Source organism: Bos indicus, chromosome 7 (assembly GCF_029378745.1).
Source record: "Bos indicus isolate NIAB-ARS_2022 breed Sahiwal x Tharparkar chromosome 7, NIAB-ARS_B.indTharparkar_mat_pri_1.0, whole genome shotgun sequence".
NCBI lineage: Eukaryota > Metazoa > Chordata > Mammalia > Artiodactyla > Bovidae > Bos > Bos indicus.
In genome coordinates, this window is record NC_091766.1 from 97823037 (window position 1) to 97967215 (window position 144179).

The 144179-nt window shown below is 37.9% G+C and overlaps 1 protein-coding gene across 4 annotated transcripts; it reads right to left on the reverse strand.

The window, feature by feature from the left end:
* Nucleotides 1–22382: 22382 nt before the first annotated feature.
* On the reverse strand, nt 22383–98027 carry CHD1 (chromodomain helicase DNA binding protein 1). 4 transcript variants are annotated; one of them, XM_070794063.1, is made up of 38 exons: nt 97867–98006; nt 96244–96314; nt 95452–95651; nt 71741–71942; nt 70627–70737; nt 69593–69657; nt 67272–67421; nt 66860–67134; nt 65732–65957; nt 65469–65569; nt 65079–65257; nt 64096–64223; nt 63004–63220; nt 62264–62353; nt 61197–61387; nt 60319–60507; nt 58887–59049; nt 57877–58029; nt 55894–55965; nt 54941–55090; nt 50669–50817; nt 50183–50279; nt 49973–50068; nt 48381–48557; nt 45244–45404; nt 43937–43978; nt 43125–43255; nt 41877–42015; nt 41509–41659; nt 40095–40217; nt 39171–39299; nt 38464–38727; nt 37977–38117; nt 35946–36124; nt 28556–28652; nt 27555–27606; nt 26620–26830; nt 22383–25183 (listed from the first exon to the last, which is right to left on the reverse strand). In XM_070794063.1, the coding sequence occupies exons 3-38, from the start codon at nt 95502–95504 to the stop codon at nt 24838–24840; spliced, it is 5400 nt and encodes a 1799-aa protein (XP_070650164.1). In that variant the 5' UTR covers nt 95505–95651; nt 96244–96314; nt 97867–98006; the 3' UTR covers nt 22383–24837. The 4 variants fall into 4 exon arrangements, with proteins under 4 accessions (XP_070650164.1, XP_070650165.1, XP_070650162.1 ...); XM_070794064.1 differs by lacking the exon at nt 96244–96314 and having other exon boundaries at nt 27555–27603; nt 97867–98027; XM_070794061.1 differs by lacking the exon at nt 96244–96314 and having other exon boundaries at nt 97867–98027.
* Nucleotides 98028–144179: the final 46152 nt, after the last annotated feature.

The following is a 144179-nucleotide window of genomic DNA, read 5'->3' on the forward strand; positions in this document are numbered from 1 at the left end:
GATTCTGGGAAAGTATTCAGGAGTTTTCAGTTATAGCTATAATAGTTTATCTTTCAATATATATAACTTAAGCATGTATGGCAAAATGCTGTGGTCTGACAAAATTGACTTACTGGTGTAAGTTATATTGTTTTCTATCATTTCTCTATTTTATGCTTAAAATAGTTTATAGTAAAAAAAAAAAAACAGATTAAAGAATGCTTAAGAGAGAGGCATGGCTGATAGACTATGAGGGCCATCATATGTAAAACCCAGTTCTAGAGGAAATGTTTGATATATTCAAAGAGATAATGGCTGAAGATTTTCTAAAACTGACGAAAGAAGTGAATCAAGACTTAAATCAAGGCACACCTTCTCTTGAATTCTCATGAATACACACTTTTCTTAAAGAGCAGTTATGTTTGGCTACAATTTGTTCCAAAAGAATACAAGTGTGTAATAAATGTATTATGAAACCTGAACACGAACAACTGAATGTTGTTATGTGCCCACCAGTGAACAAATGGCTACTGGTAAAATTCCTTATTCAGACGACGCTGTTAGATGTTATGTAATATAAATGGCGTATAATGCGGGAGAGCAGTCATTTTCATCTGTGCGCTAGCTGATCATTTGCTTCATTGTTAATCGCCAGTGGTCAAAATATGACCATAGATTTAGGCTTCGATGCAGAACTTATAAGGTAGAAGTATTTGATGATTTACTGTTTATTTACTTTTTACTGAAAACCCAGGCTATGGAAGAACTGACTTTTTGTTTTGTTAATTGGTTTCTCTTTGAGCTGTGATATGGGCCAGGTGTTAGCATACTATCAGGCCAAGTCTGACTCGTCTTCACCTGTTAGCCTCCAGCCAACAGTAGCTTTTATATTTTTACATGGGAAAATAAAAACTTAACAGTAAATTTCCTGATATGTGAAATGAAAACAAAAACTTAAGAGTAAATTTCTTGATATGAAAGTTATGTGAAATTAAAATTTCAGTGTTCATAAATAGAACTTTTTTTTTAACATGGGCACTTTCATCTTTATATTGTGAATGTTACTTTGATGCTACATTTAGGCCTGCAAAACCTAAAATATTTTCTCTCTGGACATTTATAGGAAAAGGTTGCCATACATTGACTATAAATGTATCTCAAAACAGTCTAATTGATATGCAGGAGGGAAGACACATAAATCGCAAATAATTTATACATTAATGCCAATTTACACACCGCTTTATTTATAGAGAGCAGTTATGTAGAAAATACGACATGCAGTCATGATTCACACTAAATGAAGTTCTGAAAACTGTTAATGTAATTAAATGTGGTGATGACTATAACTGCTTTCTTCACGTTATGTGATGAAATAATAAGCAGATGATTCAGCTTTTACATATCACAGTAAACTGGCTTTTGAAAGAAAAGTTGCTCTCATGAGTTTTTTAAAGAAGAGGTGAAGACACTTCATCGTGACCATGAAAATACCAATAATGGTGGTATTTTACTTTCATGTTGTATTTTTACTCTAGTGAATAGCCAGAATCTAATAAGTCAAGACCAAAATTGCACAAGTTTTAAGGTTGAAATAGGCATTTGAATGAAAATAATGTTGAAGATAAATTTTCCTAAGACAAAATTTTTGTTCAAATCACTGCTTTGCTGAATTTGACTCTTTGCAAGCACTTGACTTTTTTTTCATCCTTCAGAGAATGAAATTAATGAGCTATTATAGTGTAAACCTGTCTCCACCTAAATGCCAAGACAGAGCTTGAAGAAATGTCCCAGAGCTAAGTGAAACCTACAGACTCACCTCTTTATGTTGAAGCCGTCAGCTTTATAGGTTTTCATTGTTGCTGTTGTTGTTTTCCGCGTGATAACTCATTTGCAGGCCAGCAAAGTGATGAAAGTCATTTTCAGTGAGCAGTCTCTCTAACTTCAGTTTATATGCAAACACAAACATGGAAAACTGATTATTATCAAATAGTTTCTCCCATTCTTAATGATACATGAATGTGGTTTTCTAATTCAATTAAAATAGAGATCAAGAGGAGAAACACCCCGGATATGGAGCCTCACTGTGCTGCTTTGTGAAGACTGCACATGCCGTCATTGTCCCCCATGGTCTGAAGCAACGATAATTAATGTCTTCAGTATTGTTCCCCTTTTATAAAGGGTGATAAATTCTTGCCTTTTGATCTGCCTGAAAATTAGTGGCTAAACTTTGCATATAAAGTGGCCCACAGCCACTGTTAGGTTGCATAAAATGTTCGAAATGGAATAAGTATTTTTTTTTAAGAAGTAAATGGTGAAAATGTCTCAAAGAAAATCGGAAATAAAGTGAGAATTGAAGGACAAGTAAGACTGCTAATAGATATATTTCAGGGCCCAGAAAATATACATGCAAACGTATGGAAAATAAGGTAAGTTTGGGGTGGTGAGTAGACCAGTTTCTGAGAGTGAGAAATTAGGTAGGATATGGGAAATGGAAAATGACTGCAAAGGTGATTCACAGGGAAATTCTTTGTTTCCTCAGTGATGACTTAGAAAATTCCATTTATTTTTGAAGTTTTTGAGCTTTTTCTCATTCCAAAGGTAGAAGCATATATGACCTTAAAGAATTTCCAGGTCAGATTGTAAGTGTCTGGCACAAGAAGATGTTCCACATATGGATAAGGATTGGAAAGCAACACGTTCTACTAAACCACTGGTTTGAAAAAAGAAAAATTAAGTTCAAACCTAAATTTTTAAAGCCTTCTCCAGTATCAATTACATTGCAGATTTGGAAAAAGAAAAAAAAATTTTTTTAGAAATACATTCTCAAAAACTTAACTCTTATTTATTTTTTTTCTCAGAATGCTACAGGAGAATATGTTCCACCCGAATAAGGGGATTGACCCAGGAGGAACTCGGGGTTTCAGGAGCCAGGGGATCTATCGCAGGAAAGAAGCCAACAGGATTCATAAATGAGGCCGCGGCCATGCAGCAGGCTAGAGGGAGCCCCACCCCAAATGGGAAAGGTGAGAAGGCTTCGGAAGAGATTTCTTCAAGACGATGAAATTGTTTCAAACCTAACATGTCCGAACATATTAACTGAGGATTTATATAACTCAGGGAGTTTGGAACTGAATGGAGTAGGTAGAAAGCTATTAAAAATTCTGAGGAAAGTAAAATGTTGTACAGGCCAGAGTCATCAGAGGATACTGCCTATGTGACTCAGACTGTTTACATGATTCTCATAATGTGGGAACTTCACATGCTTCCCTTTAAAGCTGTATCTACTCAGGAACGATTGGGAACTCTGCAGGGCACAGATGGAAGCAAAATCGAACTGAATTCTCATCTTTCATAGTGGAAAATTATGATAGTTAATGCCTACAACTGTAAGATTGAGCAGTAGCAATACCCATGGTATATGTCAGTTACAATCGTAAAATGGACCAAGAGTTTAAAAAGGGAGCTAAACGATGCTGGAGGGAAGTGGGTAAGACCCAACTGTTCTTCTTCATAAAAGCTTTGTGGAGGTGTCTCTGTGTTTATAGCTTGAGTTTTTAATTTTAATAAAAAAGTATATTTCAAGCAGTATAAAATGGAGAATGCAAAGTCATATCTATGATGATAGGAACAAGAGTTAGGAGAAGGTATAGACTAATAAAACACTTTGATTTGGAGAAAAAATTTATTCATTGGGCTTTAAAAGAGTATGTTTGCTGCTGCTGCTGCTACTAAGTCGCTTTAGTCATGTCCGACTCTGCGCGACCCCATAGACGGCAGCCCACCAGGCACTTAGATAAAAATCAGATTTTGTGTGTGCTTCTCAGTTTTCATCACATTCTCTCAACTGATTGCAAATATCCAGAGGTGAGATTTATTTTGCTTTAAGTTAGTAAGGACAATAATCTTCCAGCTGATGAATGCAAACTTTCTAAGACATACATACACATGATTTCCAGGTCCTCTTGTTTCATAGGTAATATTTCTTGGAACTATTCTGGCTGAAACCCTCCCTTAAGCTGGAGATCATGTTGTTTCTTCTTGCCCACTGCCTCTTCGTAATCATTCTTCTCCCAATTAACATGTGAAATGCATATCCCTCTACTATCCTGTCTTACCATGAAACAATGCCCTGATTTGAAAAACTTCTGTAGCGTCAAGCCCGGGCATAGTTCAAAATATTACTTAAGCAAGTGAATGACTCTAATGAATAGGTAACAGTCATTTTGCAAATCAAATAGTTTATTTTTGTTATGGAACTTTGTTTAATATTTTAATCTTACTGGAGTATAGTGAATTTACAATGTTATATTAGTTTCAGGTATACAACAAAGTGATTCAGTTATACATATCCTCATTCTTTTTTTGACTCTTTTCTTGTATAGGTTATCGCAGAACATGGATAGATTTCTGTGTGCTCTGCAGTGGGTCCTCGTCGGTCATCTTTCTTACATATGGTAGTGTATATGTGTTCATCCCAAGCTCCTGATTTATTCCTCTCACCACCTTTCCCCTTTGGTAACCATAAGTTTTGTTTTTCGTATTTGTAAGTCTGCTTCTGTTTTGTAAATGAGTTCATTTGTATCTTTTCATTTAAACTAGAGTCCACATATGAGTGTATATGCCATGTGTCTGACTTACTTTACCTACTTTAATAATCTCTGGGTCCATCCATGTGGCTGCAGATGGCATTATTTCATTCTTTTCTATGGCTGAGTAATAGTCCATTGTGCTGTGAAAAGAAGAGAAGTGAAAAGCAAAGGAGAAAAGGAAAGATATAAACATCTGAATGCAGAGTTCCAAAGAATAGCAAGAAGAGATAAAAAAGCCTTCTTCAGCGATCAATGCAAAGAAGTAGAGGAAAACGACAGAGTGGGAAAGACCAGGGATCTCTTCAAGAAAATCAGAGATACCAAAGGAACATTTCATGCAAAGATGGGCTCCATAAAGGAAGAAATGGTATGGACCTAACAGAAGCAGAAGATATTAAGAAGAGATGGCAAGAATACACAGAAGAACTGTACAAAAAAGATCTTCACGACCCAGATAATCATGATGGTGTGATCACTGACCTAGAGCCAGATATCCTGGAATGTGAAGTCAAGTGGGCCTTAGAAAGCATCACTACAAACAAAGCTAGTGAAGGTGATAGAATTCCAGTTGAGCTATTCCACATCCTGAAAGATGATGCTGTGAAAGTGCTGCACTCAATGTGCCAGCAAATTTGGAAAACTCAGCAGTGAGCCACAGGACTGGAAAAGGTCAGTTTTCATTCCAATCCCAAAGAAAGGCAATGCCAAAGAATGCTCAAATTACCACACAATTGCACTCATCTCACACGCTAGTAAAGTAATGCTCAAAATTCTCCAAGCCAGGCTTCAGCAATATGTGAACCGTGAACTTCCTGAGGTTCAAGCTGGTTTTAGAAAACGCAGAGGAACCAGAGATCAAATTGCCAACATCCGCTGGATCATGGAAAAAGCAAGAGAGTTCCAGAAAAACATCTATTTCTGCTTTATTGACTATGCCAAAGCCTTTGACTGTGTGGATCACAATCAACTGTGGAAAATTCTGAAAGAGCTGGGAATACCAGACCACCTGACCTGCCTGTTGAGAAACCTGTATGCAGGTCAGGAAGCAACAGTTAGAACTGGACATGAAACAACAGACTGGTTCCAAATAGGAAAAGGAGTTCGTCAAGGCTGTATATTGTCACCCTGCTTATTTAACTTATATGCAGAGTACATCATAAGAAACGCTGGACTGGAAGAAACACAAGCTGGAATCAAGATTGCCGGGAGAAATATCAATAACCTCAGATATGCAGATGACACCACCCTTATGGCAGAAAGTGAAGAGGAACTCAAAAGCCTCTTGATGAAAGTGAAAGTGGAGAGTGAAAAAGTTGGCTTAAAGCTCAACATTCAGAAAACGAAGATCATGGCATCTGGTCCCACCACTTCATGGGAAATAGATGGGGAAACAGTGGAAACAGTGTCAGACTTTATTTTTCTGGGCTCCAAAATCACTGCAGATGGTGACTGCAGCCATGAAATTAAAAGACGCTTACTCCTTGGAAGGAAAGTTATGACCAACCTAGATAGCATATTCAAAAACAGAGACATTACTTTGCCATCAAAGGTTCCTCTAGTGAAGGCTATGGTTTTTCCAGTGGTCGTGTATGGATGTGAGAGTTGGACTGTGAAGAAAGCTGAGCGCCGAAGAACTGATGCTTTTGAACTGTGGTGTTGGAGAAGACTCTTGAGAGTCCCTTGGACTGTAAGGAGATCCAACCAGTCCATTCTGAAGGAGATCAGTCCTGGGATTTCTTTGGAAGGAATGATGCTAAAGCTGAAACTCCAGTACTTTGGCCACATCATGCAAAGAGTTGACTCATTGGAAAAGACTCTGATGATGGGAGGGATTGGGGGCAGGAGGAGAAGGGGACGACGGAGGATGAGATGGCTGGATGGCATCACTGACTCGATGGACGTGAGTCTCAGTGAACTCTGGGAGTTGGTGATGGACATGGAGGCCCGGCGTGCTGCAATTCATGGGGTCGCAAAGAGTTGGACATGACTGAGCGACTGATCTGATCTGATATATATGTACCTCATCTTCCTGATCTATTCTTCTGTAGATGGATCGCTTCCCTGTCTTGGCTATTGTAAATAGTGCTGCATCCACCATCAGGGTGCAGGTATCCTTTTAGATTATGGTTTTCTCTAGGTATACCCCAGGAGTGGGATCACTAGACCATCTGGTAGTTCTATTTTAAGGTTTTTAAGGAACTGCCATATTGTTCTTAGCAGTGGCTGTTCCAATTTACATCTCCACCGACAGTGTAGGAATGTTCTCTTTTCTCCACACCTTCTCTAATGTTTATTATGTGTAGACTTTTTGTAACCATTCTGACTGGTGTGAGGTAATACCTTATTGTAGTTTTGATTTGCATTTGAACTGTAGTGTTGGAGAAGACTCTTGAGAGTCCCTTAGACTACAAGGAGGTCGAACCAGTCCATTCTGAAGGAGATAAGTCCTGGGTGTTCTTTGGAAGGACTGATGCTAAAGCTGAAACTCCAATACTTTGGCCACCTCATGAGAAGGGTTGAGGTGGAAAAGAGTTCATTGGAAAAGACTCTGATGCTGGGAGGGATTGGGGGCAGGAGGAGAAGGGGACGACAGAGGATGAGATGGCTGGATGGCATCACCGACTCGATGGACATGAGTTTGAGTGAACTCCGGGAGCTGGTGATGGACAGGGAGGCCTGGCGTGCTGCGATTCATGGGGTCACAAAGAGTTGGACACGACTGAGCGACTGAACTGAACTGAATAATTAGGCTAAGAATCTTTTCATGTACTTTTTGGCCATCTGTATGTCTTCCGTGGAGAACTGTCTCTTTAGATCTTCTGTCCATCTGGTGGTTGAGTTGTTTGCTTTTTTGACATAGAGCTGCACCAGCTGTTTGTACATTTTGGAGATTAATCCCTTGTTAGTTGCACCATTTGCAAAAAGCAAATCAAATAGTTTTCAGTTCTTTCTTACCACGAATTAGGAAGACCTAAATCAGTCATCAACTATTAGATCATTAAAACATTTCAATGATCAGTAACTATGTGACTTTCCTCACATTACCTGGGGGGATTCAAATAACTTTGTGACATTGCCAAAACAAAAATCTTTCCTTTTCCATCTACTACTTAATGATGTGATTGAGTTTGTCAGCATAATAAAAATAAAACTGATGCTGAATTTATTTTATTCTAAAATGGATATATCCTCATCCTTCTCATTAATATCTACATTTAAAATTCATTTTTACTTTTTAGTTTTAATAATTAGTTATCAACATTTATAATATACTTACACTATTGTGATCAATTGTATGTTAGTAATAACTATAATTATGGTCACTTAAAATGTTTAAAAACTATATTTCAATTTATTTATGATTTTTGTTGCAGAGGATGATGAAGAAAATCCTACAAGTATATATATATTTTGATTGAAGTGGAATTTATATACAAGTTAAGAAGAAAATAGAAAAAAATATATTTTCTAATTGCTTAAGAAAGCATTTTCCATGTAAAATTTTTAGGGGTTAAAAAAAGATAGATTGTTTAATTAATTAAATACAAGGATAAGACCAGGCTGGGCAGAGGTAGAGGGGAACCACCTGGGGTCCTCCCTCCCCTCCACTCACTGTTTTTAAATGGAGGATAATGTGTATCAAATTGCCATGGTATTTTATTGCCTTTGGATATATGCATTTCAAATATATGTGAAATTATATCCTTTATTATAACCTACAAAAATTATGTCCTTATTTTGAAATTTATTAAATATTACTTAAACTTTTTGAAGTGACTCTTAAAAAAAAAAATTTAAAGAATCTCCAAGCAAAATTTTGCAGAACGCCTGTCGAGTCTTTTCTGTGGTTCCGTTTATTGGGCGGATTCGTACTGCCCTCTGGTGGCCAATGGTTGGAACACATGAAGTACATATTTGGACATGTGGCATGTTAGAATTCCATTTACTTTTTTGCTGAACGAATAGCCATTTGTTGTAGAGATGACTACATCTCACATATTCTCACAATTTTTTTTTAATGAAATGTGGCTCTCGTGACAGGATCTGAAAATTAGGATGTGACAACTCAGTGAATCAAAAAAAATCAGTTTACCCACCAAGCAAGATATTTTGCTTTCCAGAGATACCCAGAGGATATTCAAGGGTCCCTAGATGTGATACAGACATTCCATCAGCTGAATGTAAAATCAGCCCATAAGTTCAGGGTTAAAAAAAAATATATCGTTTAACTAACTCAATGCAAATGGGGAGTTTTACCTTTAAGTCTCCCTGTAGCGTGCCAGACTGTGCCCCGGGAGACTCCATACTCTGAGGCTGTCAGTAAATGCTATGCACATTACCGAGAAAGTGTGGCATCGTGGAAAGAGCAGGACATGGTGAAACTTGAAAGAACTGTATCTGGATTTTATCCCCCGCCATCCCTAGCCGTGATCTTGAGAGAAGTAACTTCTCTTGGTCAGTTTCTACAACAGGAAAATGGTTAAACTACAGGCCTCATAGGTGCCATGAAAACCTGAAAGCATACGTGTAAAGTGCTCAATAAGAGCAATCAACTGTTCTCATTCCTGTTTTATACATTTGAAAGATAAGCAGGCCTGTCCATTTCGAGGATAAAAAATATAGTCACAGAGAGTCACTTGTTGGGGTGTCTTGGTCATTTTTAGTTACAGCAGTGCCATTACATGTATCTTCCTTATGTGTTTTCTTTCCCTTTAAGAGAAACATTTCACCATTTTTCATCATTATTAAACGTCTCTCTTCTCCATTTCTTAGGTGACTGAACTTGGTTTGTAGCAGTGAGAAAATAAACGCAGTCCCCAGAATTACCGGCCTGTGAGCAACCCCAGCTACACACGGCTCACTTTTCTTTTACTGTGGAAAGTAACTCTTAGGGACCACCTCCTTCCCCTGTGTTCTGAAGCTCTCTCTTCATAAACTCCCACCTCTATAAAGGCATGATCCTTGCAGTTATCCCCTCTCCTCTGCGTCATATTTTTTCTTTCTACTGGGTCATTTCCATAAATGAAAAATACCCTCAAGTATCTGCCTCCCTTTCAAGCAACCTCTGTTCCTAGGAAAAAAAATTTCCTCACATTTCATATAACCAACCCTGTAAATAGTGGCCTATTTCTCTGTTCCCCTTTACCATTGAATTTCTTGAAAATATCTGTGCATCACAGTTTCTATTTCCACACCTCATATGCTTTCTTCATTTGCATTAATATCCTTCTCCATTTGCATTAATATCCTTCCACTTGGCTGAGATTTGTCAACGTCAGGAATTTAATTCTCTATTACCAAATCAAAAACTTCTCTAAATTTAACAGCTATTGACAGTTGACCACAGAAATGAGAAAAAAACATGGTATGTAAAAATGATATCTTAGGGATGACTTTGTGGTAAAAAAGTAAACTCAGTCAAACTTAATAAAAAATAGATTTGTTTGGAAAAAGACCTAACATTGTCTTACAAAATAAGAGCAATAAATACAGCTGACGCCCCATAAGATAATACACTAGGCTACTCTGGTGTCCCGTCTTTGCTGCTCTCTGCATGTCTGTTTCATTCTTCTGCTTCTTTGAGGCAACCAGTGTATATACCTTTCTAGGTCAAGGGATCAACAAAGACCCACAAGAGTCTCTCTAAATCTCTCATAATGAATTCCCATGAGAGAAACTTGATCAGTCCTGCTTAAAATGTCCTGCATCTTTTCTCAGTTAGCTATGGCCAAGGAGTGGCAGGATCACGGTGATGGTTAATTTTATGTGTCAGCTGTGCTAGGCTGCCATACTCAGTTGTTTGGTCAAACACCAGTCTAGATGTTGCTGTGAAGGTATTTTTTAGATGTGGTGGTGATGGCGGTTTAGTAGCTAAATCATGTATGACTCTTGCAACCCCATGGGCTGTAGCCTGCCAGGCTCCTCTGTCCATGGGATTTTCCAGGCAAGAACACTGGAGTGGGGTTACCATTTCCTTCTCCAGGGGATCTTCCTGACCCAGGGATTAAACCTACATCTCCTGCATTACAGACGGCTTCTTTACCAACTGAGCCATCAGGGAAGCCATACTTTTAGATGTGATTAGCATTTGAATCAATAGACTTTGAGTAAAGCTGATGACCCGCCCTCCACCAACCCCATAACGTGGGTGGGCCTCTTTCAGTCTGTTGTAGGTCTTAAGAGCAAAGACTGAGGTTTCAGAAATAAAGAATTTCACCTCCAGACTGCAACAGAGAAACCCAAACTCATTTCCAGGCTGTGGGCCTGCCATAGGAATTTTAGACTTGCCAGCCCCACAATCATGTAAGCCAATGCCTTAAAATAAACCAATCTCTGAGAGAGAGGGAGAGAGACAGAGAAAATGTATTTTTTTCCTCTGGAGAATCCTGACTAACAATCACAAAGTACAAACTTGACCATAGGAGTCTCTGCTATGGTTGGAGAGCAGGTTTAGAACACAAGATAAAGGCAGAGTGGCCCAGCTGTATAATATTTAGGATTACCATATAATCTCAGATTTTATAACCAGTTATGTTTGCTCAAGTAGAAACTGACCAACAATAATGTTACAATGGGGCTTCCTTGGTACCTCAGCTGATAAAGAATCCACCTGCAATGCAGGAGACCCGGGTTCAATTCCTGGGTCAGAAAGATCCTCTGGAGAAGGAATAAGCTACCCACTCCAATATTCTTGGGCTGCCATGGTGGCTCAGATGGTATAGAATCCACCTGCAGTGTGGGAGACCTGGGTTCGATCCCTGGGTTGGGAAGATCCCTGGAGGAGGGTGTGGCGACCCACTCCAGTATTCTTGCCTGGAGAATTCCATGGACAGAGGGGCCTGGTGGGCTACAGTCCATGGGGTCAAGGAGTTGGACATGACTGAGCGACTAAGCAGCAACAGCAGCAATGTTAAATATTAGCATGTGTTCTTTACTATTTATTGTGTCATCAACTCAAATAAATTCAAGTATTAGTTACATAATTTAATTTCAATCTCTAAAGAATTTGCCTATCAGTGTTGACATGTTTTCAGTTCAGTTCAGTCGCTCAGTAGTGTCCAACTCTTTGTGAACCCATGACATGTTATAGCTAGAAATAAAATGGGGAAAATACTTCGGAACCCTCCGCATTCTTGGAGCAGGGAAGAGGGGACAGTTTCAAAAGATATTCCATGTATAAGAAAAGATCATTGTAATGGAGCAAAGAGGTGAGAAGCCCAAGGAAAGGAATAGGAAGGAATCCGACCTAACTTTCTGACAGCAACTGGTCACTAGTAAAGCATTTCCTTTCCCTCTTCCTTCTGGAATGGGAAAAGACTATCTTGAATTCCATACTAAATGCAAAATACTTATACAGAAGCTAAAATGACAGAAGAAATATAGGTGAGGTGGTGTTTTGTTTTTGTTTGTCTTATTTTCACATCATTTATAATTAGAGTAAAACTTTTCTTAACTAGAGTTCTACCGACCAGAAAATAAGTTACGCAGGAGCTGAGGTGTGGAGAAATGGTGCGAGGAAGGAACTCAGGTTGCTAAATTAAACAGAGTCCAGGGTGCTAGAAGACAACTGTTCAGTTCAGTTCAGTCTCTCAGTCATGTCTGACTCTTTGCGACCCCATGGACTGCAGCACTCCAGGCCTCCCTGTCCTTCACTAACTCCCAGAGTTTATTCAAATTCATGTCCATTGCATCAGTGATGCCATCCAGCCATCTCATTCTCTGTCACCCACTTCTCCTCCTGCCCTCAATCTTTTGCAGCATCAGCATCTTTTCCATTGCATCATCTCTTCGCATCAGCGGGCCAAAGTATTGGAGTTTCAGCTTCAACATCAGTCCTTCAGAACTGATCTCCTTTAGGATGGACTGGTTGGATCTCCTTGCAGTCCAAGGGACTCTCAAGAGTCTTCTCCAATACCACAGTTCAAAAGCATCAATTCTTCGGCACTCAGCTTTCTTTATAGTTCAACTCTCACATCCATACATAACTACTGGAAAAACCATAGCCTTGACCAGATGGACCTTTGTTGACAAAGTAATATCTCTGCTTTTTAATATCCAGGTTGGTCATAATATGCTATCTAGGTTGGTCATAACTTTCCTTCCAAGGAGTAAGTGTCTTTTAATTTCATGGCTGCAATCACCATCTGCAGTGATTTTGGAGCCTAGAAAAATAAAGTCAGCCACTGTTTCTACTGTTTCCCCATCTATTTGCCATGAAGTGATGGGACTGGATGCCATGATCTTAATTTTCTGAATGTTGAGCTTGAAGCCAACTTTTTCTCTCTCCTCTTTCACTTTCATCAAGAGGCTCTTTAGTTCTTCACTTTCTGCCATAAGGGTGGTGCCATCTGCATATCTGAGGTTATTGATGTTTCTCCCAGCAATCTAGATCCCAGGTTGTGCTTCCTTCAGCCCAGCGTTTCTCATGATGTTCTCTGCATATAAGTTAAATAAGCAGGGTGACAACATACAGCCTTGATGTACTCCTTTTCCTATTTGGAACCAGTCTGTGTTCCATGTATTAGCCAAACACTGGAAACTCATTTGTGAGCTGATCAATACAGCCATACAGCAGAATTTTACAAAGCAGTAAGAAGGAAGCACGGATACATACAACAACATGAGTTAATCTTAAAAACACTGTGTGGAACAGACAAAAGAGACAAAAGTCAGACAAAAAAGAGTGGGTAAATAAATAAAAATATAATCACCACTGGGTGATTTTATTAATTTTAATTTAAGTATTAAACTCTAGCTGTTTCTTAGTCTCTAACCTGTGTCCAACTCTTTGTAACCCCATGGACTTAAGCATGATAGGCTTCTCTCTCCTCCAAACTCCTTCTCTGAGTTTGCTCAAATTCACATCCATCAGTGATGCCTTCCAGCCATCTCATCCTCTGTCACCCACTTCTCCTTCTGCCTTCAATCTTTCGCAGCATCAGCATCTATTCCATTGAGTTAGCTTTTCACATCAGCTAGCCAAAGTATTGGAGCTTCAGCATCAGTCCTTCCAATGAATATCCAGCGTCTATTTCCTTTAGGATTGACTGGTTGGATCTCCTTGCTGTCCAAGGGACTCTCAAGAGTCTTCTCCAGCATCACAGTTTGAAAGGATCAATTCTTTGGTGCTCGGTCTTCTTTATGGTCCAAGTCTCACATCTGTACATGACTATTGGAAAAACCATAGCTTTGACTATACAGACCTTTGTCAGCAAAGTGATGTCTCTGCTTTTTGATATGCTGTCTAGTTTTGTCATAGCTTTCCTTCCAAGGAACAAGCAACTGTTAATTTCACGGCTGCAGTCACCCTCCACAATGATTTTGGAGCTCAAGAAAATAAAATCTATCACCATTCCCACTTTTTCCAATCTATTTTCAGTGAAGTGATGGGAGCAGATACCATAATCTTAGCTTTTTTTTTTTTTTTTAATCTTAGTTTTTTGAATGTTGAGTTTCAAGCTAGCTTTTTCAGTCTCCTCTTTCACCCCCATCAAGAGGCTCTTTAGTTCCTCTTCACTTTCTGCCATTAGAGTGGCATCATATACATATCTAAGGTTGTTGATATTTCTCCTGGAAATCTTGATTCCAGCTTGTGATTAACCCAGCCCGGCATTTCATATGATGTGCTCTGCATATTAGTTAAACAAGCAGTGTGGCAATATACAGCCTTGTCATTTTCCTTTCCCAATTTTGAACCAGTCAGTTGTTCCATGTCAGGATCTGGCTATTGCTTCTTGACCAACATACAGGTTTCTCAGAGGTCAGGTAAGGTGGTCTGGTAGTCCCATCTCTTTAAGAATTTTCCACAGTTTGCTGTGATCCCCACAGTCAAAGATGCAGAAGCAGATGTTTTGAAGGCATTCCCTTGCTTTCTCCATGATCCAGATAATGTTGGAAATTTGATCTCTGGTTCCTCTGCCTTTTCTAAACCCATCTTGCACATCTGGAGTTCTCAGTTCACATACTTTTGAAGCCTCACTTAAAGGATTTTCAGCATAACCTTCCTAGCATGTGAAATGAGCACAATTGTATAGTAGTTTGAGTATTCTTTGGCATTGTCCTTCTTTGGGATTGGAATGAAAACTGACCTTTTCCAGTCCTTTGGCTAATGCTGAGTTTTCCAAATTTGTTGACATATTGAGTGCAAGCATCATCTTTTAGGATTTGAAATATCTCAGCTGGAATTCCATCAGCTCCACTAGCTTTGTTCATAGTAATACTTCCTAAGGTCCACTTGACTTCACATTCCAGGATGTCTTGCTGTAGGTGAGTGACTATACCATCCTAGTTTTCTGGGTCATTAAGACCTTTTTTGTATAGTTCTGTGTATTCTTGCCACCTCTTCTTAATCTGCTTCTGTTAGATCCTTATCATTTCTGTCCTTTATCATGCCCATCATTGTATGAAATATTCCCTTGATATCTCCAGTTTTCTTGAAGTTATCTCTAGTCTTTCCCATTCTATTGTTTTCCTCTATTTATTTGTATTGTCCATTTAAGAAGGCCTTTTTAGCTCTCCTTGCTATTCTCTGGAATTCTGCACTCAGTTGGGTATGCATGCATGTGTGCTAAGTTCTTTTAGTTGTATCTGATTCTGCAACTCTATGGGCTGTAGTCCATCAGGCTCCTCTGTGCATGGGGTCCTTCAGACAAGAATACTGGAGTGGGTTGCCATTTCCTCCTCCAGGGGATCTTCCCAACTCAGGGATCAAACTCAGCATCTCTTAGGTCTCCTGAATTGGCAGGCAGGTTCTTTACCACTAGCACCACTTGGGAAGCCCTCAGTTGGATATATCTTTTCCTTTCTCCCTTGCCTTTCACTTCTCTTCTTTCTTTAGCTATTTGTAAAGCCACCTCAGATAACCACTTTGCCTTCTTGCATTTCTTTTTCTTTGTGATGGTTTTGATCCTTCCTCCTGTACAGTGTTACACACCTCTGCTCATAATTCTTCAGGCACTCTATCTAATCCCTTGAATCTGTTTGTAACCTCCACTGTATAATCATAAGGGGGTTGATTAGGTCATACCTGAATGGCTTCATGGCTTTCCCTACTTTTTTCAATTTAAGTCTGAATTTTGTAATATGGAGCTTATGATGAGAGCCACAGTCAGCTCCTGGTCATCATTTTGCTGAGTGTATAGAACTTATCCATCTTAGACTGCAAAGAACATAATCAATCTGATTTGGTATTGGCCATCAGGTGATGTCCATGTACGGCATCGTCTCATGGGTTGTTGGAAAAGGGGTTTGCTCTGATTAGCGTGTTCACTTGACTAAACTCTTAGCCTTTGCCCTGTTCTATTTGTATTCCTAGGCCAAACTTTCCTATTATTCCAGGTATCTCTTGACTTCCTACTTCTGCATTCCAATCCTCTATGATGAAAAGGACTTCTCTTTTTTGGTGTTGGTTCTAGGTGTTATAGGTCTTCCTAGAACTAGTCAGCTTCAGCTTCTTCAGTGTCAGTGGCTGAAGCGTAGACTTGGATTACTATGATGTTGAATAATTTGCCCTGGAAATGAACCAAGATCATTCTGTTGTTTTTGAGGTTGCACCCAAGTACTGCATTTCAGACTCTCTTGTTGACTATGAAGGCTACTCCATTTCTTTTAAGGGATTATTGCCTATAGTAGTAGATACAATGGTCATCTGAATTAAATTCTCCTATTCCTGTCCATTTTAGTTCACTGATTTCTCAAATGTCAATGTTCAATCTTGCCATCTCTTGCTTGACCACTTCCAATTTACCTTAATTCATGGACCTAACATTCCAGGTTCCTATGCAATATTGTTCTTTACAGCATAGGACTTTACTTTCACCACCAGACACATTACAACTGAGCATTGTTTCTGCTTTGGCTCAGCCACTTCATTTTTTCTGGAGCTATTAGTAATTGCCCCCTGCTCTTTCTCAGTAGCATGTGAAAGTGAAAGTGAAGTCGTTCAGTTCAGTTCAGTCGCTCAGTCGTGTCCGACTCTTTGCTGAGCCCATGAATCGCATCATGCCAGGCCTCCCTGTCCATCACCAACTCCTGGAGTTCACTCAAACTCACGACCATTGAGTCGGTGATGTCATCCAGCCATCTCATCCTCTGTCGTCCCCTTCTCCTCCTGCCCCCAATCCCTCCCAACATCAGAGTCTTTTCCAATGAGTCAGCTCTTTGCATGAGGTGGCCAAAGTACTGGAGTTTCAGCTTTAGCATCATTCCTTCCAAAGAAATCCCAGGGCTGATCTCCTTCAGAATGCACTGGTTGGATCTCCTTGCAGTCCAAGGGACTCTCAAGAGTCTTCTCCAACACCCCAGTCCAAAAGCATCATTCTTCAGTGCTCAGCCTTCTTCACAGTCCAACTCTCACATCCATACATGACCACAGGAAAAACCATAGCCTTGACTAGATGAACCTTTGTTGGCAAAGTAATGTCTCTGCTTTTGAATATGCTATCTAGTTGGGTCCAACTCTTTGTGACCCTCCTGGGACTGTAGCCCACCAGGCTCCTCTGTCCATGGGATTTTCCAGGCAAGAATACTAGAGTAGGTTGCCATTTCCTTCTCCAGGGGATCTTCCTGACCCAGGGATTGAACTCAGGTCTCCTGCATTGCAGGCAGACCCGTACCATCTGAGCTACCAGGGAAGCCCCCTCAGTAGCATACTGGACCATCTTCCAACCTCTGGGGCTCATCTTCCAGTGTCATATTTTTCTGCCTTTTCTTGCTGTTCATGGGGTTGTTGTGGCAAGAATACTGGACTGCTTTGCTGTTCCCTTCTCCAGTGGACTACATTTTGTCAGAACTCTTCACTTTGACCTGTCTGTCTTGGGTGGCCCTGCAAGGCATGGCTACATTGCTTCAGTGAGTTATGTAAGCCCCTTCCCCATGACTAGGCTGTGATCCATGAAGGAGAGCAAGGTCACAGAGTAAAGGTTAAATCCCCAAAACAATGAACACTTAAAAACTGAAATTAAAATAAAACATAATTGCAGAAAAATATGAGTTACTAAGGGGTAAATTTAACTATATAATATTTATCCACTGAAAAATCACAGTACCTTTTGCTGTCTCGTATACAGGGTTATCGTTACCATCTTTCTAAATTCCATATATATGCGTTAGTATACTGTATTGGTGTTTTTCCTTCTGGCTTACTTCACTCTGTATAATAGAGACAGCAAAAGAGACACTGATGTATAGAACAGTCTTATGGACTCTGTGGGAGAGGGAGAGGGTGGGAAGATTTGGGAGAATGGCATTGAAACATGTGAAATGTCATGTATGAAACGAGATGCCAGTCCAGGTTCAATGCACGGTGCTGGATGCTTGGGGCTGGTGCACTGGGACAACCCAGAGGGATGGTATGGGGAGGGAGGAGGGAGGAGGGTTCAGGATGGGGAACACATGTATACCTGTGGTGGATTCATTTTGATATTTGGCAAAACTAATACAATTATGTAAGGTTTAAAAATAAAATAAAATTAATTAAAAAAATAAAATAAAATAAAAATTGTATTATGGTAAAGAAAAAAAAAAAAATCACAGTACCTGATGAAATTAAAACCTAACAAAGGAGATACATCAAGTGTAAATAAGTTAGAAGTCTCAATTATTGTTAAATGGTCAGTATTCTCCAAATAGTTTATAGATTCAATATAATCTCAATGAAGACCCGAGCAGGCTTCCTGGTAGAAATTAAAGTTAATCCTAAAATATACATAAAAAAAAAAGCAAAGGAATTTAGAATGTCAAAACGATTTTGAAAAAGAACAAAATTTAAAGTTCCTACTACTTGATTTCATGATTTACTATAAAGTCACCAAGGTAGTGTGGTGTTAGCCTAGAAATATGAACTAATAGACCAGTACAGGGAACCCAGAAACAGACCCACACATAGAGGGCAGTCTTTTTAACAAGTGGTACTAGAAAAATGGGATACACATATTCCAAAAACAAAGAACAAGAAAACTTACCCCCCACACAATTTTGATCCATACTCATACTATAATACATATAAAAATCAACTTGAAATGAATCATAGACTTAAAAGTATAATCCTCCTAGAAGAAAACATAGAAAAATCTCTGTGACCTCGAGTTAGGCAAAGATTTCTATACACAATTAGTGAATCATGAAAGAAAAAAAGTGGATAAACTGGAATTTATGAGAATTTTTTTAAAGTCTGCATTTCAAAAGAGATCATTAAGAAAATGAAAACACAAGTCATACACCTGGAGAAAACCTTTGAAACTTATCTAATAGATGACTTGTATCAAGTTTCATAAAATTGGAACAAAAACATGAACTGATACTTTACGAAAGAGATAAGGATGGCAAATAAAGACACTAAAAGCTGTTACCACTTATCATTAGGGAAATGCAAATTATCACTGCACACTTATCAGAATGGCTAAAAACAAACAAAAAAAAACCAAACCTATACTACAAAATACTAACATGAATAGAGTAATAACTCACATCTGGTGGGAATATACAATGGTATATCCACTTTGAAAAATGATTTGGCAGTTTTTTGTAAAGTTAAACATATGTTTTACTATACCACCGAGCAATCCCACTCCAAGGTATTTACCAAAGAAAGATAAGAATATGTCTACCAGAAACACTTGTATGAAATGTTTATAGCACCTTAATTCATAACCCAAAGATTGAAAACCCAGTTGGTGAATGGATACAAACTGTAGTACATCCAATACAAGAAATGTTACACAGTAATAAAAAGGGGATTTTTGTATTTCACTTTAAAAATACTGCAAACGCAACCTATTTCTCTTGCATTATAGTGTCTTTACAAGTTGTTCTTTACTTGTCAGTAGGAAAAGATAGTGGCATGCCACGTAAAAACATTTCCTTTCAGAAATATACATTAAAATGTCTTATATTTTCCTATTACATACCACATCTCTAAACATTTCTTCACAAAGTATCATTAGATTTCCTAAGGAGCCATGAGTTCCAGAAACCAAATTTTCATTTATTTGTAAGCATATGCATGCTTATTTGTAACAGTGGAATTAATCTGTTATTCACATCAATAAATATTAAAATCCCTATAAATATTACTTGGGCCCTTCTCTACCAACTTTAATTCATAGAAAATGAGACTTAGTTGTTTCTATATTTCTCAAATGTCTCAGATGCTTTTATTAGGTTTAAAAACTGAAAGATAGTAAACAGACTAGTAATAGAGATGCTGGTAACACACACACAAGTTTCTGTTGATACTAACCTATCGGGTAACAGTGGCAAGAAAGAAAAGTTTGATAAAGCTGGCATTTATGGAGCACAGCATTTCTGGGAGACATCAAAATAATAAAGAAAAAACAGAACTGATATGTGAGGCACTCTTTCAGGTGCTGTGGATACAGCAGTGAACAAAATAAAGTAAAACTACATTTTAGTGAAGGGACAGCCAACAACAAACAAGCAAAAAAAAAGTCAAATAATTGTTCGGCACTAGAAGAGAAAGCAAGATAAGGAATGTAAAAATAAGGGCAGGGTACTTATATAGAGACCTGAGATGATACTTAAGTTGAGACTTCAATTAGGCGAGGGAACATGTTTCTTGCAAATCAGGGATGAAAATGCTCTAATCCAAAGACCCAAGACTATTCTTGGGTGTATTCTAAAAACAATGGGAGTAACATGAGTGAGGCAAAACAAACAGAAGTAGCTACAGGGAAAGTGTCATAGAATAGAGAGCTGTGAATGCAGAGTATATTCATCAAAAATTATGGAACATTTGGAAGCTTTTTTTTTTAAACGTCATTGGTGAAGTGTTGAATCAAGTTTTACTATTTTAAAATTAGGTATCTATTAGAAATCTTTGGAATTCGCCTGCCAATGCAGGAGACAAACAGGTTCTATCCTGGAGTTGGGAACATCCCCTGGAAGAGGAAATGGCAACCCACTCTAGTATTCTTGCCTGCAAAACTCCAGACAGGGGCGCATGGTAGGTTACAGTCCATAAGGTTGCAAAAAGTTGGACATGACTAACCACACACACACATTAGATATCTAAGTGGAGACGACTTTATGGGGAGTGGTTAAGTTGAAGATACTTAGCACAGAAATGGAAAGAGAAGGAAAAACAGTAAAGTTGTTGAGATAGGGAACTGAAGTTCAAAAATCACAGGCTAGAATACCATAGGAATTCCAGAAAGTAAAACCAACTGGGCAGAGGCAAGACCTGAACAAAAAAACCCAAAAAACAAAAAACAAAAACAAACACCGCACCTAGACTTAGCACAGTCAATACCACCAGAGGCAAAGCTAAGATTTTAAAATGAAAAAGAGGACAACACAAGCAACAAGTGCCAGTTCGACTCCACAGTTCATTCTACAAACTGGAAATCTAACAGCAGCCTACAGTATGAAACTACAAGGCAATGCACATTTCTGCATGTGAAGTGTTAATATGTATGTCATCAATGCAGGCAATGATCATTTAATAGGATCATTATAAGCTAGGGAATTCCTTGAGACTGTTTATACTTCAATATTTAGATCAAAACTCAAATGTAGAGAACATGAAACTAAAATTAAACATTTCATTCATTTGGGAGTTTGACTTACCAATTCCATTTCGAGTAAAGGTTGGGTAAATTTTTTTTTAACTGAAGGACAGGGTGGCTAATGGCCTTTTACAATAGAAAATCTGGCACATGAAGCCCCCCTGGAGACCTTGTATAGGGACTTGAAAACAATCTGAAACTATTTTTTAAATTCTACTTTACCAAGTAATCTCATCTTTCATTATTTAACGTAAGTACTATTTCTTAAATCTAGGTCTTTCTTTATAAGGAATCCAAAGATTATCTGTAATAAAATCAACCTATTAGGTAGGTGCTAAAATAAGTAAAAAATTAGCATAAAGCATTCTGCAAAATCACTATCAACGTAGTCTTTTCCAGGATAAAACAGAATTTTAATTGAACTTTATTTTAAATGTCTAAAAGTAAACGCCTTAAGAATTTTAACACAGAAGTTTTACCATTTTCTCAAGATATTTTGTTGGTGCACTATTACCTAGTTGCTTCCTTTTAAATGTGTTCCATCCATCAGCCTTGCATAAAGTGCCACAATAATATGTAAGTTTGCATTTTTAAATCGAGCCTTGAATATAAATAATGTTTAATAGAAGTATCTATGTTAACATGCTTAAATATATCAGTGCAGAAACTTTTAACAGTACAGTCACATTTACCAATTCATACTGTTTCAGATGAAGCTGGGAAAGTCTAGGGAAAAAAATCGTATATAAGATTAGTTGTTTGACCCAGAGGGATGGTACAGGGAGGGAGGTGGGTTCAGGATGGGGAACATGTGTACACCAGTGGCGGATTCATGTTTATGTATGGCAAAACCAATACAATATTGTAAAGTAATTAACCTCCAATTAAAATAAATAAATTTAAAAAACTTGTTTTTTCAAATCCCACCTTAAAAACACTCAAAGTTATTGATAGTCCAGTGATCATTTTCTAGTCAGCAGTAGTATGTGGTGCAGATAGTATGCCATCTACCTTTTGTGTATATTCTGGATAAAGCTCAAGGAAATGAAATCTGGGTAAACCAACATATAATCTACACAAACCTTCCATTAGTTAACCTCAAAGACAGAGCTCAAGAGAAATTACATTTGTAGTCTACATTTTATGCAACTTCAAAGGTTCTCATTTTATTAACCCACTCACTCTGAAATTAACAAACGAATCATTCACACTCGTTTTTCACAGCTTTCCAGTCTGAAAATTATTTTCTAAGATACCCTAAACAAAGAATATTTTCTTTATACGCAGACCATTGCTTTTAATAAGAATCATTTATTGTATATTTTTAAGGTGGAGGATTAATTAGTACAGTACTATGCATAACCTCATTCTTAAAAAATTAAACACAAATGAATAAAAATGGCAAATCAGAATGAGCATGTAAAAAGACAAAAATTAGGCATATTTTTATAGAGAATGTTTCCTGTCATACGTATGTACTGATGTTTTTCTCCATTTTGTCTTTTAAAATGTATGGCTTGTTCCTTTTCTACGTAATTGTTGATTCTTACAAATAATGAACATATTTGCCATCAACTAATAAATGTTACATACAGTTGTAGATTTTTCATTCAACTCAGCTGATTAGTTGCCTGAAATACTCAACATAGCACTGTTAAGAAAGCTAAGAGTCCATTTCATTTGTCTCAAAAATGTAGTATTGAGTTATGAAATTTTCACAATAGGATATATTGCGAATGTCCCAGCTACAGAGTGATGAATGGAAAATGTCAACCCTGATCTGTTAGCTGTATTAATATGACTTTAATAAGCATTACAAATTTTTTATTAAATGTTATATTGTGGAATAAAGTAATCATTTATACTAATAGTGGAAAAAATAACTTACAAAAACGTATACCAGCATTAAATTGTTTTATCACTTTTATAAAAATTGAGTTATTCCACAAGTTATCTGACATACCAGGAAATGACATTCAAGATAACTATCTAAACAGGAATCACTGCTGTTAAAAAAGGGTTGGGGGGATATAGAAGCTCTGTTTAGTACACATAGTGTAAATTTTAGACCTAACTGGATAAAAGGAAAATATTAAAAATATATCTATAGACAAATATCTGTACATCATTCCCACAGCTAATCTACAGACACATTTAAGAATATTATAGGAATATATCAATATACTTATATTTGTCAAAGTTAAGGTTCAAATGTGTTATATCACAGCACACATCCAAGAGTGTATGCCACAAGATTTAAAAATTCCCACTGAATATAACAAAATAAAAAAAAAATCTGTAAATAAATATAAGGCATTCTAAAATAATATCTGCAGAAAATCAAGAGTCCAGCGAAGATTTCTATTATCTAAATTTTACTTCATATATTCATATATTCTTCAAAATAGATTTAATTGTAGTGCCACAAATTAACAATGTTCAACTGCTTACCAAAATACTCTTTTCTGGAAACTAAATGTTAGTATTAAAAAAAAAGAAGTTAGGTGCTTGAGGGAATAAGAATGCAGCAGAAAATTACAGGAGCCCACATATCCTTTTTCTTAAATTTAATTTGTCATATATAAGGTTTTTATATACAATCAGTGTGCATTGTAACAGTTTTTATTAAAAGTCAATCAAGTTTATCTAAAATGTTACCTGGCTGCATAGCACATTTGACATTATTGCCCACATGAAAGGAAAACAAATGGATTTACAATAACTTTTGGCCTTTTGGATTCTGGAAGTGTTCAGAGACCTACCCTTTTAAACCAAATGCATCTGAAAAAAATGTTTCCAGAGCATGCAGTTTAGATTTTACAGATCATCTCACCATTCTGATACACAATATTGACTAAAAAAGGGAAAAGGAAAGAAATAACATGTATCTAATAAAATAGTCAATATAAAAAGGACTATAATGGAATTAAGTGGCCCCTTTCCCCATTTTTTTACATTCTAAACAATGATTCCATCGAGATAAATCATTAAAAAGTGTTATTACACTGATATATATATATATATATATATATTTAAACAATAAGAAGGCCTGAGTTGGTAGGGAAAGGAACAGTCAAAAAAAGCCTGAGAAGGGGAAGGAAGTAAGGAAAGCTCATTTAATTCATTTACAATAATTTACAGCCATTGTTTGTGTGTGTGTAAAAAGGCATAATAATAGATCACAAACAGGAAATTCCTGGCTATTTTACAGATATAAGTACAGAATTTAAATATTCAAGCTTGTGATGAAAAGCGGCAAGGTGGTCGCAGTGTACAATGTAAACAAGTAGCTTTGGAAAGTGAATAAAGTCCTTGAGCGTGTTTTCTTTATTAAGAAAAGAACTCTCTTTCATTCCTTCCTGAAACATGATCACAGGTAAGAGTAAAGTTCATATACAAACATAATTTAAATGGACGTCAGTCTAAAATCACTGACTTAAAAACAGTTTTATCCAGCCTACATGGAAGGGCAGTGTTGAGGTCCCTGTAATAGTAAACATTTTCCATTTCTTTAAAAAAGAAAAAAAATAGTACTACAATATTTGTAGTACAGTGCAGCATAATCCTTAAATATAAAAATATTTTCTCTTCTGTTGGGATAATAGACCTTGCATCCTGGAAAGAAGTAACAATACTGCTACTGACAGAAGATCTGTTTATATCTTTCAAGTCATGTAAGGCAATTACTGTGTTGGTTTATGATATATGGCTAAAAGAAAAGTCCAGAAAGACAGTATCAGTTTTCGTTATGTTTTCCGACTACTCCAGGTATGCTCAGGTGTACTTTTGTGTTCAATTGAGTGTTCAAATGGAGATCTGGAGCCATAAGGAGACCTCTGGTCTAGTGGAGATCTGGGACCACTACTGGAAGCTCTATGGTCCATCTGCCAATCTGAGTGATACCTATAATCCCTGGAAGATTTATGGTGTGTATATTCAGAACTTGATCGATGGTCTGAATGTAACCGATGATCTGAATGAGAACGATGATCAGAATGAGTTCTGTCTTTTAAACTTCCTTCCAGATTTGATCTGTGGTCTCTACTCCTGTGATCATCCAGTTTTCTGTGTTTCTCTCTATCACTGTAATATCTAATAAAAGAGAAATCAGGAATTTTAAATTAGCAATGCTAATTAATGTTTCCAAATAAATCTTATTAAAAATAAAACAAAAATAATGCATATTTCTAATTCTATACAAATTCAGTGTTTCATCATAAAATTTCGTGAGTTCATTAAAAATCACTGAAAAATTATCTCTGCATGTCTTTGGAAAAACTATTCCATTCATAAAACTAAAGTGAAACCATACAAAGCACTTCAGATGGCATCTAACTTCACATGGCCATTTAAGATTGGTTGCTACTTTTTCTTCTGTGCATCATTTGTATTTAATGCATCTTTATTGGAACTAATTAATTAGAATTAAGACAACTATATCCATCTAAAATACCCTTGAAATCAAAGCCTTTTGAGTCTGCAGCAGGAAAAATAAATAAAAACCTCTAAAACAGTCTATGAAATATATCTATAAAAGAGAACTTTTATTGGTTGGTGATGCCTATTGAAAGCTTCCTTAATCTGATTATTTATATAGGAAGACCTGATATACAAATCATTGTGAAATTTACTCCACACATAAGCATGTGGCAGTCTGCTAAAAATTTATGGGAGTTTAATGAAAAGTAATTTCTAAGATGTTAGCCTTTTCAAATAAAATACATCAAATATAATTTAATGTTTTTTTGTTCACAAAAGGTCCTTATTATAAGCAATATAAACTGTTATGCAAGTCTGTGAAATTATAAACATATACCACTACAAATATGGCTTTTCTTTCTCACTGTGTGCTTTTCTAAGTTTATAATGTGGCTGTGCGTCTCAGAAGAAATTTTAGTGAGCACAACTAAAATACAAACAAACCTATTAATTTCTTAATTTCTGATCTTTTACTCTTTTCGGTATTTTTATTTGGTTTATTAAATGAAAATATCCCCTTATCAACAGGAGTAAAATGTATTCTGTTATTATATTCCAGTTGTTTACTACTTAGACTTTAAAAAAACAATATGTGGAGAAAACTTCGTGATTTCAGGACTATCTTCAGATTGCTTTGATTAAATTTAACCTCAATGAGTTGTTTTCACATAAATTAATTATTCAAACAAAAATTAGGTTTTTTTAATGCAATGGAATGTAGAATTCACCATCGCACTTCAGCCACAGTTCATCAATCTTTTATTTTACCTCACTATATTTTGAAAGGTATTTTAGCCCATATTCGCCAAACCAACAATGAATCCCATGACTAATTATAGAACTCCCTACACTAAATATTTTCTTATTGTATACTCTGACCTTAAATTTATAATTAAAAACCCATTTTTATAGAGAGATTTATTTTTTCTTATTTAACCTTTATTTTACATGAGACGTGTTCTGATTACCTGAAAACTGAATTGGTCAATAAAGTCAAACACAACAAATAAAGACATCAATATGCAAAATTTTAAAATTGTCAAGTTTACCTGCTGTCTTGCTTGTAGTGATCCCAATCACGATGATCTTTACCATTACTAAAAGAAGAATAAGGTCTCTTCCTAGAGTCACTTTTCTTGTACGAATCTCCCTGATGTCGGTCTTTATGATGATCATGATATTGAGATAAGTGTCTATCAGACGAATAACTGTCCCTGCTGCTGTCATCATGATTTGTATTCTCTTTTAATCTTTCTACATCTGTTAAGATAAAAGTGTCCAACCTCTGTTAATGACTTAAAAAAATACATGGTAAACAAAATAATTTAATTGCTAGATTATAAGAACTCCTGTTTCAGCTCCAACCAACGAAAGTGAGAAAGTCAAAGTGTTAGTCACTCACTCCTGTCCGACCCCATGGACTGCAGCCAACCAGGCTCCTCTGTCCATTGGATTCTCCAGGCCAGAATACTGGAGTGAGTAGCCATTCCCTTCTCCAGGGGGATCGTGCCAACACAGGGACTGAACCTGAGTCTCCTGTAATGCAGGCGGATTCTTGACTGTCCAGTTCCCAAATACAAGCAGTTAAAGCATTTAGAAAATAGTTTATAAAAAGTCATACTAAGGCTTATGAATAGGTTTACTTTAATCTGAAATGTGAAGAATCACAACAAAAAATTTAAGGTCCATTTCCTTCTCAGACTATACTTTTATGACTCTTGCACAGAGCAATTAATCACTCAATTAATCTAACTAACTAATCTGTTAATACTCCAAATAATTTTTTTGAAATATGTTCAACAATTCTATATTTTTTAGAAACTGGTAATAGTGATTTATGAAAAGTTAATAAGCTAAAAAGGATTATTAAGATACTAAATTTAACATGGGCATATATCATCAAAAACACCGCACCCTCCCAGCAAAAAAAAAAAAGACCAGTTTTTAAACTGACTTTCCAAAACAATTAACAAGACTGACTTACCTGGATTTCTAATCACTTGCGTATTCAAGCTGCTGTTCTGGTCATTATTCTGCTAAAATAAATACACATATGTAAGAATCTTTTAAGTGGCGTCAAACAACATTGTAAAACATGAAAAAGAAAATCCTGATGCTAAAAGAAGGTCTCCTCTATTAGAATCTATAAATGTAACATTAACAGATATTTTTTAAAAGCAGAAACTATGGGTCCTATGACTTTTTTTTAAAAAAAAAAACAAAATAACTTTAGACTTAGAGAAAAGCTGCAGAAATAGTACTGAGAGTTCCCATATGCTTTTTACCAGTTTCTCCTAATTTTAATGTTTCTTATATAACCACAGTATAATAATCAAACCTAAAAAATTTATACTTTAGTACAATACTCTTAACTGAACTACAGACTTTATTAAGATTTCACATTTTTCCACTAAGGTTCTTTTTCTCCAGAACCCAATCTGGGACTCAGGTCCTCTTTGTTTCCTCCAATCTGGGACAGTTTTCTTGTCTTCTAAGACCTTGACACTTGATGAGTACTAGACAGTTACGGAGTATTTCTCAACTGGGGTTTATGGGATATTTTCTCATGATTTGACTCATGAGATTCCTTTTTGCCAAGAATTCCACAAAGTGATGTACCTTTTTCAGTACACAATACAGGGGGTTCATGGTGTCACTATGTCTTATGACTGGTGACATTAATCTTAACTGCTTGTTTAAGGCAGCTAAGGCAGGTTTCTCCTCTACAAAGCTATGATTTTTCTCTTTGTAATCAGTAAAGATCTTGGAGGAGATACTTTCAGACTATGCTAGTGTCTTGTTTTCTTGCCCACTAATTTTTAGCTTTCCTTGGAAGCTCTCACCTGCAGCAATTTTTACTGTGGTATTAATACTTTAGTAGAGATTTTCTATTTCCCTTATTCCTTCTACATTTATTAGCTGAATTCTTGTATAAGGAAGAATATCTGTTTTAATTACATAAAGAAAAATGATGCATTTACTTACCTGGGATTCCTGCCGTTTTTTAATAGCATGCTTATATAATTTATGTAATTTTCTTGCATCGAACTCAGTAAACTTAGATACAAAAATCCACAGGTTTCTAGAAGAATAAAAGGCAAATTAGTCTGATTGAAAATACTTAGTTTTTAATGAAATCCCTTTAGTATACACAGAAACACACACATCTTAGCCCTCTCTGGAAAAAAGTCTCAGGATATTATTTCTAGCATTAAAAAAAAAGAAACCAACAAAAAAACCTTCGTAAGTGGATAAGATTCCCAATAAAACTAGACAGTGTTAACTTTTACTTCTCTTCCAAATTCCTTCATTTTATAGTTTCCGGATTTGAAGATTTGAAACTAAAGAGAAGTAAACTTACAAATTAGGAAGGGATTCATATTATGTTTCAGATTAGATATAAAAGGAATAAACTATGTTAGTAGTTCAAGTAAAATATCATCAGAAAACATGGATTAAGCTTGTGAAAGAGAAGTCCTGAATAATGCATTAAAAGGCTTCTGTCATTTTATAATTGTGATGTAATGGTCATAAGAGTAACATGATCAGACACTGTAAGCCCAGGACAGTATACCATGTTTACGCCTCTCTTCCCATCCCAATGCTGGGATTAGGATTAGTAATTGACCATGGTATTCCTTCACAAATTCAGATGCAGTCTTTGGATTCGTCTCAACAGAGCTTCTTCAGAGCCACTACAAATCAGTGACATGTGAATTGAAGTCTGTCTGCCATCACTATAAAAGTAATAATTTCATATATTTACAATTTTTCTTGACCCTCTAGCTTTCCAGTAGGTATGTTAAAGATTTTGAATCTTGCGTACATAAACAGAGTAAAGAAATTACTAAAGAGCCAACGATGGAGGTTTAGTGGACTACCTAACATCAATATCTTTACTGAGTTCAAGCAACAGATTTTAAGTGATTTTTTTTTTTGGCTGTGCTGGGTCTTCGTTGCTACGTGGGCTATTCTCTAGTTACGGTGAATGGGGGCTAGTCTTTAGTTGTGACAGGTGCGCTTCCCACTGCAGTGGGTTCTTGTTACAGAGCCACGGGGCCTAGGTGTGCAGGCTTCAGCAGTTGTGGCACACGGGCTCGGCGCAGATGCGGTTCTCGGGCTCTAGAGCATGGGCTCAATAGCTGTGGCGCACGGGCTTAGTTGCGCCAAGGCCATGTTGGATCTTCCTGGATCAGGGATTGAACTCATGTTTCCTGCACTGGCAGGTGTATTCTTTACCACTGAGGCACAAGTCCACATTTATGTGATTTTTAAAAAAATAATAAAACCCTGTATGTGTGAATAATGACTTCCCCAAAGAAAGTCATCTCTCAGCAATAGTACAGAAGAAAGTCTAAAAAAGCAAAAATCCTTAGCTAGAAAATAACTTTTCTCATTCCTTTTTATGGGAGAAATAAAATTATACAGCACTTAATTTGGGTATTTCTTAATAGCCAAGACGTATTTCTCTCAACTACCAAGCATCAATTGCCCAGGACTACAAAACATACACTGTCAGGAAGTCTTCAATGAGCTAACTGTGTAAAGTACCTAACCTGCACCATCCTTCAGTTAGGCACAGTCAGATGTAGCAGAAAATTTTTAAAATAAACAAATGGGGTAATGAGACTAAGTGACTAGGTAAGGCCAAAGGACAAGGTTTCTAATTCTTTTTCCACTAAGATCAAACATTCGCAGCCTTTTGATTTTGAACACAGATATGTGTGAAGAGCTGCTTGCTTGTAAACTACTAAATTGCTAAATGTTAATAAATTCTGGAAATCAGAAATCTGTGTCATGCAATAACTACAAAATTATCCCAGCATATGTGCATACAGAGATGGATAACTGGTGATTTCTAAAAGAATTCTTAGCAGTGTTGTTAAGTCAGATGTGGCTTTCTCAAGTGCTTTCGTTTCTTTTTTAATTTAGTTTGGAACAGCTGTTTGCTTAACTGCAATATAAGATGATACCTATTCTTCATCAATATTTGGGTCTATAATTTTACAAAAACTACAAAAATGTATTGCAATTTAAAGAGCAGTCACTCAAACCCTTATATTTAATGTGCATATATATGTGTAATATTCTCAAAATTTGTTTCTCTAGTAATACTTCATATAGCCTGTAAATTTTGGCTACTTAAGTAAAATATGCAGCATATTAACAAGGCTTATCAAGTTATCAAGACTAATATTAGCAGGCTAATTTAAATTAATGGAACATTTTCATAATACACATGCGTAACTATTTTGTTAATTTTTCAACATGAAAATTTTCATACATCCAAAGATACAAAAGAACTTTACAATGATCACCCATATACTTAACACCTAGATTCTCTTATTAGCATTTTATTGTGCCTGCTTCATCACATATCATTCCATATAGCCATCCCTCTCAATTGCTCTAATTTTTGTTTGCATTTCAAAGAAAAAGTATAGGTATCAGTGTATCTCCCCCTAAACACTTCATTAAGTAGAGTCAATATTACTCAGCTTTTTTATTTGAACATTCTTTAGACAATACTATTCTCTGTAATCAATTATCAATGAAATGAAAGAAAGAAAAAATAGCTAATATCAAGTCATGAAAGATATCAGATAGCGGTTGGGAAAATCAAACCATTCAACAACTTCAATACTAAATATATTAAAATCTTTGTAATTTATATACTAGTTAGCCAAATCCTATTTTTATCCATTGTTTGACATTAAACTAAAACAGCTTATTTTGAAATTAAAATATATAAAAAAGCAACTGATAAAAAAATGGGCAGAGAACCTGAGTATTTTTCTAAAGAAGACATACAAATGGCTGACAGTACATGAAAAGACGCTCAATATCACTAATCATCAGGGAAATGCAAATCAGAGCCAAAACGAGATGTATTACTTCACACCTAACAGCTATTGTAAAAAAGGAAAAACAAGTGTTGGCCAGGATGTGGAGGAAATGGGGCCCTCATGCACTGTTGCTGGGAATATAAATTGGTATGGTCACTATGGAAAACAGCATGTAGGTTCCTCAAAAAATTAAAAATAGAACTACCATATGATCCAACAATTCCACTCCTCTGTACTTCTTTGAAGGAAATGAAAACACTAATTCAGAAAGATATATGCACCCCAAAGTTCACTGTGGCATTATTTTACAAAAGCCAAGACAAAGAAGCAACCTAAGTGTCCATCCATAGATGGATGAATAAAGAAGTAGAATTCTCTCTCTCGCACGTGCGCACGCACGCACACACACACACACACACACACACACACACACACACACAGAAATATTACGCAGACATAAAAGGAATACAACCTTGCCATTTAGGACAACATGGACGGACTCCAGTTGGGTAGAACATACAACAGAAACAGACTCACAGAGAACAAACTGTGGCTGCCAGAGGGCACGTGCACAAGTGCATGAGTGAGACAGGTGAAGGGCATTAAGAGTACAAACTACCAGTTACAAGATGAATACATCACTGGGATGTAACATACAGCACACGGAATAGAGTCAATAGTATAAAACTGTATGGTACCTAATCTATAAAACTATCGAATCATGATGTTGTATACCTGAAACTAACAGTGGAAGTCAACTATACTTTAATAAAGTAAAATGCAAGTTTTGTCTTGTTTAAAAATAAATGAAATTAAAATTGTGACTAATGTTATTGGGTTCTATTAATGTATAAAGTACTTGAGTTATTCATTAAAGATAATGAGCACATTCTAGTTTTCATTTTGTTGTTTATTACAACAAAAGGCTAAAAAGAATCAGCATGTCTTTATGTTCCCCCTCCCCACGAGTATCAGCATGTCTTTAAGTTTTTAAGAATACTGTGTTAGGGAAATAGTCATCAGAAGATATTGAAATGTTCACTATAGGTATGACATTAACCTTGAAATAAAATTTATAAGCAAACTTCAGTTCAGTTCAGTTTGGTCGCTCAGTAGTGTCTGAGTCTTTTCAACCCCATAGACTGCAGCACACCAGGCTTCCCTGTCCACCACAGGGACAACCTTGAAATGAAATCCATAGCAGCTGAGAAAATTCAACTAGCCCTTAAATGAATTTATCAACTATTGCCATTCTAGAGTGAAAAGAGTAAAGAGATAGGGAATTAATAAACTGTGTTTTTGTTAGTAATTTCTCTTTAAAAATATCTTTTCTGTAGAAAAAAATCTAGTTGAAATTAGATTCTGGTCCTAATTATAATCACCTGCTAAACTGTGTGATCTTGGGCAAAACTCCAGACCTGGAGCTAGTGCAAGAGTGAGTGCCTTGTTAAAGCTCGCGCTACACGCCTCCTCTGCCATACCCCAGGTCCTAGCCCTTCAAGGTGGTTTACCTGAGTCCATTTTTTTTTCTTCTGTAAAGTGGAACTAATAACTGTCAAGACTTCCTGAACAGAGCATTTTTAAAGGGATCTTAGAATGAAGCATAGGAAAGTACAAGTGAAACACAAATATGCATTATTACGCTTATCACTAGATTACAAGTGATTTTTAAATAAAAAACTAAAACTAGTGTTGTATTTCCTCATCAACTATTCACGTTTATATACAAGCCAAAATACTTGTATATAAACATCCGTAAGAAATAAAGCAGGTTATAAAATTATGGTTACTATGAAAATTTGCTTAAAGTATAATCATGGATCAAGTCTCTATCTTTACAATTGCAGGTAAGGTCTTGATAGTTCTTCCTTTTGTAGAATCAGTAACTGTAGCTGTGTTCTGTGGGGTGGAGTGGGGGCAGGGTCAGGTGATCAGAAGTTCAACCTTTAATACAAGGGACTCTTATCCTTGCTTCTACATTTTCCCCCAATTTTTCTCCAAGACAGCAGAGTAAAAACTAATTTGCTTTTGAAATATTTCTCAGTTAGGGTCTTTCTGTTCTCCTTTACCATTTAAGGGAATCTGGTAATAATCAGAGGCAGTGGCAGCATGAATACGTACCAAGGAATATGAAATCAAGGTAGATGAGAGTGGGAGGGAAAACAAAACTCAAGTTGCCCAGCTGTGTAGAAAGAGGAATAAAGCCTTGGAAGTTAAGGGTGAACACAAAAGTCTCTTGGCTATTTGGTCTCTCTTCTTTTAGAGGTTTTTTCCTCCCCCTTTCCTAGTAACTAAACAGGAAGTAACTACTTGTATTAGTCAACATGTAATTTCAACAAGATGCTGTTCATTTCTAATCTAAAAAGCCAGTAAAATCGATACTCTGCCTTCTTCATAAACTTAAAAATCTAAACTCTAATTACATGAAGGTTTAAAAACTGGTATATAGTACACAAGTTATTTTCAGAGAGAAACTAAGCTCCTGTTACACTAAAGGCAGGAAATAATTTTAATATAATCCTTTAATTAAATTCAGTTTTAAAGATAACTCACTGCATTTCTTTTATTTTCTAATTTTATCTCAAACAACAATCAAGATATCAATATGTTCAGGAGTCAATGACACAGAAAATTTAACTTTGGCTCTTAAATATGAAAAGACAGAGAATGTGACTATATTCTCACTTAATCCTGGTATATATAGTCGAACTCCTACTGTATTCCTATCCTGTAGTTCTGTACTTTAGAGGTCACTGTATGAGTAGGTAAGAGTTTGAGAAAAATGGAATAATCTCTTTTATGGTATTTAGGAAAGCAATAAGCTCTAGTATATATACTCCAATCATAAATAAAATATTAAACTAGACACTATGAATACAGTACTTGAGAATGACTGCCTCTCATTCCTCATAAAAGGGCTTCCCTGGTAGCTCATGTGGTAAAGAATCTGCCTGAAATGCAGAAGACCTGGGTTCGATACCTGGGTCGGGAAGACCCGTGGGAAGGGATAGGCTACCCACTGCAGTATTCTTGACTGAAGAATTCCATGGGCAGAGGAGCCTGGAAGGACTCAGTCCATGGGGTCGCAAACAGTCAAACATGACTGACTAATACAGACACACTCTTCATAAAAATCTTTAATTATTCTTCAGTAACTGAAAAATATGCAGTCTTAGCATTTTACAGGTGATAATACTGGGGGCTCATACATAGTGGTAACTGTTCAAGGTCATAAAGTCAAAAATTAGGCAAGTTGCAACTAACTATGCATGTCTTGTGATCCAACCACAGTGACCACTCCACGTCATTACAGGCACATGGCTTTAGACTCTACTACGTCCACGCAAGGCTTCAGTTTCTTTAGACATAAGCTCAGCTTCACTTGTTTACAAAAGCCTTGTGATCATTATCAACTTCCTATCTCCTCTTTCTAAAATGAGTCCTGGTTGAGTTTAAGAAGGGGATAAGGATAGTTTTCTTTTTAATTTAGTGAAATCATAATGCCTCCTGCAGAAATGTGTCATGAAAATGTTTTGTTTTGATATGCAGCTGCACTGCATGTAGCAAAGAAATCAGTAGGTTAATAAACAGTTGTCAATAACTGTGAGTTTGTGCTCATTTTATTGTTTTCCTAGCCTGTCTAGTAGTCTGGCTTAACAGTGACCTGGATTTGGTAATCATTAAGTGATTAATACCACTTACCACATTATAGTATCACTTATCACATCATATCATAGTTCAGATTTATGATTTTAAGATCAAATGTGTTGCTGCTACTTCTAAAATGAAGGGGAAAATAGAGTCTGCATTTTACACTGCTTGAGGACATTTATTTTTACAAGGCTTTACAGTCATACTGAGAAGATGAACTGCTAAATTTATGTAACAAATTGGCATACCAACATTTGAGGATATTACTGAGAATAATTTGGTAAATTGGGGAAATTTTTAAGAATAAAATGCAATCTGAATTTTAACAAAACACTTTTCACTATTTATTTAAAGGCAGAGATGCCACCTGTGGTTTTTCATTATGCATAATTAAGGAATCACTTATTTATAAAACATTTTAAAGGAAAAAAATGAAAACATCCAGCCTCCCTCTGTAAACATTCTGTGACCTAAACTTCAGGAGGTGAAAAAGAAACTGAAATGCAAGAGACAAACAGTGAAGTGAAGCTGCTCAGTCATGTCCAACTCCTTGGAATTCTCCAGTCCAAAATACTGGAGTGGGTAGCCTTGCCCTTCTCCAGGGTGTCTTCCCGACCCAGGGATCGAACCCAGGCCTCCCACATTACAGGAGGATTCTTAACCAGCTGAGTCACAAGGGAAGCCCAAGAATACTGAAGTGGGTAGCCTATCCCTTCTCTAGCAGATCTTCCTGACCCAGGAATCAAACCAGGGTCTCCTGCATTGCAGGTGGATTCCTTACCAGCTGAGCTATCAGGGAAGCCCTAAACACAAGTAAGAGACAAATAGACGGTTACACAATTACAAATTTAACACGTCCTGAAAAATACGTCACTTACTTTCTCCACTGCTTGATTTGTTCAGGATTTGTATACTCTTTCAGACATTCTGTGATATGGTCTCCGATTTTTATCAAGCACTGTCTAGTATGTTCCAGTTGTTCTCTTTCCGAAAGGCCTCTCTCAGGCCTATCAAGCTGCTTCAATGCTGCTTTGACAGGCCTCATCCTCTCTTTACACTTAAATAGGAACAGAAGAGCAGAACTACGTATTAAAGGCATGAATTCAACACAGAGCTACTTCTTCCAGTGATACTTACATGAGTAAATGTAGCATGAAATGAGTGTTAAACCTCACCTCACAGCTCTTAAATGTCAAGAGTTTTCCCCTCAGACTTTATTCAGAAAGCAAGGTTTTCCATTATCATTTAAAAATCAATCTTTGTGTAAGTAAAAGCCTTGGATTTTACTTAAACTTTTTACAAAAGCAGTTACTTTCTACACTGTAGCACACCATTCTAAACAGTTTTAATGTTAAAAGATAAAATATTTCAGAGTATAACTTAAATATTCTATATTGGCTCTAATACAGAATAAAATGTAAAAGAAACTTTATATAATACACTGGCAAAGCTATAACTTCAATATAGCTACAAGTATAAACTGTCTATTCTTCTAATTCCTTAGGACAAAACAAAGTAGCTAATGATGAATTTTGCTGCTATCCTATTGCAGGTAGTCAGGGATGTCAGGGTGTTTGATAGAAACTAATCTTTTCCTTGGCCTACATATCACTAGAATGCTAGTAAAAGGACAACATACCATTCAATAATGGACAACTGTACCATTCAATAAAGTCCAATTTATGTAATAAAAACTATCAACCTTGTACCAAAACCAGACTAAAAATATTGCTAGAAAATCAAACTACATATAAATTTTATTGTATATAAATGCAAAAACAACTTTAAATTTTATAGTAACTATATCCATGAGTAGCAAGTAGGGTTACTTCTGGGTATGCAAGGATGGGTCAACTACAGACGGTATATTTAGTTGACCTAATGCCACCATTTATTTGAAAAACAGAAATCCTCACATCCCTGCTGTGAAGGCCTTTCTTATAATCAGGTGTCTACCTTATATGTGAAAATCTGTTTCTGAGTACTTTATTGTTTTATTGACCTATTTCTTCATATCAGTTGGGAAACTTTCCATCTTTTGTCAGACATAATTTAAATAACACTGGGAACACTGGGAATTGTGTATTCTATAGTTAAAATTAGAACTCAGCCAAGCCTGACTTTTTTAAAAAGGGAAAACATTTGTTTTCTAATTTTTACGTTATTCATATTTGTTCTCTACATTTTCTATTTCTTGTTCAATTTTGGTAGTTTATATTCGCTGCTCAGACTCAGCTGGGTGCATGCTCAGTTGCATCCAACTCTGCAATGCTGCACACTGTAGCCAGCCAGGCTCCTCTGTCCCTGGGATCCAGGTTAAGAATACTGGAGTGGGTTGTCATTTCCTTCTTCAGGGGATCTTCCCAACCCAGGGACTGAACCTGCATCTCCTGTGTCTCCTGCATTGGCAGGCAGATTCTTTACCACTGCACAAACCTGGGAAGCCCCTTGTAGGCTGAACACATACTATATTCTACACATTGTTCCAGACCCAGAAAATAGAGCAGTAAATAAAATGAAGACCCTGCTTTTATGGAGCTTGTACTCCAGTAGGAGAATAGAGCCAACAAATAAACAAGACATAGTGTTTAAAATGGTGACAACTATGATTTAAAAAAAAAGTAAGACACGGCAGGGAGCTTTCTACCTTATATAAGATTTCAGACAAGGGTAATGTTTGAGCAGATATCTAAAGAAAACGAAGGAGTAAGCCATTTCAAGCAAAGGGAAGAGCAAGTAAAAACATCCTATAACTTGTCTGACATGTTCAAGGAACAGAAAGAACTCCAGTACTATGAAATGCAGTACTATCAAATTCAAATACATCTCTAAATTTAAAGTTTTAAAAGATGAATATAAACTCAAATGTTACAGGTATTTTTCAAATAACCAGAAACTTTACTACTTACAATGCTGAATGTCTTCTGATCCAGCTCTTCAGATTCTTCCGCTATGGGCACTGGTTCACCACCTGCGGTGATGTGAACTGGAGCATCCAACACCGAAGATTTCTTAGATCTTTCCTTGCTTTCAGACTTGGATTCACTCAGCTGGTGAAAGGAGAAAACAAATACACAACAACAAAGGCAAAAGTGATTAACACCTCCAGAAGACAATTTACTCTCACTGTAGTCTATCAAGTTTATTCACATTTAACAGTCTTACGTATTCTATCTTTTCCCCACTTGGGAAAACCAAAAATAAAGCTATCCTATGATGTTACTTATTAGGTAAGGCATCTAAAAAAGGATTTAAACCTGTTTTCTACTCTACTAGATATGCCTATGTATTTTTAAAGAACTCAGTTATTAACTGGGCTGACAGGCAGTTTATTCTCCTAAAATGTAAATATGCTGATTGTGTCACTTTCTAAATTTTATATTATGATTTGCATACCTTTTCTTCTTTTATGTCTTTTTCTTTCTGTATAGCTTCTTTTACTTTGTTTTCTCTTTTCTCTTTAAAATCTTTTTCCTTTATATCTTTCTTATCCTCTTTTTCTTTTATCTCCCTTTTAAGTTCTCTTTTATTTTCCTTTTCTTTTGCTTCCCTCTTTTCTTCTGGTTCCTTCTTTATACAAACATCTGGCTCAGTTTTTTCTTCACTGTCTCTTTCTGTTTTAATTTTTTTGTTTGGATGTTTCACAGAAGTGATTTCATCCTGAAAAGTGCAAGTATGGCCAATGTATTACTAACCAAATCTTGACAAAGACTAATTTCTTTTCTTTGCATGACTACTGATTGCATGTATGTGGATTCTGAGAAAAATAATCCAGAATCCCATTAGTAATGATACATGCAATAAAAACTAAGATAAGCCAATCCCATTCAAAATTCATAACAAAATGAGACAATGTCTTCAAATGGCAAATGTTTGAAAAGGAAGGACCTTCGCTCTCTCCCTTTAGTGACAGATGATATTCTACTGGATGGCAGAATTCTATTCTATAAATGAAACTACACAACAAACTATAAAAAAGGACTTCAGTATCTAGCAGTAAAATTTTAAGCCTAAGTTCAAATTTCAAATGTAAAGCATACTGAAAACATGCCATGTGCCCTTTTCTATAGATAACAGGTTGCTTTTCTAAAACACATTCTTACCTTATCATCATCTTCATCAGACTTATCTGAGGGCAAGGGAGAAGAATCACTCTTTATTTCCTCTTTCACTTTTATAGACTTCATTGCTTTATTCTTCTTAGCTCTTGCTTTTCGCCTTTTTGAACCTCCCTAAAAATAATTATTTTTATTCTCACCAACCCCACAGATTCCATTAAAAAATCTTAAATACTAAATCTATGATGCTAAAAGAACACACATTCCTACCCAATCCTTAGTCTGTTGGTACACCAATCTTAGAAATTATCAACAAAAGTGATATAGCTTAATCAAATGCAAATTAATCTGAATAAATGCTAACCAACTGTAATTATTCCTTAAAAAAAAAAAAAAAGAGTAGAGAGAAGTAGGAAGGCTGTTCACAATCCTAAATTATTGTCTTCAGCTAAACAATGCCACCAGAGATAGCATTAGAAATTATTTTAAATAGTACAGAGGTAGTTATTGACACTGTGGTCACAGGTAAACTTTCAAAGGTTGCTTTAGTTTCCAATCACCTCTCTTTTACTGCCTTTTTCCTTCTTTTGTGGAACACAATCAATAAATAAGCTTGGTGATCTTCAATACTTCTATTCCTTAAGCTGCCCAATGTCTCCAAATCCAATTACTGCCCTGTCTCCAGTAATGGAGGCTTGACCTCTCAAAAAACACCCCATTTCACTCCAAAAGTTGCTCCCATACTAAATACTAGGAAAAAAGAGATTCTTCTTCTGAAAGACATGACTCACTGGAGTTTCAACATGAATGCTGTTAAGGCAAAATACTACCGTATTCAAACAAAGCTACTAAATTACAGATAAACACAATGATGAGCCCATGTTAACCACAGGAATCCAGGGTGATGGGGTAAACTAGGTTTATCTTATCCAAAAGTAAAGTGCTCTTAAGCATCATATTTTAACTTACTGCACCAGAAAGCCTCTGAGCTTCTTTTTTTGCAAGATCTCTACTAAGTAATTTGATGAGGTAGTCTGCACGTGTCTGTAATTGTTTTGCTTGTGGTTTTTTATCAGGATCATCTGGAAGAATCTGAAAAGCAATTAATTTTTTCATCTTGTCTTTAATAAATAACATGAGAAATAATAATCATTTAAAAATGCCTTCTCAAAAAAAAATAAAATAAAAATGCCTTCTCAAAAAAAAAACACATATAATGTGCTGGCAAGTTACAAATCTTAAAAGAATAAACAACATTGAATGCAAAATACATTTTTTATACCTATGCCACAAAGATTTCTTTCTCTAGAAATGAATTCTAAATACACAAGAAAATTATCCCTCTATTCATAAAGAGATTACATAGTATGAGGTTAGAAATTTCTTTCAAATACATAATGGTGTATTAGCAGTCAGTGTCATTAAAATCATAGTATTCTTAGATTTCCTTCCTTCTAAACAGTGTATTTAACTATGAAGTATACAAAAATACCTAGAATATAAAGTATCATCCATCTAGAAGATGGCACTGTGAGAAACCTTTTGCAATGAAAATATAAACTAATTTTGCTTCATAGTAGCAAATGACAAATAGCTGAAGGTTCCCAATTGTCCATGAAGTAAAATATAAAAAGATGAATTATAAGAATTGGGCAAGCTTTCAGTGTTTCCCAATCCAGGCAAAGAAATGATTATAACAACTGTGTGCTGTGTTGTGTCAGTGGTGTCCAGCTCTTTGTGATCCCACGGACTGTAGCCCGCCAGGCTCCTCTGTCCATGGGGATTCTCCAGGCAAGAATACTGGAGTGGGTTGCCATGTCCTCCTCGAGGGGATCTTCCCAACACAGGGATTGAACCTGGGTCTCCTGTATTGCAGGCAGATTCTTTACCATCTGAGCCACCAAGGAAGCCCAAGAATACTGGAGTTTGTAGCCTATCTCTTCTAGGGGAACTTCCCGACCGAGGAATTGAACTGGAGTCTCCTCAATTGCAGGTGGATTCTTTACTAGCTGAGCTACCAGGGAAGCCCATAACAAGTGTGGTAGCATCAAATCACCAAAAATCCTCAACACTGGTATTCAAATATATACGCACACACACTCACAAAACAATCCTTTTCTGCTCTTGATTAATATAGATGGTTAATGATTAAATGAGAGGCTTACTTTTTAACCTGATACTGTGAAAATAACAGAAACAAAATTTCAGAGGTAAAGCAGATAGACATCATTTAAATTCAATCCCTTCATGAAAACCGAATTCCAAAGAAGCCAAGATCACAAAGCTAACTTTCCTGACCCCGAGCTGACTTTATTTCTAATATAATTTAAAAGCAAAAATTCAATTTAACAAGAATGGTCAACAGAATCAAGTATTGCAGTACCTTGTGTGTCAGACTGAGGTCAGGATCCATTTTAATCATCTCCCAGCTTCCATATCCATATTCGTAGATACCAATTAACAAATTGGAATCATCTTCTTTGCCCCAGTCTATATCAAAATGAGCTGCCTTCGTGTGGCATGGGATGATATACCTATCATTAAAGTTAACAACCACTGTCAGGTTTATAATTGCCTCATTAAAAATTTTGAAAACCACGTTTGATCATTAGAACTTCAAAATATTGCGCTTTATTTTATTTTTAAAAACATTTCATTCAAATTGGCCATGGAATAAAAACCACTTCTAACATACACTCATGTCCAAATTATTGAGTAACAAGTATTTTACAGCAGAAAAAAATAACTCACTGCTTTCTTTCTTCTGGATCTGAAGGAATGGATTTGTGCAGCGGTATTAATTCTTCTTCATGGGAGATGACCAGCTTGGCATTCACCTGTACACCTGATATTCGGAATGTTGGGCCCTTTACTTTTCCAAGTCTACCACCTATATTTGGAAAAGAATATCAAAAAGTATAAAATATATAATTCCACAAAATACAAAGCAATGTATGTTATTACTTATATAAAAAAGTAGTAGTATTTATTTACCTATTATTTTTAAGTATTACTTATTTGCATTAACGGGAGAGGCTTGCTGGCAAACCTTAAATTTCACTCTAAGTCTTTTCACTACATACTAGTGATTATAATACAGCGCAAGAGGATTCACAAAAAGCATTTCACATACTACAGCAAACACATGTACTGTGCTGTGCTCAGTTATCAGTCATGCCCAACTCTTGGACTGTAGCCCCCAGGGACTGTAGCCCGCCAGGCTCCTTTGTACATGAGATTTTTCAGGCAAGAATACTGGAGTGGGTTGCCGTTTCCTCCTCCAGGGGATCTTTCTGACCCAGGAATCTAACCTGCACACCTCCTCAGTCTCCTGCATTGGCAGGCGGGTTCTTTACCACTGCACGACCTGGGATGAACATGTCAGTCATTCTAAATAAGAGTTCCAGTATGATTTTTTTTCAGTACATCTCATTATTGAATCTTATCTAAGATGAATTACAAAGTATAATGAAGTAACTATGTTAAAACCAATATCACATGTGTATACTTATAATATCTCATCTATACTATAGTAAAAATACAGTAAAGAACCCACCTGCCAATGCAGGAGACATAAGAGACATGAGTTTGACTCCTGGGTCAGGAAGATCCCCTGAGGAGGGCATGGCAACCCACTCCAGTATTGCCTGGAGAATCCCATGGACAGAGAAGCCTGGCAGGCTACAGTCCACAGGGTTGCAAGGAGTCGGACACAACTGAAGTGACTTTGCATATATACTAAAAATACAGTAGAACTAACAATTTCTGATGTTACCTCCCAGCAAGAAAATATACCAGGCAGATAGTTTCTATTGCCTTCAATAATACAGTTCTGTTCCCCATTTTCTATTACCCGGAAATGGCCTTACTTTGTTTTATAAAGCATCTTTTAAGACTAATATATAGGTAACTTAAGACATACTATCAACCAAATTCAATAAAAGCAGATTTCAACAATTCCATTTCTCTTTCTTTAAATCACTTTCATTTTAATATCACCTGTTCGTTCTGTTCCTGAAGAGCTGTCCTTTAAAGCTTTAATGCAACCATTATGCACCAATTCTCCTAGTCGTCTGAGGTCTGTCTCTGACTTATCAACTAATTCAGCATCTCGAGCAATTGCATCTAATCTGTAATAAAATAATACAATTTTCAGGTAAATGCAGGAAAAAATGAGGCCATTTAACATACGTAAGAGTAAAGTTCTATAATTTTTTATTACTAGACACTAAGCAGATAATATAAATAATGATAAATGTTCAAAACATTTTTTTCTTCATCTAAAATAATTATGTAAGTATTCCATTGTAACCTCATACAGGTCCTCTCAAAATAAAATAGAAAATATCCCATTTTAAGGTGGAGTTTGGGGGAGAAAAATAGAATTAATCCAATTTGAGTCTCTGACACTCTATACCTGAGATAGTAGTTACAGCAGTTATTGAGAATAACTGATAAGTCTGGTCTCTGAAGTCAGAGGCTAGGTTAGCAACTTAGCCTCTCTATGGATGAATCTGCTATTTTTATAAGATTGTAAGGAAAAGGTAAGAAAAAGCATTTGAAAAGTATAATTATAAAAATGCAAATGTTTTATAATCCATGTATTTTATAGAAAACATTTGTAGATAAAATTTTAGAGACCAGAAAGAATAAAGGATAGTACTAAAACACTTTAAAAAATCTATTTGAAATTTGCTTTTTACAGGCTAATTTTGTAAAAACTTGTTGCAGAAAATTTAAGAATAGTATAAATAAAACTGATAGCATGTGACACATTCTGTAATTCTATTGAGAATGACAAATTTATTTACCTTTCCAGAGGGCCACCAAATTTCTTGTAACTCTTGATAAACCTAACAGAAAATAACGGGTTTAAATGTGGGCTTCACTATTTGTTACAAAATAGATATACAGAAATAATACTTGTTAGTGTAAATATTATCAATAATTCAAGGCACTATTACTAACAAAAATGAATAAGCTATGCTAGAATAAAAATGTTAAGAGGTTAGATATCAATAAAGATAAGACATATTTTAACACCCAGGATGATATTTAGAAACCAATATAAATAAAACAATAGAAGCTAAATTTTATTTTAGAAATTACTTTATTATTTTCACAGGACAAAAAAGGTTCAAGGCTATCAGAGGAAGTGTCTCCAGAATTCTCAATCATATTACACCACCTCACATTTCAAGTGTTGATAAAAATTTACTGAATATAGTTTTAAATCAGATATATGGCATTATACCAACAGTGGAAAAATAAGTATTACTTAGGAACAAAGCTACCCAAGTGGTTGATGGATGAGGGAAAATATCCAGGAAAAGTAGAAGTTGCATTGTCTCTTCAACTAAAGACAGAAAGTCCAGCAAATCAGGTGGCCATAAAAGTACCCTAAATAAAATCTAACATATATTTAGTTTTCTGGTAGAAAAAAATAAGGAAGAACTTTATCAGACAGGTCTATGATTTAAAAGAAATGAGTTACAATAGTTTGAAAGAAACAACAAACTCTGAAAATACAACAATGAACAACCTTTCACAAATTTCATACACAAAAATATTACACAGTAAACAAAATAAGCTGTTATCCCATCTTCCATAAATAAAGCTGTGTATATATATATAAATAAATATATTTTGAAAGAAAACTACAATTTATCTGTAAGGCCAATCTTACCTCAGTTCCTATTTGGACATATCAAACACTTTTAACATGGTTATTTTCAAAAACCAATCACCCCACTGTAAAAAAACTAGAAAAATATGGAACTAAATTACTCCCACATAAAGAGTAATGTTGGGAGTCATATACAGTGAGAATTTTTAATAAATATTGTATTGAAGTATACGTTCATCATTCAAAAGGACCACTATTCTGAACCACATTAATAAAACCAAAATAATTTAGCAGTCCAAATAGAGTAACAATAAATAACACAGCATAGATGCCAAACTCATCTTTTACTCATACCAACCAAAATCAGAACCACCCAATCCCCACACAATTATATTTGCCTCTTCTAAAACTTTATGTTTTGTGGAGTTTCTGTTTTAATTTTACCCCCTATTAAAACCAAGCTGAAGTAAAAATGGTCTTATGTCATCTTACCGCCGAATTTCTGCATCACTAAATCCTTTAATATTTTCCCGAGGGATAGTTCGTGGTCTTCCACGTTTCTTTGGCCTTTTTCTTTCTGATATTGAATCACTATCAGATCCAGAGTATCTCCTACTTCTACTGCGCCTCCCTTCACTTCCATTGAAACTAATCTGGAATTTGAAAACAAAATTTTGCCCATGTTTAGGTAAAACAGGCTTCTGTTTTAAGAGCAACGAAAGTATTATGATTGACAAAATTAACATGTACATATAAAAAATATTCTATAAACAGAATTAAAAAGCAAAAAAAACTCCAAAAAATACAGCAGATTAACGTCAAAGAGTTATATTAATAGTCTTAATGCTTAGAACATTCTCGTAAACCAGCAGGAAAATATCCATAGTCCTTTTGTAAAAATATGTGAAAGGTTATTAACAGTGATTAATTAAATAACAAACAGAATTATACAACTTCCTGGTATATTTTTAAAAACATGAATTAAAGTAACAATGCAGTGTAATTAAAGTTACTCCATCAACTTGACCAATACTCACTAATACTAGCCAATACTGGTACTGGTAATGAAAAACAGAGTCAAACACCTCTGATGGGTATTTATACAACAGGCAATTTGATATTGCATCAAACGTCTTAAAAATGATCATTCTGCTAACCCAGCAATATCATTCCTATTTTTCGTGATAGCAGAAATAAAAAGGAACACTAGCCAATAAAGCCATTTTTATCATAAAAGTAAAAAAATCTAATCTACAAAACATTAACTTCTATTACACACATCAAATCGCAAGGCAATCTAATAGGATAAAAGTAAGGAAACACAGATTGTAAGAGGTGGAAGTTGAACACTGGCTTACTTGTGAAGAGGATGAATGGTAGACGTCAAGTACCACACAAGAAGATAAGAGAAAAGTCAGCTAACATTTGCTAAAGACTGAGCTGCCATGAGAAGAGAGGATTCCTAGGGACAAAAGACACAGGGAGAACCTGCACCCACCCACTCGCAGGCACTTCACAAACCTCCACCAACTCACACCAGGGGCTCATGAGAAAGACTGGAAATGGGGCTGGAAATTAGAGAAAACTTTCCCTCATGGTGAAGGCCTGGAGAAAGAGAGTCACCTTTGAGGGGACAGTCAGGAAGCCTGGCCAGATCTTTCTCACCTACAGAACTGAGGACACAGAAAGACCTAATATGCTTGTAGGAAAAGAAAAACCAAACCTGGCAGGGCAGAGTCTGGGGTGTGTTCATTTGCCTCAGACTCAAAATTTAAGGAGATAACAAAAAATTCAACAATCAAGACATAATCTTGAAATACAACAGTATTCTAAAAAATCAGAAGCTAATGCAAAGTTTTTCCTCTTGCCACAGGACCCAATATAGCTTGGCATGGCACTACCATTTAATATGCTACCATTATTTAAAAATCTAACACTCTGTTCATTTGAGCCATAAAACAAACACCAACAAATTTCTAAAAATTCGTATCATACAGGGTATGTTCTCTGACCATAAGAGAATTAAAATAGAAATCAACAATGAAGACCCCTGGAAAAATCCCCCAAATGTCTGAAAACTAAACAACACACTTCTTAAAAAACCTATGGGTTACAGAGGAAGTCACAAAAGATATTAGAAAGTATTTTGAAATAAATGAAAACGAGATCACAACAAATTCAAAATTTAGGAAATTCAGAAAAGGCAGTGGTTAATGGAAGTTTGCAGCATCAAATGCAAATGTTGGGACTTTTGGTGGTCCAGAGTTTGTGTCTACCAGTGCAGGGGGCACAGGTTCGATTCCTGGTTCAAGAAGATTCCATACGCAATGGGCCAAGTGGCACAACTCCTGAAGCCCAAGCACCCTAGAGCCTGTGGTCCACAACAAGAGAAGCCACCACCACGAGAAGCCCGTGCACTGCGACAAAGGGGGAAGAGCCTGAGAGCAACAAAGACCCAGCACAGCATACATACATACATACACTCACGGGGCACAGAAAAAGCAGGACCTTAAAAAAAAGCTACTAGAAAAGGAAAGTCTTAATGATCTAAGCTTTTATCTTTAGACACTTATAAGGAGAGCAAAAGAAGGAAGAAAGAAAAAAAAAACAGAAATCAATGAAACTTAAAATAGAAAAATAAAAAAATAAAACCAAAAGGTGGCTCTTTGAAAAGATGAATAAAATTAACCTCTAGCTAGAACGATCAAGAAAAAAAAATGCCAATCAGTTCAGTTCATTTGCTCAGTTGTGACCAACTCTTTGTGATCCCATGGACCGCAGCATGCCAGGCCTCCCTGTCCATCACCAACTCCCGGAGTTTACTCAATCTCATGTCCATTGAATCAGTGATGCCATCCAACCATCTCATCCTCTGTCATCCCCTTCTCCTCCCGCCTTCAATCTTTCCCAGCATCGGGGTCTTTTCAAATGAGTCGTTTCTTCGCATCAGGTGGCCAAAGTATTGGAGTTTCAGCTGCAACATCAGTCCTTCCAATGAACACTCAGAAGTGATCTCCTTTAGGATGGACTGGTTGGATCTCCTTGCAGTCCAAGGGACTCTCAAGAGTCTTCTCCATAGTTCAAAAGCATCAATTCTTCAGCACTCAGATTTATTCACACCCCAACTCTCATATCCATACATGATTACTGGGAAAACCATAGCCTTGACTAGACAGACCTTTGTTGGCAAAGTAATGTCTCTGCTTTTTAATATGCTGTCTAGGTTGGTCATAATTTTTCTTCCAAGGAGTAAGTGTCTTTTAATTTCGTTAACAGAATGAAAAAAAGGGAAATCACTAAATATCCTATAAACACTAAAAGGATAGTATGGGGGTATTATTATGAATAACTTTATGCCCCATAAACTCAACAACTTGGATAAAATGAACAAAGTTCTTGAAACAACCAACCACACTCATTTGAAAAATATATTGATAGTTGTATATTTATAAAATTTAGGTTATAGTTAAGAAGGAACACTTTCCAACTAATTTTATGAGACAAGCATTATTAAATCCGAGGAAGTCATTACAAGAAAAGAAGTACCAGTATTTCTCATAAAAGAGGTAGTCCAAGAGTAAATAAATACTCTTTATAGTACAGAAACAGCTTTTAAATTAAAAAGTCACCTGTTTTGCACAGTTTCTCATTCTGGGGAGCATATAAATTTCTTCAAGTTCCTTTTGTCTTTCCTCTTCTTCTAATCGCCGTCTTTGATCTTCAGGAATGATTTCTTCCCAGTTCTTTGAATTTCTTTCAGGCTCCAACTCAATATCATCCTCATCCATATTTGAAAAGTTGGCCACCTGATAAATTCCAGAATTTTAGCAGAATAAAATTAAAGAACTATTCATCCTTACATTTTTTTCTTTCTTAGCAGGAAGGAAGCAGGAAGGAATAAGATAACAAATAGCCCTAGGATAATGAATATGACTATAGGTTAAACCAAACATGATAGCTAAGCTGAGTTTATTTCTTTATGAGGTCAAAGTACATCAAACCAAACGACTTCTAAGAATTATCTTCCAGAAATGATTCTCTTTTGCCCTGCTGATCAACAAAATTATTACTATAATAGAACTAGAGGAAGTTAACAGAGTAACAACAAATTTATAGAATATCACACTAAATCACCTTCTGTAGTAATAACCACACCGGTCCATTAAACACAAAGTGTTATAAAACAACCCAATATTCTTGTTTTTATGATCATAAAAAAAATACCTGAAGAGTTGATGACAAGACACAAGGAGCTCAGAGACCATAGATAAATTTATTTAGGTTCCCTAAGTGCTAGTTTCTTCATTTCTAAAAAAGGAAAGCTAGTAACAGCATACTAACTTTTGTGAGGATTAAATAACAATACATTTAAAGAAGTGTGCAGAGTTTGAGCACTCTTTAAGGTTAACTGCCAATATTGGGACATTAAAGCTTACAGGTAATTGGAAAGACAAGAAAACTATGCTGTGTGTGTGTGGCACATTGCAGGTACTCAGTAAGTATTTGTTGAATGAAGGAATGACATTAATTGATCCTTAAAAAGCCATTTCCTTGTGGAAAATGGCTAGGATGCAGAGAAATCTGCTTTTTTACGCTAAACAACTGGCACACACTTTACTCTGGGGCTGGTTGACTTATGTTGCTTTAGGACTCCCTGCAATCTTTTTAGCTCGCATCTAACCTGGGGTGGGGTTCACTGGTGACTCAGTTGGTAAAGAAGCTGCCTGCAATGCAGGAGACCCACGTTCAATCCTGGAGTCGGGAAGATCCCCTGAAGAAGGGAATGAAATGAATACCTACTCTAGTCTTCTTGTCAGTATAGTCCATGAGGTTGCAACAGTCAGATACGAGTTAGCAACTAAACCACCTAACCCAGGGGTATCTATCAGTATTACTGCTTACTCTGTCTGATTTACTTGTGTTTTCTTAGTTGGGATAATGCTTAATCTAATGTCAAAAACTGCTGCAATAAAAATCAGCTAAAAGTCTTCAGTTATGAAAATGATTTCAAATCATGTCACTCACTGCTAGTTTGTCAGAAGAAGAAAGAAAAATTTTTACACATCATTGCAAATTTTAAGACAAAGATGTTTTTAACATTTTTTAAGATTACCCTGCGATCCTGCCTAAAAAAAGATGAATAAAACACTAAATGACAAAAGAAAAATCCCACCTTCTCCATTTATATAATTATGAAGAAAAATTCAAAAAGAAAATCTACCTTGAACTGAGAAAGTAATTCATCTCCTACAGTTAAAGGTCCTGCTTCATTTTCATGAGTTTCAGCCCTCTTCAAGATTTCATCTATATCCATTTCCTAGAAAAAGAAATCTTTACTTTAAATATGCTTTATCATGTTTTAAGATATATACATTTTACATTTATAGTTTTAAAAATGAGACATTTTGAGACAAGCTTTTTTTTTCTTTACCTGGGGCTCTTGTTCTTCTCCTTCAGGCTCCTTAAAAAGTTCCTCAGCACCAAACTTTAAAATGGCTGATAATTCTTCTTTATTGAAAGGAGTAGAACTAAAATTAGAAAAAACAAAAATTACTTAATACTAACAGTCACAAATTTAACATTTACATAGCACTTTCATGAATTATTGGCATAGTCACCTTTATAACAGTTAATATGACATAGTTAGAAAAGTGAAAAGATTACTAGCATACTTATTTTAAAACTAAAGAACTTGAAGCCTAGGGCTTTCCCCCAAGATTACAAAATTAGAATGGTGAAACCATGCACTCACTGAATGTATGCCACTGACAGGGAATTACCTCAGTGCTTTGAAACACAGAAGAACACCACTAAACACAGTACTTCAGCGATCTGCTTACACTATGTAACATTTTGGAAAAATAAGCATAGTATGATTATTTAACAACTTTTTTTTATTTTAGAGAAAAGTAACTACCTTGAAGGGGCAGAACCTGTGTGTAGTACTGTCTTCCCAGTTGTGTCCATTCTTTGAATCACAAGATGATCTAAAACCATCTTCTTTTTGGCCCTTTCAAGAATATCCTCTTCAACTGATCCCTTTGTAACCAGACGATAAATATTCACCTGAAAAGATACACACAATGGAATTTAAAGCACAGTAATGATTCATTCTGCTAATGATAAATGCCCAAATACTGGTTAGAGTCGGGAATTCATCCAACATGAAATTTTGACTGGTGAAAAGCAAAAAAGCTTCCTCAATTTAAAGATTATTTGAGACTATGTCCTTACTTATACTTTGGTCAGTTTGCTTTTTCTTTTTTTAAAGGAATGACAGTAATTTTTAAAATTATATTTCAGCAGGGAAAGGGGGTGGTGGTAAACTTATGACAAACTTATACCAGTTCCCTTAATTTTGATTGTTTCATCGTTCTATACAGTCTAAAATTCCACAAATTACTGTTTAAGTTAATGATGAAGCTCTGCCATTAACAACAACAAAAAGCTTTGCAAAAGACAAAACTCAATGAGTAGTGATTTTGTCCCGCTTCTCAAAGTCAGTGGTTCTATATCACACAATACTCCCATTCAGGGACCACTGTTAGTTTTCTCAATGATTGGGCTCACCAGCATTTAGAGCACTGGGACCTGGAATATCAGGCATTCTTCATTAAACTGGACATTTTGGCACAATGACAAATAACCCTGTGTCCTTTAAGCCTTCCAATGATTTTTTAAAACTGTTTTAAATTATCTTGAGTCTAAATAGTTCCAAATACGGAAAGGAGTACGTCAAGGCTGTATATTGTCACCCTGCTTATTTAACTTGTATGCAGAGTACATCATGAGAAACGCTGGGCTGGAAGAAACACAAGCTGGAATCAAGATTGCCGGGAGAAGTATCAGTAATCTCAGATATGCAGATGACACCACCCTTATGGCAGAAAGTGAAGAGGAACTAAAGAGCCCCTTGATGAAAGTGAAAGAGGAGAGTGAAAAAATTGGCTTAAAGCTCAACATTCAGAAAACGAGGATCATGGCATCTGGCCCCATCACTTCATGAGAAATAGATGGAGAAACAGTGCAAAGAGTATCAGACTTTATTTTTGGGGGGCTCCAAAATCACTGCAGATGGTGATTGCAGCCATGAAATTTAAAGACGCTTACTCCTTGGAAGGAAAGTTATGACCAACCTAGATAGCATATTCAAAAGCAGAGACATTTCTTTGCCAACAAAGGTCCGTCTAGTCAAGGCTATGGTTTTTCCAGTGGTCACGTATGGATGTGAGAGTTGCACCGTGAAGAAAGCTGAGTGCCAAAGAATTGATGCTTTTGAACTGTGGTGTTGGAGAAGACTCTTGACCCTTAGACTGCAAGGAGATCCAACCAGTCCATTCTAAAGGAGATCGGCCCTGGGTGTTCTTTGGAAGGAATGATGCTAAAGCTGAAAGTACTGAAACTCCAGTACTTTGGCCACCTCATGTGAAGAGTTGACTCATTGGAAAAGACTGTGATGCTGGGAGGGATTGGGGGCAGGAGGAAAAGGGGACAACAGAGGATGAGATGGCTGGATGGCATCACCAACTCGATGGACTCGAGTTTGAGTGAACTCTGGGAGTTGGTGATGGACAGGGAGGCCTGGCATGCTGCAATTCATGGGGTCGCAGAGTCGGACACGACTGAGTGACTGAACTGACTGAACTGACTGACTACTAAAATAGCAAGTACATGAACCATAGGAATCTTACACGTCATCAATAATGAAATAATCAAGAATCTACCTCATTAGTAATGAAAATATACTTCATACATATAATTACCTTAAAAAAAGAATTTTAACACAATGAAAAGAAAGTTGACTGCATTATTTTGTGATTATATTCAGGTATTCATCCCAGAGGTCTACCACACAGCTTTCTATAGTATTTTGTCTTACTGGTTCTGGTTCTTTTCCTAATATTTCCTCTTTCTTCTACCCTGTATTAGAGGATGTGGTGGCCAAAGTCTTTAAGTAGCATAAGTGGAATGTTTTGTTTAGCCATGTGTTGAGGATTTCAATGTAGGAGCTGCCTATCAGTGCAATTAATCACTTTCCCCCATTTCATTCATAACACAGAAATATGTTGTCTCTTCACAAATACATCAGGCCCAGCTCACCTGAAAGAATATCCTATCTCCTCATTTTCTCGTTTTTCAACAGTCTGTAATTTGTCTTGGCTTATTGTTATCCCTGTTTCAAATTTCCATCTCTTTTATGAGAATTATTCGGGTAAAACATTTTTTTCATTTTATATTATGGATTTATTTCTCAGTTGAAAATATGAATATTTACAAAGTAAATAAAATGTTCTAAGCCTTTTTGTGCTACTTGTTCATCACCTACTGCTTTGAAGAAGTTTCAGGCACTATCCCAGATGAAGATAAATGTAATTAAAATACAAGGACCAAGATATCAAAAAGATGACAGATGGTTTTTCTCAAGGGCTATTACAACTGTTCCAGAGAGTTATACAAAAATTATCAGAGAAATGCAAATCAAAACCACTATGAGGTACCATTTCACACCAGTCAGAATGGCTGCAATCCAAAAGTCTACAAATAATAAATGCTGGAGAGGGTGTGGAGAAAAGGGAACCCTCTTACACTGTTGGTGGGAATGCAAACTAGTACAGCCACTATGGAGAACAGTGTGGAGATTCCTTAAAACAATGGAAATAGAACTGCCTTATGATCCAGCAATCCCACTGCTGGGCATACACACTGAGGAAACCAGAAGGGAAAGAGACACGTGTACCCCAATGTTCATCGCAGCACTGTTTATAATAGCCAGGACATGGAAGCAACCTAGATGTCCATCAGCAGATGAATGGATAAGAAAGCTGTGGTACATATACACAATGGAGTATTACTCAGCCATTAAAAAGAATACATTTGAATCAGTTCTAATGAGGTGGATGAAACTGGAGCCTATTATACAGAGTGAAGTAAGCCAGAAGGAAAAACATAAATACAGTATACTAACGCATATATATGGAATTTAGAAAGATGGTAATGATAACCCTGTATACGAGACAGCAAAAGAGACACTGATGTATAGAACAGTCTTATGGACTCTGCGGGAGAGGGAGAGGGTGGGAAGATTTGGGAGAATGGCATTGAAACATGTGAAATGTCATGTATGAAACGAGATGCCAGTCCAGGTTCAGTGCACGATGCTGGATGCTTGGGGCTGGTACGCTGGGACGGCCCAGGGGGATGGTATGGGGAGGGGGGAGGGAGGAGGGTTCAGGATGGGGAGCACGTGTATACCTGAAATTTAAAAAAAAAAAAAAAAAAAAAGAATCATACATAAACAAAAAAAAAAAACAACAAAAAAAAATAAATTTTGTTGTGAAAAAAAAAAAAAAAAAAAAGAATCAAGCTGGGCTGCCTCCCTGAAGAACAGGTTCTGTTCTTGGAAATATTCAGGGATGCAGAGGGAGTAGCCCATTATAGAATACATCATCCGGAATGTCAAAAACTGCCCTTGACTCTGGATGAAACTTCCCAACGTTAATGGCAACTCATTTGTTAATTTATTTGAGACATGTTTTTTGAGCTGTCCTCGCTCCTCCATAGGCACAAAGAATATTCTCCTCACAAAAAAACCTTTCTGTATTTTTAAAAACAAGCATTAAACCACAATTTTGACTTATCTTGTTTACGTAAAAACTCCAGATCATTTGATTTTTCTTGCAGGACCCAATTTTTGTTCCTTCAATCTTTCTCTTTTTATCTCCAAACCTGCTCTGAAACAGAAGTGTCCCTGTATGTACATTCCTATTTATAAATCGTGATATGTGGGTTTTCCAAAAAAAAAAAAAATTATGAGAATGGCTATTTTGCAAGGAGAAGCTTATGGGTACATGGCTAACAAAAAAGAACAACGTATGAAGCAAAATCCCTTTCAGTAGTTAAGTATATGAAGATATTTTAAAATATAAATATTTATATACTGAATGAAACACATTATATTCTACAGCTGTGAACAGAATTATGATCAAAAAAGGAGTACATGATCCTATTCAGGCATAGTTTTCTCAGTTCTGTCAATTTCCAGGTGATTCTGATAAATTCAAGCTCCTCTGCACTCTATCTGTTCAATAACAATATGCATGTTTCAACAAGAAGGATAAACTGAAATAAATTCTAAACACTGATGATAAAAAAGACTCTGAAATAGTAAAATAAGGAGGATAAAAAATACCTGTTTCTTTTGCCCAATTCGATGAGCTCTAGCCTGTGCCTGAAGATCATTTTGTGGATTCCAATCAGAATCAAATATAACAACAGTGTCAGCTGAGGCTAAGTTAATTCCTAAACCTCCAGCTCTTGTGGAAAGCAAAAAGCAGAAATCCTATAAGGAAATATAAAAGGCACAATTTTAAATTCTTAACTGTGACTGTGAATAATCAATGTGAGAATTTTATAACTGAATTCCTGAATTTAAAAATATTTTACCAGGCTCCCCTGTTGACTCAGAAGTAAAAAAAAATCCACTTGCCAATGCAGGAGACATGGGTTCGATCCCTGGAGAGGGAAGATCTCTCATGCTGTGGGACCACTAATCCTGTGTGCCGCAAGCACTGAGCCGGTGCTCGAGAGCCTGTGAGCCACAACTCCTGAGCCCTTGTGCTGCAGCTACTGAACCCTGCACACCTAGAGCCCCAGTTCCGCAACAAGAGAAACCACTGCAAGGAGAAGCCCGTGAGCTGCAACGAGAGAGCAGCATGTGCTTCCTGCAACTGAAGAAAGCCCATGTGGAGCAAGGAAGGCCCAACACTGCCCTGAATTAACACAGTTCTTTAAAAGGTATTTTACCAACAAAAGTGAAACATAGTTTTAAAATTGCTAATAAAATGTATCTAGCAAAACCAATAAACAAGACTCCCAAATACAAATATATATGGGAATAATAAACAACAATTCATAAAGAATTCTAAATCAAAACAGGCTAGTTTATTTAGAAGCAAATTAACTGTCCTATATTGAAATAGTATTTATACAAAAGGGTAAAATTCCTCATATTTAACAGATAATATGGAATTTAAAACCTCACTTGTAAATCAAAACTGGCCATCACCAATAACACTTTTCTTAAAAAACTATAACTAAAATAATGACTGAAACAATTATTTACGATTTTAAAAGCATTCATACCTCTGATCCTTCAGCATTAAAATGATCTAGAGCTTGTTTCCTCAGCTCCCCTTTGATTGATCCATCTAATCTCTAGAATAAAACATTAAAATACTACATTGTAACAGAATCAAAACTTAAAAAAGCAATTAAAACCAAGTATGAAAAAGCAGCACTACTTTTGATAAGACCAGAAGGTACTTACAGGTAGGAAAGCAATGCCTAAGCATTCTGTCTCCAAAGTCTGTGTTCTTAACCACCGGAACTACTTTTGCTAATAGTAAATAATAGCACTGACCGTCACTTTACCTGAGACCCACTATAAGAATATGTTTTACACGTGAATGAGTACACAGTATACACTCAAAGCAAGTTTCATGACACAGTGTACTGTGAAATACCCTCATTATTTTATTATCTATTTCATTAAAAAAAAAATTTTAGTACAACATTTGAACAACCTATTAAACTGATCCTCAGATCCATTAATGGGTTAGAGCCCATAGTTTTTAAAAAAAGCACTGATTGAGTCCAGTGTGGTTATGGACCCACACATCAGTGAGAACTTAGAAATGCAAATTATTGAGACCCATTTCAGACTTACTGAGTCAGAAACTATAAGAGGAACTCAGCAAAAGCCCTCTGTTTTAAAATATGAGAATCACTGATTCAGGGCCCCATGGGCTCTAGTTGAACAGCCCACATTTGAGCATCTTTACTGTTCACCAGTGCCTTGAGCAAGTGATTTGCCTTTTTTCCTTGTCAGTTTCCCTCCTCAGTAAATGAACACAGGAAGTACTACTTTCTTCATACAGTGAGAGAACACAGTAAAACACTTTGCACAGTGTCTGACCCATTCTATGTTAAGTGTTTACTAAACATCAGCTAAACAAGAAAAGTCCAAAATCAAAAGCTTTTTTAAAGTACCAAGTTTGTTTTTCATGAAAAATTGCAACTAGTAAAACCTTTCACTCTTTTTACTTTTCCCCCTAAATGACTAGATGTATCTCAATCATGTTGATATCACCCAACATCTGTTCTTCATAGCACTTACCAGAGTCATAACATTACATTTATTTGTCATTACCTGCTTAATGTCTGTCTCCCATATGAGACTGTAAGCTCCAACAGAGCAGGGATTATGCATGATGAGGTTCATCATTGTAATTCTACTTCTACTTTACTGTCTGCACTAAATACACACCATTTATTAGCTGAATATGCTAGTTGCTATGTTTCAGGTATTATTCATAAAATTGCTCTAAGGATTAAATAAATTAGATGTAAAGTACTAAGACTGACTCTATTAAATATTCATCACATTTGCTCTTGTTAAGTCAGAGTCATGTGCAACTCTTTGCGACCCCATGGACTGTAGCCTGCCAGGTTCCTCTGTCCATGGGATTTCCCTGGCAAAGAATACTGAAGTGACTTGCCACTTCCTTCTCTAGGGGATCTTCCCAACCCAGGGACTGAATCAGCATCTCCTGCACTGACAGGAGGATTCTTTACCACTGAGCCACCAGGGAAGCCCAAACATTCATATTAGCTGTAATTATATTGAATGAATTTCAAAATAAATATTGAATAGATGGAATATAAGCCCTTTTTGCTCTTTGATATATTCTCTAAAGTCATGTATTTTTATTCAGCAAACTATGCACTAGAATAACTATGAGCATACAACTTTCAGAATCTGCAACAGTTCAGGTAACACCAGAAGTGCTGCTCTCTCCTATCCTTCCTCAGACTAAAGCCTAATACATAAGGCTGCCCCTTTAATTTGAACATAGAAGAGAAACACAAAGAAAAACTGTTTTGCTGTTAAATGTAAAGTCAAGAAGAAAAAGAAAAGGAATAATGACAAAATTTTTAAACAGATCTATTTTCTTAAAAAGAGTATAGGTTATATAAAATCTACTCTTCATTTACAAAAGAATTTCAAACATGCCCAGGGATTAGACAAAATTTAAATCAACAAAAAAGACAAAATGAAATGCTTACTTGAAAGGGAAACTGACGATACTTCAAATATTCTGCAAGTATATCTAACATCCGCACCATTTGAGAAAAAATAAGAACTCTATTGCCTCGCTCTCTTAGGCGAATTAACAGTTTGTCAAGAAGAATTAGTTTTCCGCTACTACGGATTAAGTGCTATAAGGAAACAATAAATTATAATTGTTATAACATGTTAAAAGAGCTGTATTTAATGAAACAAATGTCTCACAACACTTCAGTTTCTTCATCTTAAATTAAGATTTTTAATTTTCATAATGTTGACATAGTTTACGTTTTCAAAATTTTTTAGAACCTTGACCAATTTGTTCTATGACTTAAGCTACATTTTCCTTGCCATTTAGCACCTAGGTTTTGCTGCATTTTCTGGAGACCAAATTAAAAAAAAGCACCATTTCACTCTATTTGTTAGATATCACAGAATTTCTCCAAAAGTCTTAGCTGAAAACAACTAAGCGACAATACACTGAAAGAAGAAACAACTAAGTAATCAAAGGTTTTGAAAGAGTGAGAAGTGTCTTCTAATTTATATGTCACTGACAGCACTTCAAAGCAATACTACAGCTGGATGTAGTATTGTGCCTTCTTTACACTCTTCATTTGTCTTCCAGAAGTGATAGGAAGAGGAAGATCTAAGGTCCAGATGCCCTTAAGACTACCATTTGCCATGTCACAAATTCAGCAAAATCACTATTAGTGAAATTTTTTTCACAACAAAAAATACACTAAGGGGTTTTTGCTGGATAAAGTGTGACAGATCATGGTTAGATCAGCTTTTCAAAAAATTTATCAAAATGACTAAATGGATAAATTATAACTTTAAAATATTTTTATAAACATTAAAAAATAAACAGCACCATCATTTAAATACATCTTTAACCAAAAGGAACATCTAACCAATATATTAGAACATTGCGGTATTTTCACTTAAAGCTGAAATAAACATTTTTAAAATTTTGCTTTACCATGAAGTAATAAAATTTTAAAATTCTTACTTGTAAGGCCTCCTGTTTATTATAGAATTCATTATTATCTGGTGGTTTAATGAGGTAGCAATGGTTACAACATTTCTTTAGCTCCATCATAATATTCAAAAAGCCTGAGGTACTGCCCTTGGAACCTTTGCTGAGGGCTTTGTAATTCCTAGTTAATATCCACCTGTTTAAAAAAAAAAGATTATGAAAATGATATAGCAGAATTACCAGGATGAATTCTAAAATCACTAAAAAAATTAAGTACCAAAGTAAAACTGCACCATTATGAAGTTCAACTCCAAAGACAAAGGACTAAACTTTGTTCACAAAACTAAATGAACCTCATTCATAAGACCATGACAACACATTGTTATTTGAACCATTACTATACACAGTAAAGGCTTAACATAGTGAATTAATACTGCATAGTGCATTAATCCTTTACCCCAAAATTTATTTTTAAAATGGTCAACTTTATAATCTATCTTAACTTTCCAACAAATTTTGCTATGCTGGGCAATTAATGCAGATACCTCACACCTCATGAGGATACCTGGTTTAGCCAAACTGCCTTGTCTAAAATAGTTACACAATACACATGCAACTTAAGAGATAAATTATAAGTGGCTATTTTATTATTGCAAATTACGCGTAACATTTCCTCTCACCATGACTTACCTTGTCTAACATCTTTTATTTTCTTCCTTTTTACAAGGTTAGTTTTGGAAGGAACTTGAAACAATTTTATCTGATTTGTCTCAAAACAACAGAACAGGGGAAGTGAGGGTGGTTGGCTATGAGCTGAAGACCAAGCTCGAGTGATGGAATTTATTATATTATCCTATTTTGTATATGGTCTGAAGTTTTCCATAACAAAAATGTAAAATTTATGTAGTAAATGTATTTTTAAAGTGAATGGCACTTATACACTTATCATAAAATATGTTTCTGAGAGTTCAAATGCATGAAGCAGAGCTTTATGCAACTAAATGTCTGAACAGAAACTAGGATGGACACTTCTTTTTGATTCTTTGAAGTGTTACTATACAGATCCAAACATACATAAATTATACAAAATATGATTTATTAACATTTTTCAAAAAGCAGAGGGGCCTAAAATTTGGTTCTAAGTTTGTTTCTCTGGCTTCTACTTTCACCTGTCAATAACATAAACATCAGAATTATGTAATAATTCCTTGGTATCATGGCAATCTTAAAACTTAAAAAGAAACCTTCTATAATGTAACATAGTACAAAATAAACACAATTAATGATGTGCTATAAGGTGAATTAGTCTTCTATCACCTGTGATCTTAGACATGCCATTAAATCTCTCTCTGCCTCACTATGCCATACAATAAACCTATTCTAAAATTCAAGAATTGTTACTGCTCTCTAAGACTCAATCAGGGCTAAGGGGCACCTCAGAACATGTTCTCTGTTTACAGCTTACTTGTAATATTGTTTCTGTAAAGCACTCATTTCCATTCTTAAAATCTGTTCAACCTTGGCAGGAAGAGATTTTTCCACATCTTTCTTAACCCTTCGCAACAGAAACGGCTCAAGCTCCTTGTGGAGGCTTGCATAACCATATTCTCTGCCTTTGCCATGTTCTTCTTCAAAATCTTCCCAGGAAGAAAACCTTAAAAATTTAAGCAAATGGAAGAATCAGTGAAAGAAGTCAAATTGCATTTGATATTTTACAGGATAGTCAGACATAAACAAAACATAGATTTTTGGGGGGGGGGGGGGATTAGTTAAAATTAATTACTTCTAATAGCTATCCTTCCAAGAAATCTATTGTATATCTACAGATGTAAAATATAAGCTATTTTATGAAAAATTGTTTACTTTCCTTGAGTTAAATAAAGATGAAATATTTTCAAGTATGGGAGTAATTATCACTAAAATATTTCTCAAAGAAAGTTATACATCTATTGAAAGAAAATATGTATATGACCTTGGACAACTTATCTTAGTCTGCTTTTCCTAAAATTATTAGAAAATGGAATTTTCTAACAATACCTTGTTATTGTTATTACTACTGTTTAAGAATGATACTATTTCCATTTTTAAGCAATGGATATTCTGAACAACAGGCAAATCAACTGTTTTAATTTATTATCCATGGCTCAAGCTTATTTATTTACAAAACTGAAAAATAAAAATATTATTTTGAATTCTATTCCATCCCATTTCTTTTCTTCTTAATAATCTCTGATCCAATGTTTGGGACAATAAAACCTCCTTCTGACCTTATTATCTACACTAATTATTTTCCTGCTAAACTTAGCAAATGAAACATTAAAATTGTATCTTAATTTATCTTACTTTTCTGGCATAATGAAATGTAGCAAAGACCAGAGCTCTTTCAGGGAGTTTTGCAGAGGAGTTCCAGTGATAAGGAGACGGTGATTGGACTTAAAATCTATTAAAGTTTTATACAGAAGAGAGTCATCATTCTTTAATCGATGTGCTTCGTCCACACCTATAAATGCCCAATTCAGACCTCCAAGGAATGCCTTAAAATGAACAGAAGAATGTAGTTAATATTTTGAGAGAAAAATGTAATTCAAATCATTAAAATGAGGCAAATTTAAATCTATGTCCAATATTTCAAATACAAATTATGTACTACTCTAAAATTTATTGGAATCTTCAAATCAAGTAACTCAGAATGAAAAACAAAGTTCCTTCCATGACTAACTCAACCATTAGAAAAACAGTATAATTCTCCAGTGAAAGTTTTTACTAGCTTACATACTGAAAATAAAAACTATAGTGTCATTTAAAAATTTCACAATGTTTACAGCCTAAGTCCAGTAGAAACCTCATTAATGTTAATTTGGAGAAAATAAATTTGGAATAGTATCTAACTCCAAGTATAGTTACAATTAACTGCTATGATTTTTATGAATTATTTATTTACAATATATACATAAACTTTATAAAGTCTTAGTTTGACTTATGGAGACGGGCCTGATTCTGCTACTTAAAAGTTGCATGACTTGAGGCAAGTTCATCAACCTCTTTGAGATTTGACTTTTCTTCACAACAGGGACAGAAGTGTATTATAAAGTAATTATAAAGAATTAAAGAAGATAATAGCTATAAAGCATTTACCCAGTGGTAGTGTGATACTTCCTCCTCTTTAAAGACCTTACAAATCAAGACACTATACCAAGCTGGTTTCATATCCTTTGGTTTGTATTTACAACACTTTTTAAATGTAAAAATCAACCTTACTTCAAGGATCATAAAAAAATAAATAGAGAAGCTGGACTTGAACCAGAGACTTTGCATCTGCTGACCACTGATTTATGTTTATCTTTTCATCCTATCCACAATGTAAAGGAAAAACTGATATACAACAAACAGAAAAACAGATTAATACATACCTTATCCTTCAACAAGATTTCATAAGTTGTTAACAGTATATTAAATTTTAACCGTTTGGTCTGGGGATGCATCCATTCATGAGTTCTTATCTATCAAGAAATTTCAAAGACAATTTTAAAACAAAGATTTTTTTAGAAGAATACTTTTACTTGAGTATCTGAACTAAAATCCATTCAAAATACAAAAAACCTGTCTATATGTTTCTGTAATAAAAACTTTAACAATTCTTTATACAGTACAAGCTACAGTGATCTTACTTATAAGTAAAATATAAATACTCCAGCATATCAAAATCTTCTATAAAAAAAAAGCCGCATTTTTAATATATGCTTTTCACTGAAGGAACTTCTCATTTGACCAAACAAAAGTGATTTCCTTTTTGTAGATGAAATAAGTCTGGGGTTTGCTTCACAATAATAATTGGGAGGAAAGTATCATGTAGAGGGACAGATGAAACAAAACGGGCAAGAGTTAAAACTGTGCAGTTGGACATAGGACATGGAGATTTTATTACATTCTTCTGTAGGCTTTCATATATATTTGAAACTTATAATAAGGCAGGAAAAAAATATATATAACACTAAAACAAAAATTAACTATTAAGCCAATCAAACATGTGATGAATCTTACTCTGTAACAAGTTTCATGCTGGAAACTAAGACTTTATAAAGACCAATCAAAGACTTGTCCTCAAAGATGAGTTTGTCTAAATTTCTAAATTTGTGGTGAAACAACTTACCATGTTTCTGCTGTTGATGTCACCTAAATAAACCACAGCATTCATTTGAGAAGCCCATGTCTGAATCTCCCTTTGCCAGGAAGTGAGAGTGGAGAGTGGTACTACTAACAGAAAAGGTCCATATAATTGGTGTTCATGAAACAAATAGTTCAGAAATGAGATCGTCTGTATTGTTTTTCCAAGGCCCATTTCATCAGCAAGTATGCAACTATTACCTCTGCAAAATGAAAAACAAAAATCATGTATGCAATAACGATTCAAATTTACAAGTAACCTTTATACATAATCCATGTAAAAATTTATATGAAGTTAAATCAGATTAATCTGATAGGTATTATTTACAATATGCATTTTTATTAACTATAATAGTATAAGAGAGTTTATGATTTTAGAACATAAAAGCAGCTTAAAAATTAACAGAATTATTTACAGTCAGTTATGGAGATAAGGACACAATCCATCTACAAGTGGTAGAGTCCGGATAAAACTACAGCTACGTTAAAGTTTAAAAAACAAAAAAACTGCACCCTAGTCACCTACACTGCCAAAAACAGAGTAGGCGACACATGAGAGAGGAAGAGAAAAACAGAAGCCAAACTGGCTATTAGAAATAACTGGAAGAGAGACAGTCCAGGACACTGTGAAACAATGTATACATATTCTTATTCCAATTAAAACATTTTTAAATATTGCAACAATCAAAAGGTTCTTTTTCTTCTTAATATAAGAAGTACTATTTATATAGGGCTTCCCTGGTGGCTCAATGCTCAAGAACCCACTTGCCAAGACAGCAGAGACAGGTTTGATCCCTGGGCAGAGAAGATCCCCATGGAGAAGCAAATGGCAACCCATTCCAGTATTCTTGCCTGGGATATCTCATGGACAGAGGAGCCTGGCAGGCTATCTAGTCCATGGGGTCACAAAGAATTAGACATGACTGAGCAACTAAACAACTGTTTATATAATAGGAAATTCAAAGACCTATGTATAAAATACCAGAGGGTCTTATCCTTTATGCTGATGGAAATCTTTTCCAAACCCCATATTTGTAAAAATTTATCCTCTTAAATAAACAATTCAAAATATACATACTTGCACCAAGAGTGAGCAAGCCAATTTAAACCATTCAGTTGATAATCTCTTAATTCTAATCCTTCATGTCCTCCAATATAGGATGGCTGCTTCTTTAGAGCTACAAATCTTGGCCTTTGTTTTAATACCTTTTGTAGAAACAAATATTAACATGAATTATTAAACATAAGAAATCATATTAAAAGATGAAGATCTCAGCTTTTACCATAAATTTAAAAATTTCATCTCCAATCATCACACTCAGAAATTCCATGACAAAATATACATGAGGACTGAAAGAAGTCTGTTTTCTATAACAATGTACAGTGACATATTCTGGTCTCTTTTCGGAATAAAAAATGACAGAGGTAAGTGAGTTTTTGCTGAAATACTTGGATCTCACATGTTTCTCAAGTAAAAGCTATGTTAAATTCATTCATTTTACCACAGTTCCAGCCCTGACCTAGAAATAAAACATAAAACTGGTTTGACTTTCCATCTGATTTCTCATTTCTAAATTACCCTTATGAATTTAATTAAATCTTATAATAAGAAAACAAATTCTAGTAGTACATAGACCCCAAACTATTACTAGTAGTAAATTTTAAGTATTAGGCAAGGCAGTCCTTGATACTTTCTTATGGGGACATCCCTCTTTTCCTTTCCTATCATCAATGATAATATTCACCACCTTTTAAATCAAGCATATACATCTAGTTTCCAAGAAATTTTCCATTTTTGACCTTCCTAACCCAGTCCCCACAACTGCCACCACCAATTTATTATCTTTCTGACACAAGTTTCAGTCACCAAGGCTAGAAAACAGTGCCATATCTAAAATGGCACAGCAATTACAGGAATATCATTTCCTGTAGGACCTACCATCCAAAGAGTTCTTTCCTGTAGCCTGTATGAAATCAGGATCCAACTCTCTGTGTGGGGCTTGTAGTATTTATGATGCATAAATACAGTTTCAATAATTTAAAATGGCAAACAATACTCACTTTGCAGTCTTTAAAAGGAGTGGTTTTTGATTGATTCCTGCTGAAATACTCATCTATGCATGCTTGAAACTTTTTGGAAATAAGAGCGCCATCTTCCCAGCTGCACTCTGAGTATGGAAGACCCTGCCATTTGCAATAATAATCAGGATAGCCAGCAGCTGACTTCTGATTGGAGTGAGCTGTAAGATAAACCAGATATATTTTACACTGAATTTTATCTAAGGAATAATTCTTGGTAAAAACTATACAAGTAAAAATAAGCCATCTGGTTTACACTATTATTATTATAAAAGCAAGCTACTTTATTTGATATGTAGGCAAAACTTTAAGTTTTCAGATGACTTCAAGCATGGAAAGATAAATGTTTAATTAGAATCATTTATTACTAACCAATTATTCGCTCCACTATTTGATACTGCTTATGGAGATCATCTGTAAGTTCTTGCTGACAATTATAATATTCTACATCTTCTGGAGAAGCATTTTTCAACCTGAAAGATTATTAACCCAAGAACAAAGTTAAAAATCTCCCCTAAATCCCATCTGTGCACAAAATCTCCCATCTTGTCACTCAAATGTGAATCAATTTGAATAATGAAGAAACTGAAACAAATTTAAGCATCACTAATTTTTAACTCCAACATAAAACATACCATCTTTTTGTTTCCTGATCTTTTTTCTTATAATTATCTAATTTTTTCATTCCTCTAACATTTTGCTGCTTAAGGGTTTCCTCTGTCTCCCAAGTATTGTGGATATGTGACCATCCTTTCCATTTAATTAAATACTGGATCTCTCCTGGTTCCTTGTTTTTTTCAAATCCTGCATTCGGGTCACCATCTGCTTCAACTGCATAGATGGTTGTAGTAGCACCAGTAGCTGAAAAAAAATAGTACAATACTTCCATGTGATTCTGTTATTGAAGTATTTCAACTCAAAATTTCAAGAATATAAACAGAAAAATATATACTCTTTTAAATAAGTAACAAACAGGGTATGAGTTTATAGGAAACTACATTATACATTCATAAAAGAAACTGAATTCTAGAACAGAAAGATTAAAAATCACCTTTAAAAACTACATATTTGAAATCACTATGTAGAAGAGATAGCTGCACTCCCATGTTCACTGTTATATCACTTATAACACGTAATAAGCGTCCACCAACAGATGACTGGATTACAAAAAACACTGTACATACATATATAACGGAATACTATTTGGCCATAAAAAGGAGGAAATCTGCTATCTATAACAACATGGATGGACCTCAGTAGCATCATGTTAAGTAAAATAAGTCAAGAGAAAGATAAACTGTATGTTCACACATATATGGAAAAGGGAAGGAGGAAGGGGGGAATTCACTGACTGAGAGATCAGATTCAAACTTATCAGAGGTAGGACAAGTATGATGAAGTGGTCAAAATAGATTCTTTACCACTAAGCCACCAGGGAAACCCTAAGCAAGGGGTGTGTGTGTGTGTGTGTGTGTGTGTGTGTGTGTGTGTGTTAGTCGCTCAGTCATGTCTGACTGTGCAACCCCATGAACTGTAGCCTGCTAGGGACCTCTGCCAATGGGATTCTCCAGGCAAGGATACTGGAATGGGTTGCCATTCCCTTCTCCAGAAGCAAGGTCTATTTTACAGCAAATAAGTATAAACGTAAAAATTCCACCCTCAGCTTTCAAAGTTGAAAAGTCTTCAGGAAAAAATTCACTCTAGTAAATATTAGTGAAAAACAAAACCAAAAATGAAGGTTTCTTTTCTTTTTCTTTAAATACCTCCTTTTCTTCCAATCCGACAATCCATAAACCGTTCTATTGTTTCAAATTCCTCTTCCTCAGGTTGAGGAACATCCTCTCCACAGACTTCCAGGAGGTCATCAGAATCTGTTTTCATTTCCTCATCTTCCTTATAGCTAACATTGACAGTTGCTTGGCGACGAGAGCTTCTTTTATCATTATCATATTCTTCTTCATCATCATCCTCCTCCTCAGATGAATCAATCTGTCTCTTTTTTTGTCCAATAATCTTTTTTCCATTTTTTGACTTAGATCTAGGGAAAAGTGAAGGAAAGAGGTATTTTACAGAAATACTGACATACAACAAGATTTGAGAAACTCTAAGAAAAAGAATGAATACCTTCTGTAACCAACATTTTTCAGAATCAAACCAAGAACATACTATACTTACCTATTTTGAGGTTTTCTACTTTTAACTTTATTTTTTGGCTCATAATCTGATTCTGTTTCATCACAACTGCTTTTATCTCTTTCTTCTTCAGATTCTGAATCCGAACCAGACTGAGAGGGCGATCCCGATCCAGACATTTGCCAATCTTCACTGTATATAAAATATACAATATGTTTACTTATACATATATAGCAAATTTTGTCTGACAAAATATAAAAATAATCAAGCTAAATTACATTCCAGCTAATATAAAAAATATCATTTTCACTCATTATAAAAATATTCAAATATCTGTAGAATAAGAAAATGCTGGAAAATATTCTTCATAGATTTCTCTAACTACAGAGTTTTTTGTTAATCATTTAATCATACCTCAAAATGTAACGTAAGTAAGTGGAGTTTAGGTGAAAACACAGTATGCTAATTTAGAGTCACAGTGCTTAATTTTGAAAATTCTGTCTAATTATACTTGCCATTTCAAAACAGATTCTATAATAATTCCTTTCATTCTAATTTTGTGGTGATTGTGATTTTTAAAAACATACCCTTTAAAAAAATTTTAAAATATTATACATTAAGAAACTTAAAATAAGTTATCAAAAAATTGAAGAAAAAATAAAAACATTCCATCTTAACCAACATTCAGTAACTACCTTACCCTTATTACTATTTTTAGTCTATTTAATTTCAAATAACATGGAAAGAAAAAAATGTTGGATTCACTGTTAATATTCTACCATAGTATTAACTTTAAATGAAAGATATACATTAAGTTCTTACATATACACTACATTCTATATTAAAGGCACTGTTTCTACTCCAGTGCTCTGCACAGCTTATACCAATTACAACTATGTCATGTTAAGGGTTGCATAAGCAAGCCACATGCTAAAATCTGGTTTATGATATTAAAAAAAAACCATAATGGGAGAAGCTAATTTTTTATCTTGAGATTGTTTTTCAGAGTTTGCACATGAGACATAGCAATAGGCAGCATATATGAAAAAAAATCTCCATTTTATACTTTTATAGTAAGTACTATAATCACTTTTATATCCAACAAAATCTATCCATCATCTTAAATTACTCATATTTTAAAAATATTCTTTGCTTGCACTCATACTAAATTTAGAAATTACTAATTCAGTGGAAAAGTTGAACAGCTGATAAGACACAGTAGCTGAAAATACACTCAGTAAAACAAAAGACAGATCTAAAGAAATCAGCCAGAATATAGCACAGCAAAAAAAGGATAAAACACATGGTAAAGTAAGACTCATGGTAGACCAGAAGGATGATCCAACAGACATATAATAGGTATGATCCAAGACAGATAAAATATCTGTTAACTGTAGTAACACAAATTGATAGAATGAAAAAGAGAAAATGCCAAGAGATGCAATGACTGAATTTTTAGAAACTAGTAAAACTCATGAATCTTCACATTAAAGATGCATAAAGTAAAGTGCATTAAGTGGGATACTGCTACTGCTGCTAAGTCACTTCAGTCGTGTCCAAGTCTGTGTGACCCCATAGACGGCAGCCCACCAGGCTCCCCCGTCCCTGGGATTCTCCAGGCAAGAACACTAGATAGGTTGCCATTTCCTTCTCCAATGCAGGAAAGTGAAAAGTGAAAGTGAAGTTGCTCAGTCGTATCCGACTCGTAGCGACCCCATGGACTGCAGCCTACCAGGCTCCTCCGTCCGTAGGATTTTCCAGGCAGGAGTACTGGAGTGGGGTGCCATTGCCTTCTCCATTAAGTGGGATAAATAAATAACAAATCCAAAGCTGGATGTACAAGACAAGACAGTGGAACAATGTTTTTGAAGAAATGAGAGAGAAAACAACTCAGACCATCTAAAGTATCAGAACTGAGACCTGAAGTATTTTTTAACACTTCCTGGGTCAAGATCTTTGGGAAATTACAGTGAGTTGCTAAATGAGTTCTAAAAAGGAAGTAAATTTCATGTGCAGACAAATTAAGGATAACTATTAACATCCGAACTATCTGAAATCCAACATCTTTAGTCCCAACATTTCTATATAAGTTTTTCAAGTTATTAAGATCTTCTGATATTGTGACTAAGATCTTTGAAGTTTAAAAAATATACAGGAGAGGTGTTATAGGAGATAAACAAGTGGCACACAAAAAAAAACCCATGTTGTCACAGAAACATAAAAGAATTAATGGTTTAAATTAACCTAATAGAATGCCATGAACCAAGAAGTTCACTTCTGGCAACAATTGGTCATAAAGGAAGAAATATAAATCATTAGGATTTTCTTGATATAAAAGTAACCAGTTGAACAAAATGGCATACTCTTTATGCTTTTTCCTTTTGACCTCACTGGATGAGTCATCGGAATCTTCACTGCTAGAGGAATCCTGTACAGAAAAATATACAAAGTTAAGGCTGCTAATGATTAGAATTCAACTATACATTTTTTCTTGTTATACGATTAAACATTCACTTTACTAATAAAACTCTAAAGACTTTTTTCCATGTTACATTTATACCATAAATTAGCATATAAAGTAATTACATTTTTACTGCAAATATGTTAACAGCCAGTGAAATTAAGTAAACATCACAAGGTCAGCATTTTGTATAAAATCTTATAATCTACCATTTCTGGATACTACTACTGTTGCCTAGTAAGACCTCAAAAAATCCTAATTGTTGGTATGTCAAATTCTCATTTAGTATTTTTCTTCCTCAATAGGCAGTTTTTGATATACAGATACCCCCCCAATCTTTGAAAGTTCAATTTATACCACTACACTTTTACAAAAGAACCTACACCAGTAACTGTTTTCACTAACTGAAACAAATATGAAGAGAATTTTCACTTTTACAAAACTCAATTCTGAGCACTCAGCATTTGTTTCGCAGCAAGCTGCTACTGAGGTGGCAAGCACGTGGAGCAGCCCCTTCCAGGGGCTGCTCAGTGCTGCCAGGATTCTGAACTGTGCCTGTGAGCATCTGTGCTTTCCTCACTTTGCCCATGACAGTTACCAAGATGTGGCCTAAGGAAGCAGCCTCCTTGCTTTTTCATACCACTTAGCTCAGGAAAAAGGACATTCCATTTTCGGATAGGTGGGGAAACCTACAGTTCTTCCTGAATGTTTTTGTGCAAACACACACACATGCAAGCTCATGTGTACACAGGAACTACACTGTTTATAATAAAAGTATGTCTACACTTCAAGGCTACTGATGCACATTTAAATGTAGTTATTTTCCTATCCTTCTAATATCCTTACTGTTTCTAATAATTTCATAAACAGCCCCCAGTTAAATAATTAGGCATCAAGACTACTTTTCAGATAATAGCTTTCACAATGAATAGTCACCTCCTCTGATCCACTATTAGATGAAGCTTGATGTTGCTGCTGCTGCTGCTGCTGCTTCTTAAGCATTGCAGATCTCTGAACGGCCAAAATACTAGGGCTAGATTTCCAGAACTGTAATAGAGATATACACAAGTGAAGAACAAAGTTTTGAGAAAAGTGGAAAAAGGATAATCTATTGAAAACCAATATCAACATTTTCACTGCCTCCAAATAATAAATAATAGTAAGACTATTTTCCTTACTCACATATATGTAAAACAATATTGCTGCAATATAATTAAAATAAATGCTGAGCTTTAGATGTATATAAATAATTTATGGTGTGTTGAGGTTCACAGACAGACAGCCTTAATCAATGTATTCTTTGGTGTTAGGACTATTGTCAAAAACAACAGGATAATATATGCTACCAGTGCTATTCAAAGTGTGGCTACCAATCCTTTAAACTGGTGTGAGGTGAAGATGAGGAGCTAGAGTCAGAATGCAAATTAACTAAGCACAGTTTTAGTTCGACTGACTTTTTTGTTTCTGGTAGCAAAACTTCCTACATGAAGGAAACTATTTGTATATTCTGGCCCAAGCATCTTATCATGACTGGTACTCTAAGTAACACTCTGTATACCATTCTGATGTATAGACAAGTTTTACTAAATCTTACAATTGCTTTTTTAAAACAGAATGGCCCTTGGCATATTCTACCACGTATCTTCAAGGAAGCAGAATTCTATTAAATACTCCTATTGGCAATACATTATATCCTCTGAAGATCTTGAAAGTAGAGATAACACTGTAAAATTAACAAAAAGACCTCAAAAGCCTTACATTTTTATCCATGAGACACTGAGTATTTATTTAACAATTTGTGCTTCAAAAAGAGAAAGTTTCATGTATGTTCATTTTATACTTGTCTTATACATCAATAATTATAGACTGCTTCTCTTTCAAGCCAATTAGTCCACAGATGACACCAAGTTCGAGAACAATTTAAAGTGCATTTTAATACTTAAAATCAACTTTTTCTAAAAGCTAGATCAAGAATGCTCTAAACCAATGCTATACATTTTCCCAAAGTAATACAGGAAATCTACCTGTCATTGGATACGTTATTCATTACCTCAGCTCCATCAACTTTCGGTGGTTTTGCTTGAACTTTATTGTCTCGGGAATTGTCTGACTCAGACTCTGACTGACTGCCCGATTCGGATCCAGAGTCTGAGTCGCTGCTACCTGACTGGCTACTGCTTCCATCACTACTGCTTCCAGAACTCGAACCAGATCCAGAGCCGGAAGCTGACCCAGAATCATCATCCGACTGGCTACAATTTAAAAATAAATAGATTTCAAACAAAATTAATTCAAATTTTAGCTTTTCTTAACTCAGCAAAAAGCTCCACATCATTAAGCCTTGTTTGTTTAGTATGTCAACCATGTATAGCCAAACAAATAGAAAAAGGAATTAATGTTAATCTACAGCAATAACTGACTTGATAAATTTAGTAGCCTGGGCTAAAAGATAATTATATCACAATCTTCCTCCAAGGGTAATGAACAAAACCTACCAGGCAGAGAATCCTGGGCTAGAAACTTAGAATAACAAAATGTTTAAGACACAGTCCCTATTCTTAAAAGGTCATTTGATATAGTGAACATAAAGAAGAAATTGTGTGAAGAAAAAATGTGATAAAAATTCTCATTTAGTAAAAGGTAGAAAACGAATTAAATTGAGTTTCAACTTGTTTGCAAGTCCACATCTATGTTCTATCATCTCAGAGGAATGTAACTTATTATAACTAAGCTATGATAAAGTACAATTTACTAAAAAATAAGATTACTAATTTCTTTTCTGAGAAAATTATTCAATTTTTTATGGTTCCATAGTAATACGTCTGAAATAGTAAATTCTCACAATCTTTCCTAGCCTCTGTACACATACACATACACTTTCCAGCACTTATTTCCTGTCCAAAGTAGTCTAGAAATGGTCTATACCTAATTGATTGTGTCAATCAATATTATCCGAAAGGCCATTTGTTAACTGGTGTTTACATTTGGATTGCTGAAAACCAGGGCATTAAATTTTTTAAATATGTGGCAGACTCAGCTTTTGATGTAATTTTAACCGACTTTATGAGAAACAATAAGGTAATGTCACACACACGGAGCAAAACTCAAGCTTCTTATTCTCTTGCTGTAGTTCTCAAAAACATCACTAGATGGAGGTATTACTCTACAAAAACTACAAGATCGAACAGTAACCCTTCCTAAAAGTAATTTTTGAGAGCAAGGCATTAATAGTTTCTACCTGGAAACACAGATATATGTTTTCAAGAAGACATCTGATTCTAAAAGTTTTGCTTACAATGTGAACAAACATACACCTACTTTTAAAATTTGGGAATCTAGTGGAATAAGTTTTTCTTCATAGAAAGAGTAAACAAAAAGTTCCATCTTAAAGGCTATATCAAAACCATTTCTGCCAGTTTCTACCCTCCAGACACATGGTTCAATAGCATAGTGCCTTTTAATTAAAAAACAAAAGTGACCATTCTGCATTCTATTTCGGCCCTTGAAATTTCAGTAAGAATATCAGAGAAGATATTTTTCCCAACACACAATTTCATTTTTCCCTTAACCCACTAGGCAAGCAACACTTTTCATTTATTACTTTAGCAAAAACTATCATTTGTTAGGCACTGGGAAGACTGAGATGAGACAAAAAGTCCTTACCATTATAAGAACATCTAACCTAGTATGGAAAGACAGTCATGTCAACCAATAAATACCTCTCTGGGCTATATTTAAAATAATTCAACCAGGAGGTATGAAGAACACAAACAAGTCAGGCACAGTAACTGGAGAACATTTAGAAGAAAGTGAAGATGAACTAATCCTTTAGAAAGAAGAATTAAGTAGAAGGGGTATCATTTTAATTGCTTATAAGCTTCTTGAAGGTACTGTTTTTTTTCCCCAGAGTATCTTACACTGGTGGACGCTCAGTAAATACCTGAAAAGTAAATGGATGGATAATTGAATCTGGGAGCTATCATGGGCCTATATTCTTAACTGTATCTTGAGAAAATAGCTAGTCAAAATTCCTTCTTAATGTATCAAGATTCCTTGTTAATGTATCAATATTCTTAAGTGAATGCAGGAAATCTTCCTTTCATAATCTTTAGGTGAAAGTAGTTCTGCCTGATGAAAAAAGCAAACAGCCTGAGCCTACACCACTCTAAAGGCAAATAGGCTTATTATCAGAATGTCTTCACCTTAGATATTAAAAGCATGAAGTATTTATTTCACTTAAATTGTTCATAGCAGGACTAAGAATACACATAGAATAAGTAAGGAATACCTTATATACTGCCATAGAATGAGATAGAGTTATGTGAAAAAAAAAAAGGCAAGCTACAAAACTGCATTTATAGTATGCTTCCTTTGTGTATGAAGGGAGAAATGTTTACACATATTTGCTTATGCTTTTTTCAAAAGCAATAATGGTGTATAAAACAATTAAGTTAAAAATGGTTACCTACAAAGAGAGGGGAAAGAAGAAAGCAGAAGGAACAAGGATTGAAATGAGTTGTCAATTTCTGAACCATGCAAATGTTTTACACAATTTATTTTAAAAGGAAATTCTAACACTTGAGAGATAAATATATATATAGGTTTGGGGGATTGGAGAACAGTGGGACATAAAATTCTGAGGAAAAACAGGTAAAAAGCCTCTCCGTAATGAAGTAGTTCTATTTCAACCCACTGTTGCATATGCTCTTTCCAAAATAAAAATCAAACCTGCCCTAAATGGGTAAGTCTTCAGTGGCTCTGTAACAAAAGTAAAACATCTATGAGGTGCAGGAATCTGTCTCTGCCAACCTATCTCCAGCCAGTTTCCTGTCTAAACCCTTAGTTTTAGTGATGGCATACTACTTGTAATTCTCAGAAAGTGAGTTTCTCTTTCCACTTTCTGCTTTTGCACAATTACTTCCTTTTTAAAGATTTTTTCACTATATAATTTCTACCTGAACCTCACTTCATGGATACTTCTCTGACAAATCTCTCCTGACTCCAAAGTCAAATCAACCCAACATTAAAGCTTCCATAGAAGGCTTCCCTAGTAGCTCAGATGGTAAAGCGTCTGCCTGCAATGCTAGAGACCAGGGTTTGATCCCTGGGTCAGGAAGATGCCTTGGAGAAGGAAATGGCAACCCCCTCCAGTATTCTTGGCCTGGAGAATCCCATGGACAGAAGAGCCTGGTGGGCTACAGTCCATGGGGTCACGAAGTCGGACATGACTGAGCAACCACCACGCGCGCGCACGCACACACGCACGCGCACACACACACACACACACACACACACACACACAACATGAAAGCAGGAAATCTTACCTCAGTATTCCCACAATATCCTGTACCTATTACTATCTTAGCTATAGGCACATAATGTAATATTCACTGTAGTTTCTGTTTTATTTTTTGGTATTCTACCATTTGTTCCTAGAGTGCTGGAATTTTTACTTGTTCTTTGTATGCTGAACACTAAATGAAGGGCTCAACATATGTTTGGTGAGTGGATGGATATATACATAAGCAAACAAATCAAAGATGCTTACGGATATAATATCTTATATAAAATTCACAAATAGATTTGGACTATAAAAATATTTCTCAGGTCTAATTAACATTTTATTTATTTAGGTAGTAACCAATACCACTGATTTTTTAATATAGTATCTGTATACCACTTACAAGTTATCCTTATGAATTATATTAAATCTCAATAGCCCAATAGTATAAGGCAGAAGATTATTAAAAATACTTAATTCTTTCCCTTATCGTTTTCAATTTACAAAAGAAAACTCATCATATGGGTACTTAGATAAAAGAGTTTTCTTAGGGTAAATTAAGTAAAAAAAAATACATTTAAAAGAGAAAACAGCAATTCAAATTAAAGTTTCTTTTCAAGATTGTTTTTATGCTCAATTTCAAATATAAACAAGAGCAATCAAATAACCATTTATCTATCAACCAGCTTCACAATTATCAACTCATAACAATTTTGTTTCAAATAATCCAGCTTTCCACAAACACATAATCTCAAACATATTGAAATTTCATCCATAAATAGTTTAGTACTTATATGTAAAAACAAACAATAAAAACTCCACTATTTTTAAACATCCACAAAACTAGTACCATATTTTTTAAAAAATCACATTTTTGTAATGTTAAATATGAAATTATTTTTTTCCCCTGCAATTTATTTTGTGGAATAAATTAGGCAGTTTTTCCTACAGACGCTTCCTGCTTTCCAGATTTTACTAACTGCACTTCTGTGGTATTATGTGACGTATTTTTCTGTCCCTTGTGTTTCTTATAAATTGTCAGACCTAGAGGCTCAGACTTAATTCAGTTTTCCTTGGCAAGAACATGTTTGAAAAGTTGCTGTGGACCTCTAGTAGAAAAAAACAATGTTTGGTTGTCTCTTTTTGTGTGAGGTTGTTTGATGTGTGTGCTCATGTTATTTTCAGCCTTATTCCTCCATTACATAGTTCTTCATAAGCCCTACACAAGCTCATTCACTATTTATTTAAAGGCAGTAAAATGGTGATATTGTCATTCTTTACTTACCCATTGTATCATTTCTCCACTAATAGGTGGAATACTTATTAATATAATGAGAAATTTTCCCTCATTATATTTGTTAACTTTGAGGTACAGTTCATACAGGAAAGGCATTTTCATTTATTTTCCTTCTTTTCCAGCTTTCAAAATGAGCTAAATTGCTAGCATCCTTTCAAGGTAAGAAGACCAGTAATGTTCTAAATCTCACTATGAACTCATGGATTGAAATTATTTGATGAGTTTTAACAATCCATTATCATCATTAATACCCAAACTGTCCCCTCTTTAGCAAAGAGGAAACCCTTTATTACTTCCTGAATCCTTTTCACAAGACCTCAAGTTGTCTCTGACAGCTTCCTCACTTTCTGGTCTGACAAGATGAACCAGGCTCATCTTGTGTATTTCTTGCGTCAAATTGTAACTCAGGCATTTCATCAAAAAGCCTTGCTTCTGTTTATGTTAGAAATTAAACTGCAACCTGAATGGGTTGGTTATAGCTTTTAAGTTTTTTTTAATAAGATGAGTTAGGATATGTGTATTTTTAGATACAATGTATTAAGGATTAATACCAATATTTTCAATTTAAATTTGTAGGTCTTTTACTTCTTTGATTTTTCTATTTATACCATCACTTGGGTTCAGTTTCTTCGTTCCAAATGACACTAGTAAAATCATTTATTTGCTTTATCTTAGAATACACATAACAGTTGCAAAACAGTAATATCATTATTATATGATTACTAAAAGTTAATATTTCTTCACAATTCTTCTTGGCCTTCAGGAATACTCACCCTTACTATTAAACTATTGCTTTGAAGCCAACTAAAATTGTTTATTTCCGTATGGTCACTAATTTTGTTTAATTAGGGTCATTTGCTTTTACTTCATTTTTAGGAACTGCTTTTATTCACTTTGATTTAACATTGCTTTATTTATTTACTTACATTCAATTTGAAAGGTACAAAAGTTAAAATCCAAAATCTAGCTTTTATCTTTTATCTTCTCTACATCATGACCTTCCTCCCACTACAGTAATTATTTTTTAAGTTTCATTTATTTTTCCTTTATCGATAAAAGCAAATTATAAATAAGAGCATTTTTATATTCCCCTTTCATAAATGATTATTAACTTATTTATAATCTTAAATAATCGATGCCACATTGTATATACATTGTATCCTGGAGATCACTGCACAACAGTGTACAGTAGATATACTCCCTTCTCCTTTATGCAACTGCATATTCTCCATTTTGTAGAAACAACATAGTTTCAACCTGTCCCTCAAAGATGAACCAATCTTTGATACCACAATGATATAAAAAAAACCCTATGTATCATTTTGCATTTATGACAGTGTACCGTATTTGCTATTTATCAACCAATGTAAATATACCACCTTTGAAGTTTTAAACTTATTATCAGCTAGCACCCAGATCTTGATTCCAAAATACAAATCCACTCTTTAGTAAACTAGGTGTCCTTTAGGAAATGGCAGATTCTAAGGCTGGGACAGGGAAGGTACCAGATGAAACTAAATAAGCTTGCTGTGCCAAAAAGCAAAATACTAAATACAAACAGAACAAAAAAACACGATATAGGAGCCAATCTGAAGGGCTTCCACTGGCTAAATCTGATTTGGGCATCAAAACAAATAGTAAAAGATAATCACCTAGTAAATAAAACAGGAATCCTCAAGTCCGTGCTGACGACAGGTAGACAGGGAGAAAGACAGATGGCAGGGGAGGGCTGATAGAATTCTGAATGCCAGCTGGTAATGTGGACAGTGTGGTAGTGCTGGAAAGCTACCATGTTGCAATCATCATAGAAAACAGTGATTTGGGCAAAAACCACCAAAGATGCTAAATGTGGGGGGAGGCGGGGAGGAGGCTTTGATGAGATATTTACAGTCTCAAAGTATCTTCTTACAAATTGCTTATTAGCTATATTAATGGATAAATTAGAAACTACAGTGGGGGAAAAAAAAAGATACTACCCTGTCCTGGTGATCAAAACTAGTTTTATCAATAGGGACAGACATACATCATGAGCCTCCAGATTTGATACCTTGTGAAAGATGTATTGTCACTCACACAGTCCTTCAGCCAGGGAATCCAAGTGTAGGAGAGGCCCAGGGTAGGGGACCCAAGTGTAGGGAATGTATAACTTGGATCAAATCATAAGTAAACAAGTAAAATCTAAATTGTGAAATATATTCTATAAAATAACTAGCCTATATGTAGCCTTCAAAATGCTTATGTCAAGAAAGACAAAGAAGAACTGCTTCAGATTAAAGGAGATTAAAGAGACGTAACAACCAAATCCAATTTTAGACAGAACCCTGTACTGAAAGATGACTGGGATGACAAAACTGGAATACAGATTAAACATTAGAGTATATTACCATAAATTTTCCTGGATTTAACTACTATACAGGGTTTATATAAGGGAATTCCTGGGCTTTTATATATACACACACACACACACATATACTGAAGTATTAATGCATAAATGGATATAATGTTTGCAACCTACTCTTAAACTCTTCAGGAAAAATATGTATTACATATATATAAACATGTATGAAGGGTGAGGATAAAAGGGAACAGTGGAAAAGCTAACAATCAGTGCATGCAGAGAGTACACACATGAAGTTCTTGTACCTATTCTTTCATCATTTCCATAATTTGAAATTAATTCAAAATTAAAATGTTAATAAAAAAAAATTTCTCCAACACCACAAGTTTTGGTCACTAATATTCAATATTGTGAAATCTCATATTTAAATAATAAAAGCTACAAAGGTGAGGAAGTTTTAAAGCTGCAGAAGCCAAATGCATATGAAATAGGCAAGTAAGTAAACATTCAGTAGCATGGAAAATAAAAGTATCAAAAATTCAGTCAATAAAATGGCTAAGCTGTACAGGTAGAAATATAAAAACTACCTAAAGCTTTTCCTTAAGAGATATGAAAAGGTAAAAATACCAAGAAGGGGAGATTAAAAACCAACTGCCTCCAACAGCTGCCTCAGAAACTGCTGATCGCCTAACTCAGCATGTCTTCTTTTCCTTAGTAACAGAAATCTCAAGGTTAAGGTCCACCCAGTATAAAAAGTGTATAGCACAAGCTCCTTGCAGCAAAGTATGGATATTAGCTAAAAGTTTCAACAAATGAGATATACACAGAAATGTTGGGCTGTACTTCCCAGAAGGCTACTCAAGCAGGCTGACTCAGCTAGGAGATGCTCCCTTTCCTTGGCCCTTGTTTGCCTCCAACATTTCCAGCTGTCTGACAGGAGGGAAAGTGCTCAAAATTCACATCTGCACAGATTCTTTTAGTATAAAAGCCAACATTTTTTCCCAATGTTCCCAAGGTTATGGTACATCAGTGTTTTTAATGACTTGAGTGACCACAAAAAATTAGTACTCTGTTCAGTAAGACATTAAATCCATTTTTAAATTGTTTTTTCAAGTTAAATTTTTAGGAGCTTTAGCGCACTATCATCTACAGTGTACTTCCTCATGAGTTCCACATAACTAAAATGTTATGATTCTGTATCTATGGATTAGCTTTGAGAAATGCTTTTCAAACAAACAAACATCAAAATGAATATCCCTCTCTGACTTTACAATTATGCATGCTTTGGTCCCATCTCAGAGGCTTTGGTCACACCTCAAGGGGTTTTAATGGCTCACCTTTGTTCTTGGGATAAAATGATTAAAATCTGACCTCTGCCTACCTTTCCAATTTATCTTAAACATCTCTCTGGTGGCTCAGAGGTTAAAGCGTCTGCCTGGAATGCGGGAGACCTGGGTTCAATCCCTGGGTCAGGAAGATCCCCTGGAGAAGGAAATGGCAACCCACTCCAGTACTCTTGCCTGGAGAATCCCGTGAAGGGAGGAGCCTGGTAGGCTACAGTCCATGGGGTCGCAAAGAGTCGGACATGACTGAGCAACTTCACTTCATTTCACTTCATTCTGCACCCTAGGCTCACTAATTTCCTTCAGTCTTTGAATCTGCCACACCTTCTCACCTCATGCTGCTGCTGCTGCTGCCAAGTCGCTTCAGTCGTGTCCAACCCTGTGCGACCCCATAGACGGCAGCCCACCAGGCTCCCCCGTCCTTGGGATTCTCCAGGTAAGAACACTGGAGTGGGTTGCCATTTCCTTCTCACCTCATAGGCCTGGGAAACTTGTTAATCCCCGTCCCACCTTCGTCCCTAGTTCAAGACCTCTCCCCCAGGACTGCATTAGACACCCAGCATGGTATCTGGCAGAGTGCACGCTGAACATAAGCTAGTATGTGCACTGCAGTTTATACTAACAACTGTATCCCTACCTTCTGGCACTCTACCTGACATGTACTCGGAAAATGTATTTGTGAATTAATAAATGGTTAATACCACCTTCTCATTACTTCTTCAAAAATAGCATAAGTCTTCCATAGAAACTTTCTTGTTCTTACTTCTGATTTCTCTGTCTTTACTTTTCTCTTTTGGGTTTTTTCTTCCTCCAAGTCATCTAATTAGAAGTGTTTGGGGGAAAATAATTTTAAGAAGCAGCTTTCTTTTGAAGAATCAGATGATCTGAAAACACTAGGTCCACTTCCCACATGGTCACAATTGTTTATATCTAAGTAGCACTGGTTCCTTTTGATGAAGGATTTGACCTCCAATTCAGCCAGTTGCCTCCCCTAAACAAATGTCTTATACCTGGAGAGCTTCATACATTTATGTTATCTGTTGGCCCTTTGGCTGTTTCTCATTTATGTTCCAATTAAGACAAAAATTTTAATACCTTTTTATAGCTTTCAAAATATTTTGGTACTGAAATCCATTTTATCCTCACAACAAGAACAAAATGTCCTTGAAGGCACACAGTTTTTATAGACCATTTTTAGAGGAGACAACCCTTCTAAGGACCCAGCAATAAGTAGACTTAATTCTGTAGTCAAATACTAAGTTCTGATCCCAACCCCAGCATCCTGTCTGGACAGTCTGTATCCTTCCAAATGTCCTGTGTTGTGACATTTGCTCAGAATTTACTGCTCTGAGTCCCCTTCTGTGCCTGGCACATCAAAGCTTTCTCTAAAGTTCAGCAGCACATATACTCTTCCCCCCTTTGCCCTGTATTATTTAGCATTTTCATGTGTCTGTGGGTAGAAGTGCTTTGGAGTGCAAGCCATGTTAGCTCAGCCCCACCTGTGCAGAATACCAATACCTCCTTTTCTTTATATTCAACTTTATACTCTAATCAATCCTGGGAACTAAAGAAAACACTAACACCTATACTGGGTACTTAAGAATGATGTATTCTCAAGTGAATAAACAAAGAGTCTTTTGTGTTACAAAGAAAAATAAGCTTTTTTATCACAGATATTGGAAACTAGTCTGTAATGGAACATAAAGGAAGAATGAATAAAATAATGACCTTCTAAGAAAGGGGTAACGGTAGATAGCTGCTTTCCTATCACCAACAGAAGAAATAGCCTGGCTAAATCCTGGAAAAGATAGAAAAATCAAAAGTAAAGCTGGAATTTCCCTGGTTGGTCCAGTGGTTAAGACTCAATGCCGTCAATGCAGGGGGCACGGGATCAACCCCTGGTCAGGGAACGAAGACCTCACGTGCTGTAGAACGACTAAGCCCACACCCCGCTATCACTGGGCCTGCATGCTCCGGAGCCCACGCACCACAGTAAGAGGCCCCGTACCACAAGGAAAGATCAAACAAATAAATGTTCATAACAAACAAAAACAGTAGCACTAATGAAGAAGAAAAAAGACTATTTAAACATCCTATGTAAGTTAGACTACCTGTATCAAAGTCTTAGGATCAACGATTTCAGTTTAAGAACGCATCCATTTATGTACGTCTTTCTTTCCTAATAAACATTTGCTTTCTAATACATATCCCATTCCCCCCCTTTTTTTAAACTGGTAGAATTTAGATAAATTAGACTCTGGGGAGGAGGGGAAGAAAAGTTACAGGATACATCAACAGAAGGTAATGGATTTTAGACAGATTATTATAATAGAGGATTGTGTGCCTGACATTTACAGTAATAATTTACATATTAAATTACAATAAATAGAACTGTATTTACAATTAAAAAACTGTATTTACTACTCTAAAGAACAAGTATCCTGCACTAAATTCTCACTTTATGCCTTTCTGCCACCCACCTTAACTACTGCTTTAACATCAAAAACATTCAAAAGGACATCTTTCAGAGAGTTTTTGAAAGAATTTTTTGACAGACATTTGTGAGGAAATTCGAAACTTGACAGTATTCTGAAATTCGACTTTTCTTCTTCTAGCCTCCTAGCCTTTTTGTCTCATTATATTTATATATGTACACCTGTATTTTTCTGCTGGGAAAAACTGAGGGCAAGAGGAGAAGGGGGCGATAGAGGGTGAGATGGTTGGATGGCATCACTGACTCAATGGACATGAGTTTGAGCAAACTCAGGGAGATAGCGAAGGACAGGGAGGCCTGGCGTGCCGCAGTTCATGGGGTAGCAAAGAATCGGACACGACTTAGCAACTGAACAACAACACCCATTAGATAAGCCTTAGGTTTCTACCACACAGAAATAATAAACATACTTAAGGATTACTGTGAAGATCTTTAAAAAATGTAAAGCACAATATCTGACCTATACCAGGAGCTCAATGCTGCTGCTGCTGCTAAGTCACTTCAGTCGTGTCCGACTCTGTGTTACCCCATAGACGGCAGCCCACCAGGCTCCCCCATCCCTGGGATTCTCCAGGCAAGAACACTGGAGTGGGTTGCCATTTCCTTCTCCAATGCATGAAAGTGAAAAGTGAAAGGGAAGTCACCCAGTCATGTCTGACTCTTAGTGATCCCATGGACTGCAGCCTACTAGGCTTCTCCATCCATGGGATTTTTCAGGCGAGAGTACTGGAGTGCGCTGCCATTGCCTTCTCCAGGAGCTCAATATTAATATCTATTTTAGAATTTAAAAAATGATATTTTTTTTGGGAGTTCAAGATCAGAATCATTACTTCAAAATTTGTTTCAGGTGTTATCTGGACTGTCATAATTATAAGTATAAATTCATAAACTATCTATGAATGAAGCCTGTAGAAATACTAACATTTTCAAACAAATTGATTTTTAAAATACAAAAAAGGGTGGGGGGGTGGGGGGAGACATGGTCATTACTAACTGGTACTATGTACCAAACACTGGATTCTTGTCTCATCCTTTCCTTTTCAAATAACAAAGCTGAGGTTCAAAGAAGGCTAAGTGAAGAAACAAATACTAATATTATGAAGAATTGAAAGAAAATTCAGAAAAATGAAAGCCACTAAATTCTTCGGATGATACAAACTGTTTTAAAATAAAAATCCTTTGTGTGCCATATGTATGCTGTCTGCTTGCCCCCCTCACTTACCTAGCATCCACTGGCTTGCCCTTTGGTATTACATAACTGGCACTCCAGTGTAAAACGGCACACGTCCACCCAGCTAAAGATTTCCCAGTATGTCTTTCAGCTAGGTGTGGCCATGTGAACAGGTTTTGGCCAAGGGATTACAGCTAGAAGTGATGTGAAATTTTTACACCTTAGCCTTAAGCATTAACTGGTTTGCCTTATACCCGCCCCACTCCCATCCATCTTCTTGCTGGCAATCACTGGGGCAAGATAAGCTGTATGTTACACATTAACAAAGCTGTCCCACTAGCCAGAGCACCTGAGTAATGTCAAGGGGTAGAGCTTAGTCACTTGATAATAGTTTAATTATTGAAAAAAAAAAGTAACATTTTTGAGACCCTGGGCTCTGAAGACTCTAGTATATATCACTTTAATTGGTTCTCTGATTTGCTACAATGATGTTTTTGCAAAAAACTTTTTTGAAATAAGACCTGTACACAGATAATTTGAATTCATTTGTTCATCTCTTCAACTAACATGTATTGAGCAAGAGTTTCTAGTAAGGACAAAATGCCATGGGAAAAGTAAAACTTGAGAAATCAGAGATATAAGGACAAAGTTGGGGAGGCAGGGAGGGCAAGATACAAGGATGTACTGGTTCCTGATGGAGGAACTGGAGGTAGGGCAAATGAGACTAGGGGTAAGGCTTCAGGGAGGGAGCAACTTCAGAGCTGGCTACTGGTGTATTCTCACACTTGCCCTTTAGAAAACACTTCCTCTCTGAAGCAACCGATAAAATTTCTCACTCTTTAAGATTACTCAAAAATATCCTATCCTTCATGTAACCCTCTCCAATATCTCCAGGGATAGGTCATTGCTCCAGCCCATGTGTTCACAATATTTTGCTCATATGTTACTAATAATTCCTTCACAATATCACAATTATGCTTATACATGTATCTCTCTTCTAACTACATCCTGGAATTCATTAAGTTGGGGCCTGTAGTTATTTTTATAGACCATTATCCACTTCAACAGGCCTAGAGAAACAATTTGGAAATTAGCAGATATTGAGTACTTAAAAAATTCTTTTTTTTTAAAATTAGAAGTCAAAGGCTTTCAAACTTTTGGGGGCATGACTTACATAATACATTTTATATACTGATGCAGTGCACACATGCAACATAACAAAAGTTTGATGAAATAATATTCTACAAAAGAACACTATTAGCTTACATTATTCTTTCATTTAAAAATCCAATTATGATACTCTAATGTGTGTTTCAACTCACTATTTACAATATATTAGCCTAGAATAAGTCACTTAAAAATGAGAAGGGTTCACCTAGATGCTAACTAAGATCAGACCACCTTTAAGTTCTATAAAATTACATTGTATTAAAATGTGATCCTCCAAATCCTTTACGACAGGCCATAAAATAATTATCAAAATTTGAGAAAATCTGTGAAGCATTCATCCCCATGGGTCTGAAAACCAGTTAACGCCTTTGTTAGGGACTAAAGGACAAACACAACAGCTCCTTTTAGCATTCTACATTACCAACCCCAAAAAAATTCTATCAGAAAGTACACTCAAAGTACAGTATTATTCTTAAAGTTTCTAACTAAATAAATGAGAATAAAACTGCCAGAAATAGATGCTAAGAAAGATAACATTTAGCAAGACTAATTTCAAAGATGATCAAGTTTAGTTATGCTAAATCTGAGATAAAGACAGTAAACTCAGAAGTTTCTCTAGTAAGCATCCAGAAATCAGATTAGAAATCAAGACTATGTATACATAGATGTCAAAGTTACAATAGTTTCACAAAACACATATGAAATGTGTTATAATATTATTGATGTGATGAAACCCTCCTATTATTTATAATTATAACCAGTAGGCAAAACTTAATGATATTTACTGGAGAAAGAAATGGCAACACATTCCAGTATTCTTTCTTGGGAAATCCCAGGAACAGAGGAGCCTGGTGGGCTACAGTCCATGGAGGTCACAAAAAGTCAAACAATGACCGAGCACACACAGAGCACAGAAAGATGAACCATATTCTCTGAGGGAATTTAGACTAATCTAACTGTTTTCCATCAGCCCCACTCCTTTACATAAAAGTTCTTCAGCATAATGTATTGTCTTGTAACACTGTATTTCCTGGGTATAAAAAATTACTCTTTCAGTTCAGTTCAGTCGCTCAGTCAGTCTTGTCTGACTCTTTGAGACCCCATGGACTCCAGGATGCCAGGCCTCCCTGTCCATCACCAGCTCCCGGAGTTCACCCAAACCCACGTCCATCGAGTCGGTGATGCCATCCAGCCATCTCATCCTCTGTCGTCCCCTTCTCCTCCTGCCCCTAATCCCTCCCAGCATCAGACTCTTTTCCAATGAGTCAACTCTTCGCATGAGGTGGCCAAAGTACTGGAGTTTCAGCTTTAGCATCATTCCTTCCAAAGAACACCCAGGAGTGATCTCCTTTAAAATGGACTGGTTGGATCTCCTTGTAGTCCATGGGACTCTGCCAAAGTCTGTCAAAACATCTTTACCACCGTAAAAGTCACATTACAAAGACATTTAACATGCATAAAATTTAAATCTACCAGGGTTTTAAATGAGAATTCAAAAATAAACAAAACCCACAAAACTTCATTTTGATACTGGGCTTGATGATATACAGATTAACCATTTGTTTTATGATCAAACTTCCCTGTCTTCTACCTTTGAAGAGTTGCAAACTCTCCTTGTATTTACCATACCCAACTCAAACGTTCTCTTTCTCAACTTTAAGCTTTAGAAAAAAATCTCAAATTTTAACATCACATAGTAGTTGCTCAATAATCCAAACTAAATAACCATCTGAGTAGAGAACTGTATTTCTAAATGCAGTGACAGGAGAGATGTGAAACAGCTAATGGGAATGGTTTCATTAAGGAAAAAGCTCTCCACCACATTTGCGCTTATGCCACAGCTCCGGCACTGTCAACAGTGGATCCCATAAGCCAGTACTGCTTGGCCACAACTATGTGTCTCTGCACTTTAACCTCAATCACTGAGATCTCAACCTATCCACAGCGAAGAAACTTTCAAATTCAGTTAAACAGTTATTTAAAGTAGGCTTCCAAGCAGTCCCCTCATATCACAATGATAGATAATGTATTTGTAATTATAAACAGCTATTTTCTCAGTCATTAAAACGTAAGAACTTAATTCTGCTACAAGAGATATCTAGAGTCTCTCTGAAACCAGTAGGTCTAACCAGTTCATTCACATGGAAAATACAGTCCCTCCTCATGGATGTCTCTTAATACATGTAGTGTTTATTCAGCTAGGCTTTCTTTTATCCTCCTTCCACTCAGGACTAAACTATACAAAAAATTCCGTGTGACAATAAACAAACCTCAGGGTAAAGAACTGAAAGCTAAGATGTCCAACACATTCTCTGTTCTAGGGAACTTGCACTTCTTTATTGGGGGGACCCTGATCCTTGTGAAAACCTTCCTCTCCACCTTACTTAATATACCCCATTTGTTATTCTTTCCTTTTCAAATCACAGCATTTCTGGTCACTGTTAAGGTTACAGAAGTTTCAAAACTCCATAAAAACTTCCCACACAGCCCATCTCCTCACTCCAGTAATTTGCCCAATTTTGCATGTCTATACAACATCATGAGTCTGCATCTTGATTGTGTATTTAAACTTGGTTACTGGGCTTCCCTGGTGGCTCAGCTGGTAAAGAATCTGCCTGCAATGCAGGAGACCTGGGTTCGATCCCTGGGTTGAGGAAATCCCCTGGAGAAAGGAAAGGCTGCCCATTCAAGTATTCTGGCCTGGAGAATTCCATGGACTGCACAGTCCATGGGGTCACTAAGAGTTGGCCATGACTGAGTGACTTTCACTTCACTTCACTTCATTCCATTCTTACTTATAGATCAAAATAATCTTTCTTCAACTTAATTTATAATTTCAAAACTAAATGAAACTAAATGACTCCAGGTTAACAGTTTCATATCTTTGTGTATAAATTTGATATGCTCATACATCTCCTTGGGAATTTAGTTTAATCGAAATTTCTGATTCAGTAGACCTCAGACACACAGGCCAAGTTTTAGGGTGAAGGTATCATTCTGTACAGTACTGGGATGGAGGATAAATGATTCTGTGCATTTGTCAAAACCCACAAAACTATACATCACAGAGTAAATGTAACATATACAAGTTTAAAACAGAAACCCATGTAATTGAGGATGAAATGTAAACTGATAACTCTAACTTTATTACAAATTTATGACATAACCACACTGAAGGGGATGAAAGTGAAGGTTGCTCAGTTGTGTCAGACTCTGCAATCCCATGGACTATACAGTCTACAGAATTCTCCAGGCCAGAATCCTGGAGGGGGTAGCCTTTCTCTTCTCCAGGGGATCTTTCCAACCCAGGGATCGAATCCAGGTCTCCGGCATTGCAGTTGAATTCTTTACCAGCTGAGCCACACGGAAAGCCCACTGAAGGGGATAAACAAGAGCAAAGCTAACTTGAATAAAAAGTTTGGAAAACAGTGCTCTGACTTGAAACCGTAAGGCTATATACAATAGGAACCATACACAAGCTATTGTATTTTGCCTGGTAAATTTGCTTCTTCTGGGGGTATGGCCTAAAAACACTATTCAGTACTTCATTCGTATACTAAGGTTGGAATGTATGCATGGTGGATGGTAGACAGTGGGAGCAAGGTTTTTACTACAGATGGAAGTTACAAAGGTACAAGAAAGGAGGGTTAGGATGAATCCTGTGTCTAGGATCAGAGTTGGAGACAACAGTCCTAATTCATGTTTATCTTACTATGCACACAGATGGACAGATATAGAAGCAACTATAAACACACATGGTTTAACATATATAAACATACATGGATTGGTATAACCTAGCTCTGTCTGCTCTGTCTACTGAGAGGGCCTAGAAGCAGTGACACCTGAGAAGCAACTCAGCACCCAAATCGTGGTTTCTAACATCCTCTTCTCCAACAATAAGGAACCAGGGCTCTTTGGGGAAATGGCTGATTCTAGGACAAAAGAATGGGAGGGTATAAAATGAATACAGAAGACAACTTGAAAGCATTCCCAAAGGGCAAGGCTAAAACAATTTGAGCAGTAAAATACTTACTGGATTATAATTCAAAGTATAAAATATACATGTCCATGGTTATTTAAGTGGATAATGGAATTAATGAGGGAGAAATTACTTCTTTATAGAAGAATTCCATTTAATATTAGGTAGATAGTAGATACTCCCTCCTTGGTAGCTTAGACGGTAAAGAATCTGCCTGCAATGTGGGAGACCTGGGTTCGATCCCTGGGTTGTTGGGAAGATCCCGATAAGGGCATGGCAACCCACTGCAGTATTCTTGCCTGGAGAATCCCAGGAACACAGGAGCCTGGTGAGCTACTCCTATTGGGTCGCACAGAGTTAGATGCGACTAAGCACAGCAGATACTCCCTTCCAGGAGGAGGCAGAACTTAATTCTCACCCACCCGACCAATTACCACATCCCTTGAGAGTGGGCTACACATAGTGACTTACTTCCAAAGAATATAGAATGGAAAGGGAAAAACAGTAAATTTATAGTGAAGAAACCTGGCAAACACTATCTTGGCCAAGGGATAAAGGTTAATTAACATCATCAGTAACAACAAGTGGATATTATGCTCCCGATATAATGTGATGAGCAGAGCATTTCATCTCCACTGACACTCTCTCTAAAAACTGATAACCCTATTTTAACCTTTAAACCTAATAAAAAAATCAGGGAAATTCAAATTGGGGAACATTCTACAGGATACCTGGCCAGTAGTTCTCAAGACTGATAGAAAAAATTAAGGAAGGACTTAGAAACTTTCACAGATGAGAGAACATTGGGGAAAGTTAACAACTAAATGCAACATGGTATCCTGGATTTAATCTGGAATAAGAAGGCGGCATTAATTGAAAAACCAATAAAATCCAACTAAAGTCCAGAATTCAGTTAATAGTTGCTGGGTTTTGTTTTGTTTTTAAGACTTTAAAGTGGCTATAAATCTGGTTTCCCCTTCTGGAGAGTGGGAATCACAGTACTGTATACATCACAGGAGTTTTGGAAGGATGAGTTAGGATAAACTCATGTAATGCACTATGTACATACACCATGGCTCAGTCAGAGTAAGAGCTCAATAATTATCAGCTGCCATCATTATTGCTTCTAGAGAAATGAAATGTACCCTGCTTCTTGCTTGCATGGCTTATGACACAGCTATCTGGGGGTTCTGAGAAAACAGGACGCATGTGTAATAACATCAACAATAACAAGTAACAAAGGTGGTAAATGACCCCATGCAAACAGCTTCATATATAATACATACAAACTTAATATAAATACAAATCACCAGGGAATCTTATTAAAAGGAAATTCTGATTCAGTAGGTCTGGGATGGGACCCAAGGTTGAACATTATACTGCATCATTAATCAGTTAGGCTAAACAGGTTTGAGACAGTTACTGCTGCCCGTTTGAGAACCTCTTTTTGGTGTATTTGTCTATAGTAGAAGTCCTTGTTGATGCCATGGTTCTTGACCCATAGACTAGGAACATAGCATACTTATTTCAAAATGATGCACGTTAATGAAAAAGCATATAACTTATAAGGAAATAAAATAACACTTTAAAAAAAAAAAAAAAAAAAAACAAGCTCCCAGGTGATGTTAATGCTGCTAGACCAAGAACCACAACTGGAACTACAACATTTTTACTTCTGTAATGTTTTAAACTTTTTCATAAAAAATGTAAAAAAAAGTTTTCTCCAACAATTTTTTATATCGTCACCACAAAGACTCATATTTTTCAACAGAGAACTGTACCAACTATAACCCACAGGTCACTAATATCTTAAATAAGCAATGACATAAGCAGCATAAAAAAGGGGCAACTACACGTCAGTATTTGCTCCTACATTATCTCACACCAATGAGAATAAAAGTAACATCACTAAAAATCAAATCACACACAATTCTCTTATCTTTGCCAATTAAAAATTAGTCTAAATACATTAAAGTGATATAGATTAAGCACAACCTTAGAAGTTCTGTCAATTCGGTGAAGAGAGAGAAACACATTACCAAAGCTCCTAACAGTTTGAATTTTCAAAGCCTACGAAATGACCTGAGGTGATCTGAGATTCAGCAGCGTGTGTTAACAACTAATGCAACATGGTACCCTAGATATCCCTCATACCAGACACATGAGGGGAAAAAAACTAGTAGGAAAAGATGGGGAAAAAAAAGTACATACTGAATCAAGCAATAGGGATTAACAAAAAAGAGAGAGAGAGACGTCAAAGAGTCATACTTTCCTACAATTAATGTTGTTGTTGTTTAGTTGCTAAGTCATGTCCGATTCTTTTGTGACCCCGTGGACTGCAGCCCGGCCAGACTCCTCTGTCCATGCGATTTCCCAGGCAAGAATTCTGGAGTGGGTTGCCATTTCCTCCTCTAGGGGATCTTCCTGACCCAAGAATCGAACCAGTGTCTCCTGCATTGGCAGGTGGATTCTTTACCACCGAGCCACTAGAGAAGCCCAATTAATGACGTCATAGTTAATTTCAAAAATCGGTTTAACGCAAGGATTGCAAACCATTCTGGCTTTGTGATTGCACATTTTCCTGTCTTCCTTAAAATGCTTCTTTGGCACAAACTTTTGAAATTTAAGAATAAACATCCTTTTTTAAAAAACACTGAGATAACTTCAAAGTAAGCTTAGGAAACACGATTTTATTGCCTTTAAAAATTATTCAAATTCATTTATAAAAACTTATTTTGATGGCAACAAATCTTTCTGGTATGTGTATACATAAAAGCAACGCTTACAAAAATGGCATCCCATAGAAGTCTTTAATAAGACACTAACAGATAGTTGGTGAGATAGGTGGCCTTGTGTTCAAATTAACTTTGACTTGGTGTTCTTTAAATTTAACAGGTCATTTAGACTAACCTGGCTTTTTTCTCAAAGCCTCTAAAAAGTCTTTGAGAGATTCTGAATTTCTAAAACTGAGATTTTCACTTAAAATATTTCCATTGATCATATTTCCTACTGAGGAAACACTTTTAAAAGTTGAGATCCAAAGATTCTTGAAGCATAAAACAATGACAATATTTTGAATAAGCCAAGGAAATTTAATTGTAACAGAGTTCCTCTAATGTAAAGTGTACACACATATACATTTAAAACGTATTTATAAGTGTATTAAGTCAAACACTGTGAATGGTATAAAAAGGTACACTACATCAAGGTAAAGAATTCTTGGACTTCCCTGGTGGTCCAATGGTTAAGAATCCACCTGCAAATGCAGGGGACGCGGGTTCCATCCCTGGTCACGGAAGATTCCACATGCTGAGGGGCAACTAAACCTGTGCACCAGCTACCGAGCCCACACACCACAGCCACTGAAGCCTGCACGTCCTAGAGCCCATACTCCACAACAAGAGAAGCCAACACAACGGGAAGCCTGCACACAGCATGAAAGAGCAGCCTCCACTCACAACTAGAGAAAGCCTGCACACAGCACCAAAGACCCAGTGCAGCCAAAGATAACAAATAAATACAATTAAAAAAGAAAAGAATTCTTTTAGAACCAGCTCAACATTACATAGCTATAACGTAGTTATAGTTATCAGCTCTGGATCAATTCTAGTAGTTAAGACCATCATAACACATCACCAAAATTTCCTTCACTCTAATAATTTTTCATGAGCATACTATATAAAGTGATTAAAATAAATCCTCAAATTTACATGAACAACTTTACATTATTGAAAATCTAATCTGTAGGCAAGCAGAGAAATTCTTCTGAGTATTAAACATTTATCAATCATCCAAAAATCAGCAAAATGTAACTATGTATTTCTGGTCTTTACCCACAAATCTATTTGTGGAGCAAATCATCATTATAGGTAACCTTAAGATAAAAAGTGTCTAAATTTCATTCTAAATAACAAATCCACATAGCTGAGAACTGATGCTTTGAAATCTTTCAATAGTTATCTTCAGAAAGCTTAACTTCAGTTATACAACAAACTTTGCCCTAACTTGAAACTGAGGTACAGGTGCATCCTGACCCACATTTCTTCGTAAATAAGCTTCAAAACTGTCAGTTATAACATAGCCAAACAGACATTCTCCTGTGTATTCTTCTTCCTTTCTGTCAATGGTTACAGAAAGGTTTTCACATGAAAAGAAGCAAACACTTCTGAGTAGAAAGTTAATTATACCAACTAAAAATGCCAAACAACTTCTTGCTTAATTCTACTTCATTTCATAAATTTCAACAAAGGAAAAGAGGAACTCTGAAGCAAAAATACATGTAAAAACTTCTAGCCAATAACAATCAAATTGTATAACATATATTGATTTTAAAAGCAAAAATATTTCTCCCTTCATCATTTTATATTAATATTCATAGTTATGGTAACTTCTGTTTTTTGCAAGAAACTCCCTGCATCTATATAGTTCACTTCATCACTCTTAACTAGGCACAATCTCCCTCCTCTGTACTGCCTTGTTATGAAAACTTTTGGTGTGGGGGCCCTGAGGCTTAGTAACAACAGTAAAGCAAAGCAAAGCAAAGTGACATAACAGCATAACAGCAGTAAGGAAGAAAATGAAAGGAAAACATAGGCAGGTCTCCCTTCTACTGATAAACACCACGGTAGTTTGTTGCAACAACTAGATAACTTGACAGCCATAATTCTCAGAAGTACATAAAACATATATGGTAGAAATAATGACTCAGAATAAATTAGAGAATATACTTTGCGATTATTTAAAATGAGTATGCACTGCAAAAATTCCTTTAGGTAAATCTGACTTTACAGGGTTTAACTTTTGTCATCTCTACAATATCAAATTTTATTCACTACTCCCCCTTTACTTTACATACAACGGCAAAATACACAGAATTATTGGAAGAGGCAAGGGTTCAGTATGTGTTAAGTATGTGTTCTCTCTACATACTCAACTAGAAAATTTACTCTCAAGAGTCTTATTTCCTATTTCACGGGTAGTTAGGCTCCTGTGTTTCCTCTAGATACTTCTACCTATTAACCATTTCATTGTTCACTAATGAATAAGAGAATGTGGACAATGTGACTCTCCTATTCACTTACTACAGTCAATTCACCTGTAGAGATTTGAATCAAAGCTGAAATTCAAAGGTTTTCTACTTTAACCCCTCAACTCTGGTCCTTCCAGTTACACTACATTGTTAAATACTTTGTATATTAAGTAGCAGAATGATACTTCAACATTATTCCATTCGACTCTTATTTTACAGTTCAGAAATCATTCAGAGAACTTAAGTTAGCACAGAGACAGTGTCAACTCAGGGTATGTTAACTCCTAAGACCAATACTTGTCCTACTAAATAATTCTGCTTTCCATAACTGCTCCATTTTTTCTATGATGTTCCTGTTATTCAAACAATCTGCCTTTCAAACTGATAAAGTACACCCAGCATAACCAGAAAACCTCAAGCCTCAGGTCAAATACATATACCACTGCTTTATTTTCTACCCAACATTTTTCTGAAGCCCTCTTAACTGCCAAGGGTTTCCTGTTCCTTGTCCTTCACATTTCTCCATTACGGTAATTAATGTTTCAGTTATGTACTATTCTATGTTATAAAAAATGTGATGCTAATTTGGAGTGCTCTTTATATCAGGAAATATTTTAAGACCTTTAAATACAGCATCTCACTTAATCGTCAACTTCAAATAAGATAAATAATACTATAATGCCTATTAAGTACAAAACCCAAAGCTTCAGAGAGGGTTAAAAAATCTGCCATAATTCACAAAGCTAATAAGTACAACTGGGTAAATAATCAGGCAGTCTGACCCCAATATCCATATTCTTGATCTCCCTATATGATAAGTCTATATAACTACATGGATTGTATTATAAATATAGCCAGTAACTTAAAATTTGGGCGCTACAGAAGAATTTTAAAGGTTTTTGCATTTCTTACACATTAAAATACCTTAAGGTTGCTTACTCTGATAAATCCTATCTTCTTTGCAAAGACATGGCCCAAATAAGAATTCTTAACTCATTCATATATAATTAAAACTCAAATTTGAAAAACCAATGGGGGGGGGGGGGGCTGCAGCAACACTTTAACAAATATACAGGACAGAAATGTTCAAAACAACCTTTGCAGTGATAGGAATGTCTTCTATTCTGGTCTCTCCATCTCAGTAGCCACTAGCCATGTGTGACTCTTCAGCACTTGAAATGTGTTTAATGGGACTGAGTACTGAATTTTGAAACATTTTGTAATTTTTAAATAGCCACATATGGGTACCGACTATTACACTGGACAGCACACATATAGAAGACAAAATGCCAAAAAAAAATAAGTAAAGAAATTCTTATTCCTTTTTTTTGGAAAATGCAGATAACAGCCAAATCAATTTAAATGTCTTCTTTTACTTGCTCTAGTTTCAATTATTAAACCAAATAATATAAACCTTCAAAGAGATTTAAGTATCCCAATTTTTCTACACCTAAATTTTCCTTTGTGTATCTCAATGGAAAAAATAGTTAAAATCTGTATTTTCAACAAAGCATCATTTATTAGAAACTTTTTTACTGTGTGGAAAGTTAAGAGTGAATCTGATCTGAAAACTCTGCCACCTATTAGAAAAGCTAAAAATTACAGTCACATAAGTTTTAAATTGTTGTCATAATAAATACTTGGTAATAACATGCTTACCTTGATTCTCCACTACTGTTTCTAACACTTTCTTCATCACTGTGTCCATTCATTGTAAATATCAAGAAGTTTTAAAATAAAATATAAATCTTCCCAGTTTAAAAGATGAGTATAAATACTGACTCCTCTTTGAATATTAAAAATTCACAGATGAATTTTCTTCAACATTCACAGGTTTCCTAGGACTCTTTTTGACTCACCTAAAAAAAAAAAAAAAAAAATTCAGTGAGAAGAAAATTGCCTGTAGAGAAAAACACTGAAGAAGTCTATTTAGAATTTATACTAATCTACCTAAACCAATCAGATTAGATGTGGCAAGGAATGGGTAGGGATCTTTTTCTCAAAATACCTAGGCTTCTATTAACTACATTCTTGACTACTTATTAGAATAGAGCACACCACTGCTTATTTTTGACAGAAGAAATGAAAACGCTTGTGGAGTGACAGAACTTTCAGACCAACTGCAACTGTGTATGTACAGTATACACCACACATTATGGCCAAATAACTAAAGCAGAGTGGTAGTACCTAACATCTACCTAAGTTCCAAATATAGAAAAACGGAGTCTTAATAGATACTTGGTCAAACAAATAAATGAGGGGCGGGGGGAGGGGGGAGGAAGGTTACTGTTAATCCAGCACTAATTCCTATCACCAAGGGCTTCATACACTAGAGTGAGGAAGTTTTGAAAATGCTCACATAAGAACAGGATAGTAAAAAGTGTATCACATAATCTGTGCCAAAAAAAAAAAAAAGTACATATCAAAATAAACGTGTTCTTTCACATTTACCGGTAAACTAAATAGCAGAGTTTTGTTTCAATAATACAGTATGTATCCAGTTCGGACGTGCAGAGATTCTACTGGAGGGGGAAAAAAAGGTATAGGATAAACACTGTGTTTTTTTTTTTTTTTTTTTAAGTAAAAGGGTACGGGGCAGAAATCGCAGACTAAAGAGCCAACATTTCCACCTTTCAAAATACCAGCACAACACTGGAGAGTCACCTACAAGCCAACGACGAATAAACAAAGGAGATCTCTGGCAGGGGAGGGAGAGGAAGAAGCGGGGGGAAGGAGACGTCAGATCCTTCCCCAGCCAGAAAGTACCGACCGAGACGGGCGACTGAGAGCAGAGCTGCCCCTCCGACATGAGCACACAAAACTGACTCCTACGATTATTTCCATTCCGCAAGAAAAAAAAAAAAAAAAGAGGGGGAAACAGGCTGCTGCCAACTCGATTACCGCAAACTCTGCATTGAGATCGCGGTTTTTCGTTCCCCAGGGACTAGAGTCCCGTCGACTTGGCAGCAAACTGTTAAACCCCCTCCCCCCTTAAAAAAATTATTTCACGCAACACTCGTTCCTCACGTTAAAGATGAAGGCCACCGGGCCAGAGAGCTTCCCTATTAAAACGATCAGGTCTTAAAAAAAAAAAAAAAAAAAAAATCTGGGCACTCTAGCAAACTGCCTCTCTTTCCCAAAAGTCTCTCTTCGCTGAGGAAAAACAAAAGTTCACTTTTCCTTCTTTCCTTTTCACCTTTTACGTTTGCCCCCCTCAAAATGGCTTTTCTCCGGTACTTTCTAACTTCCTTTTTCCTCCCCGTCTTCCTTTTTGCGCGGTCGAGTCCTCATGCCGAGACCCTCCACGCTCCGTGAGGCTCCCGGGCGCCCGCGGCCCCCGCCGGCCCTCCACACGGCGCGACGCCGCCGCTTCCCCTCATCCCGTCGCCCTCGCCGCGGCGCCCGTCCTCCGCCCCGGCCTCTCCACGGCCGCTTTCCTCCGGCTAAGTTTTCCAAGCGGGACTCGAGCGGAGCCTGGAAACCTCCCTCCCTGCGCTTTCCGCCGCCGCTCGGCTCCCTTCAGCCTGCGCCGCCCACCCCCCGACCCCGGGGCGCAACCCCAACCCCCCCCCACTCCTCATGCCAGTCCCGGGGTCTCCCCCTTCCCGCCTCAAACTTCCCACACTCCCGGCCCGCGTCCTCCCGGGCGCGCTCGGGCCGGGTCCCCCTCCCCCCGCCGGGCCCGCTCCCCACGTGCCGGGAAGGAGCCCCGGGGGTGGCGGCCGGACCCACGCCCCGGCCAGCCGCGCCGCTCATGCCTCGCGGCCCGGCCGGCCCCACGCCGACGGAGGCCGGGGCTCGACCGCCAGCTGCACGTCCGCCCGGCCGGCCGGCCCGGAGGATGCGCGCTCGGTGGCGCCGGCCTGCGCTCGCCGCTCACACGCCCCCTGCGCGCCCGGCCCGCTCCGCCGGCCCTCGCAGGCGCCCCCCGGGCCTGTGCCCACGGTGTCCCGGCCCGCTGGGCCGCCGCCGCCCGGGCACCCCCGCCCCCTCCCTGCCCCGGCCCTCGGCCGGGCCAGCTCCCGTCCCTCCCTCCCTGCCACATCCCGACCCGCCCGCCGCCCCCTTTCTTACCGGCAGGGCGTGCAGGCTTGGCGGGGCGGAAGAAGCCGACTGGAGAGGCGGCCTCCCCGGCGCCCGGGCCCCGCGGTCGGCGTCCTCGGGGCTCCGGGGCGTGTGTGGGTTGTGGAGGGGTGCGGCGGTAAAGCAGCAGTCCGCGAGGAAGGGAGAGGGGGAAGGGGAAGGACGCGGAGGGGAAGGGAAAGCCCCGGCGGCCGGCTCCGACGCGCCGCGATCCCCCTGCAGAGCGGCTCCAACAATCAATTCATTATCGAAGCACCGAACAACTGCGAGGGCCAGCGAAAGCGACAAGTAAGCAGCGACCGTCTTCCCCGCGGCCACGCGCGCGCGCCCACTCCTGCCGCTTATCGGCTCCCGGCCGCCGCCATGACGCCGAGAGAGCGAGCGCAACCGTCTCCGTCGTAGCCGCCGCCGCCGCCGCCTCCGCCACCGAGGTCGCCGTCGCCTCCGCCTCCCCGCGACGTAAGAGACTCTGCTCACTCCCCTTCCCCACCGGGCGCGAGGCGGGCGGGCGGGCGGGCACGCGCACGCCAAACTCTACCGGCTGGCTGGCGCGTGCGCGCGCGCGGAGGTAGGCGGGGCTACGTCCTGGAGCCGGGGGTGGGGGTGGAACGGGGTGGGGGGAGGGGGAGGGGGGAGGCTTAGGAAGAAGCCGATTGGTTCTGTAACTGGGGCGGAGGGCGCGCGCGATGTGCTGGGAGCGCGCACGCCGGCCGCGCAGAGGCTGCCGGACTCTAGCGACCGCGGTGGGCCGCTGATCCTGGGTTTGGGGCTGCCTATCTCAGCGGTCCCGGAGTTGAAGTCCGGGAAGTGGGAGCTGCAGTCCCGCTACTCGCGGGTATGGACGCTCCTATCACTCCGGGCGGTTGCGTGAGGACGTCTGGAAACAAGAGGCCGAGAAAGAACTAGGGAAACGTGGTGGGGGTGAGGGGGGGAGGTGGGCAGATGCTGAAGACTGAGCGGGCTTGGCGGAGTCGCGGGGGCTGGGGCAGGCGTGGGGTCTGATCGCCCGGGCCTCAGCCGGCCGCCGGTTCTGAGCGCCCGCCCTAAGGGGCGGAGGTGGGGGCGCTGCGTCACACGAGGCAGCCTGGGAACCCAACTGTTGGGCAACTGTGGTCTCCCGCCGCTCCCTAGGCTTAGTTGCCCTGAGACAAAGGCTGCCTCGGGGGCAGGGGTGGAGGGGAAACCAGGCACCTGAGAAGGCTGAGGGAAACAGACCGAGTTGTCCACCCCCTGTGACCCTTCCGGAATCATTCGTAGTATAGCCTATATGCCTTACTCAGGAAAAAAACTTCCAGGTCTCTGGAGGGCGGGGTACTGGAGGGTGCGCCGCCGAATCGCTACATTAAAAAAAAAAAAAAATGCAACGAGAGACGTTGGCAACTGTCTCAGGTTAACGTAACTGCAATTTAGTTGACGGTTTCTTTCGTAACTGTAACTGCGGGCCTCCGTTACCCTGCCCCCCAGCCCCCTTTATAATAGATCTGCCCAAAGAAACACTTTTTCAATCCCGGTAGTAGTGTTCCGCTTCACCTCTTTTAAAGTTGGACTTCTTTTACGCTCCATTCTTTTTCTCGCCCACAGATCAGTCTTGAGTCATTCCAGGTTAATGATAATTTTTGAAACTTTCTAATATCCCGTTCTTCAGTTACTTTATTTGATAAAGGCCTGCCCTCCAAGTCAGATGAGTGAACTGGCGGTATCTGCTTCCCAAAATAATTGTTTTCATACATGGGAAGTACTGCAGTTTTCGTCTGCTATTTAAACAGTTTGGTTCACAGCCTTCAAGAAGATATCCAAACATAACACCAAATGCATATTTATTATGTGGAAAGGTATATTTACCCTTGGAGAGTATTGTAAGGCAAACAGGTACATAGTCTTTTCGGGGGGAAAAAATGTGTGGTCAATGAATAGTGTGACAAAATGAAACACCACTATAGATTACAAAATGATCTGGTTTTTTTTTTTTGCTTGCTAGTTGTTAAATTGCTGTAATGTTATGAGGAATAATAAGATCATGCAAATCTCCACCTCCGAATTCCCTGGAAATAGGAACTAAGTGCTAATTTTTAATACCATGCTTTAAAAATTTGATAAAGGGGTCAGACTAATTTCTTTATTGGATTACTAGAGTGGTAAGTAAAAAAAAAAAAGCCTGAGAAAACATCGCAGATTTTTGAAATGAGTGTGGTTCGGATAATAAAGTTTTCAAGTTTAACCGTACTGCATTTTATTGTCTTACAAAGTGATTAATGTATGGAGTTTTATATGTTTGTTGAAAGTTCATGTCAAGCCTTTTTAAACTACTGAGTTGCCATTTGAGTATGATATGCTTCATATAATTTCGAGGCACCTTTTTTTGCAGGAAAAAAAACCTTGCCAAATTTGTAATAAAATACTTGAACCTTGGAGATTTATATTTGTGGTAAAATCATAATATACTTTATGATTCCACAGAATTTTACAATGATTGTTGAGACTGTGGAGAAATACAAGGTAAGTGGAAAACTGAAACAGTTTTTTTTTAAGCCGGGTGGTAAATAAAGGCAAAAGTACATTTTTTCTGTACAGTAAGTTCTCATTTTCACTTTGTTTAAGCAAACTGTGTGTTTACCTCTTGGTACTAAAAACAATAGACAACAGTAAATAATCTGAGCACTTGACTAGCAAAAATCCCTGAAAATCAGTATCAACTAGAAGGTCTTTGGCTTCCCTGGTGGCTCAGACAATAAAGAATTTGTCTGCAAGGCAGGAGACCCAGGTTCAATCCCTGGGTTGAGAAGATTCCCTGGAGAAGAGAATGCCAACCCAGTATTCTTGTTTGGAGAATTCCATAGACAGAGGAGCCTGGTGGGTACAGTCCATGGGGTTGCAAGGAGTCCAACACGATTGAGGAACTAACACTAACAAAAGGTCATTGTTATTGTCTGATCTTCCATTTGGGAAATTGCATATTCTTTGTAAAGAATATTACACAATCTAGGAAAGCACTCTGTAGGTTCTTAATTCTGTTATGCTCTGCTAGGACTAGTTACCAGTGGGTATCCTTAGATGGGAATAGATTGAAAGCCACTTACCAGAATTATGAGATGCACAGCATAAAGACAATGAGCACTCTTGCTTTTCAGTTGATGTTTTACATGCCAGATTTGTTCTCGTTGCTTAGAAGATTTGTGTACAAGAAGCTGCTAAAACAATCAGGACAGTATTAAAATACCCTAGAATCTCAATCTATGACATTGTTCCCCATGTTCTTGCCAAACAGAAAGAGCCCTCCAAATATGATACTTAAATTTACAAAGTCCTTCATAAACAGAACCCATGAAATCCCAAACCACCTCATAATGAAAATTTACTGGACGTTTTCTGTTTGCTTGATCATAAAAATCAGAGGAGAGGAGCCGTGGTTCCCAGTGTTGGGCAGGGACAGGAGTCAGTCACCTTGGGAAGTTTTTCTTAATTACACGTGCCAAACTGTCCCTTTCTGAAATGCACAATTTCGAGGTTCTAAGTAGTATTTGGAAAAACTAGATTGTTCTGATAACCACCAACAGCTCGCCCACCTTGTTGATGGCCACAGTATTTGGAGATTTTACTAATTTTTAAAATCATAGTTAAATTTCAGATGTGAAATTCTTGGAGATGACACTAAGAAGCAACTGTGTATAAAACAGGTATTGAAGTGGATTCAATGATTCTACTTAAAAATTTAAGTGTGCAGAGGTGGTGGTGGGAGGGAGTTGTTTAAGTAGCTAGCTTCAGAATATCAGATTAGTGCCTTGATAAGGTATCATTCCTTTCTGCCAAATCCTTTGTATATTGTCCATTTTACCTCATATATGTTGTTGTTCAGCTTTTCTGCTTAATCCCCACTACTTAATACCACATGTATTTCCATACATAATATTTTAATTACTTCCTTCACAGTCTGATTCCAGCATTGCATCCCATTATACCTGGGAGACAATATTCTAGCCACACATTTCTTCAGGTTATTGGGAAGGTATTAGTCTCATAAGTGGATGTAGTCCCTCTATCTTATGAATCAGTTTATTTTAGGTGTAAATAAAACAGCTGTTGAGTACCCTGTCACAGTTGTGCCAGTACCCTGCATTACATTTCTCATACCCTATGAGAAATGTAATGCAGCTCTCTCACCTCCCTTTTAGGACATTAAAATTTTGTATTCTGTAGGTACACCGTATCATTATATTGAAATAAACAGTTACTTCCATACTACAGTGTGAGCTCCTGTCCCCATCGCATTATATTGACATTCATTCACTGTGTTGCATACCAGGCATTCTGCAGGAACAGGGAAGGAGGGTTATAATAGAACAAAAACAGACAAGAGTTAAAGTCTAGTGCAAGAAACAATCAGGCTTGGAGATTATAACTCAGAAAAATGGTATGAAGAAACATTTAGGGCCGTGAGAATTCGTAATGCAGAACCCTAGTCTGAAAAGGAAGTGACATTGTTTGAGAACTTAAGTATTTAATGTGAATTAGATAAAAGGGAAGTGAAGAGCTTCATAACAGGTAAAGGTAATATGGCAAAAAATTCTGGGGCCAGAGGGATGGTTTCTACTTAATATCCCAGTCTGCCAAGGATCAGTTCAGCCACTCAGTCAGGTCCAACTTTTTGTGACCCCATGGACTGATGCACACCAGGCTTCCCTGTCCATAACCAACTCCTGAAGCTTACTCAAAACTCATGTCCATCGAGTTGGTGATGCCATCCAACCAGCACATCCTCTGTCGTCCCCTTCTGCCTTCAACCTTTGCCAGCATCAGGGTCTTTTCCAATTAGTTCTTTGCATCAGGTAGTGAAAGTACTGGAGTTTCAGCTTCAGCATCAATCCTTCCAATGAATATTTAGGACTAATTTCCCCTAGGATCGACTAGCTGGATATCCGTGCAGTCCAAGGAGCACAGTTCAAAAGCATCAATTCTTCGGCACTCAGCTTTCCTTATACTCCAACACTCACATCCATGACTCCTGGAAAAAAACATAGCTTTGATGAGACAGGCCTTTGTTGGCAAAGTAATGTCTCTGCTTTTTAGTATGCTGTCTAGGTTGGTCATAGATTTTCTTCCAAGGAGCAAGTATCTAATTTCATGGCTGCAGCCACCATCTGCAGTGATTTTGGAGCCCCCCACCCCCACCCCCGCCCAAATCTCTCAGTTTCCATTGTTTGCCCATCTATTTGCCATGAAGTGATGGGACCAGATGCCATGGTCTTAGTTTTCTGAATGTTGAGTTTTAAGACAACTTTTTCACTCTTTCTTCAAGAGACTAGTTCTTCACTTTCTGCCATAAGGGTGGTGTCATCTGCATGTCTGAGGTTATTGATATTTCTCCTGGCAATCTTGATTCCAGCTTGTGCTTCATCCAGGTCGGCATTTCATGTGATGTACTCTGCATTTAGGTTAAATAAGGAGAGTGACAATATACAGCGTTGACGTACTCCTTTACCAGTGTGGAACCAATCTGTTGTTCCATATCCAGTTCTGTTGCTTCTTGACCTGCATACAGATTTCTCAGGAGGCAGGTAAGGTGGTCTGGTATTCCTATCTCTTTCAGAATTTTCCACAGTTTGTTGTGCTCCACACAGTCAAAGGCTTTGGCATAGTCAATAAAGCAGAAATAGGTGTTTTTCTGGAACTCTTGCTTTTTCAATAATCCAATGGATGTTGGCAATTTGATCTCTGGTTCCTCTTCCTTTTCTAAATCCAGCTTGAACTTCCTTCACTGTTCACATACTGTTGAAGCCTAGATTGGAGAATTTTGAGCATTACTTGCATGTGAGATGAGTGCAATTGTGTCAGTGAAAACTGACCTTTTCCAGTCCTGTGGCTACTGCTGAGTTTTCCAAATTTCCTGGAGAATGCAGCACTTTCACAACATCATCTTTTAGGATTTGAAATTGCTCAACTGGAATTCCATCACTTCCACTAGCTTTGTTCGTAATGATGCTTCCTAAGGCCCATTTGACTTTTCATTCCAGGATTTCCAGCTGTATGTGAGAGTGCTCACACCATCATGGTTATCTGGGTCATGAAGATCTTTTTCGTGCAATTCTTCTGTGTATTCTTGCCACCTCTTAGTATCTTTTGCTTCTGTTAGGTCCACACCATTTCTGTCCTTTATTGTGCCCATCTTTACATGAAATGTTCCCTTGGTATCTCTAATTTTTTTGAAGCAATCTCTAGTCTTTCCCATTCTATTGTTTTCCTCTATTTCTTTGCACTGATTACCGAGGAAGGCTTTCTTATCTCTCCTGCTATTCTTTGGAACTCTGCATTCAGATGGATATATCTTTCCATTTCTCCTTTGCCTTTTGCTCTCTTCTTTTCTCAGCTATTTGTAAGGCCTACTCAGATAACCATTTTGCCTTTTTGCGTTTCTTTGGGGATGATCTTGATCACTGCCTCCTGTACAATGTCATAAACCTCCGTCTGTAGTTCTTCAGGTACTCTTATCAGATCTAATCCTTTAAATCTGTTTGTCATTTCCACTGTATAATTGTAAGGGATTTGATTTAGGTCATACCTGAATGGTCTAGTGGTTTTCCCTACTTTCTTCAATTTAAGTCTGAATTGGGCAATAAGGAGTTCATGATCTGAGCCACAGTCAACTCACAGTCTTGTTTTGCTGACTGTACAGAGCTCCATCTTTGGCTGCAAAGGATACAATCACTCTGATTTTGGTACTGACCATCTGGTGATGTCCATGTGTAGAGTCTTCTCTTGTGTTGTCGGAAGAGGGTGCTTACTATGACCAGTGCGTCCTTTTTTTTTTTTTTTTTTTAATTTAAATTTATTTATTTTAATTAGAGGCTAATTACTTTACAATATTGTATTGGTTTTGCCATACATCAACATGAATCCGCCACGGGTGTACACGTGTTCCCAGTCCTGAACCCCCCTCCCACCTCCCTCCCCATACCATCCCTCTGGGTCATCCCAGTGCACCAGCCCCAAGCATCCTGTATCCTGCATCGAACCTGGACTGGTGATTCGTTTCTTATATGATGTTATACATGTTTCAATGCCATTCTCCCAAATCCTCCCACCCTCTCCCTCTCCCACAGAGTCCAAAAGACTGTTCTATACATCTGTGTCTCTTGCTGTCTCGCATACAGGGTTATTGTTACCATCTTTCTAAATTCCATATATGTGCATTAGTATACTGTATTGGTGTTTTTCTTTCTGGCTTATTTCACTCTGTATAATTGGCTCCAGTTTCATCCACCTCATTAGAACTGATTCAAATGTATTCTTTTTAATGGCTGAGTAATACTCCATTGTGTATATGTACCACAGCTTTCTTAGCCATTCATCTGCTGATGGGCATCTAGGTTGCTTCCATGTCCTGGCTATTATAAACAGTGCTGTGATGAACATTGGGGTACACGTGTCTCTTTCAATTCTGGTTTCCTCAGTGTGTATGCCCAGCAGTGGGATTGCTGGATCATAAGGCAGTTCTATTTCCATTGTTTTAAGGAATCTCCACACTGTTCTCCATAGTGGCTGTACTAGTTTGCATTCCCACCAACACTGTAAGAGGGTTCCCTTTTCTCCACACCCTCTCCAGCATTTATTTCTTGTAGACTTTTGGATCACAGCCATTCTGACTGGCGTGAAATGGTACCTCATAGTGGTTTTGATTTGCATTTCTCTGATAATGAGTGATGTTGAGCATCTTTTCATGTGTTTGTTAGCCATCTGTATGTCTTCTTTGGAGAAATGTCTATTTAGTTCTTTGGCCCATTTTTTTGATTGAGTCATTTATTTTTCTGGAATTGAGCTGTAGGAGTTGCTTGTATATTTTTGAGATTAGTTGTTTGTCAGTTGCTTCATTTGCTATTATTTTCTCCCATTCTGAAGGCTGTCTTTTCACCTTGCTTATAGTTTCTTTTGTTGTGCAGAAGTTTTTAATTTTAATTAGATCCCATTTGTTTATTTTTGCTTTTATTTCCCATATGCTGGGAGGTGGATCATAGAGGATCCTGCTGTGATTTATGTCAGAAGAGTGTTCTGCCTGTGTTCTCCTCTAGGAGTTTTATAGTTTCTGGTCTTACATTTAGATCTTTAATCCATTTTGAGTTTATTTTTGTGTATTGTGTTAGAAAGTGTTCTAGTTTCATTCTTTTGCAAGTGGTTGACCAGTTTTCCCAGCACCACTTGTTAAAGAGATGATCTTTTCTCCATTGTATATTCTTGCCTCCTTTGCCAAAGATAAGGTGTCCATAGGTGTGTGGGTTTATCGCTGGGCTTTCTATTTTGTTCCATTGATCTATATTTCTGTCTTTGTGCCAGTACCATACTTTCTTGATGACTGGCTTTGTAGTAGAGCCTGAAGTCAGGCAGGTTGATTCCTCCAGTTCCATTCTTCTTTCTCAAGATAGCTTTGGCTATTCGAGGTTTTTTGTATTTCCATACAAATTGTGAAATTATTTGTTCTAGCTCTGTGAATACCGTTGGTAGCTTGATAAGGATTGCATTGATTCTAGATTGCTTTGGGTACTATACTCATTTTCACTATATTGATTCTTCCGATCCATGAACATCGTATATTTCTCCATCTATTAGTGTCCTCTTTGATTTCTTTCACCAGTGTTTCATAGTTTTCTATATATATGTCTTTAGTTTGTTTAGGTAGATATATTCCCAAGTAATTTATTTTTTTCGTTGGAATGGTGAATGGAATTGTTTCCTTAATTTCTCTTTCTATTTTCTCATTATTAGTGTATAGGTATGCAAGGGATTTCTGTGTGTTGATTTTATATCCTGCAACTTTACTATATTCATTGATAAGCTCTAGTGATTTTCTGGTGGAGTCTTTAGGGTTTTCTATGTAGAGGATCATGTCATCTGTAAATAGAGTTTTCTTCTTTTACAATTTGGATTCCTTTTATTTCTTTTTCTGCTCTGATTGCTGTGGCCAGAACTTCCAAAACTATGTTGAATAGTAATGGTGAAAGTGGGCACCCTTGTCTTGCTCCTGACTTTACGCGAAATGCTTTCAACTTTTCACCATTGAGGATAATGTTTGCTGTGGGTTTGTCATATATAGCTTTTATTATGTTGAGGTATGTTCCTTCTATTCCTGCTTTCTGGAGAATTTTTATCATAAATGGATGTTGAAATTTGTCAAAGGCTTTCTCTGCATCTATTGAGATAATCATAGGGTTTTTATTTTTCAATTTGTTAATGTGATGTATTACATTGATTGATTTGCAGATATTGAAGAATCCTTGTATCCCTGGGATAAAGCCGACTTGGTCATGGTGTATGATCTTTTTAATGTGTTGTTGGATTCTGATTGCTAGACTTTTGTTAAGGATTTTTGCATCTATGTTCATCAGTGATATTGGCCTGTAGTTTTCTTTTTTTGTGGCATCTTTGTCAGGTTTTGGTATTAGGGTGATGGTGGCCTCATAGATTGAGTTTGGAAGTTTACCTTCCTCTGCAATTTTCTGGAAGAGTTTGAGTAGGATGGATGTTAGCTCTTCTATAAATTTTTGGTAGAATTCAGCTGTGAAGACGTCTGGACCTGAGCTTTTGTTTGCTGAAAGATTTCTGATTACAGTTTCAATTTCCTTGCTTGTGATGGGTCTGTTAAGATTTTCTATTTCTTCCTGGTTCAGTTTTGGAAGGTTGTACTTTTCTAAGAATTTGGCCATTTCTTCCACGTTGTCCATTTTATTGGCATGTAATTGCTGATAGTGGTCTCTTATGATCCTTTGTATTTCTGTGTTGTCTGTTGTGGTCTCTCCATTTTCATTTCTAATTTTATTGATTTGATTTTTCTCCCTTTGTTTCTTGATGAGTCTGGCTAATGGTTTGTCAATTTTTTTTATCCTCTCAAAGAACCAGCTTTTGGCTTTGTTGATTTTTGCTATGGTCTCTTTTGTTTCTTTTGAATTTATTTCTGCCCTAATTTTTAAGATTTCTTTCCTTCTACTAACCCTGGCGTTCTTCATTTCTTCCTTTTCTAGTTGCTTTAGGTGTAGAGTTAGGTTATTTATTTGACTTTTTTCTTGTTTCTTGAGCTGTGCCTGTATTGCTATGAACTTTCCCCTTAGCACTGCTTTTACCGTGTCCCACAGGTTTTGGGTTGTTGTGTTTTCTTTTTCATTCATTTCTATGCATATTTTGATTTCTTTATTTCTTCTGTGATTTGTTGGTTATTCAGCAGCGTGTTGTTCAGCCTCCATATCTTCGAATTTTTAATAAGTTTTCTCCTGTAATTGAGATATAATCTTACTGCATTGTGGTCAGAAAAGATGCTTGCAATGATTTCAATTTTTTTGAATTTACCAAGGCTAGATTTATGGCCCAGGGTGTGATCTATCCTGGAGAAGCTTTCCTGTGTCCTTGAGAAAAAGGTGAAATTCATTGTTTTGGGGTAAAATGTCCTATAGATATCAATTAGGTCAAACGGGTCTATTGTATCATTTAAAGTTTGTGTTTCTTTGTTAATTTTCTGTTTAGTGGATCTATCCATAGGTGTGAGTGGGGTATTAACGTCTCCCACTATTATTGTGTTATTGTTAATTTCTCCTTTCATACTTGTTAGCATTTGTCTTACATATTGCGGTGCTCCCGTGTTGGGTGCATATATATTTATAATTGTTATATCTTCTTCTTGGATTGGTCCTTTGATCATTATGTAGTGACCGTCTTTGTCTCTTTTCACAGACTTTGTTTTAAAGTCTATTTTATCTGATGTGAGTATTGGTACTCCTGCTTTCTTTTGGTCCCTATTTGCATGGAAAATCTTTTTCCAGCCCTTCACTTTCGGTCTGTATGTGTCCCCTGTTTTGAGGTGGGTCTCTTCTAGACAGCATATGTAGGGGTCTTGTTTTTGTATCCATTCAGCCAGTCTTTGTCTTTTGGTTGGGGCATTCAACCTATTTATGTTTAAGGTAATTACTGATAAGTATGATCCCGTTGCCATTTACTTTTTTGTTTTGGATTTGAATTTATACACCGTTTTTGTGTTTCCTGCCTAGAGAATATCCTTTAGTATTTGTTGGAGAGCTGGTTTGGTGGTGCAGAATTCTCTCAGCTTTTGCTTGTCTGTAAAGCTTTTGATTTCTCCTTCATATTTGAATGAGATCCTTGCTGGGTACAGTAATCTGGGCTGTAGGTTATTTTCTTTCATCACTTTAAGTATGTCTTGCCATTCCCTCCTGGCTTGAAGAGTTTCTATTGAAAGATCAGCTGTTATCCTTATGGGAATCCCCTTGTGTGTTATTTGTTGTTTTTCCCTTGCTGGTTTTAATATTTGTTCTTTGTGTTTGATCTTTGTTAATTTGATTAATATGTGTCTTGGGGTATTTTGCCTTGGGTTTATCCTGTTTGGGACTCTCTGGGTTTCTTGGACTTGGGTGATTATTTCCTTCCCCATTTTAGGGAAGTTTTCAACTATTATCTCCTCAAGTATTTTCTCAGGGTCTTTCTTTTTGTCGTCTTCTTCTGGGACTCCTATGATTCGAATGTTGGAGCATTTAACATTGTCCTAGAGGTCTCTGAGATTGTCCTCATTTCTTTTAATTCGTTTTTCCTTTTTCCTCTCTGATTCATTTATTTCTACCATTCTATCTTTTACTTCACTAATCCTATCTTCTGCCTCCGTTATTCTACTATTTGTTTTCTCCAGAGTGTTTTTTATCTCATTTATTGCATTATTAATTTTATATTGGCTCTTTTTTTTTCTTCTAGGTCCTTGTTAAACCTTTCTTGCATCTTCTCAATCCTTGTCTCCAGGCTATTTATCTGTGATTCTATTTTTATTTCAAGATTTTGGGCCATTTTCACTATCATTATTTGGAATTCTTTATCAGGTAGATTCCCTATCTCTTCCTCTTTTGTTTGGTTTGGTGGGCATTTATCCTGTTCCTTTACCTGCTGGGTATTCCTCTGTCTTTTCATCTTGTTTATATTACTGCGTTTGAGGTGGCCTTTCTATATTCTGACAGTTTGTAGAGTTCTCTTTATTGTGGAGTTTCCTCACTGTGGGTGGGGTTGTATCGATGGCTTGTCAAGGTTTCTTGGTTAGGGAAGCTTGTGTCGGTGTTCTGGTGGGTAGAGCTGGATTTCTTCTCTCTGGAGTGCAATAAAGTGTCCAGTAATGAGTTATGAGATGTCAGTGGGTTTGGAGTAACTTTGGGCAGCCTGTATATTGAAGCTCAGGGCTGTGTTCCTGTGTTGCTGGAGAATTTGTGTGGTAAGTCTTGCTCTGGAACTTGTTGGCCCTTGGGTGATGCTTGTTTTCAGTGTAGGTATAGAGGCATTTGATGAGGTCCTATCAATTAATATTCTCTGGAGTCAGGAGTTCTCTGATGTTCTCAGGATTTGGACTTAAGCCTCCTGTTTCTGGTTTTCAGTCTTATTTTTACAATAGTCTCCAGACTTCTCCTTCTATACAGCACCATTGATAAAACAACTAGGTTAAAGATGAAAAGTTTCTCCACAGTGAGGGACACCCAGAGAGAGAGCTTCACAGAGTTACATGGAGAAGAGGGAGGAGGAAGTTAGAGGTGATCTGAATGAGATGAGGTGGAATCAAAAGAGGAGAGAGCAAGCTAGCCAGTAATCACTTCCTTATGTGCGCTCCACAGTCTGGACTGCTCAGAGATGTTCATGGAGTTATATAGAGAAGAGAAGAGGGAGGAAGCAGACAGAGGTGGCCAGGAGGATAAAAGAGGGGAATGAAAAGGAGAGAGACAGATCTAGTCAGTAATCAGTTCCCTAAGTGTTCTCCACCGTCAGGAACACAGATTAACAGAGTTGGGTAGAGAAGAGAAGAGGGAGGGAGGAGACAGAAGCGACCTGGTGGAGAAAAAGGAGAGTCCAAAGGAAGAGAGAGAAGTCAAGCCAGTAATCTCTCTCCCAAGTAAAAATGAGTACTGAAGATTGGGTTCTTAAAGGTACAAAATTGATAACAAATACCAAAAAGCAAAGATTAAAAATCTAGAGTAGAGGTTGGATTTTTAAAAATACAATATTAAAAGAAGAAGAAAAAAAAGTCACAAAAATTATTAAAATATATATACATATACGAAGTTTGCTTTAAAAAATAGAGTCTTTTTTTTGAAAAGTAATAGTAGGTTATAAAAATGAAAATTAAAGGAGTAATAGAGGACTTAAAATTTTTTAAAGTTAAAAGTGATCATAAAAATAGTAAAAATATATCTAGGACTTTTTCTGGTGGTGGTGTGGGCAGTGTGGGGTCAGTTCATTTTCAGATAGTTCCTTGGTCTGGCCTATATTTCTCAAGATCTATAGGCCCCTTCCTATGTAGTCGGTGCTAACTACAGGGTTTTAATCTACAGCACCTGTCACTTCCAAGGCAGTTCCCTCTGTTTTAGCTTCTTCTGTTTGCTGGTCTCTTCAGTGTCTAATTTCTGCCCTGACACAAAGGGGGTGGTGGTAGACACTTTTTTAAGGCTCACTTGTTCAGTCACACTGTGGGGAGGGAGGGATGCTGCAAACAAATAACACTGGTGTGTGCTTGCAGTGTTTCAGCCACACTGGGCCTGCTCACGCTCATGGTGCATGTGCCCTCCCTGCTCACACAGCTCAGGTTCTAGGTTGCTCCACTGGGAACCGTCTGAGGCCAGCCCTGGGCTGCATGCACCTCCCAGGTCTAAGCTGCTCAGGTTCAGGCACTCGGGTAGTCCTCAGAGGCGCAGACTCGGTTGGGCCTGCATTTTGTGCCCTTCCCAGGTCCGAACAGCTCAGGTGATAAGGTGTTTGGCAAGCGCGGTCGCTGCGACATCACCTCTCCCGTCCCTGCTGCTCGGTTTTCTGGGTGTACAACCAGTGCACCTTCTCAGGCGGATGATGACTGTCCAGAACCCCAAGAAGTCTTAGTTAGCAAAGAAGCCTGCTTGCAGTTTGGTAGATAATGTCTCGGGCTGCGATTGCCCCCTTCCGGCTCTGGCTGCCTGTCACTGGAGGGGGATGGTCTGCAGCCGGCTAATTTTGTTCAGTCCTTTGTTCTGTGCGCGGTCCTGGCGGTGTCTTAGGTTAGAGCTTTTCATGTGGTATCTATCCCACAGTCTGGTTTGCTAGCCCAAGTTAGTTCGCTCTGATTACCCTCGGGGCATTCAGTACCGATCCTTACTCTAAGCAATGCAGCCCTCACCTCCCTGCCCAGCCCCCGCCTGCTAGTGGCGGATGCAGGTGTCTGCGCTGCTTCTCCACTGGGGGAGTTACTGTTGGGCTCGTAATCTGTGGGTTTTAATTATTTATTTTTCCTCCCTGTTATGTTGCCCTCTGCTTCCAAGTCTTGCCATAGACTCAGCAGTGAGAGTGTTTCCTGGTGGAAACTTCTCTCTTTTTAAGACTCCCTTCCTGGGACGGAGCTCCATCCCTACCTTTTTTGTCTCTTTTTTTGTCTTTTATATTTTTTCCTACCTCTTCGAAGACAATGGGCTGCTTTTATGGGTGCCTGATGTCCTCTGCCAGCATTCAGAAGTTGTTTTGTGGAATTTACTCAGCGTTTAAATGTTCTTTTGATGAATTTGTGGGGGAGAAAGTGGTCTCCCCGTCCTATTCCTCAGCCATCTTAGGACTGCCCCCCCGTTCAACTTTTAGCTTCTTCAGCATTTCTAGTTGGGGCATAGACGGATTACTGTGTTGTTGAATGGTTTGCCTTGGAAACAAACAGAGACCTCTCTGTCATTTTTGAGATTGCATCCAACTACTGCATTTTGGACTCTCTTGTTGACTATGATGGCTACTCCATTTCTTTTAAGGGATTCTTGCCCACAGTAGTAGCCATCTGAGTTAAATTCACACATTCCAGTCCATTTTAGTTCATTGCTTCCTAAAATGTCAGTGTTCACTCTTGCCCTCTCCTGTTCGACCACTTCCAATTTACCTTGATTCATGGACCTAACATTCCAGTTTCCTATGCAACGTTGCTGTTTACAGCATTGGGCTTTACTTCCTTCACCAGTCACATCCACAACTGGGTGTTTTTGCTTTGGCTCTGTCACTTCATTCTTTCTAGAGCTATTTCTCCACTGATCTCCAATATATTAGGCACCTACCAAGCTGGTAGGTTCATCTTTCAGTGTCCTATCTTTTTGCCTTTTCATACTGCTCATAGAGTTCTCAAGGCAAGAATACTGAAGTGGTTTGCCATTCCCTTTTCCAGTTAACCACGTTTTGTCAGAACTCTCCACCATGACCCATTCGTCTTGGGTGGCCACACATGGCATTGCACATAGTTTCGTTGAGTTAGACAAGGCTGTGGTCCATGTGATCAGTTTGATTAGTTTTCTGTGATTGTGGTTTTCATTCTGTCTGCCCTCTGATGGATAAGGATAAGAGGCTTATGGAAGCTTCTTGATGGGAGAGACTGATTTGAGGGGGAAACTGGGTCTTGTTCTGATGCCTTGTTGCCAAGGATAGACCTTTTCTTATTTTCAGAAGTATCCTGATTTGGATGACACGTTGTTGCTCTAGGGGTCTACAAGAAATACGGTACGGCTGGAGCAATAACTGAGGAAGATGAAGCTCATGGGGGCCAGGGCATTTAAGTGCTCAAAGGCTGGGGAAAGAAGTCAATTATTTCCCTGGAATAAACATTTGAAGGATTGTAAACTGGGTGGTAATGATAGGATTTGGAAATTGAAAATTTTAACTGTAAATTAAAAAAAAAAAAATTTAAAGGCAGATCAAAGCAGTCACAATATTCTTGAATTAGGAGTCTAAAAGGTTAGAAATAACTTTAATGAACCAGAGTAATATTGTGGAAGTAGAGAGAGTAGATTTGGGAGAAAGTGTCCATAGGATTTGTTGATGCATTTAGGATTCTGTGTTGGGGAAGGAGAGAAGCTGTACATACAGTGGAATGAAGTTGAATAGCAGTATGTTTAGAAATGTGTATGTGTGGAGATGATTTAGTTTATAATTGAGTTTCTCCTGTCTTTTTAAGTCATCCGAGAAGCTTTTCAATAGAAGTCTGGACCTGAGGAGATCTGGACTGAAAATAGAAACTGTTAAGTGTGTAGGGGGTAGATAAATCTTTAGTGTACGTGAACTCGGCTTGGAAGACAGCCTTGGAGTGTATAATGAAGAACTTCAGTTAATTTTTTGCTAGGTAGAGGAATATTAGCTGGATGAGGAGTTGCAGATGTCAGAAGGGTGTGCAGTGGAGGACAAAGGCCTAAGTGCTTCAGGAAGGAGTGGTGGATAGTGTCCAGTGCTGTTGAGACATGATGTGAAATAAGGCCAGAACAATATCCACTGGATTTATTACCATGGCAGTCATCAGTTACCTTAGCAAGAACTATTAACATTTTATTGGAATAATAAGCCAGATTGGAGTAGAATGTGATAAATGCAAAAGTGAGCCTCAATTTCTCTTTCAGATGATTTGACTTTGGCTTGCAAGGGAATATGATTTTTTTTTTTTTTTTTAGGTGAGGGATTTAGAGTGTTTCAGACACAACGGAAAATGTCCTCATGAGAGAAAGATTGAATATATGAGTTAGCTACAAGAATTAGCTGGAGGGATTACCACATAATCACTCAGAAATAAATTACATTATTTTAAAAGTGATTCAGGAAAAGGAAATTTTTTTCAATCAGAAACAACATTAGATAGCACTGTTTATGGTTATGGGCTATCGGTGGTCCCTAATTGCTAGGATTTAAGAGTTTCTGTGAGCCTTCTACTCCTCAAATACATGCCTTATGCTCTACTAGTGTTTGAAAAGTTGATGGAAATCTATTTTAAAGCATATATTCATGGGGAAAGTAATCTGTTAAGAAAGTGGTTCTCAACTGTGCTAAAATTTACAATCACCTTAGGAGATTCATGACAAAATTACTCAAGTCCTACTTCAAGGGATTCCATTCCATTGTTCTGAGGAGGGGGCTAGGCATATGCATTCTGAATGGATAAGAAAGCTGTGGTACATATACACAATGGAGTATTACTCAGCCATTAAAAAGAATACATTTGAATCAGTTCTAATGAGATGGATGAAACTGGAGCCTATTATACAGAGTGAAGTAAGCCAGAAGGAAAAACATAAATACAGTATACTAACGGATATATATGGAATTTAGAAAGATGGTAACAATAACCTGATGTACGAGACAGCAAAAGAGACACTGATGTATAGAACAGTCTTATGGACTCTGCGGGAGAGGGAGAGGGTGGGAAGATTTGGGAGAGTGACATTGAAACATGTAGAATATCATGTAAGAAACGAGTTGCCAGTCCAGGTTCGATGCGCGATACTGGATGCTTGGGGCTGGTGCACTGGGACGACCCAGAGGGATGGTGTGGGGAGGGAGGAGGGAGGAGGGTTCAGGATGGGGAACACATGTATGCCTGTGGCGGATTCATTTTGATATTTAGCAAAACTAATACAATTATGTAAAGTTTAAAAATAAAATAAAATTAAAAAAAATGTTAATCTAGTGCATCACTGGCATTTAAAAACACATCATCTTGTTGATATTGCATTGACTCAACATTTATTTTAGTTGAAGTGCAGAGAGGCCAGTTGCTTATTTTCAAAACAGTGATCATTAATATGGAGAGAGATTTTGCATCTCTGGGGGCATCTGGCAAAATATGGAAACATTTTTGGTAGTCACGGAATCGGGAAGGGATTTGGTGCTGCTGCTATACAGTGGGTAGAGGCCAGCAATACTGCTGAAGATACTGCAATGCACTGGACAACCCCCCACATCAAAAATTAACTGGCCCAAAAGGACTATAGGTTATTGTTGAGAAACCCTGCTATAAAATAGGATAGCAAGCCACGTAGTTATTTTTTTAGTGCCATTAAGTCCCCTACATATGAACCTTCCAAGTTGTGAACCTTCAAAGATGCGAACGTGTGCTCCATCAACATCGGGCGTGGGTGAAGTCGCAGCTCGCCCTCCGTCTGTTGGTGCTGACGATCCTTCAGCTTTACTGTCTCCCACCTCCTTTCTCCCTCCTGCAGTAACTCTTCTTGCCTGTTCACTTGACACCTGTCCCTGCATGCCAGCTGGTGTTCTGTACTACTTTTCAAGGTACTGTGCTGTAAGGTTCAGAATGTTTTATTTTTTGCTTGTTTTTTTAATGTGTGTGTGTGTGTGTGTGTGAAAACTATTACAAACCTATGAGTACAGTACTCTATAGCCAGTAGTGTTAGTTGGGTACCTGGGCTAACTTTGTTGAATTTAACAAACAGATTGGACTTAAAATATACACTCTCAAAACTTGTTCCTATATAGAAGACTTACTGTAAAATCTTAACAGGTGTGGCCTGTGGCTTAGTAAGAATAATGAAGAAGGATCTACCTGACAACTTAGCTGTACCTAACAGCTTAGCCTTGCTTACACACAGCAACAAAAAAGCCTCAAATAAAATACATTTGTAGAACTAAGCAGTGTGACTAGCACAATAGACTGGTAGCATTATTTTGTTTTAAAAAAAAAAGTCCAGCTGAAACTCTTACTGCTGTTGGGTGTATAAATTGGTTGTAGTCACTTTGGAAAATTGATATATTTTACGAATACTGTAACAGTATTCGTTACAGTTGAATTTAGGACTGCTGCTGCTAAGTCGCTTCAGTCGTGTCCGACTCTGTGCGACCCCATAGACGGCAGCCCACCAGGCTCCTCCATCCCTGGGATTCTCCAGGCAAGAACACTGGAGTGGGTTGCCATTTCCTCCTCCAATGCATGAAAGTGAAAAGTCAAGGTGAAGTCGCTCAGTCGTGTCCGACTCTTAGCGACTCCATGGACTGCAGCCTACCAGGCTCCTCCGTCCATGGGATTTTCCAGGCAAGAGTACTTGGAGTAGGGTGCCATTAATTCATCAATTTCTCAGAAAATGAGTGCAGATTTCTACTTATATAGGGATGTTCATAGTAGTTTGATTCATTATGGCCTCAAACAGGAACAAAGTGAAGTGTATTTGTACAATGGAATACTACTCAGCAATAAAAAGGAATAAACTGCTACACACCATAACATGAATGGATCTCATAGGTATTTGCTAAATGAAATAGACAAAAACCAATTCATATTATATAATTCCATTTATATGAAACTCAAGGACAAACAAAACTAATTCATGATGATAGAAGTCAAGATAGTAGTTACTTCTCTAGGCATGGGTATTGACTTAGAAGGGGCACAAGAGAGCCTTGTAAAATGATGGAAATGTTCTGGATCTTGATCTTACTGGTTGTTAAATGATAGCATACATATGAAGTTCATCAAGCTGAATATTTAAATTTTGTGAACTTTACATGTGATGTACCCCAATTTTTAAAAATTAGTTAATTATGGAAAAAAATAAGGAAACCTAATTTTGAACTACTTGAAGTGTTATATCTTAAAACACTTGGTTAAACACAGGGTCGGCTCCCTAACAAGTTCTCAATAGGTAAAAACAACTCTAGTGCACTGTTAGTGAAAATAAGTTTTGGATTTGAAATCAGACCTAATTTTGCAGCACAGCTTCATTATTACTATATGACGTAAGGCAAGTCCCTTACATTGGAAATTTTTGTGACTGGAAGAACAGAGGATGAGTTGGGAGAAATATAAAAAAAAAATTCTTAAAAAGTTTAGGCTTGGTTCATGATCCCCCACTACTGAGAAATAGCCACAGACGTTCAGGGTGGGCCTCGGCAGCTATATATACATGTACAGGAATCCCCTGCTTTCCGAAAGCTCACTTGACGCCATTTCACTTTTATGAAAAATGTACCTTGGTGCTTGTTTTCATTAAGCAAAAGAAATCCAAGGAGGATTTTTGTTTTTACAAAATAACACAAAAAGTGAAAATAGCATTCAGCATTTGTTTTGTAGTGAGCTATTACAGCAGGTGGCATGTACCCTGAGCAGCGAGAGTGGCACTTCTAAACTCCTTCCTTGAGAAGACACTCAGCCTCTCAGCATCAAGTCATCATACTTCGAACTGTGTCTCTGAGCATCCGTGCTTTATTTCCACTAATTTTGTACATCCCTTAGCAAGTTGTGTCCTAAGGTAATTGCTTCTTACCTTTATATCATTTAGGTTTCAAAATGTTTCATAGTAACACTATCCTAGCTTTAGCTAGGGTGAACAGCTGAACCCTATCTGAACCAATCAGGTTGTTCTGAGAATTTAAAATTGGGATTGAGAAAGTATTAGACAGCTGGTCTTTTCCTGAGAAACATAAAATTAGGCCAAGGCTACTTTGGGAGCAGCACGTGGAGAATCAGAGTTATGTTCTCTACAGGTAAGGAAACTGAGAAGTAAATGAAATATTTTTATTTCCTTTTCTCTCTCTCTCTCTTTTTTTTTTTTTTTTTTTTGAAGCTAAAATAAAACCCAGGCAGTTTGATTCCAGTCTGTGTTTTCACGAAGCAGTGCTGACATGTCAGACCTAATAGCTGCTTTGATTCCTGATAATTTTCCAGTTCCTGATCGTAGTCCCTTGTGAAGCGGAATCTGCTCCTTATCTTTGAATTATTTGTCATAATTTATTCTTATAATAAAATTTCATGTTTGCCCAAGTGGATCAGCCAGTTGTAACTGAAAGAATCCTGCTCTAATTTGACTTTGAATGGGAATGCAAATAACAAAGTTCAGAGAAACCAAAACTGAGTGAATCAAGGTAGGGCTGCAGGCAATAGAGACTTTCCTGCCTTAAGATGGTAAACTGTTAGCTTCTGTTACACAGCAGTGAATCTTTTAGCCAGGCTTTCTCCGGTATTGTCTTAGAACTCTGACTAATACAGTCACTGTTGTATGGCATGGAGATCTTGGTAGCCAAATATAAAACACACTGGTGCATTGCTTTCTATGTGTAGAGTTTTGAAAAGTATATTTGAAAAGAATTCCAAAAAAAGTTCCTAGATGAAAGTAGATTGGAGTTGACGTGTGCCAAATTTAGCAAATTATTAGAAGTCAATTTGCCTTTGGTCTGAGAATGTACAACCAGATCAAGAAATGACTGAAGGGGCTCATTGAATTACAACATAATTTTTTCCCACCTGTTTCTAACGCTAGAATACCAGAAAATGAAACTTTAGGAATAGGACTCTCATGGAAGAATAAGTGATATTAAGGACTCCAGTTCCTCAGCTTCCTCCAAAACATTTTCCAGTTCCCATCCCCTGTCAGGCCTCACAAAAGTGTGGTGACCCTTTGCATTGCCTATCATTAGCTGCTAGGATTGGATTGCAGTATGTGTCTGGGTATATTACTAAATGGCAGACTGCAAACTGCCTTGCCTATTTTCTTCTCTTGTTTGCTTTGAGGCTAAAGCAGAGAACAGTGGGGTGGACAGTCTCAACTGTTGCTAAGAAACAAGTCCAGAAGAACTGACAAGGAGAAACCAGACCCGCTAAAGTCTTCCACACTAGCTACACGAAAGGAATCTTCATAAAAGAAAATTAGGCACTCCTCCACAGCAGAGCAGTTGCATGCCATAAAATCCCAAAGGAGACTCAGACCACAGACTGTAGTGCTTAGTCGCTCAGTTGTGTCCCACTCTTTGCAACCGCAGGGACTGAAGCCCACGAGGCTCCTCTGTCCATGGAGATTCTCCAGGCAAGAATACTGGAGTGGGTTGCCATGCCCTCCTCCAGAAGATCTTCCCAACTCAGGAATTGAACCCAGGTCTCCCACATTGCAGGCGTATTCTTTACTATGTGAGCCACCAGGGGACCACAAGACTACCTCAATCCCTCAAACACCTGTTTTCCAGTACAAAAGATTCTGCACCAGCTAGAAGTGGGTATCCTTACACCAGATGAAGAATCATAGTGTCCCTTCTCAAGAGTGGCCCTGGAGGACTCAGTACAAGAGAATTCAAATTGGGTAAAGACAGATTTTCAAATAACTGACTTGGCAGTGGGTCAATTAGCTCATGCCTTATAAGATTTCAAGGGCCTCTTGTTTACAAGGACTTCTCTGGTGATGGTGTTCAGCCACTGAATTGTGTTCAGCTCTTTGCAACCCCATGGACTGCAGCACACTAGTCTTCCCTGTCCTTCACCATCTCCTGGACTTTGCTCAAACTCAGGCCCATTGAGTGAGTGATGCCATCCAACCATCTCCTCAGTCATCCCCTTTTCCTCCTGCCTTCAATCTTGCCTAGCATCAGGATCTTTTCCTATGAGTCAGCTCTTCACATCAGGGGGCCAAAGTAAGGAGCTTCAGCTTTAGCATTAGTCCTTCCAATGAGCATGCAGGGTTGATTTCCTTTAGGGTTGACTGGTTTGATATTCTTGCTGTCCAAGGGACCCTCAAAGTCTTCTGCAGGGTTGATTTCCTTTAGGGTTGACTGGTTTGATATTCTTGCTGTCCAAGGGACCCTCAAAGTCTTCTGCAGCTCTGCAGTTCAAAAGCATCAGTTCTTCAGCACTCAGCCTTCTTTATATGTTCCAACTCTCACACCTTTACATGACTCAGCAGAAAAGAACCCATCTGTTAACGCAGGAGACGTGGATTAGATCCCTGGGTCAGGAAGATCCTCTGGAGAAGGAAATGGCAACCCACTCCAGTATCCTTGCTTGTGAAACCCCATGGGCAGGGGAACCTGGAGGACTACAGTCCATGGGGTCACAAAGAGGCAAACACAGCTTAGTGACTAAACAACAGTTTTCTGTCTCACTCCTACTGGGTACAGTATATGCTTTAGCAAGCTAGTTAAATTTATTCTACAGACTCCAGATTTAATTGAAGTATTTCTTGTATGATCTTTATATACCTATCCTAGGGTTAGTTATATGGAAAATAGTGTCAAGGTGAACAAGGGTTTCTTACTTGGAATTGACATTCCAGTTTGGGAAAGGGGGAGAAGAGAGAGAGATGAGTGAGGAAATAAGCTCACAAATTGGGATGGATTTTATAAAGGAGAAATAGTGTAGTATCAGAGTAAAGAATGACGTGCTTAGATGGAAAGAGCAATGGGTGGTTAGAGAAGGCTCTTCAAGCTATAATTGAAAGAGTAAGATGGAGTGTACTGTGGCAAGAACTATGCGAAGAGTAGGAAGGAGAACAAGTGCGAAGACCCTAAGGTAAGGAAGAGTTTGTTACCATGTGAAGGACTGAAGGAGGTGAATATAACTAAAACATAGTTGAAGCTGGGTTGACCCTGAGATTGAAGAGACAGTCAAGGAACCTCCATTGATCTAGAGCTTTGTAGGCATGGAAAGCACTTGAGTTTTAATCCCAAACATGACAGAATGCCATTGAAAGTTTTTCACGCCAGAGAATAGCATAATCTGATTTGCTTTCAACAAGATTGTTCTAGTTGCTGTGTAGAAAATGGACAGTAGTAGTAGCAGGAGTGACTCTCCACACTCTAGCTGTCCACTTAGAAGCCTACTCTAAGTATAATGGCTGTTAAAATCAGAGGACTAGCTTTGGAGATGTAGACATGATGGAAACAAGATAAACTGGGAGTGTTAAAACATTTGAGATCCTCATTTACCATTCATTGATAAATAGCAATACAAGCATGTTATTTGGAAATGAGACATATAAAACTGCTAGAAATATTGAATATAGTTGGGCATAGAGAAGTGGGAGAGAGGAATGCTATTCTTTGTTATAAAAATTGTGTAAATGTGTGTATGTGTCAGAGAAGGCAATGGCACCCCACCCCAGTACTCTTGCCTGGAAAATCCCATGGACGGAGGAGCCTGGTAGGCTGCAGTCCATAGGGTTGCTAAGAGTCAGACACGACTGAGCGACTTCACTTTCACTTTTCACTTTCATGCATTGAAGAAGGAAACGGCAACCCACTCCAGTGTTCTTGCCTGGAGAATCCCAGGGATGGAGGAGCCTGGTGGGCTGCGGTCTATGGGGTTGCACAGAGTCGGACACGACTGGAGCGACTTAGCAGCAGCAGCAGTGTATGTGTAACCTTTGTTGTGAAAAGGTCAGAGAGGTGTTATCGATGGAGGAAATCAGAAGGATTTTTTTTTAAAGTAGGACATACTAATGTACATTGGCAGACTGGCATGAATAATAAGCAGAGAAGGAAAATTTGATTTAATGGATCTTTTCATCATTGAACATTTTTTTTCAAAAATGCACCATACAGTGTGTTGGTTTTAAGTAAAATCTCCTCAGTTCTTTCAAAGAAGGCAATGGCAAGCCACTCCAGTACTCTTACCTGGAGAATCCCATGGACGGAGGAGCCTGGTGGGCTGCCGTCCATGGGGTCGCACAGAGTCGGACACAACTGAAGCGACTTAGCAGCAGCAGCAGTAGCAGTAGTGAAATGGAATAACTGAAGAAGCAAAATATTGAGAAGAAAAGAAACTATAGGTATTAAGAGGTAGAATTGCCCATAATAGGAAAAATGACACTCTTTCAATTTTGAACGGAAAAAAATGCTAAGAAGCTGAGTACAGATACAGAGGTGTGAGTATTTGTTGGAGTGAATATGAAGTAAATCCTCTCACGGTTTCTGTATTCATAATGAATTATGAAGTAGGATCATCAACTGCAAATAGGCAGAGTAAAGGAGTTTGACATAACAGGGGGGAAAATGACATTTTTACCTTAGAAAATGTGAGCATGAATTCCCTAGGAAAGCACAATCGGATTGCCAGGTTGTCTTGAGTGCTAATTTGCAGTCTGTGCTTATGAATTTAAAGAGAAGTCATTCAGCTCATTGTATTGTTTCTTTAAGTTGCTTGGTTTTCTGCACAAAGAACCAAATTGAGTTCAAGCAGGTTTAGGGTTTTGTTAAGTGAATTCAACAGACAGAGACACGGGAGCCAAGGCAGTTACTGTGCTTGAAAAAGAATGAATATAGTGATGAACCGTGAAATCCAACCTGGGTAAACATGGGAGTAAACACAGATAATTAAAAAGTAGTGGGGTGGGAGGTGGGGCATCAGTGGACTGGATGTCTCTCAGAGGCCAAAGGCTTATTGCCAGTATAAAGTGAGGCGGTGGACAATAAGATGCCCCAAACTGACATTTCACGGGTAGTGCAGTTATCAGGGCTTACATGGTCTGCTGCTGCTGCTAAGTCGCTTCAGTCATGTCCGACTCTGTGTGACCCCATAGACAGCAGCCCACTAGGCTCCCTGGTCCCTGGGATTCTCCAGGCAAGAACACGAGTGGGTTGCCATTTCCTTCTCCAATGCATGAAGGTGAAAAGTGAAAGTGAAGTCGCTCAGTCATGTCCAACTCTTAGTGACCTCATGGACTGCAGCCTACCAGGCTCCTCTGTCCATGGGATTTTCCAGGCAAGAAAGAGTACTGGAGTGGGTTGCCATTGCCTTCTCCGTTACATGGTCTAGGGTTAGTCTAAGATATGAATTGAAGCTATGTAATAGTCTTTGGAGGTGAGGAAGTTAAAGAATTTCGTTTTTTTCTGGTTCTGTGTGTAAAGAGCTTACAAGTTTTCACTTTGTCTTAATGGAGTAAAAAATCAACAACTTTTCTTGGATCCATAAGTGTGGGGAGGACTCAGGACAGATCTCTGTCCCCAGATTGGAGAGACAGGAGAATTTTGGTAGTTACAGTTTACCTAAGTAGAGATGAGCATAAACCACTGTGGGAACCATCCAGGAGAAGAAAATCTGAACTATAATTGTGAATTGCTGGAAGCTCAGTGCAGACAACTCTTAAAGAGTTAAAAAACTTCAGGGAACTCAGTCATGGAGGGTAGGGAGGACAAAATGGTAAAATTTACCTCCAGGAGTTCCTGTAGTAAATATCTGACAAAAAATCTTCCTGAGCTTCCAGCAGGAGGAAAAGGACCCATTCTGGAATATCTCAGAGCACTCTGGTCTAAAGAATGCCTGCCCTTGGGGAAACTAGTTAACCAGAGCCCAGTCTCCTAGGATATTATCAGAGCCTAACTGACCTAGGGTGAGGAAAATACCCAATTCCAGCGCACTCTAGCCATCCTGTCCCACCTAAGAAGGCAGAAAAAGAAAAACCTGAGAAACACTATGAAGTACACAGTCTGGAGGCATAGACTCACTGAAAGACTGATACCTAACCATAGGACCTCCCCTCCCCCACATCGCTGCCACATTGCTAAAGATCTATTTACTGCAGTTTCTTTTACCTAATACAACATATCCAGCTATCAATAAAAAATTACCAGTTATGTCAAGAGGCAAAAAACATAATTTGAAGAGAAAGAACATCAAACCCAGACATGGCAAAGATGTTGGAATTATCGGAATGGGAATTTAAAACAACTATGTTTAGTATACTAAGGTCTCTGACTAGTAAAGTAGACATCATGGAAGAACACATGGGTAATGGAAGCAGAGAGTGGAAATCCTAAGAAAGAACCAAAAAGAAGTGCTAGAGATAAACCAAAAACAAACAAACAAAAAAACCCACTGACACAAAATTGAGTATGCTTTTGGATGGATCATCTACATGTATTTTTTTTAAGTCAATGAAAATGACCGTATATTGTCTTGAAAAGGGAAAACATGATAGTAAACAGGAACTAAAGTTGACCATAAGAGAGCAACTGAAATGAAGAGCTAGAGAGGACTGACCTGTGGTAGAGCTGTTAACATTGGCTTCAAAGGAGCATATATTTTGGAGAGAAGGAGGACAGGGTTGGGACCTGGTGTCCCAACCCTGAAATTCATCATGCAGGAGCAAAGAAAGTCTTCACTTTAAAAATTATACAGCTGAGTCATTATGAGTTTAAGACAACCTAGATTCAATTAATGTTAAGAATGCAGGGCTTAGTTTGAAAAGGACACACTATTATTCAACAACTATGTGTTGAACATCTGTGTTTTTTGCTTTCTGTTTTAAGTGTTTTGAGATATGGCAATCAACAACAACCAAAATAGCCCCCACATTGTTTGGAGCTTATATTCCTGTGAGGGGAGCCAGAAAATAAACATATGGTATACCTAATAGTGGTACATGCTATGAAGAAAATATATAATATATATGGGGGCGGGCGGATAGAGGGTGATGGAGATGGTACTTTAAACAGAGTCACAGAGCGCTTCTCTGATACAGTAATAGACGTGAGCCACCATCTGAAGTAAAGAAGAGAGACTTGCAGATAGGTTTCAGGGGCAGAGGTATTCCATCATGTAGAAGAGTGAGGAAAAAAATCATAAGGCTAGAGTATACTTATTCTGTTTGTTGAGCAGCAAGGAATCTGATGTGATTTCAGGAGTATGAGTGAGCACGCACTAACTTTTAAAAAGTGTTTATTTTCATTTATACTAATTTTTGTAATAAGTTATAAATTTGAGAAAGTGTTTTATTTAGCTAGAAGCTTCTCTCTTTTCATATTTTAAATTCTCCATAGATTTTAATTTTTCAACCTGAAATTTGAAGTGTTTGGAGACTTGGTGTAACAGTTTAATAAAGGTTTTTTTTTTTTTTTCAAAAAAAATTAGAAATCAATTTGCTTCTGTGGTTTCTGGTATTACTTGTTACTGTGGTTCACCTATTTTTTTCCTCTGAGCAGTTAATATCCCTTTAATTAGACAAATGTAGGTAAAAATTGCGTGAAACTATCAATTCATATGTATCACTAGCAAAACTTTCAGAAAAAGTGAGCATACATGATTTGTCTGAAATAATTAGCAAAGATTAATAGATATATTTGAATGGAAGGAAAAATAAGTGTGAATACTTAAAGTTTGATGTCCTACAGGTCTTCATAGTTCAATAAACATTTGATTTTAGATGACAGTACATTAATACTTAAAGCTGAATAGAAATTTTCAAAACTGTAAGAATTTTGAACAGTTTTGAAAATTTCTATTCAGCTTTAAGTATTAATGTACTGTCATCTAAAATTAAATGTTTATTGAACTATGAAGACCTGTAGGACATCAAACTTTAAGTAGTCACATATTTCACGCCAATCAGAATGGCTGCAATCCATAACTCTACAAGCAATAAATGCTGGAGAGGGTGTGGAGAAAAGGGAACCCTCTTACACTGTTGGTGGGAATGCAAACTAGTACAGCCACTATGGAGAACAGTGTGGAGATTCCTTAAAAAACTGGAAATAGAACTGCCTTATGATCCAGCAATCCCACTGCTGGGCATACACACTGAGGAAACCAGAAGGGAAAGAGACACGTGTACCCCAATATTCATTGCAGCACTGTTTATAATAGCCAGGACATGGAAGCAACCTAGATGCCCATCAGCAGATGAATGGATAAGAAAGCAGTGGTACATATACACAATGGAGTATTACTCAGCCATTAAAAAGAATGCATTTGAATCAGTTCTAATGAGATGGATGAAACTGGAACCTAGTATACAGAGTGAAGTAAGCCAGAAAGAAAAACACCAATACAGTATACTAACACATATATATGGAATTTAGAAAGATGGTAACAATAACCCTGTGTACGAGACAGCAAAAGAGACACTGATGTATAGATCAGTCTTATGGACTCTGTGGGAGAGGGAGAGGGTGGGATGATTTGGGAGAATGGCATTGAAACATGTATAATATCATGTATGAAACGAGTTGCCAGTCCAGGTTCGATGCAGGATACTGGATGCTTGGGGCTGGTGCACTGGGACGACCCAGAGGGAGGGTATGGGGAGAGAGGAGGGAGGAGGGTTCAGGATGGGGAACACAGGTATACCTGTGGCGGATTCATTTTGATATTTGGCAAAACTAATACAATTATGTAAAGATTAAAAAAAAAAAAACTGTCTTTATAGAACACAAAGTACACTCCAGTAGAATCACTATTAGAAAGAGAGTGGCCACAGTATCCTGCTTTCCCTGTTTTCCCTAGTTTCACTGCTGCCTTACCCTGCCACCATCCTTCCAGCCACTCTCAGTATAGCAACCAGAGGGTTCTTTAAGGACATAAACCATATCACTCTTCTGTTTAACACCCTTTCAGAAAAGGCCAGCCTCCTTTCCATGGTCTTCCAAGAGCTTGCATGATCTCACTTCAGTCTAGCTCTCCAGAGCCTCCAGACCCCCCGTTTTTCTCCCCTGTACTCATTACATTCCAGTCACTTGGCCTCCTTTCTGTCCTCAATGCTTGCCAAATTCTTTTCCACTCACAGGCTTTTGCTCTGGTTGTTTCTAGACCTGTTCTCCTTCTTTCAGCTATTCTCACGCAGGCTATGCGTTATCCTTCAGGTCTCTCAAATCCTTAAGAGCGGTTTTCTAAACAACATACTCTAAAGGAGACTTCTCAGTGACTTTTCTAGTTACCTTGTTTGCTTCATAGCAATGATCATGATTTACAATTTCTTCATTTTACTTGTCTTACTTGCCTTTTCCTTTCTCCCCTACTAAAAGGTAAAGTTCCCTAATACTCTGCTACAGTGAAACATTTGGAAAAGTAAAGGCTATGTGAACAGTAAGTTTTGTACAATTTTTTAAAGCAACTAAAAAGTTACAGTTAAAGTCTAAAAGTTCTACAGAAAGGAAGTAAAATCCTAGGACTTATCGCCATCTTTTCCAGAATCATCATAAAGTTAACACTGTTACTATTTTAAATAAATATGATGCTGTAATTCAGTGTGTTTAGGGTAGAAGTGACACGTGAATACTAAATGCCTACAGCAAAAGTCAGCGTTGTCCTTCAACATCCATTCCACCTTTCCCCTATTGCCTAATGGTCATGTAATTCAACTTTAAAAGTGGATCTGGTTAATCCTAATTGACTCATGTAACCTAATTCCCCTTGCCACTCTAATAAATTTATAGATAGGCAGGTGTTAGCCAATACATTCATGACATTCCCTAGGCCATACGGGATGGTTCAGGGGATGAGCTGTGACCCAGTTTGTAGTACTAGTGTAAAACTGTCTTATCTGTGCTTAGTCGCTCAGTCATGTCCCACTCTTTGCGACTCCATGGACTGTAGTCTGCCATGCTCCTCTGTCCATGGGGTTCTCCAGACAAGAATACTGGAATAGGTTGCCATGCCCTTCTTCAGGGGATCTTCCCAACCCAGGGATCGAACCCAGATCTCCCACATTGTGGGTGGATTCTTTACCGTCTGAGCCACCAAAGGAAGCCCAGAACTATCTAGGAATTCAGAAAAAAGATTTCTTTGTTCCAATGTGAAAGATCAGAGAATGAACCTCTTTCTTTCTCTGGATTTGGGTGTGTCAGTGTGAAACCAGAAACTGTTAACAGGGTTTTTGCCACCACCAGAGAAGCAGTCTAAGGATGGAGACATCCTAAGGATGGAGACATCACCCAGAGGAGAATGGAACCAAGGGAATCACATAGCACTGGAGCTGGAGCCACTGAATGAAAGCTGACTCAGGTTGACTACAAACTCTGGGCTTCTAACTGTGGGAATCTGTGTACTTCTTAATTCTTAAACCAAGTGGGATTGGCATTACTAGAAGTTGAGGCATCCTAACTGATGAAATCGAACTCTCTCTTAACAACAAATCAAGAGATATTTAAAATATGTAAATAATATATATACACATTAATATGTATTATTTAGAAAAATGGAGATTGCTAATGGAAGAAATAGCTTTACATAGTTGAAGTGTTTGCTTCTTGGAAACAGTGATGAGAGATGGAGAGAAGGGAGATGAGGCCCAGGGTATTATTTTCCATTTTTAGCCTTTCAAAACTATTTGATTTCTTAAACACGTATTTTGATTATTTAGATTTTTTTTTAGAAAGAACCTAATGAAGTTTAGAATTTTTAATTGAATTCATTTAAAAAATTATTTCTTTAAATTACTTTTTTTGGGGATATGCCATGTATCTTTCGGGATTTTAGTTCCCTGACCAAGGATTGAACCTGGGCCCTTGACCTTGAAAGCACAGAGTCCTAACCACTGGACTGCCAGAGAATTCCCTTTAATTGTTATTTTAATATAGGCAATTTAAAGATTAGAATATTTGACATTCTAAATGTAAAAAGAATAAGTTTGAAGATATCTTTGTTTAAGTGACTAATGGCTAATAACTTTAAATATATATACAGTGCTGCGAAAGTGTTGAATAACCGAACAAGGACTGAATGGTTGTTTGTTATGATAGATTTCTTAGAATGAAATGAATATTTTATATATATGGTTATCATAGTCTATTTCTAATCAGTAGGAATATCAGCTTTTCTTTATCTTTGTTGTTGTTCAGTTGCTAAGTCGTGTCCGATTCTTTGCAACCCCATGAACTGCAGCACACCAGGTTTCTCTGTCTGTCACTATCTCTCTGAGTTTGCTCAAAGTCAGGTCCATTGAGTCAGTGATGCCATCCAACCACCTCATGCTCTGTCATCCCCTTCTCTTCCTGCCTTCAATCTTTCCCAGCATCATGGTCTTTTCCAATCAGTCAGCTCTTCACATCAGGTGGCCAACATATTGGAGTTTCAGCTTCAGCATCAGTCGTTCCAATGAATATTCAGGGTTGATTTCCTTTAGGATTGACTGGTTTGGTCTCCTTGCTGTTCAGGGGACTCAGGAGTCTTCTCCAACACCACAGTTCAAAAGTGTCAATTCTTTTTTTTTTTTTTTTTAATTTTATTTTATTTTTAAATTATGGTCCAACTCTCACATCCATCCATGACTACTGGAAAAACCATAGCTTTGACTATACAGACCTTTTTTGGCAAAGTGATGTCTCTGCTTTTTAATACACTGTCTAGGTTTGTCATAACTATTCTTCTAAGGAGCAAGCATCTTTTCATTTCATGGTTGCAGTCACTGTCTACATTGATTTTGGAGCCCAGGAAAATGAAATCTGATACTGTTTCTGCTTTTTCCCCATCTATTTGCCATGAAGTGATAGGACCAGATGCCATGATTTTAGTTTTCTGAATGTTGAGTTTTAAGCTAGCTTTTTCACTCTCCCCTTTCACCTTCATCAACAGGCTCTTTAGTTCCTCTTCACTTTCTGCCATTAAAGTGGTATCATCTGCATATATGAGGCTGTTGATATTTCTCCTGGCAATCTTGATTCCAGCTTGTGATTCATCCAGACCAGCATTTTGCATGATGTACTCTGTATATAAGTTAAGTAAGCTGGGTGGGAAAATACAGCCTTGATGACTCCTGTGCCAATTTGAACCAGTCAGTTGTTCCATGTCTGGTTCTAACTGTTGCTTCTTGTCCTGTGTACAGGTTTCTCAGAAAGCAGGTAAGGTAGTCTGGTATTCCCATCTCTTTAAGAATATTCCACAGTTTGTTGTGATCCACACAGTCAAAAGCTTTAGCATAGTCAATGAAGCAGAACTAGATGTTTTTCTGGAGTTCCTTTGCTTTTTCTATGATCCAGTGTATGTTGGCAATTTGATCTCTGGTTCCTCTGCTTTTTCTAAATCCAGCTTACACATCTGGAAGTTCTCAGTTCATGTACTGCTGAAGCCTAGCTTGAAGGATTTTAAGCATAATCTTGCTGGCATGTGAAATGAGTGCAGTTGTATGGTAATTTGAACATTCTTTGGGATTGGAATGAAAATTGACCTTTTCCAGTCCTGTGGCCACTGCTGTTTTCCAAATTTGCTAGCACAATGAGTGCAGCGTTTAACAGCATCATCTTTTAAAATTTGAAATAGCTGATCTGGAATTCTATCACCTCCACTAGGTTTGTTGGTAGTCATGCTTCCTAAGGCCCACTTGACTTGACATTCCAGGATTTCTGGTGGACAGCGGCTTCCTGATGGTGGATCCACTCCAAGGTGAACAGTGACTCCTGGGGAGTGGATCGGCTCCAGGGCGGCCAATGGCTGCCATAAGACTAGGGTGCTCTCCATTCCTGGGCGTCATCAGCTTCAGCCTTCCCCAGACCCCCTTCCCAGCCACTCCAGCAGGGTCTTTGCCTTGACCCCTGGCCACACATTGACTGACACCCGACGGTCAGTGAAGATTTAAACACTCAATGAGGACCAGCAATGGGATAGCTAGGGCACCAGGCATGTCATCCACCTATGCTGAGTGGCTGAAGAGCATGTCCCTGCTAGTTAGAGCCTGACAAAACATGGTACACTGGAGAAGGGAATGGCAAAAGGCTTCAGTAGTCCTCCCCTGAGAATCCCATGAACAGTATGAAAAGGCAAAAAGATATGACACTGAAGATGAACCCCTCAGGTCAGTAGGTGCCCAATATTCTACTGGGGTGGAACAAAGAAATAACTACAGAAAGAATGAGGAGGCTGAGTCAAAGCAGAAATGATCCCCAGTTGTAGTTGTATTTGGTAGTGAAAGTAAATTCCGCTAATGTAAAGAACAATACTGCATAGGAACCTGAAATATTAGGTCAATGAATCAAGGTACACTGGGTGTGGTCAAATAGGAGATGGCAAGAGTGAACATAGACATTTTAGGAATCAGTGAACTAAAATAGATGGGAATAGGAGGATTTAATTCAGGTGATCATTGAATCTACTACTGTGGGCAAGAGTCCTTTAGAAGGAATGGAGTAGCACTCTTAGTCAACAGAAGAGTTCCAAATGCAGTACTAGGATGCAGTCTCAAAAATGAGAGAATAATCTCCGTTCATTTCCAAGGCAAACCATGCAACAACACAGTAATCCAAATCTATGCCCCAACCACTATTGCTGAAGAAGTCAAAGTTGAATGAGTCTATGAAGACCTGTAAGACCTCCAGAAATTGAAGTCGCTCAGTCATGTCCAACTCTTTGTGACCCCATGGACTGTAGCCCACCAGGCTCCTCCATCCATGGGATTCTCCAGGCAAGAATATTGGAGTGGATTGCCATTTCCTTCTCCAGGGGATCTTCCCAACCCAGGGATCGAACCCAGGTCTCCCACATTGTGGGCAGATGCTTTAACCTCTGAGCCACCAGGAAAGCCCTAAGACCTCCAGAACTAACACCAAAAAAAGATGTCCTTTTCATCATAGGGGACTGCAATGCAAAAGCAGGAAGTCAAGAGATACCTAGTATGACAGGCAAGTTTGGCCTTGGAGTACAAAATGAAGCAGGGCAAAGGCTAACAGAGTTTTGCCAAGAGAATGCACCAGTCACAGCAAACACCTTCTTCCAACAACACAAGAGAAGACTCTACCCATGGACATCATCAGGTGGTCAGTACTGAAATCAGATTGATTATATTCTTTGTAGCCAAAGATGGAAAGACTCTATCAGTTCAGTTCAGTTGCTCAGTCGTGTCCGACTCTTTGTGACCCCATGGTTGCAGCATGCCAGACTTCCCTGTCCATCACCAGCTCCTGGTACTTGCTGAAACTCATATCCATCGATTTGGTGATGCCATCCAACCATCTCATTCTCTGTCATCCCCTTCTCCTCCTGCCTTCAATCTTTCCCAGCATCAGGGTCTTTCCCAATGAGTCAATTCTTTGCATCAGGTGGTCAAAGTATTGGAGCTTCAGCTTCAGCATCAGTCCTACCAATGAATATTCAGGACTGATTTCCTTCAGGATTGATTGGTTTGGTCTCCTTGCAGTCCAAGGGACTCTTTATACAAGGGAGAGGTTATATATAGTTAGCAAAAACAAGACTTGGAGCTGACTGTTACTCAGATCCTTGCAAAATTCAGGCTCAAATTGAAGAAATTAGGGAAAACCACTAAGTCATTCAGTTATGACCTTAATCAAATCCCTTATGAGTATTGGTGGAGGTGACAAATCGATTCAAGGCACTAGATCTGGTAGACAGGGTTCCAAAAGAACTATGGATGGGGTATGTTGATAATACACTTTCTCTAAATAATATAATGGCCCATGTTCCCCTTGTAAAATACTTTTCTTTTTCCATCTGAAGCAAATTAGTTACTCCCCAGTAGATGTTTACAGTGCTTTCGTGTTCACTGTACATAAAATTTCAGATAATGTTTGATACCTTCCTCCTCTTACTACAAATCCACTGTATCTTTTCTCATCCAGATTTCAAATGTCATCTGACATATATATCAGTGGAGTGTTTCAGCACCTTCCACAACCACTTAATTTCTACATTGACTAATTTTTTCACTACAGAGAAGTGTCCACATGAGGAGGAAACGGTGGCTGAAATCTAGCCTGTGTCCACTCACTGTGTAGTCTGGATTTTGCTTCCAAGAAGAAAGGGCACATTTTGTCATTCACACAAGTTTTCCATATGTATTCATGGTGGACAAGGTTGGAGAGGGAAAACAGCAGTAAAAGAAGGTTATAGAGTATTAATATATAATCAGTTTGCCAACAAAAGTCTGTCTAGTCAAGGCTACGGTTTTTCCTGTGGTCATGTATGGATGTCAGAGTTGGACTGTGAAGAAGGCTGAGCACCGAAGAATTGATGCTTTTGAACTGTGGTGTTGGAGAAGACTCTTGAGAGTCCCTTGGACTGCAAGGAGATCCAACCAGTCCATTCTGAAGGAGATCAGCCCTGGGATTTCTTTGGAAGGAATGATGCTAAAGCTGAAACTCCAGTACTTTGGCCAGCTCATGTGAAGAGTTGACTCATTGGAAAAGACTCTGCTGCTGGGAGGGATTGGGGGCAGGAGGAGAAGGGGACAACAGAGGATGAGATGGCTGGATGGCATCACTGACTCGATGAGTCTGAGTGAACTCCGGGAGTTGGTGATGGACAGGGAGGCCTGGTTGCTGTGATTCATGGGGTCGCAAAGAGTCGGACACGACTGAGCAACTGAACTGATCTGAACTGACATAATCAATTTCAAATAAGCTTTTTGGATCACACACTGAGGGTCAGGCACTGAGATCACAGGAATGAAGTAATTGATGGGCCCGTACTGAGTAGGAGAACCACAGACCTGTGTGCACAGGGCTACTGAAGTTCATATCTGTTTTCTCATTGTCCCATCTGATTAGTGTCTGTTTTTGCTCTCAAGTGTATAATAATTTGGAAAGTAAATTATGTAGTCACCTAAAAAGAAGAAAAAAAAAGGCATTCTAGACTAAGTAGCAAAGTCATGAGTAAGTGAGAAAGTGTGATCTTCTCTGGTTTGGCATGACAGGGAAGTTGGTGGGGCATAAATGGCATGAGGTAGAAATATGATTGAAATGATAGGGAGTCTGAGCCAGTGATGGGCCTGATACACTACTTTTAAGGAGTTTATGTGTCTTAAAGGCAGTGGGGACTCATGGTGCCTTCAGTCAGTTCAGTTGCTCAGTCGTGTCCGACTCTTTGCAATCCCATGGACTGCAGCACACCAGGCCTCCCTGTCCATCACCAACTCCCAGAGCTTACTCAAACTCACGTCCGTCAAGTCGGTGATGCCATCCAACCATCTCATCCTGTTGTCCACTTCTCTTCCCACCTTCAATCTTTCCCAGCATCAGGGTCTTTTTCAGTGAGTCAGTTCTTCACATCAGGTGGCCAAAGTACTGGAGTTTCAGCTTCAACACCAGTCCTTCCAATGAACACTCAGGATTAATCTCCTTTAGGATGGACTGGTTGGATCTCCTTGCTGTCCAAGGGACTCTCAAGAGTCTTCTCCAACACCACAGTTCAAAAGCATCCATTCTTCTGTGTTCAGCTTTCTTTATAGTCCAACTTTCACATCCATACTTGACTAGTGGATAAACTATAGCTCTGACTGTGGCAGTTTGGAAGCAGACAAATGATAAGATCAGATCTGTTCAGTGTTGAAGGAGCAAAAGTACATTTCCCGACCAACTATTCTCCATGTTCTGCCCCCACATGCAGGGTGAGAGAGAAGGAGACGAGAATCATGTCCTTTCTGAATGTAAACACACTCATAACTGAGCTCCACTTAATCTTTAAAGCCACTCTAACTCCTTGGAATGAATAACAGACCCTCTCCTTTCCATCTGTAAGAATGCTGCTGTCACCAGCATGTTGAATCGCTAAATGCTCACAGGTGGTAAAGCTACTCTAATACAACATACATTTCTGCTCCTATAAGTTGAACTGTGTGTTTTAGAGATTACGTGTTTGTTCTTAAGCCTATTGATGCCACTTGTACTAGTTATCACAATTATGTAATTGAAAGAAATTGTGTAAACTGATGAACTCAGAAGGCAAACCGTTCTTTCCATAAAATTTTTGTGGGATGCTTTTTGAAAACTGAAGGCAGCTGACTAAGAATATTCAGATAAGTGAGGCATAGATGAAACAACTGTTTAAAAAAAAAAAAAACATGACAGAAATAGCATAAGCATTCAGGTTCTGTGCTCAGTTAGCCTTTTCACATACTGTATACCTGAAGCCATGTTAATATACTCTAGTAAAGAGACAGTTTGAGGCTGGTACCTGTAGTTAGGGCTGGCTACTTGGCTGGGCTTGCTGGTCATTCTCCAGGATTCATCCAGTTTTTGCAGGAGACAGACAGGTGAATTAAGTAGAGTTATGACAGGAACCACTTTCCAAGTGGATCTGAGTCAAGACTCCGCCTGCCAAAGCAGGAGACACAGGATCCATCCCTGGGTTGGGAAGATCCTGTGGAGAAGGAAATGGGCAACCCACTCCAGCATTCTTGTCTACAGAATCCCATGGACAGGGGAGTGTGGCGGGTTACAGTCTGTAAGGTCACAAAAGAGTCGGACATGACTGAGTGACTGAGCACGCATGCCTGATAGAGACCATGTATATTAGTCAGGATTCTCCAGAGAAACACAACCAATAGCGTATCTACACACAGAGATTTATTATAAGGAATTGGCTTATGCAGTTGTAAAGACTGAGGTGTGCCAAGACCTGCAGTTGGCAAGCTGGAGACCTAGGGTAGTCCTTGGTATAGCTCCAGTTCATGACCCAAGACCTGAGAACCAGGAATGCTGATGGTGTAAGTTCCAATTCGAGTCTGAGTCTGAAGGCAGGAGAAGACTGATGTCCCAGCTCAAAGACAGTCTGCCCAAGAGAGCAAATTCTCCCTTACTCAGCCTACATGCTCTTTCAGGCTTTGTGCTCATCAGACTTCAACAGATTGGATGAGGCTCACCCACCTTATGCGGGCTTCTCTGGAGGCTCAGACGGTAAACAGGCTGCGTGTGATGCAGGAGATTCGGGTTCATCCCCTGGATCAGGGATACCACCTGGAGAAGGGAATGGCAACCCACTCCAATATTCTTGCCTGGAGAATTCCGTGGACAGAGGAGTTTCATGAGCTATAGTCCATGGCTTCACATAGAGTTGGACACGACTGAGCAACTAATACACACACACACACACACACACAGGGAAGGCATTTTGCTCAGTCAACCAATTCAAATGTTAATCTCATTCAGAAACACTCCATAGACACACCCAGAACATTTAACTGAATATTTGGGCACCCTGTGACCCAGTCAAGTTGACACATAAAATTAAGCATCACAGACAACCCTTGTGATTTTTAAGAGTAGGACTCATCTCAGCCATCCCCACCTAAAATGTGATATGTTGCTTTCGGTTTATTTTGTCTCAAGTGGGCTGGGTATCAGTTTCCCAGACTTCTGCTTGGCCTTCTCCCACTATAATAGCTCTTACTTCAGGAGCTAAAACCCAATGTGGGGATTCTGCCAACTTCCAAGTGTGTCAATCACAACTGTAACCTTCAGGGACTGAGGAAATGACCATTAGCTGTTTCTATGGACCCAGATACCCACTGTGAGCCAGGATTTGACCAGGACTACATTTACTATCTGGCCTCTAAGTGTTTCTTAACAGGGAGGCCAAGGCCAGAGATACTTTAGATCTCTAAGTATGCATGTCAACTCAGACCCTGTGTCTGATTTTCCCTGAACTGTCTGGATATTCTCTTTTCCTCGGGATACAATCACCAAAAAAAAAAAAAAAAAGGCCTAGATGCCTTTAGGAAAGGACCAGAAGAATCATTATAATACACACTTGCCATCATGTGTGGAGTGCTTTCCTCTAGTACCTGCCACCTCCACAGTTAGCAGGTTCTAGGTCTAAAAGTTGGCTCAGATCTGGGAGCTGGGCGAGAGATTGTGACATTTTTTATTGTCATGACTGCCCTCACTCTCCTCATCCACTCTTGCTATCTTTGATTATGTATGGCAGACATAATCTTGCTGCCTACCCATCTGTTTTTCTCTTAATAACACTGGGTTCTATAAAACATCTCAACCAGTTCCAGGTCAAGCTCCCTTAGCTGTCACTCCAGTTTTTCTAGTCACTAGGAGGGCTTCCTAGGTGGCGCTAATGGTCAGGAATCTTTCTTGCAGGGAGAATCCCATGGACAGGGAGGTACCTGGCGGGCTATGGTCCATGGGGTCACAAAGAGTTGGACACTACTGAAGCTACTTAGCACGCATGAACACACGATGATTGTGACTATACTGATTCTTGGCATTATGTTCTGCCTCCTGGTCTACTATGCTTCTAGGCCCCATTATTCCCACTGCAACTGAATACACCAAGCCTGTGAATAGCATCTCCTACTGTGAGCCTTGGCCCTCAGAGGTGAGCTGTCACTGAGCTTCCTGCTGCTGCTGGTGCTGCTAAGTCGCTTCAGTCATGTCCGACTCTGTGCGACCCCATAGACGGCAGCCCACCAGGCTCCCCTGTCCCTGGGATTCTCCAGGCGAGAACACTGGAGTGGGTTGCCATTTCCTTCTCCAATGCATGAAAGTGAAAAGTGAAAGTCAAGTCGCTCAGTCGTGTCCAATTCTTAGTGACCTCATGGGCTGCAGCCCACCAGGCTCCTCCGTCCATGGGATTTTCCAGGCAATAGTACTGGAGTGGGTTGCCATTGCCTTCTACTGAGCTTCCTAGTAAGGGAGTAATGCTCTTAGGAGGGCACTCCTGATGACCTTGGTGAATGGTGTACCCTCTGCCCCCTTTCCTGTGGGCTCCTGGCTCCCCATGATATATGCAGTTCAACCTGCCCACTTCCCTTAGCTCTTTAATCCTACCTTCTGTTGTCTGCAATTCAGGTATTTCAGCATCTCAGCACAGTTACTTTCTCCAGACTTCTAGAAACCATCTTAATAGGAAGTTGGCACTATCTTTTGGTGCCAGGGTATTAAATCCTGTATCCCCAAAATGCCTCCAAGTCAATATATTCACCCTTACCCAGTCTCACCTAGCTCTCTTGATCAAGGACCCTCAAAATCCAGTCCCCAATGCTCCCCTGTTTCCTGCCAGTATAAGCTGACAAATTCTTGCTGCTGCTTCAGAGTGTAGATCAGACCTAGCACATTGCTATGTATCTTGTGCTGTGACTTGCCACTAGTTGTCAGCAGCGCTGAGAGGAGGTGAGATAGGTTTCTGAGAAGTCTTGTGTTTCTTGCTCAGAAGCACTCACTGCAGTGGCTTAGAGGGAGTGCTAGCTTTTAATAAGGACTGTGGGTGACCTTTGCAGACTCCAGTGTTCTGAGGAGTCTCAGGAACAGAATCTTTGAGGACGTCCACACAGCTGTCCCCATTCTGTGTGTCAGGATCTCAAGTTTTCAGACAAGTTATCTGTCCTTGGCTTTAATGACCTTTAAAGCATCTTGATGATTAAATTCTAAGTTTGGTGTTCAAGCTGTTTCTGTTTTCCCAGAGATAAGGAAACGGGCTTCTTTGGAAGCTACTCAAGAAGCCATTTGGCAATGAATTTTTGCTTGTTTATTAAGCGCTTTTAGGTTTTTCATTAACTTTCTGTAGGCTTCAATGCAAGTTAGTAATGGCCAGCCAATAGTAGCTTGTATCCATTGTTCCATACACGTACACAAACTTTTGAATTGCCTGCATTTTTCCCCACCCAAGGCATTCCTCTGTATCAGAATGGTCTCCCATGTCATAAATGGTGAGAGTTTTAGTAATCAGGCCTCCACATTCTGCCAGGGACTATCTCTGCCCCAAATACCGTATGGGATGAGGTTCATTGATAGCGGGGTGGTTCTGGTCTAGCCCAACCCCTATCTTACTACTTGATTTTCTTGGACTACTCCTTTTACCCACAGTGTCACTTTGGGTGTTCCAAGAAACAGAAGATGACATGAAGTTAGGAGTACAAGAAGTCTCTTGAGAAAAAAAGAAAAAGAAGGCGAGAGCAGGAATGGGGAAAAGCTTCAGATTGTGAAACATAAATGACAAAAGCTCAGTCAACACGATAGGGGGCTCTGGAGCAAATATTCCCTGTCATGGAAATCCTACATTGGGCAGAAATGGCTCAGCCTCAGGACCACTGCCATGCTCAGTCATTGGCTGAGAGCCTGCTAGGCAAGAGATCACCTCAGCTGGAAGGCTCTGGCAGATGTTAAAAGTGCTGCAGGTGGAGGCAGTTAGCTTATTAGCATTCATTGCAGCGGAATGGCGAAGTTACGTCTTCAAGGGAGATCTGGGTAGTGCATGCCCCATGGCTGCGCTAGCCTGAGAAGGCTCAGGGGGTACCAGCAACTGTAGCAGGAGAACTTGAGCCGGGGGATGGGCCTTCAGGAAGGCTGCTTAAAAGCTGCTAAAGAAGCAATGAAATAATGGTGCTGCTGCTAAGTCGATTCAGTCGTGTCCGACTCTGTGCGACCCCATAGACGGCAGCCCACCAGGCTCCCCCATCCCTGGGATTCTCCAGGCAAGAACACTGGAGTGGGTTGCCATTTCCTTCTCCAATGCATGAAAGTGAAAAGTGAAAGTGAAGTCGCTCAGTCATGTCTGACTCTTAGCGACCCCATGGACTGCAGCCTACCAGGCTCCTCCGCCCATGGGATTTTCCAGGCAAGAGTACTGGAGTGGGGTGCCATTGCCTTCGTGAGATAATGCTAGATCTCTTCATCTCCTTATCAGCTGGCAAAGGCCAGCAGCAGACAAGTTTCCTTGGAACATAGCCGTGCCCATCTGTGTACACAGTGTTTATGGCTGTTTTCTTGCTATGACAGAGTTGAACAAATCGAAAATATATATCACCTGGCCACACACAGAAAAGTTTGCTGACTCCTGACCTCTGTTCTTAAGTTTATTTACATCTGTGTATTCCTGTGGTAGAAATACTCTAAAAAGTTGTGTTGCTGCCTATCTCTTCCCAACTCTGCACTCATAGGGATCACACTGGTAGCTTGACCCTGGCTGAGAGAGGAGACTTTTAAACCAAAGAAATAAATATATGCTACAATTCAGGGCGTTTTCTTTTTTTTGAGAGCTGCTTGTTAAACATTTACCAGGAGCATTTATTGCTGCATGGTGAGTTCTGTGGACTTGACTGTGTCCTCTCAAAATTCATATCCAGGACCTCAGAATGTGGCTACATTTGGAGATAAGATCTTTAAAGACGTAATTCAGTTAAAGTGAGATCATTAGTGTAGGCCCTGCTCCAAAATAACTGGTATCCTTATAAGAAGGCACTTGGAAACAGACAGAACAGAGGCAAGACCATGTGAAGACACCTAGGAGAGAGGCTTCAGAAGAAATCAAGCCTGCTGACACCTAGATCTCGAGCTCCTGGCATCAGAGGACTCTGAGAAAATAAATTTCTTTTGTCTAAGCCACCCAGTCTGTGGCACTCAGTCTGTGGCACATTTATTACCTGGCCTCTAAATGTGTCTCCTGTTACTCGGCGGAGTAAGATGATACTCTGGATCTCCAAGTGTTGATGTCAACTCAGCCCTAAAATATGGTAAGTGACCCAAGAAAGCATCAAAGTACCTACAGAAGTAAATTTATTGAAATGACTTTCAAAGAGCTTTGATCTGGTGAGTATCTACACCCCCACTCTTTTTACTCCCAACACATTTTGGTGACACTTAAATATGTTGGTACTCTAGCACCAAGGCAGCCTTTCATACTCCTTGAAGGTCAGTTACCTTCGGGAATAAGAAAATATTTGCTAACTAGTAGTAGTATAGTATATAGTACTAGAATATGTATTTGAATAGCCTCTTTAGCAAAGCATCTTTATTACTTCTTTAGGCATAATTTGATGTTAAACGTTTTATAAGTACTTTATTTTTAAGGATGAAGTACTCAAGGGAAAGTGCAATTCTATTTTCAATTCAGATCAATATTACAGAAACTATAGTCAGAAATATTTTTGAATGTAGACAGATTTGCATTCAGTTAATAAATAGTCATCTACCCATATGCGGGGGTTTTTCTTTTTCCTGTCAGTTCAGTACCTGAACTTGAGGTCAGTAAATAGAAAGTGCTTTCTTTTGGGGGACTTCAAGCATGTTCTATATATTTTAAAAATTTTACTTGCATGAAAAAGGAGCAGTTCCTAAAATGTAATACCATGTGCTAAGTCTTCCCTGCTGGCTCAGATGGTAAAGAATCTGCCTGCAATTCAGGAGACCCAAGTTCGATCCATGAGTCAGGAAGATCCCCTGGAGAAGGGAATGGCAACCCACTCCAATATTTTTACCTGGGAAATCCCATGGAAGAGGAGTTTGGTGGGCTACAGTTCATGGTGTCACAAAGAGTCAGACATTACTGAGGGACTAAAACCAAGAAACCAGTGAACTGTTTAGGTGTTGATGAGCAGTTTTTGAGACAGGATGTTTAAACTGTGTTTGAAGTGTTAAGTACATACCTTCTCTGTACACTGGAGTAGTTTAGCAAATTCCAAAAATTTTATTAATAAATGTATTCATTTTTTTTTAGCAGTGAAACTGCTTTAAAACAAAAACTTGGTTAGAATCTTTAAAAGTCAAAGACATCAGAGTAAGTTAGGGAGAGATACCAGAGAAGGCAATGGCACCCCACTCCAGTACTCTTGCCTGGAAAATCCCATGGATGGAGGAGCCTGGTAGGCTGCAGTCCATGGGGTCGCTGGGAGTCGGATACGACTGAATGACTTCACTTTCACTTTTCACTTTCATGCATTGGAGAAGGAAATGGCAACCCACTCCAGTGTTCTTGCCTGGAGAATCCCAGGGACAGGGGAGCCTGATGGGCTGCCGTCTATGGGGTCGCACAGAGTCGGACATGACTGAAGCGACTTAGCAGCAGCAGCAGGGAGAGATACAGAGGCTCTTCTCAGCTACCCTTCCATCATCCTAGAAGCCTTGTAGGTTTCTCCAAAAATCCTGGAAAAATACAGTTTGCAAATTATTGTAGAGAAGAAGCAGTAAGTAAGAATCTGAGAGCTTTGCTCTGAGTTTGTGACTTTAAGCTGAACACTAACTCTCTTATGGTCTTTGTTCTGATTTGTACAACGGAGATTTAAGATATAAATAATCTCTAAGGCATCACCCAATTCTAAAATTCTATGATCTGTTCTCCCTAGTAACAAATCATTTCTTATCTATCCAGCCAATAACAGAGGTTCAATCTATGTTTATAAACTGGTGAAGCTATGCAAAGGTGAAACAATTTTGACTCTGTACATTGTATTGTTTTTAATTTTGGAAGCATATTCCATTTTCCACATTGGCTGTATTCATCTCTGGTCAGGAACTCATGATTATTAAACCATTGCCTGGTTTATCTGGCATGGCCTTGAAATGAAATAATTTGAAAACTCTGACTTCTAGTACGTGAATTGGAGAAGGCAATAGCAACCCACTCCAGTACTCTTTCCTGGAGAATCCCAGGGACGGGGGAGCCTGGTGGGCTGCCATCTATGTGGTCGCACAGAGTCAACACGACTGAAGCAACTAGCAGCAGCAGCAGCAGTACATGAATATCAAATTAAACAGGAACTTGATACATAGTAGGCTTTCAGTTTGATACATAGCTACTGTCTCTTGGGGCTAAAAACCACTGAATTGTATACACTTTTAAAGAGTGAATTTACGAGACAGCAAAAGAGACACTGATGTATAGAACAGTCTTATGGACTCTGTGGGAGAGGGAGAGGGTGGGAAGATTTGGGAGAATGACATTGAAACATGTAAAATATCATGTAAGAAATGAGTTGCCAGTCCAGGTTCGATGCACGATACTGGATGCTTGGGGCTAGTGCACTGGGACGACCCAGAGGGATGGTGTGGGGAGGGAGGAGGGAGGAGGGTTCAGGATGGGGAACACATGTATACCTGTGGTGGATTCATTTCGATATTTGGCAAAACTAATACAATTATGTAAAGTTTAAAAATAAAATAAAATTAAAAAAAAAAGAAAAAAAAAGAGTGAATTTTATGGTATGTGAGTTATACTTTTTTAAGAAAGTCATTGAATGAATAAAATAGTCGTATTTTGAATGTAGATGTAAGAGAATTCATTGCAGTTTTAAAATGCTGTTTTCTGATTCTTGAAATAGAACAACAGCAATGACCAAAACAAACACAAATAAAACAAAGTTAAAGGAAATAAAATTTAAGTCTGATTTCTAAATAGCACAATTAGTTGTCAGGAGACAGTAAAGATACTTGGTGTATATCCTTGAATTTTGAGATTTTGGCAAGCATATATATAATAGAAATTTCTTTGCTGCTTTTTCAGAGGCAAAATTGTGACTAGATCAACTCTGCTCCTTTTTTGGCATAAAAATATTTTTATGCCTTGTAAGTATTACACTTATATTTACTGACACAAGTTTCTGATGCCTAACATGTTGCATGTTATTTTCTTGGGTAAATTTAATGTAATAATAGCCATGAAGTTTCTCATTAACTATAAAATTTTACAAGCAAACTCACCTGAATGTCGTATTTTAATATATTTGTTTTCTGAGTAAATGAGTATTTGTCATAAGGGTGGTAGGAATCTTTTAAGTTAGTTTTAAAGTAAAACACTGGGTGTTTGGTTTCTCTCTTATCTTCACCACGTAATTAACAGAAGAGGGCAGTCATAGACTGCTTTCAAGAATTCCATAGCTTACATATTTCAGAGGCAAAACCCTGTAATTCTGCTTTAAAAACACTGCCTTCAGCTAGGAAGGACCTTCAGGTCCTACTTGCTATCTAAACTCATTGCTGCCAACCATTTATACCTTGAATGTATTTCTTAGACATGAAGTTCAGTTCAGTTCAGTCTCTCAGTCGTGTCCGACATGAAGGGTCTTTACTAATTTTCTAATTCTCATTTTTTTAAGATTGAAGTATAGTTGGTCTACAGTATTGTGTCAGTTTCAGGTATACAGCAAAGTGATTCAATTACACACACACACACACACACACACACACACACACATACATTTTCAGATTCTTTTCCATCATAGGCTATTACAAGAAACTGAATATAGTTCTCTGTGCTATACAGGAGATTCTTGTTGGTTATCTATTTTATGTTATATAGTGGTGTGTATCTGTTTACCTTATACTCCTAACTTATCCCTTCCTCCACCACCTACCCTCCACCACTTCTGCCTTTGGTAACCACAAGTTTGTTTTCTATGTCTGTGAGTCTGTTTTGTAAATAAATCCATTTGCATTATTTTTAGATTATACATGTAAGTGATATCATATAAAATGTGTCTTTGTCTGACTTACTTCACTCAGTTGATAGTCTCTAGGTCTGTCTATGTTGCTGCTAATGGCAAAATTTCATTTTTTATGGCTGAGTAATATTCTATTACATAAGTATACATACATATCATGTC

Excerpts from the sequence above, each read along its gene's own strand:
- CHD1 (XM_070794061.1), bottom strand. The coding sequence starts at position 95,504 with ATGAATGGACACAGTGATGAAGAAAGTGTTAGAAACAGTAGTGGAGAA. Across the intron at positions 70,738-71,740 it reads CGAAAGTTGATGGAGCTGAG|TTCTGGAAATCTAGCCCTAG; the intron begins GTAATGAATAAC and ends TCTCTATTACAG. Across the intron at positions 50,818-54,940 it reads GAATTGGGCAAAAGAAACAG|GTGAATATTTATCGTCTGGT; the intron begins GTATTTTTTATC and ends GTATCTTTTCAG.